The sequence below is a fragment of the Macaca nemestrina genome, chromosome 5 (genome assembly GCF_043159975.1).
Source record: "Macaca nemestrina isolate mMacNem1 chromosome 5, mMacNem.hap1, whole genome shotgun sequence".
Classification (NCBI taxonomy): domain Eukaryota; kingdom Metazoa; phylum Chordata; class Mammalia; order Primates; family Cercopithecidae; genus Macaca; species Macaca nemestrina.
In genome coordinates, this window is record NC_092129.1 from 81,608,705 (window position 1) to 81,752,883 (window position 144,179).

Here is a 144,179-nt window from a genome sequence, read left to right on the forward strand (position 1 = left end):
TTCTTTGTTATAAAAGCAAGGTTTCTTTCACATGGGCTCCCTTGCCTTTGCACCCTTCAGCCATAGGATGACCCTTGCCAGATGTTGGCACCATGCTCAGACATCTCAGCCTCCAGAACCATGAGCCAAGTAAATCTCTGTTCTTTATAAATTACTCAGTTTGTAGCATTCTGTTATAGCAGCATAAAATGGACTAAGACACAGTATTACAGTGAAATACATCAACTCTTACATGCAGTAGAATGTATCAGGTTATTGCATTACAAACCAGGCCGGTGTGATTACAAAGACTGTGCTCCTTATGTCTCATGACACAGATACCAATTTTATTCTAAGACTTGTGATGTAACTTAGAGCAAATCATGGAAGTTTTCTAAACCTCAGTTTCCTCATCCAAAAAGGAGGATAAGAATAGTAGTTTTCTTATAGAGTTAAAAATTAAATTATTTTGTCTTACATTTGTAAAAGGAAGTTTAGATCAACACTGCATTTTTGGTAAGCACAGCTCTAGGCCTCACTTCATTGCCACAGTAATCTTTGCACCTGGTGCTCAGTGCTGGGGTATGTGCAGTAGATACTCATTGTTGCTTCATAAATGAATGAGCAAGTCTATTGTGAAGGATGAGCCAGTGGGAAAGCACAAAGACAGAGAGATGAAATTTCTTAGCAGTCACTGCAGAGTATATGAAAATGACATGAAATTCCTATTCAGCTACCAATTTGCAGGAAATACAGGGGATGGGAGAACAGGTGAAACAACACTACAAGGAAGCAATCAGCAAGGTCCAGACTCTGAAAAACCCTATGGTTTGTTTAAAAAATGAATTCCAAGAAGGAAAAAAAGAATAGCAACCTGGACTAAAGAGACATGAGACCTATTGGCTAGTCACAATGTATGAAATATGCTGGAAAGTTTATAAACATTTTATTTAATTACTTTTAATCGACAAATAAAAATTGCATATATTGGCTGGGCACAGTGCCTCGTGTCTATGATCCCAGCACTTTGAGAATCTGAAGTGGAATGATTGCTTGGGGTCAGGAGTTCAGGACCAGCCTGGACAAGATAGTGAGATCCCATCTCTACAAAAAATTTAAAAATTAGCCAGGCATGGTGGTACATGGATATAGTCCCAGCTGCTCTAGAGGCTGAGGCAGGAGGATTGCTTGAATCCAAGAGTTTGAGGCTACAGTGAGCTATGATGGTACTACTGCACTCCAGCCTGGGTGACAGAGCGAGACCCCATCTCTATTTTTTTAAAACTTATACATTTGTTGTGTACAACATGATGTTTTGAAATATGTATACATTGTAGAATAGCTCAGTTGAGCTAATTGACATGTATTAATTTCAAATTTAAAAATTACGAGTCAATTGGGGAAATTTGAACAGTAACTGGATATTTGTCGGTGTTAGGTAATGACTTCTGAATTCTAATGTAATAATTGTATTGGGTAAAAATTTTTGGAACACTGCAATATTTATGGATGAATTGATGATATGAGATTTACTTCAGTAATCTGGGACTTGGAGCATTGGTGTGTTATAAATAAAACAAGATTGACCAGAATTATTGCAGCAAGGTGGTGCCTACATAAAGATTTATGCTATTCTTTCATCTTTTATGTGTTTGAAACTTTCCATAATAAAAAGTAAACATGTAAATTATAAAAAGCAAATAAAAAACAAAAATAGAAAGTTCTATTAAAAACAATTAAGCGTTCTTTCCATTTAGTGGTAATTATTCTTAAGGACTGTTTGGTCAGAAATTTTGATAAAATCTTTTGATTACCAAATTTCTTTTTCATCATTCCTTCATATATTTTTCAACCTTTTTCCTCAGTCTTTTTCATCATTCCTTCATATATTTTTTCCCAAACTGAATTAGCTGATAAACTGTATAGTTCCTGTACTGATGTCTTAATATGCATCAAAAGAGAAAACTTGGAACTTTTCTACTTACCTTTCATATTAAATATAACGTAAATAAAGGAAATAAAAGAACATCAGACATTGCACTTCACAGAGGCAGATGAGTGTAAAGCTCCTGTTGGGGGTGACATTCCTCCCCACCACCCCACCAGGTTTTCCCCATCACTTACCCACAGAAGGTAGGTATAAACCCTTTACGCCCTGGCTCTCCATTCCTGAAAGACTGTGCCCAATGTCTGCTCTTGACCAGGGAACTTGCTGGTTGCAATGAGAGTGCCAGGTAGGTAAGCTGCTGGCCTTTGATCCCTTCCTCACCTTGTGACCACAGGCTTATGTACGGATCTGAGCTATTCCCTATGACTCTGACTGACCACTTGGGATTCCTATGGTTGGGTTATCTGCAAAATCCCCATTCATTTTCCTTCTTTTTGTGTACGGGTGCTGCCACCTAAGATTTTCTCAGAGTGGACAGGGCCTGTGGCTGAGGCAAGAAATTGAGAGCCCAACTCTACTTGAAAACTTAGTGATTTTGGATGAGTCATCTGACCTCTGTCTTCAACTTCTTGTCTTAAAATCAGGTGTAATATTAACTTGTTCCCATGGTTGCTGTAGGGCCTAGTGACATAACTGATATATTAATAAAAGCCAAAAAGTGGTAGGATGGAATTTCACACCAAAACATGCTGTATAAAATGTTCACATGGGAAATGAATTTACTATTGAAAAAAATCTATGAATATTTCCTGCAGTTTTAAAGAGAATAAGGCCATCCTTCTAGGTTAATTATCTTGCTGAGAGGAAATAAATTATAGATCCCCAAGGCCCAAATGGTTTTGCCTAGATTAGAAGACTCTACCTACTCTCCCAAAAAAGATAAATTATGTTCTTAATAATTATGAATTATAATTAAAATTGAATTTTGCCAGAGGACTCTGGTGAAATGTTGGTCTTTTAGAAATGAATTTCTTCTTGAAGTCTTAGAGAATTAATAACTCTAACTAGCAGAGGAGTTAGAAGTTCTAAATATTTAATTGAAAATATTTATTGTATTTTGTTTTCATTAATGTTATATAAATTTGATAAACGTGACTATTTTTGGTTGAGCTTAGTTTATTTGCATATTAAATAGAAGGCAGAATTTTATTCTATTATTGACAAATTTTGACTACAGAATTAAAAAAAAATACCATATCCCTTATTTTATTTTGTACTTGAGAAAATACAAAAGTATATTACTTTCAAATGCTGAGGTTTTTCTTATATATGCAGTGAAAACCTCTTCATTACAAACTTCTTTACATTAGGTCTGAAAGACTTAAGTTTACATGTAACTTAAAAGTTACTTCTTTTTAGTATTGTTGATATTCCTTAAATAGTTCTTGACTTTTTCCACTGAAGTAGCATGCTCTAAATAAACACAAACATGCAAGTGGTGCCCTTTTTTCAGGCTTTGGTTTTCTTTTGACCTGGATCAAAGCCAAGCAAAAGGAAAGTGTAAAAGTTCTGACCTTTGATGGCGATGGACTATATAAGAATGCCATCTCTGACTGCATATGAGGCTAGCCTTGGCTGCAAATTGGTGTCCACAAGAGTGGCTGAGGCTTTACTGTTAGTGGTTAGGTTTTAGGCAAAAGAGAAAATGGATCTTCAAGACAAAGAAAAAAAAAAAAGAAATATTACCAGGTGACACTGAAATTGCATCATGCTGCGTATCTTTTACTAGATTTTTGTGGCTATTAAAATTCTGTAAGTGAGTATGATGCATCTGGTTAAGGTCTTCTGTAAGATGGCTGAATGTGCTATGAGTCGGTATGATCAGCACATTTAGGATGTTTTGCTTACAGAAAATCTCATGGGCTTTAGGGAAATGATGATGGTCAAAATCGCTTTTGTGAGTGTTTTATGGGCACATACAATATTATCACTATCTAAAATCACCTTTTTTTGTTGCTGTTGTTGCTTAAGTGTTTGCCTCTTTTTCTTCCACTATTATGTAAACGTTAAGAGAGCAAGGACTTTTATCTACTGCTGGATGCCTGGCGCCTAAAACAGACTGGTTCAGTAAATATTTATTGACTGACTGCCACTAGGGGTAATTACATATTTGGACTGTATACTAGAGTGAGGTAGAGTGACGTAGGCATTACCAATAATACAGAGATAAACATAGGGTCAACTTAAAAAACATAGGGTAAAACTTAAAATAATTCTTAGTGAACTATGAGACTATACTCAAGAAAGAGAGCAGAAGAGATTCTTTTAATGAGCTATGTTTGCAATAGACAAGTTCAGAGCTTGAAAATTTTCATAGTAGATGGATGATGAGAAGGACGAAGTTTGGAAGGAAGTGGCTTGGCAGATGAATAGACAACCCATAATCAGATATACAGGGCAAAAAGGAAGTGTCTAAGGAGGAGGGAATGACTGGAGAGTGGAAGAAGAGGGAAGCAGGATAGAAAGCTCAATCTGAGTTGAGGAAATATTGAAAGGCCATTTCCCAGAAGCGCCACAATGGATGATGTTGACCAACCAGGCCAGAAACTTAATTTTGATTTTGAAGGCAATACAAAATCAAAGGAGAGCTTTAGATATGTAAAATCGTTACAGCAGAGGATTACTTTGTAGGCAATATTTGAAACTGATTTTAAAAGTGAGGGAGAAGACTGTGATTATCATCACGGAAAGTATGTTTTTTATATGTAAGAACAACATTAACCTGTATTGCAAAGTTAGGTTATTATTTCAGTCCTGGTATATCACCAGAAGCTGAAAAAATTGCTTCCACAACAAATGTGAAATGGCTGTGTTGGGCAACCACAGGTATTAAATCCAGGAAACAGAAATTGGCTATCTTTCAATATTTGTAATGAAAAATATAACTATTTTCCTTTACTTTTTCCAATCTTAATAAATCTTTACTCTAACTTCTTTTTAAGATATTTTTTATACATCTACTTCCTTTGCAAGTTTTCAAATCGTGTGTAAGACCGAAAGTATTTGAATTAAGTTTCTCTGGGGGATGATTTGAAAAAAGGAATCAAATACAACTGTTTTTTGGCAGTATACTACTTTGGTCCTCTGATAGTTTTGTATTATCCATTTTTTAGATTGAATTTCTTTTTAGACCAGGGACTGAGTGTAAAATCTAAATGAGGAAAAACATTTCTAAAGCATGACTATGTATGCATTGTAAATATAATTATATATTGTGAACCAAGAAAATAGGCTTTTGATTATTTAACCTCTTTCAATGTGCAGCAATGAACTAAGAACTACTATTTAATGGGTTTCTATATAGGAGGGTTTTGCACACCTAATTTCCAGTCCTCGCAGCAGTTTACGGAAGTACTCGGCCTCAGTGTTTGGACCTGTTTTCTCTTACCACCCTTTTCTTAGAATTTGGATAAACTGTGGGTGACATTAATACCTCTTAAATTATACTTTAGAATGTAAAAACCTAGTATACAATTCAGAGTCTACACTATGTACTATACATGTAAAATATTAATAACTATTATTTAGCTACAAGTACCATGCATTATGCTAAGTGCTTGACATGAATTATCAGTTATCATCCCAATCTATGGGATGGTCAACATATTATGGGATGATGACAACTGGTTCTCTCAAGTTCATGCAGCTGGGTCCTGAAACCTCTCTGACTTCAGATTCATACTCTCAGTCCTAGGATAGATTGCTTTCCATCACAGCTGTTGTTCCACTTGATTTGTTTTGTAAAGGTTCTTTCTATCTAGAATCTTTTAATGGGAGCTGAGCCATCATCTAGTCTGAGCCTTTCATGTAGTAAATGAGAAAACAGTGATTTGGAGAGGATAGATAGCCACCAAATGTCACCTAGAGACAGCTCTGGGAATGAAACAAAGGTTTTCTCACTTTCTGTCCTGACGTCTTCTGTCTCTATACTGTTTTTCTCCTGTCTTTAAGTTGGTTAGAAATGAAGCATTCTTAGGATTATCATTTTTTCTTAAAATAATAAATCAGTGTAAAACTACAAGCGACCAGCATTATTTAAAGACTGTTAAACAAGGTCAACATGTCCAATTTTGCATTCCAATCACAGAGGCATGGATTCAGTATGCAGTCCGAGGCCAGGCATTCAACCTGTACAGCAGCTCCCAAAGGGTGGAAAGTAAAGGGAGACCATCAACATCAGACAATTTGTATATTATTTTCCCTGAATTTTGAGACATGGCAAGAGATTGGTTCTGTAGTTTTTCAGATTCATGACTGCCCCCCCATTAAGGCTTTAGCATTTGCTTCTGAATTAAGCAACCACTGAATGATGCTTTATTGACAAAAGTGGCCAATCTGCTGAAACAGAGGAGTGTAAAGGATATTAATAGCTGCATGGATACAAGAGGGACTGTACACATGTGGGCATTCACTGTCCTTACCTTAGGCTGCTTTCACAGCTGCATACTACACATGTACAGAGTTGCAAAATATAACAGTTTAACACGTATTTCAAGTAACGTTTTGTGTAGACTCAGCTAATTTCTTTTTATGTTGAATGGGGTTGTTGGCAAAATGTTATCACTAAAGAATGCTTTAAAAACAGGGTTAATGCAAAAACTCAAGAAAGGTAACTGAGGAGTATATTCATTAGTAATCTTCAGGAAGTATCACTACTACCGTATTCCTGCTGCATAGTGGGCATATTTTTTCATTTTGCTTTAACTCTAACTAAGAAAACATTCTTCCAGTAGTTGAGGATACAGAAAATGTAGAACAGAGTCAGAGGGCGTGGCATTGTGGACTCTGGGCATTCCTGAGTAAATAAGTGAAACACGCAGCATCTTATAGTTCTTTGCTCTTTAGCAATGCAGTGGCAGAGGTCTGCACATTCGAGGCAACTTGTAACATATATGGAGAAGAAATCAATGTCAGCTTAGACCAACAATGGACAAACACAATGTGTGACACACAGAGAAGGCTCAGCTAAGACAAAGAGAAAATATTAATTAATACCAAATCTGAACAGATATTTCCTTCAGCTACTCTTAAAGAATGGTTTTTACCAGGTTTTTGTCTAGGATGATCAGGAAATGGATAGCAGATACTCACTGTAAACACTTTATTCATTTTTTGGTGTTAATTAGTGCTAAGACATAAATGGGTATAATTCTGATAACTCTCTGGGCTCAATCCTTCTCAGCAAGGCTGTCAGCAGTCTACTGACTCCATGAAAGGATCCCTGCAGGACAGGTGAGAGGCAGGCTTGTCTTGGTCCCTACTGGATTATTCAGGTCAAGACTCTAATGCCTCAAGTGGCAACCTAACCTAGGGTTGGCAATGACCCATATACAATTTATGTTTATGAGAATGTGCTACACATTATAAGCATAAACATTTTGGATCCAAATAGCTTAAAATTTGTTTTGCAAGTAAAAAGATACAAGGATCTCCTTATTGTCTTCATTATACTGGAGGGATATCCTTTATCGTTCATTATTGCTTCCTGTTTTCCCAGTTTTCTTATTTTCATCTGTGCATCTATATTTATATCACTTCTCATTATGGCTTTTACAGAGTCTTGACTCTAAATTATTCTTAAATAGTCTAGATATTTAAAAATATGTGTCATGTTACTCTTTAAGTACCTTCTTTTTCCTGAGTTTCACGGCAATCAAAGACAAAGAAAATGACGTCTGACCTACTGTATATATCAAAACACAATATTCAATCGGATACAAATTCATCAGTACCTTCATTTGCTTTTGAAAACATAACAGAGGTTTAAGCATAAGGCATTAGTATATTGTGGCAGATTGCTATGCCTTCCATAGTTCACCCTGCTCTTCCTGGGCTCACAGCAGCCTAGCTAGAGAAGCTGGCAGTGGTCACTTGACTAAGTTCTCACTGAAATGTGATTGAAAGATGTGTATGACTTCCATCCCACTTGCTTGGAAGGAAGTTGCTTGTCTTGGATGCTTTCCCTTTCCCATTCATGCAAGCTGGAATCTCGATGTAACTCTTCTTGACTTCAACTTGCAATGAGGACAATGGATAATGTTTTCAAATTTCCCATGGATATTAATGTTTGGGATTCAGGATGAAGTTACCTCAGGAATTCCCTGAGTCACAAGTTATTCTATATTTTTAAAATCACACTTTGTGTGTTTTAAAATTTAATGAGTGATCATAATAATAACAACCAAAAGTATATATGTTTAATGATAAGGTTATGCTAAAAGCTTCAGAGATTTTTTTTGTTAAGAAGACATAATGATAAATATATGATTTATTATTACCATGAGCCAATATGTAGTGACAAAATTATATACTTCTGTAGCTTATAGAAATAATCTTTACCTGATATAGACCCTGATAATGGAAAATGTTAAAAAAGGAAAATTAATACAATAATAATTCCAAATCAAATTATCAAAAAGAAAAGATATGATCACAAAAATTTGAGATTTAAAAATATTTTAAAACACACAGAGCACCAACTGTCCTGATAGTCTTACTGTTTGTTTTGTGATAGTGAAATTACAAAAACTTTTCTTTCATATTGTGTTGACATTGTTTGAATGATTAAAATTTTGTCCAAAAGCATCTTCAGTTTGATTTTTAGGGTACATGTGGCTTCACATAAGTTCATATGCTTTTTTTTTTTTAAATTATACTTTAAGTTCTGGGATACATGTACAGAACGCGCAGGTTTGTTACGTAGGTATATACATGCCATGGTGGTTTGCTGCACCTGTCAACCTGTCATCTACATTAGGTATTTCTCCTAAGCTATCCCTCCCCTAGCCCCGCCACAATAGGCCCCCAGTGTGTGATGTTCCCCTCCTTGTGTCCATGTGTTCTCATTGTTCAACTCCCACTTAACTCATTTGCTTTTTTAAGTGATTAAAATATTTGGCGGCCTGCCCTGGTTTTAGTTTTGCTTTGAAATGGAGTTGCTTTTTCTAATTCAGACGTTAGATCAGTTTCTGATTTCATGTTGAAGTATTTCTTTTTTCTTTTTTTTCTTTTTGAGACGGAGTCTCGCTCTGTCGCCCAGGCTCGAGTGCAGTGGTGCGATCTCGGCTCACTGCAAGCTCTGCCTCCCGGGTTCATGCCATTCTCCTGCCTCAGCCTCCCAAGTAGCTGGGCCTACAGGCGCTTGCCACCACGCCCGGCTAATTTTTTGTATTTTTAGTAGAGACGGGGTTTCACCGTGTTAGCCAGGATGGTTTCCATCTCCTGACCTCATGATCAGCCCGCCTCGGCCTCCCGAAGTGCTGGGATTACAGGCATGAGCCACCGCGCCCAGCCTCATGTTGGAGTATTTCACAACATTCATATCTTTTTCTCTTTGCATTTCTTCTGTTAACACAATTACAAAGAATTTTAGCCTATAAGGAAGACTCAAACACTGGCATATGCCAATGAACATTATATGAGTAGTATTAGAGTAAAATAACATTGAGCTCTCCCTGCAAGCTTCAGAACTATACATTAAATCACATGTTGAAAATGCCAAATTAAGGAATTATTTTGCTACTAAAACTTGTTATTTCTTCTAATACCATCCATAAGATTTGTACTATATATATAAACTGATTAATATTTATTTTATTTGCAGAAATGACTCATTAGCAGGCAGGGACAGGAATAGACACTTATAACATGACAATGACTATAAAAAAGATCGACCGGGAGTGGTGGCTCACGCCTGTAATCCCAGTACTCTGGGAGGCTGAGGCAGACGGATCATGAGGTCAGGGGATCGAGACCATGCTGGCTAACACGGTGAAACCCCGTCTCTACTAAAAATACAAAAAACTAGCCGGGCGTGGTGGTGGGCGCCTGTAGTCCCAGCTACAGAGGAGGCTGAGGCAGGAGAATCGCTTGAACCCAGGAGGCAGAGCTTGCAGGGAGCTGAGACTGCACCACTGCACTCCAGCCTGGGCGACAGAGCAAGACTCCCTCTCAAAAAAAAAAAAAAAAAAAAGACTGACTGATAGCCACCACTTTTCCTTTAGACTCCTTCCAACCAATGATTACAAATGGTGGTATGTTTTAATTATTATGGGAAAATTATGGTACATTTTCCTGGTTTTCTTACTTCTCAACTGATTTTTTTTTAAGGATTCACGATTTGGGAAAACATACATATTCCCCAAGGAATGCTAGGCAGGAGTTCCCCTTGGAAACACCGTCCTAGAGGGTAATGGAAGAATAAGTAACCAAAGTTCCTAAATGATGTCAGGATCAAGGCTCCCTTGCCAACCTACAGTGGCTGAACAGTTACCTGAGAGGGACAAGAACTCAAGTCTTATTTAAGCCTTTTTATTTTTAAGTCTCTCTTCCAAAAGCTTTGCTTTCTCTTAACTAATTAAGAAATACCCTAAATGTCTTATGCCAAGGACTACATGGATATTTCCCTCATATCTTGTTCAGAGACTTTGTCTTATTATAACCTTGACTTGAAACATTTAGAGATGATCTAGTTCAACTGCTAAATTTTAGAGATAAGTTGAGTCCAAAAGCTGAGAAATGACTTGACCAAGGACACTGAATCTTTTTTTGGATTGATAAAGTGTAGTTATTGTGGACAACAAGCCAGGTGTGGTGCATGCATGGGAGGCTGAGGCAGAGGATGGCTTCAGCCCAGCAGTTTGAGGCTGTGGTGAGTAATTGCACTACTATACTCCAGCCTAGGCTACAGAGCAAGACTGTCTCAAAAAGAAAAAAACAAAACAAAACCAAACAAAACAAAATTCTGTCAGTGAATGCATAGGAATATGCAAAATGTTTTAAAGTATAAAGGATAAAACTATAATTTTTTTGTAATATTAATATAGGTACACAGTAAATGTGATGTTTGTTCCCCTATATTAGTTCATTGTCTGTTGCTTATAATAGAATACCATAACCTGGGCAATGTATGAAGGAAGAGAATTGATTTCTTACGGTTACAGAGGCTAAGGAGTTCAAGGTAGAGGGGCCGCATCTGCTGAGGGCCTTCTTGGTGGTGGGGACTCTCTGCAGAGTCCCTTGGTGGCACAGGGCCTCACATGATGAGGTGACTGAGCATCCTAGTTCAGGTCTCTCTTCTTGTAAAGCCACCAGTCCCACTTCCGTGATAACAATCCATTAATTCATTGATTTATGAATGGATCAATCCGTTCATGTTGAGAGAGTTCTCATGACCCAATCTCTCAAACTGACTGCCACATTGGGAATTAAATTTCAACATGAGTTTTGGAGGGGGCAAATATTCAAACCGTAACATTCCCATTACAGTGTTAGAAGTCTTTATTGCTTAATCTTGGCTCAGAGTCTAGATATATTGGTGTAGAATGGAATGAATGGCATAAAAGTAGTCTAAACCATATGTTAAACCTTTTACATGTTATTTCACTTATTTAGTCCTCACAAAAATTGTGTGAAGTGTCATCAGTCCCATTTTACAGATGGGAAATTGAGAATCTGAGTTGCTAAGACACTATCCTTAGGTTGCACAAGACATGGCAGAGCTGGAATTTTTGGATAAATAGCTGAATATGTGCAGATGGAAAACTTTGAGAAAAAATATAATTAAAAAATTGTCCAGTAATTTTCCATAATATTTTCTTATTATCATATTGGCTAATATTAGTACACACTGCAATCCCTTTCTCACTGAAAAGATACTGAACACACTAGAAAATGGGGTGGATGTTTCTTGATATTTTAAGTAATCTATTGTTTTTCACCTTTGGACTCTGAATTTTTAAAGCACACAATAAAGAAATACAAAAATATTTTGGAATAGTTTTGTACAAACAAAGTTCAATGTAGTTTAGATGAAAATGGGAAATAGAACTATGAGAAACTACAATTGACTTTTAAACAAATATGAGACTATTATAAAGCAATATTGATGTCTTGAATCCTAAGTTCCATATTAAGGTCAGAGTAATAGCTTAGTGTTTTATGAGCTTATGTGGTGTTAGTGATATCATATCTTTAATCTTAACTTTGCCTCAAGCAAAAATAAATCTTCATGTTATAAACTCTATGATAACATAACTGCTTTTTTCAGTAGATATCATTTTTCCCTTTAAATATTACTAATATCTTGCTGTGGCTAAAAAAGGAAAAAGAAAAAAGAAATACCTATTCTATTTTGTTGGAGTGGTAAATATTTCTACTATTGTAGAATGACTTGTGGACAGAAACCTTTCTATTTTTGCTTGTGCATTAAATTCTTATGCATTGGTGCATAAATGAGTCAGGCAAAATATGCAAGACCAATTCTGCATATTTAGACCACCTAATTGCTAGATTGCCAGTTAATGTTTAGATTTCACACTTACGCATTTTAAAGAGAAAGCAGTCTCAAGAGATAGACCAGAAAAAGGCTCAGCATTTTTAGAAGAAACTCAAGGTTGAAGGAAAATGAGGAGCCTCCTGAGGTCATGGTTTACCAGGAGACATTAAGGGGCTGGTTCCTGTGAAGCTGTGCAAGGAAAGGTTTCAAACAGTTATGACCCAGAAAAGTCTCAGGTCGAAAAAACGTAGTAGTCCTTCTCACTATATAAAGAAAAGTAAATGTTAAGCAAGCAGAATTTATTAAAGGGATAGGTTCTTGATTTGTAGTTAGAATTTGATATTTCATTTGGGTCTTGATCTAAATTACATGTCTTATAATTAGAAATATGTGTGTCACTTTCTTAAGGAATTATATCTTTATAGGAAAAACTCAGCTATATGAATTATAAATTTTATCCCCACTTTCCTCTGTACGTGCCTGAAGAAACTCTGCACTAAGTCTAAGCTTTTGTGAACAGATTTAATTAACTGAGTGACAATTACTGAAATTGCAGGCATGGGTAGAATTCTTTTTCCAATTAGGCAGGAGGCCTTAGACCTTTTGGTTTTGCCAACAGCCATAATTGTAAAGGAAAGATTTTCTAATCTTGCTGTCTTAATTGTCAGTATTCTTTTTGGCTTTAATCCCCATTAGGAAAAAATTTATTTTGTTGGATTTCAGTTAGAATATGGGTTTTTTAAAAAATGTTTTAAGTTCTTATTTGTATGGGGCAATGGTATCTTTCTCCCTTTAAATTTTAAGATGAAGAAAATAAGATCAGCATAATTTTAAGCTAGTAAAATCCACAAAAATATGAAAGCAATTAGTTGCTCTGGAGAAAAAACTCCCTCAAACTCAAAGTGCTTCTTCTATGCTCTCACTCAGCAAGAATAATCACCAAAGAACACTTCTGTGATCCCAAAATATGTGGGAATTTCTCCCCACTAGCAAGCAAGCAATCAGTTCTGTAGCAGACACCAGCTGGGCGTTCTCCAATTTAATTCAGACACTATCCACCTGAAGATAGTGTTAGATCCCACAGGCTGAGGGCTCAGTCCCCAAGATGGACCCCCAATCCAATGCCTATTTCAATCCCCAGGTTGTTTTTCCTGTTTCTGACCAACCAGCTATGAACTGGAGTTCCCACAACCCTCTCCTTGGATTTGATTAATTTGCTAGAGTGGTTCACAGAACTCAGGGAAACATGTTTACCAGTTTATTATAAAGGAGATTACAAAGGATACAGATGAAGAGATGCATAGGACAAGGAATGGGGGAAGGGGTGTGGAGCTTCCATGCCCTCTTGGGCATGCCACCTTCTAGGAACCTCCATGTGTTCAGCACCCAGAAGCTCTTGGAACCCAGTCCTCTTGGCTATTTGTAGAGGCTTCATTAGGTAGGCATGATTGATTAAACCATTGGCCATTGGTTATCAACTTATCTATCAGCCTCTCTCCCCTCCCTGGAGGCTAGTGAGTGAGGCTGAAAATCCTGACCCCTTTAATCAGGCCTTGATCTTTCAGGTGACCAGCTCCATCCTGAAGTTACCGAGGAGCTGTCAGCCATTAATCAGTCGTTACAGACAAAAAGATACCACTTTGGAGATTCTAAGGATTTTAGAAGTTGTATTCCAGGAAATGGGGTGGAAGACCAAATACGTATATTTCACAATATCGCAGTTGCCTTTGATGATAAACCAAGAGGTTTCAATATTTGACTGAAGAGTTTAGAAACATCTCATATTCTATATAATAACACGTGAAATGTCAGAGGCGCGAGCCTGGGGAAAACTGATTCTAATTCAGCATGAGAAAAGTAATCACCTATATTGTATCCTTTCTGGAGGAAGACACTGTGAAGAAATCCAGGTTAGGGGCAGGAAGTCAGCAAAGCTCATAGAAAAAGGAGATCTCAAGAGCCAGAAGTTGGCAGTGCCTGTTCTGTAATATCCCGAAGAGAACCAGAGACAGAGAGATGCAGAATGGGGTGAGCACACTTACAGGAAAGGAGAGAGGTGCTCTTTTGTGGAGCTGTGATAATTGCTGAGGCCTTACAATGACTTATGTCTTTTGGGATTAGCCACCTCCTTTTGAGGTGTCTCTCAGTCAGGGTCCCAACAGAACAGAGATGATGCGCTCAAATCAGAATAATGCAGGGAGGCGTCTTTCAAAAAGACTAATTATAAAGGTGTGAGTAGGGTATCAGGAAATGACAAAGGATGGTGCAGGTGCCCTGGGTTAGTGATGAAATTTTTACCACCTCTAGGCTTGAAGGATAGAGGGAAGGAAGAGTTTATGAGAATCTGGAAGAAGGGAGAGAGTCCTGTGGCTTGGGCTGCTTTGAGAGATGCAGTGACTTTGTCAAGAGTCCTAACCAGACAGAGACAACCTCAAGGAGAGGGAGTAAGGGAATGAATACCCTAACCTCAGTCTCCTCCTTTTCTTTGATCTCCTGCCGGGGCTCCTCAACCAGAATTCAGAGGGTCTGGGATCTACTGATAAACTCTATAGAGGTGAACCCCTACCAGCAGGGCAAAAGGGGAAAGAAAATAGGACATTATGTATGTTATGAGTGGAGGACATGAACATTCTGGTCAATGGAAAAAATGTCTCCTCTGAATACTTAACAACAGTTGATATCATTTATTTGTGAGTTTGGGAAGCGTGAGTCGTCTGGGTGAATCCCATCAGTTCTATATCTCTGATAAAGTTAGGTCAGATCACAGTAAATTTGCTAAGACTCCTGGTCTGTCTTAGGAGATGGGTCATCAGGTCTTCTCTTGGTGACACTCAAATCTTAACATGGACCCCTTGCAAAATATAATAGGAGCAAGTTGGTAGAACTTACTTGACATTTCTACTCAAGACATCTCATACTGAACCTAGTTCTGTTCTGAAATTTTTAGTATTCTTTGATGTAGGTGCCAATAAAGCAAGTGCATCGAAGTAAAGATAATAAATGATATATCTTTGAACTATAGTTTCCTGAATCCATAAAACATGAAGTTACTTCATAGATTTTTCCAATGTGCTTCTAAAAATTCAGAATGTGAATTGATTTTTATCACTACACTCTAAATGAGAAATTGAATAAAGAGCCCATTTCTTTGTAAAATACTTTCATAACCTTGTACTCTGCTTTAATGACATCATTTGTATATTAAAAAGCCCTGAAGACCCTCAGTGCCCTGCAACAGAAATATTCATTTGAAAATATCATTCTCAATGTTCAATTAGATTCAGGTGGAAGATTTCCCTTGTGAGCAAAATTATTTCTCTACTTCTTAGAATTTATTTGGTGATGGGTAGGTTTTCAAAAGAATTTGCCACTCTGATATTCTCTAGCAAATATGAAATAAACTAAAATTTCCAAAATTTGATGTTGTACATATTACCTAGGAAAGTACAGAAAGGAATCCATACATGCACTTAACATGTATTGATTGCTCATCATGTGCATGGCACCGTATTGGGAATTGGGAATGCAGAGATGGAAAACATTATCTAATGAAGAACAAGGTTAAGAGGCAACCACTGCACACAGTGACCAGGGGTGTAAGAAACATGAGCAGAGGGAGCTCGTTCTCTCTCATTCTGGAACTTCAATGACATGAAAGCTAGAAATTTATTATATTTTCACAGTTTTCTGAGGCTGTTCTCATTTTTTTCCAACTATTTTTTCTCTGTTGCTCAGACTGGGTGATTTCCATGGTCCCATCCCCAGGTTTATTGATTATTTCTTCTTTCCTCTCCATTCTGTTGTTGAGCCCGTGCCTTGAGTTTTTTTTTTTAAACAATTTCGGTTACTGTGTTTTTCAGTTGTAAAATTTCTATTTGGTTCTTTTTTATAACTTAATCATATATGTATTTATGATATGTAACATGATGTTTTGAAATATGTATACATTGTGGAATGACTAAATCAAAGTAATTAACATATGCATTACCTCACATGCTTATCATTTATTTGAGAATACCTCAAATCTACTCTCTTAGCAATTTTCAAGTATACACATGGTTATTAGCTGTACTACCATGTTTACAATACATTTCTTGATTTTATTCCTCCTGTCTAACTGAAATTTTGTATTCTTTGACCAACAGCTCCCCAATATCTCCACCCTCCTGCCTCTGGTAACCACCGTTGTACTCTCTGTTTCTATGAGTTCCACATTTTTAGGTCCATATATAAGTGAGATGATACGGTAATTGTCTTTCTATGCCTGGTTTATTTCACTTAACGTAATGTATTACAGCTTTATTCATGTTGTTGCAAATGTCAGAATTTCCTTCTTTTTAAAGATTGAATAGTATTCCATTGTGTATATGTACCACATTTTCTTTATCCATTCATCTATTGGTGAACAGGTAGGTTGATTCCATGCCTCAGCTATTGTGAATACAGCTTCAATGAACATGGGAGTACAGCTATCTCTTTGACTACTGATTTCATTTCCTTTGGCTATATATCCAGCAGTGGACTTGCTGGATCATATGGTATTTCTATTTTTAATTTTTTAAGGAACATCTCTTTTTTTTTTTATAATTGCTATACTGATATACATTCCCCCCAACAGGGTACAAGTGTTCCTTTTTCTCCACATCCTTGCAAGTACATATCTTTTGTCCTTTTGGTAATAGCCATTCATACAGGTGTGAGGTGATATCTCATTATGGTTTGATTTGCATTTCTCTGATGATTACTTATGCTGAGTAATTTTTCATATACCTGTTGGTCATTTGTATGTTTTCTTTTGAGAAATGTCTATTCGAGTCCGTTGCTCATTTTTAAATTGGATTATTTTCTTGTTATTGAGTTGTTTGAATTCTTTATAGATTTTAGAAATTAAACCCCTTATCAGATGTGTGGTTTGTAAATATTTTCTCTCATTCCATGGGTTGTCTCTTCACTCTGTTGCTTGTTTCCTTTGCTGTGCGGAAGCTTTTTACTTTGATGCAATTCCATTTGTCAATTTTTGCTTTTGTTGCCTGTGCTTTTAGATTATATCCAAAATAATCATTGCTTAGGCTAATTTCACAAAGCTTTCCCCCATATTCTCTTCTAGTGGTTTTACAGTGTTAGGTCTTACACTTACGTATTTAATCCATTTGAGTTGATTTTTGTATATAGTGTGAGATAAGGGTCTAATTATATTATTCTTTATATGAAAATTCAATTGTTCCTATACGATTACTGAAGATACTGTTCTTTCCCCCTTTGTGTGTTCTTGGCACTTTTGTCAAAAATCAGTTGACTGTAAATGAGTGGAGTTATTTCTGGGCTCTTTGTTTGGTCCCATTGGTCTATGTGTTTTTTATGCCAGTAACATGCTGTTTTGGTTACTATATATATATATTATTTTTTATTTTTATTTTTATTTTTTGAGATGGAGTCTCGCTCTGTCACCCAAGCCAGAGTGCAGTGGTGTGATCTCGGCTCACTGAAACCTCCTCCACCTCCCTGGTTTGAGCAATTCTCCTTGAACCTCCTGAATAGCTGAAACTACAGGTGCATGCCACCACACCCGGCAAAGTTTTATATTTTTAGTAGAGATGGGGTTTCATCATATTGGTCAGGCTGGTATCGCTAAACTCAGGTGATCCACTTGCCTCAGCCTCCCAAAATGCTGGGATTACAGGTGTGAGCCACTGCATCCATCCAAGATTACTATAACTTTGTGTAGATTTTGAAATCAGGTAGTGTGATGCCTTCAGCTTTGTTCTTTTGCTTCTTTCTTTATTCTATTTCTCTGTTGAGAATTTCTATTTCTTTGCTGAGAGTTTTGGTTTTCTCATTTGTTTTAAGTGTGTTTGTGATTGCTTATTGAAACATTTTTATGATGGCAACTTTAAAATCCTTGTCCAATAATTCCAACATCTATGCCATGTCAGTGTTGACATCTGTTGATTAACTTTTCTCATTCAAGTTGAGATTTTCCTGGTTCTTGATATGATGAGTAATTTTTGATTGTGTCCTGGACATTTTGGGTATTACATTTTGAGACTTTGGATCTTATTCAAATCTTATGTTTTAGAAGGTTTTCTCTGATATTAGGCCATGGGAGGAAGGGATTACTGCCTTATAACTTGCAGGTGAGGTGGAAAACCCACTTGGTTTTCCTTGACACCCTGTCAATGGGGGGACTGATTAAAGGGTCCCCATTAATGCCAGGTGGGTATAGTGGTTCAGACTCCATACTAGACCACCATTGCCGTCACCTTAGCTGGGAGGAAAAGGGGCGCCTCATTACTTCTCTCCACTTGGCCTCCACTGACACAGTGGGGTTGGGCCTCATTACTATTGGAGGGTCACCTCCCTGTCACCTGGCGGGGGTGGAAGTTCAGTTTCTCCATGTGGCCTCCTATGAAACCATGGGGGAGGGACCTTGCTACTGCCAAATGGCAGTGGCAAATGGAAGGATGGAAGTCCTGGCCCCCATTCAGCCTTCTCTGACACCACCTTGTAGGGATGTTGAGCACCTCACTATAGCCTGGCAAAGGTGGAAGGCTAGGCTCCCAGTTGATCTTTGCTGACAGGGCTATAAGTGGGGTTGCAGTTTTTTCCATGCTCTTTTGTTGGAGTAGGGCTATTTTTGTCTAAAAGTTTCCTGTCTTTCTTGGTTCCCTTTTCCTAGTCTTTTGGCTAGATGTTAGGTTGTATTATATATATAATAACATGGGTCTTGGTTGTGGACTTATTTGTGTGAAGAAGTGACCACATTCTAATTTTCGTGTTTGTTTTGAAATAGTACTGGGGTAACTGTTGGTTTTCATCTTCATTTTTTCATCAGTAGTATGGTTACATTAAAGCTTTCTGTAGTTTCCAAAAATAAAGAAGTAAATAAGGGTGATTGGAAGTAGAAGGCACTACCCTAGCAGCTTGGAGACAGAGTCCAAGAGCCCATGCCTGCTTCTCCACTAATGATACGAGTGATCTAGGATAAGTCATTTGCTCTTTTTGTGCCTCAGTTTCTATTTCTGCGAGTTAGGGGGTTAGATGTTTGACAGTTTGTTAAGTTTGCACTAACTCTCAAAATTTCTATGCTGGAAGAAACTGGGGCAAAACGTTTTACACTTGGTTTCTCTGTGATTTAGTGTAAAGAACCAGAAAATTAAAGTTGACATTATTTATTGCTACTTACCTTCACTTGGAATGCAAGAAAAGGTTTTTACTGTGCTAATACAATGGAGGGTGACATTTTCCTACAGAGTTGCAGTATAATCACAGCAACGAAAATAAGTAAACAGGAGGCATCTTGGCCATCTAAGGTCTTGATCATGCAGTGATGGCATATGAAGGTTAAGAGTTGTTGAATGCATTGCTCTTTGAATCAAAGTTTAAAAAATTATGCCAGAGACAATGTTTATTTAAATGATTTAATTATAGGGGGCAAATGATCAACCCAGAGTGCTAGATAGGCATTTCTTATGCTATAATTATTCACAGCAATAGTGACCTCACAAAAAGAGTTGCATTTTTCCTTTACTTTTGTATCATGTTCTTTTGAATACTCTCTTTGATATCAATTTAAATCTCAACTTGTTTATTTGGTCCATATATATAGATAGAATATGTACTCAGTGGTGGAAGAAAATGTTTGTGAAGGGATTTCAGGAGAACATAATCTTGCCTCTTCTCCATCATGTCTCAGGGTAGAGCCAGGTGAGTGGGCGGGAGAGGAGTTCACCTGTCCACATGGCATTCCCATGTCCTGGTTTGGCCCAGGCACAATTCTGCAAGCCAGTATTAAATCTCAAGTCAGGAAATGAATTTTAGAATTTTTGAGAGAATGTGTTTTATGATGTCTCCTTTTCTCTTATTTCAAAGATAGCCAGAAAGGAGATAATAAAATCCATGGAATTTAAGGTGAAAAAAGCAGGCTTCCATTGAATTTGTGGTGAGTTAGAATAGTTATTGTTGCAGTTAAAGCTGCCTGTCCTCATTTATAAATAAGTTTTTTTTTTCAAAGGAAGGGATTAATTTTTGAGTTAAGGAAAAATACAGCAGGAGTTTTTCCTTCTCAAAATAAGTCAGGGCAGTTGTATCACACCCGGGCAGCTTCGGATTGTTTTCTCAGATACTGTTTTCTGTGGCTGCCCAATCTGGTTGGCGTGATGCTCATTTCAGTTACAGAAATCTTTAAATGAAACACTCACCTGTTCTTTCCCTGCCTTGTTAACAGGCTGTCCTTCAAGACTGAATGGTACAGACTGGATTTATCTTTTTTATTTATTAAAAATTTTGCAGTATAATAAATCTGCTCATTCAAAACAGTTAAAAACAGCAACTTGATTATTTTACATTTTGGTCTTTAAAACTAAGATAGGCTTTTATGGCAATTACTGGATTGCAAAGACATGTAAATATGATGGCTAAGGCAGGGACGATTTATGTTTTAAGTCATTTTCTTCCTTATAATTATGCATTTGAAAGACAAGATTCCTGGCATCACAGTTGCCAATATGTTTTAGAAGGAAAGGCAAAACTGAATAAGTGCTCCAAAGTGTTTTAAAATGTTTTAGGTGCCTTTTAGCTTTATTAGTACAAGTAACTGCATAATATTTGTATTTTACTATTCCTTCTCATAGAAAAGTAGAGAGTAGTATGTGAATAGGAAGTTATTTTGTTAAGAAGAATTCCAGGTGAATCACAACATCCATTTCTTATATTGTGATAGGGTCCTTCCTTCTTTGGACAACCTCTACCGAAGGCTGATTTATAAGTGCATGGCTGTTGTCTTCTCATTGGCATTAGCCTATCTGCAGTGACATGTGTGGCTTACAGCATCTCTGTTAAATGTCATTACAAGTGTTTCCTTCTGTGCACAAAAAAACTGAAGCAAGAATGAAGGTGATGGAGCTAATAAAGATTTGGAATTAATGATTTTTCAAGAAGTCACGGGTTAGTCTAACTGAAGTTAATAGTGTATGTGGAAATCAATGTTCTGAGACTTCAGGCAAGGGTATTCAAGCTATCTTTGATTTCAGACGATTTGTTTTTTTTTTTTTCATGATTAACTTGATAGTGAAGGAAGTACCTAGGATGTCAAATATGTTTTGGAATCTTTGTTTATTAACAAATATTTATTGTCTGTTTATTATTTCCTGAAATGGCCTCCCATTGTATCTATGTGCAATAAATTATGAAAGAGTGATATGCTGTATTGACTATCCAGTTTGGAAGGTAGAGAAACACAGAGGACATTCATGTGAGGACAGAAAAAATTTCGGACAGGACAGTAAAAAAAAATGTGTTGGGAGGTATAAGAAGGCAAGTGACTGTAGGAGAGATTAGGGCCCTTAACCATATGAATCCAGATCTTGCCAATCCTTTGGTGAGTCATTTATCTCGGGAGGGGAGGAGACTGAGCCATCAGCATCTATCATGGGGCTGGTGGTTTGCTAGAAAGCAGAAGTGAACCAATCCCAAAGCAACCAGAAGTCTCTGTGGGTGAAGAGCAGGAAAAAATGGTGTGATTGGAAAAGGTTAGGGGTTGATCTTGGAGCCAAGCACAGCATGTACCCTATGAACCTTATGTGCAGGGAGGGATAAAAGTGTGGGCATTTGCAGGTGAGTTGAATGAACTTGTGGGCTACGTTGTTTCATTATTTATGGACCTTTCTATATGATTTATTCTCTTACTGTTTGATGTGTATACTTTATGATACTTTCTATTAATTAGACATCTCAGTTGAACAATAGGCAAGAGACTTTGTCCAGCATTTCTGATGTGACTATGGATACTAGGTATGACCTGGAAATCTAGGAATTTCTTGGAGAGGATTCAGGAAATATTGTATAGATCATGTATATATGTATTCATTATATTTCTAAATTACATTCTTTTTTCTTTCAAACACTTCGTCCCAAACATGGCAAGTGACAAAATTATCATTGGGTTTCCTTTCTTTTAGGGAAATAGTTAAATGTGTAAATGAAATACCACAAACTTATCTTTGGAAAGTTTTACAAATCCTGTACATTCTTTTGCTGACAACTATGGAAAAGTGTTAGAAATAACTATACTGTATTAATATAAAGGGAAAAAGGAAGGTCAAAACATGCCAGGATGATTCCATTGAATAAAGAAAACCCTTGTTTAAAATTGAACTATAACAAGAATCCTGCTTGTTCCATGAGAATGATTTGAGCCATTTTGCCACTATCAGATTTGGAAACTGGAATTTTAGACAGCCAGAGGAGGGGATGGCAGAGTATCTGTCCCTTTCCTTTCCATCCTGAGGATTGTCTTTCAATCCCTTCATAAGCTATTTTTACTTCTTTGGGGATGGAGTAAAGAGAAAGTAATGAAAGTGAAACACAAAATGGTCAGCTTAACTAAAGGCTTTTTTTTTTTTTTAAAACAACAACAACAACAACAGCAACAACATAGGTTTTTAATGTATCTAGATTTTCTTTTGTCTCAAGTAGTAGATAATGAAGTGTAATGGTACACAGTTGGGCTCTAGCTATGAGATTATTTCCCCAGTTATATATAAAAATAAATTTCAGCAAATTACATTTATGTTTCTGTTTTCCCAAGGTGAAATAGAAAGACAACACTGAACATCAGGTATTCTAAATATTTTGCCATTGTTAGCAATCACTAGCTCACGTTGTGGGGCTTGTTGTCATCGTTTATGTGTTGTTATATTCTGTAGGATGAAGTTTTATTATTTGAATTTGAATGACTTGACCAAAACATCTGATCTGTATAATTATATTCATTCCCAAATAATTTGATGTAAATGGTAAATATATATGAATAAAAGGCCTTGACAGATTTTATTAAGTTCCAGCTATGCACATGTTCAGGAAATTATTTATGCTTGCCTATCCCCAAACACCCACTCTTCTTTTTAAGAACAGTACCTGGTAACTAACAGATATTAACAGAGGCAATGGACAGAGTGGTAGTGTTCGTTCTTTTAAAAAACTGAGTGCATTTTGAAGCATTTATTTTCTCAAGCCAAGGCCTGAAACAAAAATTAAAAATCTATTGCTTCAGGGACCAGGGAGATAATGTATTAAGTCTAATGTTTTACAGTAATAAAATTCACTAAATATTTCACTTTCAATGCTGGCGATGATAAGCAGCAGCTGATTCTGATCTCAGCAGAGGATGAACCATAGTCAGGGCCAAGCTGCGATGGAAGGAGGACAGTGGCTGCTTGTTTTCACAATTGGTGCCGCAAGGGAATGTGGGCTTCATGTTGCCAGATCTCCCAACTTTTCAAGAGGGGTCATAAATTTCGGTTTTTGTATAAAATACTTCACACTTTACACACTGGCAATATAAAATGGATTTCAAAATCTTTTTGAACATTGCATGAGTCAGCGCTTAAGAGGGCAATCAAAACACATCTTCAGCCCGGATTTGGCCCATATCTGGCAGGCTCTGGTCTATATGCCAATTATGCTCAAAGCTATTTCTCCTGTCTTAAGCTTCAATATCCTATGGAAATCTGCCGGGTAGACATTTTCCTGCATATCTCTTTAACTAATATGTTCAAAACAGCACGCATGGGCTCCCCTGCTCTTGGCCAAGCCTGCTCTATGATCAGACTTCCTTCCCTTGGCCCAGTGTTCTGTTCAGTCAATGACACGACTATGGCCCATATGGATACTACTATCTTGCTCACCTCTCCTTCAGTCAGCCACTAGATCCTCCCAGGTTCTCCTAAATATTCCTCTGTTCAATCTCAATTTCTGCTTATCATCTGTTTCTGTGATTGCAGCCTCCTAATGGTCTCCTGGTTGCCAGAATGGTCTGTTGAAAATGCAGATATAATCTGGCTCCTCTCTTTCTCCTATGTATCCTAAAGGCTGGTCTTCAACCACAGGATGAAGTTAAGCCTCACCTCCTCAGGGTGACAGAGTCCATCTATCTTTCCTTGTGCCCACCCCTCCAGTCTCATATTATGCCATCTTCTATCTTTGATTCTGTTGATAGGAAATGCCTGGTTTTCTGAACTACACGTACACTTTGCTGACCTTGTGCCTTTGCTCATGCTGTTCCCTCTTTCTAGCATTCTCTTTTCCTCTTCTTTGTGTGACTTACTCTCATCTCTTCTGCACAACTCCACTTAGGCAACATGTCCCCCCACTCTCGGCATGCATTTCTCACACCAGTTAACATATTATGTTAAAATGACCTGTTCATCCATTAAGCTGCAATGTTCCAAACTGCAGGATCCACACATAATTATCCTTTATTTCTCAGTTCCTAGCAGAGTTCGCAGTCAAAGGAAGGCAAGCAAAACCTGTTTGTTAAATTAAAATGAACTGTGTGGTCCCTGAATCCTCTCAGAGGGCAGCAGAGTGTATCAGTATGCAGAGTGAGGTGCAGGTGGAAATTCAACTGTTAAGACAGTGTAGGTATTTTGCTGCCCACTCCCTTTCCTCCCAACCCACCCCGCCCCCTACCACACAAGTCTATTGTAAAAAAAACTAGGCAATTAGTTGGTTGGCTGAGAAAACATTATCAGCTTTGGTTTAAAAAGTCCCTCCCTAGCTGACTTGATGCTTTTCCCCAGACTTCAGGGAAGGTGTGTGTAGGATTAAATATTACCCAGTTAAGTATTTAGTTCATTGTGAGCTGCCACGTGCGACTTTCAGTAGAATCCAGAAGCAGCAGTTTTTAATTTTTAGCATTTTCCTTGGGGCAACCTGACAAGGACCCTTGATGCCATTACTGTGGGACTTTCCAAGATGTCTGTTAATCCAATTGTCCTCATTCACTACCTGCTGTTTGGACAACACTCTAGAGGTGCCCCGAAGGTGCCCCCAGAAAACCCTCAAGCACAGGGATGGCAAGTAGGTTTTACCTCACATGCCTTTTTTAATTGAATGGTAGTGACTCCGGAGGAACAAAGCCAGCTCAAATCCCTGCTCACAAGGAGTCCGTAGTCTAGCTTCAGAGGCAAACAAACAGAGAAGTTAAGCGCCATGACACAGCAGGGAGGAAGGCAGGCACACAGGGCAAAATTTTAGAGCAACTAGTCAAAGTGGTCTCAGGCAATAAGGAACATGCACCAGAAAGCAAATCAAGGCACTGCTTCCTCCTTCTAGAAAATCTTGCCACAAAAAGTGTCAATGGGCTTAAGCAATGTGGGTAGCCAGATTACATTGAGGCACAATCATTGTTACTCCAGGAATATGGGTAATCAGCAGTTTGTGACAGGCTGTCTTAAGGGCGTTGTTCTAAAAATCCCCAGAAGGTAAACAAGGGGACAAAATGATATTTGGTTAGAAATAAAGCTGTGGTAATGAATTGTAAGTGTCAACTAATATGTTAGGGGATGCCCAGATAGCTGGTACAACATTATATCTGTGTGTGTCTGTGAGGGTGTTTCTGGGAGAGATTCATATTTAGAGCAACTAGTCATCTATTTGAATAGGTAGACAGAGATCATAATCAAGTGAGTTAAGAAGATCATGGGACTTGTTGGCTTCCATAATCACTGTATTTGAATGAGTAGATCGCCCTCCTCAATGCAGCATCATCGAATCTATTGAGGGGCTGGATAGTGCAAAAAGGTGCAGAAAAGGGCAAATTCCCCCCATCTTCAGACCTTTGGTCTCAAACAGAATTATTTCACCAGTTTTCTTGGTTTTCCAGCTTGCAGATGGCAGACCATGGGACTTCTTGGCTTCCATAATCAAGTGAACCAGTTCCTGAAGTAAATCTCTTCTTATATATCTGTATATATCCTGGTTCTGTTTCTCTGAAGAACCCTGAATAATACAACAGTCTTTGCCATCCAATAGACTTGGATTTGTAACCTTGAGAAAGTAACCTCAGAGCCTCAGTTTCCTATTGTGTAAATCAGGCAATAGTGCAAGCTTCATAAGTTCGTTGTGAGAATCACGTGAGAAAGTGTTCATGGATGTCTAAGCCTAGTGGCCAAGAACACTTATCCAATGTGTGTGTGTTTCCTCTGTGAAGTCATTGATATTATTATGCCTAACTCTCCCTAGGAATTTGGGGGCAGCTTCGTGGAGGAGGTATCACAAGCGTGACACCAAGTCCAAACACTGCCGACTGAAATGGACCCAAAAGAGTGCAGCTTGCCAGGCATAGGCACACATATTTCTTTTAGACCCTCAGCCCACATCTATTTTCCATCTGGCCTGACCCTGCTTAGCTTCTGAGATCAGAGATTGGGTGCATTCAGCCTGCATCTATTTGCTATGACTGGGGTAAAAATGGCTTCAAACTTAGAATTCTTCAGGCACAGAGGCATGTCAGTTCTTTAATAAGATTTTCTGTAATTAATATTCATTGTTAGATTCTGGGCTATAAAAAAATCAGCTTAAGCCCTATAAAAAGATATTTATTCTAGCAACAAAAATGTTAGTCCTATTTGCATGTGCAATAATTTCCTTCAACAAAATAGTTTTGCCTTATTTCTAAAGTAATTTGTAATCCATAATTTAATAAAGTAAATATAAGATGTAAAATAATTCTACCTACCCTTAATATGTTTGATGTGAAAATATTAACAGTAACCCAAGCAGGCTCAGAAGTACTTAGTTATTGTTAATTGTCCCTTGTATATATTAATTGAAGCAAATTTTTGGTCATATTTGCTTATAGAATTGGGAGGGGAGAGGATGAAGAAAAGGAAAAAGGCAATAACATTTATTGAGTGTCTACTATTTGCCAGAAAATTCATATACCATCTTCATCTTCATTACCACCCTGGGAGGTCGGTAGAGCATTCTGTTTTAAAAATGAAGGAACTCAAGAGCAATGAGTTTACATGACAGGGGCCCACTCCCACTTAATAAGTGGGATATCCAGATGGCAGGGCCTTTGTTTAAACAGAGCATGTCCATGTTACACTGCCTCAATAAAAAAACAAATGGGCTTTCGGAATGTTATACCAAATTCAGTCAAGGGACATCGAGTGCCCGGTGTAAGTACGGCATCAAACCAGGCACTGCAAGAGTTAAAGAGATGTGTGAAACTGGCTTCAGGGGTTCAGTAAGGAAGACCCATACACAGGTCTCAGGTGCTAGTTAATGGTCCAGGAACTAATTACCTAGTACATCCATTAATGTTTGTTTACATATCTGTTTGTAGATACTATCATTACCTAGAGCAATTATTTTGCTGTCATTATTGGTAAACTAGACATACTCTTAAATCTTCAAATTTCATTGCCATAAACATCTTCTGTAATACTGTGAACATAAGCATATTATAGCATGTATCTGCCCCCCTAAGTGTACTGTGATTTCCTTGAGGAAGGGTCATGCTTTATTCATCTGTAGTGTCTGGAAACTATATGGTCTGATATCTGAGAGGTATTGAATACATATTTGTTGAATGATTTGAAGTATTAGAGCAAAATATTTAAAAATAGGTATAATTATTGTTAATATATGTCTACATCAGATTCTAATTTAAGAATCTGTTCATTGTATTTACTTCCTTACATATATGTATTTATTGTCAACAATCCATAATCATTGTTCAGAGTCCTTAACAATTGAATACTATTTTTCTCTGTCTCTACAGTTTAATAGGTTTTGGCAAGTATACAACAGTGATTATTATAAATGTATTTCTTTTATTTCTGTGTTTTGAATTCTATTTCTCTAATTTGAATTCGTCATGATTTTCATCTTTGTTTCTAAGAGGCAGCCAGAGATTACTTCTAGAGTTAAAAGGAGAGCCCTCATTTGAATGTGTTTGAGTATTTCTGATACTCAACCACTTTGATTCATGTGTTTAAATAAAGTTGCAGAGTATGCATTATATTTTTCATGTACTGTGTTAAGTTTTACACAATGGGTTTTAGATACAATCCTATTTTTTAAAAATGAGGAAGCGCTGTTATGGTTTGAGTGTATCATCCAAAGTGCATGTGTTGGAAACAATCTCCAATGCAAGTGTTGGGAGGTGGGACTTAATAAGAGGTTATTAGACCACCTCTTATTAGAGGATTAATACTGTTATTCCAGAAGTGGGTTAGTTACCTTGGGAGTGAGTCCCTGCTAAAATGACTTTTTTGGCCCCCTTCCCCACTCTCTGTCACACGTTCGTCCCCTTTGACAAAGAATAACTTGAGACCAATTGTTCATTTCTTTCTGCTTATTCTCTCATGGTGTATTGTAGTAAGAAGGGTCTCACAAGATGCTGGCACCTTGATATTGAACTTCCCAGCCTCCAGGACTGACTGTGAGGAATAAATTAGTTTTCTTTTAAAGTTATCCTGTGAGTGTTTTTCTGTAATAGGAACACAAAGCAGACTAAGACAGAAAATTGAGTACCAAGAAATGGGGCTGTTGCTATTATAAATACCTGAAAATGTGGAAGCGGCTTTGGGACTGGTAGTAAATAGAGGCTGGAAGAATTCAGAGGAGCTGAAAAAAGCCTAGAATGCTGTGAACAGAGCACTAAGATTAATTCTGATGAAGGTTCAGAAGATAAGAGCTATAGGGAAAACCTGTCTTAGGGATGATTTAAGTGGTTGTAGTCAGAATCTTTGTAGAAATATGGACAGTAAAGGCCATTATGATGAGATCTTAGGTTGAAATGTGGAACAAGAAGGCATTGGAAACTGGAGGAAAGGTCATCCTTGAACAAAGCAGCAAAGAACTTGGCTGAGTTGTGTTCATGTCTGAGGACTTTATGGAAGGCAGAACTTAAGAGCAATGAACTAGGATATCTGGTGGCAGAACACTTCAAAGCAAAATATTGACAGAGCTATGTGGCTACTGTTAAATGCTTATAGTAAGACATGAGAAGAGGGACATAATTTAAAGACAGAATTTATAGTTAAAATGGAAACAGAATGGAAAGATTTAGAAAACTTTCAGTCTGACTTTATGAGGAATAAAAAAGTGTGACTCCAACTCAGAAGAGCTGCTGGGTGGATTGAACCCAGCAAAGCCATAGGAGCAGGGCTGTCTGAGGCTTTGGGAGTCTAGCCCCCACACCAGTGTGCCCAGGATGTGGAGCATTGAGTCCAAGGAGATTATTCTGGAGCTTTCAGACTTAATGTTGTTCTTCCAGTTGGGTTTTGGACCTACTTGGGATGAGTTATTTATTTCTTCCTGCTTATTCCTCCATTTTAGAATGATAATATTTATTCTAAACCTGTTCTATCATTGTTTTTTGGAAGTATGTAATTTGCTAACTTCATAGGCTCACAGCTAGAGAGAGAGTTGCCTCAGGATGAATTGTGCCTTGAGTCTCACCCATATCTGATTTAGATGGCACTCTGGACTTTGAATTTTTGAGTCGATGCCGGAGTGAGTTAAGACTTTTGTGACTCTTGGGATAGTATGAGGGTATTTTGCATTGTTAGAAGGACATAAATTTGGGGAGCTGGGGTGGAATTCTATGGTTTGAATGTGTCTGCCAAAGTTCATGCGTTGGAAATTTAATTCTTAATGCAACAGTATTGGGGAGTGAGACCCAGTAAGACTTCTTATTAGAGAATTAATACCGCAGAGGGATGGGCTCATCGTTGTGGGAGTGGGTTCCTGATAAAAGGATGGGTTTGCCCCTCTTCCCAGCCCTCTCTTGCATTCTTTTTCCCTTCTGCCTTCTGCCGTGGGATGACATAGAAAGAAGATCATCTCACAAGATGCTGGTACCTTAATATTGAGCTTCCCATCATCCACAATTGTGTGAAATAAATTTATTTATCTTTTAAATTACCCAGTCTGTGTTGTTCTGTTATAGCAACACAAAACAGAGTAAGATAAGAATATTACCTATAAATAAAGCTAGCATAGTGTTATCTGAATAATTCTCATTTAATTGAATCTGATCTTGCTCTTTTGAAAGGAAAACTGAGACTTAGACTTCTTTCTAAGTCCTCCTGCAGTTGCTTTGACTTTTTTTATTTCTTAATAACATTAGCAGCACAAAAACATATAGCTGTGCTTTGTAGGTTGATATTTTTAATATGTTGAAGATCTAAACTCTTATTTCTTTGTAATATTGGTATTTTCATATATTGTACTATTTTTGTAGCCAATATTTATCGAATCATGATTATATGCCAAGTGCTAAGCTAGGTACATGATTTGCTCATGACAAAATCAACCCAGAGACGTAAGTACTATCATTTTCAGTACTATACTGATAAAGAAATTGAAGGCGAGGGACATTATATTGTTTGCCTAAGTTACATAGCTAGGAAGAGGCAGATCAAGGACTAAATTTCTGTTTGCTTGAATCCAGCGCCCTAATCTCCATGTTGTACTGTGTGCTGCAAATAGTTGCTTGCTATGTATATACTTGAGAGAATTCTTATATCTTCACATAAAATTACAAGGACAAGTAGAGTTATTATATTTAGCATAAAAGTAAGCATATGAGATTGTTCTGATTATTTGATTCAATTTGTACTTTTTTTTTTTACATTTGTATAGGTCCCTTTGCTCTGGGAAAATGGTGTCTTTGGAAGGTATTGAGCAAACAACCTGGTTGTGGTATCAGATAAGACACTTTTAACTGCAAATAAATTTATTATAACAAAATAGGCTCAAATAATTTATTATTTATTATCTCACATAAGCAGAAGCCCTGAGGTAAAGTGGTTCCAAGATCAAATAACTGAACAGGTCAATGTCATCAAGAATCCAGATTTTTCCATCTTTCCGCCGTCCTCAGTGTATTGGTACCTACCCTCCGACTTGATCCTCATTGCTTTAAGATGGCTGCAGCATCTCCTAGCATCACTACAAACCCAAAGGCAGAAAGAAGAATCATTTTCTGGAATATATCCAGCTATGGAAGTAAGGAAAAATGTCCCCAGAACTCCCCTGTGCAATCCCCCTTAATGTTGCTTTTGCCCTAATTGTATCAGATGACCATCTAAAACTCAGTCACTAGGAAGGGGAATGGAATGATCACGACCAGTTATGATTAGACTAGCTCAGCTTTATCTCCTCACCGCCTGTTATGATCATCTCCCAAGCCTGCAAAGGAGTCCAGGCTCTCCTAAGACACGTTGTCATCAGAAAGTGAAAAAAATTAAGGTTCTTCACAAAAACGAGAGAGAGAGAGAGAGAGAGAGAGAGTGTGTGTGTGTGTGTGTGTGTGTGAGAGAGAGAGAGAGAGAGTATTGGGGGTAGGGGTGTGTATGTCTCTTGGGTTAAAAGTAATGCATAAAATTATTTTTCTGAGCAGAGTAAATCCAAGGGAAGATTGTCACATATACCCAAATTTATGAACGAATAGTTTGGGACAATCATTTTAACATGGCGGTAGGAATCTAAATCACTGCAAGTGGCAATTTGGCTAAAAGTGAGAATTGAAATAAGGATGATCAAAGACTATTATCAGAAGTTGACAGTGCCTGACACCTTTCAAACAAAGTCCCTTATTTTCAGTTTCATTCCTGGCAAGTAGATTGTCACTGGAGTCTATATGGATGTCTTGGGGACACATGTACCTGCAGGTCATGTGGGAAAATGATGAGTGGGTCTTTGTCATTCTCTTCTCCATTAATGAAATCAGTGAATATGGAGCTAGTAGTAGTTTACCTAGTTTAACTTACTATCTGGTATGTTTCAGGATTTTCGTAAGTTTTATCCTTTGTTAACACCAATATTGAGAAGTTGATATGAGAAAAACTCAAGAAAAATCTTTCAAGCAGTGTTGATGTAGGTTTAGAAAGATATTTTTCATCCCATGGCTATCGATCATTAAACTCTGTAGATAATACTATCTTGCATGCAAAAAAGATATTTTTCATCCCGTGGCTATCGATCATTAAACTCTATAGATAATACTATCTTGCATGCAAAAAGGGGCATTGAAAAGGAAAAAAGGTAGCTTTTGCTTCAAAAAACTTATTACTGCCAGTGATAATCAATTACTTTTACAAACAAACTTATGGAAGTAATACAGGATTAAGTCCTTGAGTTCTTTCACCCTTGTCACTATAGGGTACTCTGAGAGAACTTTAAATGTGCTTCTGATTTAAATTATATATTAGTTGGTTCAGGCACCACATTGAAAGGCCTAGTACTAATGGTAAAGCCAGGTAAGCAGTCTGATTAATGAAAGGAGCGGGGAAGACTTTGCTATGGGAGCTGAAGCACTTTGTCTACGAGCACTAATCCTCATAATTTATTATGGGAAACTTCTTCCATAGCCCTGAGTCATAGTTGTAATTCCTCTGTCTAGAATGTATTGACTCACTTGTTTAAAAATACTTTCCAGGGAAAAATGTTTATTTAAAAATTGAAATAAGAAAATATGCTTCTCTTATTATGAAAATGGAACGAAGAAATGAAAAGTTAGATGGGTTGCTTAGTGATATGTGTACACTTATTTGGAAATTTGGTTCCAATTAGAACAATAGATGCTGTATAGGGTAACCATTTTGTATAATATTAACATGTTGGAAAATATTCCATTATTCTTGTAACTGCACTAAGTCCTTATTGTTTTTATATTGTGAATGAGATTGTGAAGAGAATGGAGAAACCCAAGGATGATGAAAAGGAGCTCACAGAAGACAGAGCTGGAAGGAAATTATGTACATTGACATTGTTATTGACTTGATTGCATAAATGAATATAGTTTGCAATTTAAACACTCTTACTATATCTTTCTGTTTCCCCAAGGTTGCTTGTTAGTTTTTCTATCACATGTGACTTAGAGACTTACTTTGACTGTGTCTGTAACATAATATTTTTCTAGTCATGTTTATAACACAATTTTTCCATTTATTTAATGTTTTGGCGCAAATGAAGGAGTTGGTCTAGAAAGAGGTGGTTTGACTGGTTTCACCTTTGCAGTTGTGTCTTTGGATTCTCCTGCACTTCTCTTAAATTGTCTCTCTTCAATTTGTTTCATTCTTTTGTTTTGGCTATTATAATGTCTGTTGAAGACTTGAACCTTTCCGTTCTATTTTCTTGACTCCAAGTAGGATTGGATCCCCCAGGGCTGTGCCTTCCCTGGAGACAGAACACTTTCAGCTGGCACTGCTAAGTTGAATATAATTGCCACTCTCCATCATTCATTTATAGCAAGGTGTAAATAAATGTTTTCTAGGCAGAAGTTACAGGAGTTTCCAATAAGAAGGGAACTGTCTTTTTTGGAGAAATTGCATTTCAGTGGAAGCTTATAGCTTAAAGGCATTCATTAGAGGTAAAGCAAGAAAGAGATGGCTAAGATGCTTTGAGTTAGCAATAACCAATAACATTTCTGTTATGTGGTAGAGATGGACAGGTAAAAGTGAGGGACAAGGATGAAAGGGAAGTGAGAGCCAAACACCTTGCAAGGATGTCCAGACCATGTTAGTAAGAGGTGTGACTAATACTGTATTTGAAAAAAATTTTTGGCATTGCTGTGATGTTTGTCTGTTAGCAGAAGATCAAGAACATCCAAAATGACATTTTTTTTTTTTTAGTTAAATGTGTATTTGAGGAACATTTACAATATGTATAGTGCCCTTCTTATAGCGGTCCTCCTAGAAGAAGAATGCCTGAAGATATTCTTGAATAATGAGTAGAGATTAAATAGCCAGAGAAGAAGAGGAAAGCTGTTCTCACCAAGGCATGGAGGTGAGAAAAAGAATGCAGGTGGTTCTGTAAAGCGGGAAGGTGGAATGCCCTGAATCGTTCCTGTACCTCACCATGCTGGATTTGACATACCTTGCCAAGGTCACTTGAAACAAGAGGTATCATTTTATGGGGAGTTAAGTGATGATAACAGCAATATTATAGGTTAGAATAGTTGTACCTCAGTGAATTCGTTCAATGTGGCAGATGCCGTTTAACTGTTTTACATATATCAATTTTGTTTTATGAATCACCCTAACAACTTTTGAGGTAGACAGTATTGTGATCCTTATTTATATATGATGAAACTGCCACAAAAATAGCTAAGAACCTTGTCTAAGAAAGACCATGTTGATAGTGTTCTTCATGTATTCATTTAGCTCGCATATTTAAAGCTTTGTAATGCTGCCGAATTATACATAGACCCTCGTGGAACTTACAGACAAGCATTGGAAGTAAAGATCATAGGAAAGTAAAGAAATATATATGTGTATTTACAATTTGTGATGAGTGCAAAAGTAAAGAGAACTGATTTGCGAGAAGAGAGACTGGAAGCAGGGAAACCTATTGCAAGACTAGCAGAAGTGCAGGTGACAGACAAATAGTCACAATTTAGACTAGAGTTCCAGCTAGTGGAGAGCCATTGGGAAGCAGGGACAGCTTGATAAAGGCTTTGGAAATAAAATTTGCTAATGTCATCAGCAGGCTCTTCTGTAGTCCTCTGGAATCCTGGGGGAGGGGGAGATGGAAAGGGAAAAGAAGACAGAGTCCTGTTTGGTTCATATTTTTATTCAGCTGTATCAACGGTGGCATAGGAGCAATGTTTTGTCTCTAGTCCAGCTCGAATGGATTACATTTTTATCAAGGTTTAACCACATCTTCTATATTATTAATAATATTAAAAGGCCAGGCACGGTGGCTCACGCCTGTAATCCTAGCACTTTGGGAGGCCAAGGTGGGCGGATTGCCTGAGTCCAGGAGTTTGAGACCAGACTGGGCAACATGGTGAAACCCTGTCTCTACTAAAATACAAAAAATTAGCCAGGTGTGGTGGCACGTGCCTGTAATCCCAGATACTCAGGAGGCTGAGGTAGGAGAATTGCTTGAACCCAGGAGGTGGAGGTTGCAGTGAGCCGAGATTGCACCACTGCACTCCAGCCTGGGCGACAAAGCGAGACTCCATCTCCGTAAAAAAAAAAATAATAATAATACTAATAGTATTAAAAATAACATCCAAGTTTTATTGCACTGCATGCTGCCACTCTTCTTCAGTTTGTTTCATATTTTCTTCCCATGATTAGAATAACCTATATCTGTAATAAGTAGTCAAGTCTTTATCATAAAGACAGTGAGGGACATCTGTGTTCTAAGTTCATCCTTCTTTTGTCAGCTCTCGGTATCTTCTGCTGCAGAATTTCTCAGACTTATCCAGGTTTTACTCAATATTCTGATTGCAATTTTAGTTCTCACCTATGTCCTCCATGAATAAATTAATCATATAAATCCTACCTTCAGCTAGTAAAAATGGGACACCAATGTGGTCCAAGACAAGAGAGCCCCACTTAGCTCTATGTTTAATAAATACAGAAAGCCAAAAAGATATAACGCTATAAAAGGGTATTCTCCTGGAAAATAAAAGGAAAGAAATGCAGTATGTCCTTGATTGTAAATAGTGCATATCCTCCCCTGCAATTTAATGTTGCTGAGATGAACATGGGTCTTACATTTGATAGCATCATAGAATTAAAGAAAGACATTAGCCCCAACAGCTCTGACTCCAGACTCCTACACTGAAATGATGAATCCAGAACAAGAGCTCCTCTGTTTACATTGAAGGACCCCATCATCAGAACTGATAGCATGGTAACTGAGTGTGGAGTGTGTGTGTGTGTGTGTGTGTATGTGTGTGTGTGTGAGAGAGAGAGAGAGATGGGGGGAGGGAGGGAGGTAGAGAGAGAGAGAGGGGCAGAGAGAGAGAGAGAGAGGGAGAGAGAAAGGGAATCGTATGGAGGATGACTCACACTTCTGGCCCTAACTGTGCTGCTGGTGGCAAGTTCAATGAGATGAGCTCCTTTGGAGGGGAATTAGGTTTGTAGGTCAAATAGTCAGTTCAGTTTTAGACCATGTAGGGTGAGCTTTCTGTAGAATACCAGGAGGCAGTTGGATGTGTAAGTCTGAAGCTCATGAGAGGGGCCAGCACAGAGCTGGATTTGGGTATTGGTAACCTGTTAGGGAGCAGTTAAAGCTGCAGCTGCATTTGCACCCAGTGCGTGAGGAGTGCTGAGGGCACATGTGATGACGAGTGATGAGGGCACACATGATGATGGGTGATTTTCCTTTGTGATCATCCCCTTCAGAGGATGTAAATGCAGAGGCTGTCCTTGGGGGATGTGAAGGAGTGGGAGTAGAGTGGCATATGCCATACTAATTTAGGGTTGAATTTGTAGTTTAGATTATCTGTTTTAACCCTAAGCATTTGATTTTGTCAGAGAGTTTTTTTTTTTTTTTTTTTTTTTTGAGACGGAGTCTCGCTGTGTCTCCCAGGCTGGAGTGCAGTGGCGTGATCCGGCTCACTGCAAGCTCCGCCTCCCGGGTTCACGCCATTCTCCCGCCTCAGCCTCCCAAGTAGCTGAGACTACAGGCGCCCGGCTAGTTTTTTGTATTTTTAGTAGAGACGGGGTTTCACCATGTTAGCCAGGATATGTCAGAGAGTTTTAAAATCCCTGCTTTGCAGACTCCAATGCCTCTCTAGTACTTAACACAGTATGTGGCTCACAGAAGGTGCTTAGTAACTAGTTGTTGGAAAAATGTTGAGGAAGACACTGCACCATGAAAATTAAATGGTGCAATTTTTATGTTGATGTTAAAACATCATCACAAAGCAGTACATAGTCAATGAATTAAAAATAAACACAATTCCTAGCAGCCTTAGTCAGTTAGCCAATATGGATCCTATTCTTTAATCTGACTTGTGGTGTAGTAGGTAGCAGGCTATCTGTATATCAGCATGCAACTAGAGTGTCAAAACATGTTAAACATGAAGTAGGTCTTAAGAATTCAGTTTGAGTGCAATGTAGAAACTTTTTGGGAGGAATTTCTTCACTTGTAATATTTTTCAAAAGTCAAACAAGGTATTACTGTGATTTTTTGGCACCAGCTGTTAATTTTACATGCTGATGCCTTTTTAGATTCACTGTCTTCCAAGGTATCACACGGTTTCAACAATGGATGAAAAGTTGCCAAAACACTATCCCTGTATCATGACTACCATCTTAGCCTCAAACTGAAATCTAAACCAGTATCCTGCCCAAATGGCTCTTTGCAAGGATACTGGCAATCAGAAGAGTTCCTCTTTTGGCCTCTGCTTTGGTTGGTAATACTTTCTCTGGGGAAGAGAAATAGCTCATAGTATAATCTACTAAGGCCCACAATTTCTTGAGTATTTCAGGCTCTCCTTTCCAAAGTATAAGGTCAGGGAATAAATCTCCACCACAGAATGTCATGAACGACATCAGCCAGAGCCTTTGTGAAAAAGAACTGGCATTCCGCAGATATACAAAGGCAGACATAAAACCTAGACACAGACATATATAAAAATCATGTCAGGAAGCAAAACTTAAAATACTCAAGAAATAAAAGCATTTGCTTTGCAGTGACCTTAATGGTAACCTTTTGCTTTACTAGTAGATATTACCAGCATAAATTAAAATCTCCTTGCTAAAACAGCATATTTAAAATCTTCAAGGCAGGCAGTCATTTGGAAACTTTAGGTGTGTATGGTTTTATCCCCTCAATTCCTTGCTGAGAGACCTTTGGGGTTCATGTACTTTCAGTTGTAGTGAACATTTCCCAATCTACAATTTCTGGCCTAATTTCTTGATTGGGAATTTGCATGTTATCTGCATTAAAAACAGGTTAACTAGTGAATCCTGACCTTGACTTAGCGTGCCCGAATAACTCTGGTTTCACATAGTTCTTCTAACTTTTTGATAAGTGAAAACAAATGAGGAAAACTTGTAATACAACTTGCTTTGGATGGCTATATATTTTGAAACTTGCTAAGGCTGGTATAAAGAAGACAGAAAGCTAAATCAGCCGAGCTCTGTATGACACTTATGAAGAAAGACTACTTGTTCCAGAAATAAAGCTAAATTTACTTATGCCAGAAAAGCCTGCCTCGGGAGTGGAGTCATAAGGGCAAAACTATTTCAGAATAGGGATGGACTATTTCCAGTATAAAAGTAACTTTCTGACGGCCTTCCTTTAAGACTTAGTTCCTCTTACAATCTTACTCAGAATAAGGTTCCAGTTTATGGTGAGGAAAACTGTTGCTTGAATGGCTAAACTCAGAGTTAAACTCTCCCAAGAATTTAGCCGGTTTGTGTGTGTGCTTTAATAAAGTGAGAATAATTCCTTAAATCATTGACTAGGTTAGATTTTGTTTTCATCTATAATAGTTAACGTAATACATAATAGGTTTGTCTGACCGATGATTTTCATTTAATTTTGATGTTTGTTAACATATATGCCTGACTGGGTACCGAAATGTTAAGAGTCAGTTCATTCATAAAGAGAATAGTATCCTTAAGTTTAGGCAGCTTCATAACGGATGAAAATAGAATCTGTTGAAATTATATTATGTCTATATAGTATGAGAAAAATAAGCTACTCTTTTAATTATGTAGCTTCCTGGATGGAGCTCTGGGATATAAAATACATGGAGCCTAAGAGAATGCACAGCAGCTGGAGTCAGTATTGTCAAATCAATGTACAAATGAACAACAATAAAACCACATAATGAAAAGTTTTCCCCTCATTTAATTCTAATATGCTATAACACAAGTATGTTATTGGGAGTCTTTTCATATGTAATTAAACTATTGAGAGACAAAAAATTGAGTAAACTGAAGGCCAGGGAAGGACAGATAAAAGAATACTAAATTCCACAGAGCATTTTATCAGCTTACCACTATTCTCTCTGTAGTCTGATAATAAGATGAAAAAAAATAGAGTACTTAAAGGTCTGGTGAAAGGCTGCATATAACTGAATATATCTTATTAATTAAAGAAGCAGCATTTTTATTTTCAAAACGTAGTTCACGCTTTTGAAAAATGCACCAATAATTTCTAACACTTGGAAGACAGCCACCTGCAGCTTTTCTGGTCCTTTCCCACCTGACCTACATTGTTAAATGAAGGCGTGCTTTCTAACAGGTTTGGTATCACAACAGTTTGCTCTTTCTCTTTGCTGCTTTCACATAATTATTTAAAGGCATGTCTTTATCACCCTCAGAGTGCCAAACTCTTCTATGAATGACAATCCTCTGACATTAGGATAATTTCCTGTATGATGTAATTATATGTGGCGAGAGCTCTTGCAATGTTAATCTCTGAACTTTCTTGTATGTTACCCTCCCCTTATTCTGTTATAGGTATTACCATTGCCTTAAGGAGAAATAGGTTCATAGCAGAGATGCAAAGAGATTTGTAGTAGGAAGAATACTTTTAATTTGCTAGATATTTTGCTGAGAAAAGGTCTTGAAAATTAAAAGTTCTGAAACAGAATTGATGTTCTCCAGTGCCCTGAGCTCGCTGAGCTTTATCTGAGCTACCCTTATGAACATGCCCTTATTAATGTGCCTGGGATCTCAGAAGACTCCTGACTCAGAGAGTGAGTTCCTTGGTCCCCAGAAGGACAGTGATGATGATGGAACAAAAACTCACCAGGACTTATTCATGGAAAGGATTTGGAAGTAGAGAAAACTTATCTTTTTAGGTTTCATACTAGTCTTCTTTGGCCTTCTAAGTATAAGACAAAAAATCAGTTCCAAGAGTGACTCTCACTCCCATTGGCCAAGAAGATATCTTAAAATAACAAGAAAAGCATTGTACTGGGGAGATAAACCTTCCATTGTAAATGAATTGCCCATTCTAGATTGTGATGAACATTCATTGGTGGCCAGAGAAGTCATGCTAGAATTGCAGATGCACAAAGGACTTCAGAGGTAACTCACTTTCACATTCTGCTCAACACCAGAATCTTCATTATACCATATATGACTTGGCATTTGTCATTGATTATATTTTCTCCTTGAATAGCTTCACCAGTGACTCCTCATTCATATGCCCATCTTCTTCACTGTTGATACCTCTGGTTGCTAAGATCTTTGTCCTACTGCCCACCGCCAGTTTTTCAGTCTGTATATTTTCCATCTGGAATAAGATGTAATGCATTATTGAGTTGAGTTGAAGGCCCTACTTGTTAGCAAGCTAGGAAGGATTTTTTTTTTTTTTTTAATTTAGTGGATATATATTTGGGTGGAATTTATTGCATTTTTGATATAGTATCTTATTAACACCTAAAGATCTATCTGTGAGAAAGAAGAAAAAGTTATTGTCTTTTCAATTGATGTAGAAACTGAAGCAGAAAGAAGTAAATTTCACAATATCACAGAATCAATGGCAAAGTTGAGAGCAGATGGGAGACAGCATTTTCAGTGGAGTGGGGGTTAGGAAGTGAGATCATAGTAAGAAAGCATGTCTTCTAGAATCTGGTTACATCAGTCACCAAGTGGTTGCATTTTGGTAATATGGAATATGTTTACTTGAAACATCAGGAAAAGTGCCCGGTAAGGAGGGCTCTTTGAATAAATAAACTCGCATCGCAGGTCAAAATTACCAAAAAGGAATAGGTTACCATGTAGTTGAAACTCCTTTGGTGGGCAAGAACCTTGTCCCTGTGGCCCAGAGAAGTTTCTGATGGTACAATTGGCAAAGTTAATCCACACACAGCAAAACTACAGACATGGAGCTGGACAAAGCTCCTCTGAGCAGAGAGGATGGGGCAGGTTGACTTTTCGGGTGTTTGAGAGAGGAGAGGAGTACTGTGGAAGTCTCCAGACGGTCTCTGCTTCAGCACCTTGTGAAGGTGATAGGGAAGGGGCCACCTCATTGCCCTGTCTGCCTAGCAGATGATAGGAAGAGGAATGAGAATTTTCTCAGCTTCTAGGACCCCTATGAATAAGGATAAAGCAGCTTTGCCCCTTCCTTTGACTCCCGGATATCTGTGTTTCAACTGGTGCTCCTCAGATTCCCTGTCCTGTGGCTCAAGTCTCAGGAGACACTGTTGTGTTCTAGAGAAGGAGTGGCTGTATCTTGGCCATGGGGCTTTGGGGGAAGTGTTTGAGCCTCAGGTGAGAAGGTATTGATCTAAAGCGTGCCCATGGTTCCTTAAATCCTAGATAAAGGTGAAGCTAGGGGCAAACGATGGCTAGAAATGGCAAGGCCAAAGCGTAGGACAGAGAGCAAATTGAGGGCAGAGCCAAGAGAACAGGGGGGTGCCCAAACAGTCAAGGAGGGAGCACAGGGAAAGACACTATGAAAAGCCAGAGCATTATTTCAGTCCACCTGGTGGCCATGAAACATGCTCTGTGAACAGTGGTTCTCAACAGGGGTAATTTTGCCCCCAGGATCATTCGGCAATGTTGGAAGATGCTTTGATTGTCACAGCTGGGGGTGACAGGAGCGTAAAAGGCATCTAATGGGTAGAGGCCAGGGGTGTTGTTAAATATCCTAAAACGGACTGGAAAGCCCCCCACTACAAAGAATTTTTGAACCTAAGGTGTTAATAGTCCTGAGACTGAGAAGCCCTATCTTACCAACTCAGCACACAGCCCCATGTTAACATTAAGGCTGGAGAAATTCCCATTGTTTACGCATGTTTTCTTTGTGATCATTCCAGCTGATCATTCCTTTCTGGCCTGAGCCTTGGCAGTGCATCCCGCGTGTGGTTCTGTGCCTGCTTGGATTGGTTGGATGTTGTTTCAAGATGTCGTGCCAGTGTCATGCTGACCAGAGATGATCCTGACAACCATCCCTGCTCCAGGTTATATCAGGAGCATCCCGGTCTACACTAGGGTGCACCTGTTTGTGTCTGACTCTCTCCAGCTCCCATCTGCTGACCACCAACTCTCCTCTTGCCTCCTGCATGACCTCCTTTGCTTTACATGTTTCTGAGATGACCGTCCGCTTAACAGCATCAGAGCTGACATTGATCGGGCCCAACCTCGCCCCCCATCAGATGTGGAAATTGAATTTCTTCTGGAGTGTTCTTGCCCAAGGTTGTACCATCTCTCCTATAACACAGCCTCAGTTATTTGAGAACCACACTGAGGCTCAGAGCTCCGATTTTTGTGTTCAGTAAGTATCTTCTCTCTCTGCCACATGCCAGAAATGCTGAATGAGGTTTGGAGCTATGCTCTTCCTGTAAACTCTCCAAACTTTATTTGCCTAACTTCTGATGAGATGTTTGTATTTGAACCCTGCTGTGAAGATAGATATATATTTTAAAAGCCTATTGAAACACACTGTGGAAAATCAAAATGTCCTATGGAGAGAAGACACTTGTACTTCCTTGAGAAAAGGAGGAAGCGTTGTGCAGAGCGGGTAGTGAGGGGTCTGTGGTTTTATCGACATCCTGACATGGATTGAGGGAAGTGCCAACATAGCTCTCCTCACTTTCCCTGGGAGGGCCTATCGATCCGAATGATCTCTTGTGCATGTGGTTCAGATGTCACTGCGTTTTCTCGTCTCATTCTTTTCTTGGAAGGAAGGAGGGGTCCAAAACTGGGGATAGGTTATCAGTGCTGAGTCTGAGAAGGGGATTTGGGGGAGGCTTAAGGTAAAAGCAAAAGATCTCAGTTTTGCCATCCAAATCAACCCATGGCCAGATCAGATTTAGGGTAAGAAATCTATTTTTGTGCTTTGGACATTTCCATCATCTAATTGTGTGTTTGTGTGTGTGTCTGCGAGAGAGAGAAGGCAAGCGCGCTTTGGAAAAATTCGAATATTGCCAAGTACAGGGGGAAAGATTTTTTTCTTTTTAAACTTAGGTCAGATAACTAGGACACCAGAGTACCCTGAAGGGTGGGGCTGGGGGAAGTGGCAGGCCTTCTTTAGTATCCTTGCACAAGAAGGGGTCTTGGGTGTGTCTGGCTCTTTGGATGGCGCATTTTCACATTGTATTCATTTCAACAGGTTTGAGCTGTGCCTTTTCTTTCTGTGTCAATCAGCAGAAACAGATTTTTTTTTTTTCTTTTTTTCTGGCGTACAGTTGACAATGTAGGGGAAGTCAAGTTTTGTAGGCTTTCCTCTGTATCTCCACCCGTGCCTGTTTTTCCCATACAGGATACTTCAGCATATGAACAGGCTATGTTCCAGAAGTTTATTTTGGATTAGGGTTTCTTAACCTGAACAGCTTGTTAATGGGCTTCAAGGGGCTACTGAAGTCCCCGAGAGTGTGAGCAAAATTTTGCATGTATGTGCACCGTGCATATTTTCTGGTGAGGAAATCCACAGCTTGTATTGAATTTTGAAAGGAGGCTTTGATTCCCTGGTGTCAGAAATACTGGCAATTAGCTGTTTGGAGCTTTTAATGCATGATTCAGAAATGGACTCTGCCCCAAGAAGCTGAAAGCCTAGCGAGGGAGATAAGACACAAATATAAATAGCTCTAAAGGTTTCAGAAAGTATTCTGGACATTTTGAGACAAAGGGATGACTTTGGGCAGCAGGCAGCAAAACGGCTGCTTTTTTTCAGAGAGAATCGGGTGTGTACATAACACCACATGAAGGGCGTGACTTTAAAGAAAAAGGGCCCATTCATACGTGAGACATTTACAAGTTCGTTATTTGAAAACCTTTGCTTTGCCGGGCGCGGTGGCTCAAGCCTGTAATCCCAGCACTTTGGGAGGCCGAGACGGGCGGATCACGAGGTCAGGAGATCGAGACCATCCTGGCTAACACGGTGAAACCCCGTCTCTACTAAAAAATACAAAAAAAAAAAAAAAAAAAAAACTAGCCGGGCGAGGTGGCGGGCGCCTGTAGTCCCGGCTACTAGGGAGGCTGAGGCAGGAGAATGGCGGGAACCCGGGAGGCGGAGCTTGCAGTGAGCTGAGATCCGGCCACAGCACTCCAGCCTGGGTCACAGAGCGAGACTCCGTCTCAAAAAAAAAAAAAGAAAACCTTTGCTTTAATGTGATGATAGCCAAATGATATCTATGGCCACAAATATATTCTTTGCCAAATATAAAAAACTTCAAAATAAAAAGCGATGCTGATTTTACTGTTTTCTCCTTTAGACCACATCAGTCTCATTTAAGAGTATGTTAAAAGCAGACGTTGGATTTCACTTTTTGGCACTGTAACTGGATGTGCTCTCATAAAGTCATATCTAGGCAATGAATGGAATGACTTTTCTTTTTTTTCGGTCACAGCACGCCTGGAAATTGGAAACCAAAGCAGAATGTCCCTGAGGTCCCCTTCTATTTATTCCTCATGTAGTATAGCTTGAAGTGACATTCTCTGACCACTAGATGGCACTACTGCATAGGCGAGCCGAGCCCGGACTTACCCGATTTACTAAGGGCGGGGCTGCAGTCCCCCACAACCCCTGAAAGTGATGGCTGAGCCTGATAAATGAACTCATGGAGGCAGAAAGTCAAATAGAGTTGTGTAAAAGAGACTTTCACGAAATCAAATCGATGATATTTGAGATGACAAAATGCAGGAACTGCTTGTGTGCTTTTCATATTTACATTTTTAAAAATTTGAGATGCCTCCAGCGTGACTGTTGCTGGGCCCCAGGTACGATAGATAAATTAATATGCACAAAACTGAGTTCTCACCTTCCCTCAAAACTGGCTGTTCTTTTACATTTCCGTTTTTCTTAGCAGGACCGCCTGTTTTCCAGGCTCCAGAGCTGAGTGCTTTCTGAACTACATCTTTGATTCTTCTCTCTTCCTCTCCCCTATTGTACCATCAAGTTCTGGAGTTTGCTTCTTCAAGGTCTCCTCTGGCTCCCCTGTTTCCTCTTCCATTCTAGTGTCATAAAACCTCTGCAGTATTTAAAAGTATATAATACAATTATTTAAATGATCATAAAACCTCTGTGGCATTTAAAAGTACATAATACAATTATTTAAATGGTAAATAAAATTATTTAATAAAGTAACTAGTAATAACATCAAGGTTATTTCAGTAGCTTTTTAGTTGAATTTTTAAAACCATTTTCAGTATGGAAAACTGTCACAGCTTCTAAAATATAGTTTATTCAGTCATTTACTCATTGATTAATTTCATCTACTCCTTTAACAAATTTCACGAGCTCCTCTTCAGATACTGTTTTAGAGGCTGTGTTAGACTGGGAAGGGTTCCTTAAAGATAATGGAAGTGGGTTACTACCCTTAAGGAGTTCCTGTGCCACTTCTGTACTCAAGAATATATGAGCCTGTACGACCTCTGAGGAAGGGAGGAGTGACTTGTCATGTCGTGAGCTGCCTTGAATGGAGTGAAATTTTCCATTGTTGATCTGTCTATACTTGCTGTTTTGTGACTAGCAAACTGATTTCCTGTAACCTGGTCTGCTTCCCCAACATCATAGGTAAACAATAAATATATGTGGAATGAATAAGTACATGAAAAGACATGACTGCAAATTATTCCATAATTTTCATCACAATAATCCCCAATAGTTTAATAATATGGAAACCCTGCAAAGCATTAGTCTTTAAATATTTGTTGAAATTTCCTTAGATAGCTGATTATTTCCAAGAAAAAAGACTGAGAACAAAACAATACACATCTATGTATGCTTTTTCAAATTATAACATTTTGTCATATTTGCTTCAGAGTTATTAAATAATTTAGTTTGTGTTTGGATCAGCTTCTATGTGCATGGAAAGAACAAAATTGTTAAAAACATATAATTGGTATAATAAACTGTAACACCTGAATTCCCCCTTGTCATAATTTCTTGCTTGTCAGAGGCAGCCCATTTCAAATATGTTGCTATTTGCTTATTGGACTTGTAATGCTACTTATTGACTTTTTTAGTTTGGACTCTCTGCTATGGAATGTGAGGATATAGGAGTTTTCATCCCTCTACTACTATCTGTAAAATATTTGGAAACTCCCAAATTATTAACTGTTTGAAATTCACATTTAAGTGGGTGCCCTGTATTTTTATTTGCTAAATCTTGCAACCATATTCCCTAACCATACACATGAATACTTCCTGCTGCAACCTTTAAATTTAGTTACATTTAACTTTTAGCTTAATCACTCGTTAATTGTCTATGTTCTGAGGGCCATGCAAATGCTTATCATGGTTGAGCCAGGTAGCATCTAAAATATCATTCATTTTGCTTCCTATTTTTTGTTTTCTTGGATTGAAAATTGCTTGGTTTTAGATTTGCTCAATTTTCTTTGTATTTACCTAGTTTACACTAATTTACCTTCTAACTTCTCCCATTGTGTAATTCTCAACTCAAGGTATTGTTCGATCATATCACTTCTCTGGGCCTGCTGTCCAGCCTGTCTTGGGTTTCTCCCGTCTCCTTCCTCCTAGGGTCCTTGCCATTGCTTTCCTGTGAGTGATCTTCTGTCTGTCTCTGGGGTCCCATGTGTTCCTCTATCTTTGTTTACTCCTATATTTTGGTGGGGACTCCATGAGAAAACTCACTACCTGGATGGTAAATGGAATGAGAGTTTGCATATGTGGAAATGAATTTGTTCTACATTCACTCCTGATTATCCTTTTGGTTAAGAATAGGATTATATGTTGGGATTTATTTTGAAGGCACTGTTATATTACTTTCTACCAATGTTGTTGTTGAGAAATGAAATGCCATTTTGAAATTGGCTTTTCTTGGTCCCAGGTGTTCTGAAATTTTACAGTGATGTGTTTGCTCCAGCATGGGCCAATGTCCATCTGTTATTCTAGAATCTTGATGGATAGCTCAGCCTCTAGAGGAAAATTTTAGAAAAAAAATTCAAAATTAGTAAACCAATAAATAACATTCATAACAAATTTCCAGAATGTCAACTTTCCTGTTGTTGCCTTAAAATGATCAAAGTATAGGTTTTTTTTTGGTATTATGTAATATTATGCAGAAGGTTGTTACTTAAAAATATAGTACTGAAGTCATTCCTAATAAGTATCCAAAATATTTTTGGAATACAACTCAGTTTTTCCTGTCACTGCACACCCACTGATCCCATTGAAATTTAAATTCGATTTAAATGTAAAATCTAAAGTTCTAAAAATTAAACTGAAATTATTGTTTTCTAATGTTAATCTTTGTGAAAAGCAGAAAAACAAAAAACAAAAAACAAAAAACAAAAACAACACTAAACACTGGCTTTGGCCAAAGTTTACTTAAAATACCTGAATGGTTTTGGCCAATGTTACTTAAAATACCTGAATTAAATTTTTTTTTCCTGTTTTAAAAGCTCATGTGGGGCACGGTGGCTCACACCTGTAATCCCAGCACTTTGGGAGTCTGTGGTGAGTGGATCAGGAGTTCGAGACCAGCCTGGCCAACATGGTGAAACCCCATTTTTACTATTACAAAAAATTAGCCAAATTAGCCGGGCTTGGTGGTGTGTGCCTGTAGTCCCAGCTACTCGGGAGGCTGAGGCAGGAGAATTACTTGAACCTGGGAGGCGGAGGTTACAGTGAGCTGAGATTGCACCACTGCACACCAGCCTGGGCCACAGAGTGAGACTCCGTCTCAAAAAAAAAAAAAAAAAAAAAAAAAAAAAAAAAAAAAAAACCAACTCTAATTCTAATTCAATTTTGTTAACATTTTGGTTGAATTTAATTTTGTGGAAAAGGAGGGAAGAAGCTGTGGGCTCTGAAGTTTATCCCGGTAGGCTTTTCAATTTTGGTTTCCTCAATAATTTCGTTTGACATAATTGAGTGCCACCCCTTAAATGGTTTCTTTTAGGAATAGCAAAATAATAAACTTCAAATTACCTTAAGCCTGCCACCTGGTACACCCTCGAGAAAGTCACGGGGGCCAGTTTTGGTCGCCTGCTCCAACATGGAGTGTGACGGGCGGGAGGCACGGGGCCATGACAGTACTCACGGCACTCCCACAGCTTCCTCTTCTTCTTCTGTAGGAAAAACTTGAAGAACTTTCTTTAGAGAAATAATGTACGTATCTAATAGTTGTCAAGTAGCTCATTACAATTTTTGGACATCATGAATGTGTAAATATTAAAAAGAACAATTTGAGGAAATCAGTCATATATTATTTTGAGGAAATTGCTTCAGCTGCATCAAATTGATTAAAAAGAATGTTTTTTTCCTCTAAAGATTAATGGATTTTTAGATTATTTCTGAATAATATCCTCTACAGAAGGTAAATAAACATCTATTTTCTTAGCAATAGTGCTTTTTATATTGATATAATTTAGAAATTAGTTAATAGCTTCATGAATAATGTGTATTGCTGAAAGTACCGTAATGGTCAGTTTCACTTATCATATGCTGCCTTTTAAAAGTATGTTTTACGGTTTGCAAAGGAACAGTTATATTTTTTTCTCATTGCTGTATAGCTGAGATAATTGATAAATATCTGGTAACTTTATACTTTGATTCTGATCACATGGAAAAATGTTATTTAGCAAACATCTAGCAAAAGGTATTTTTATCATCAAACAAGATTTTTCTTTTTAACAGAAAACACATTTTTTTCCACCTTCTTTTTTTCTCCATTATAATTATTTGAAATGTTTGCTGGCATATAGCATTTGATTAGTGAATTTTTGAGAAGCAGTCTATTTTTAATAGAATTATCAATGGAAATATAAATATAAGAATAATATATTTATATAAAATTTTATGTTTTATAATAAGCATCTGTTTTTTTTTAATTTATGAACTAAAAATAGAAAAATGTACTTTTTTTATAGTTAAAAAAACATTGTTTTTTCTTGGGTAGATTTTGGCCTGTAACTTTCTTCTTCAAAACTGAGTTTTCGTTCTGGGTTTATTTTTATTTTTTTAAAAGAAACTGACATTCCAAGCAGATGGCTGTAGTGGACCTGAGATTCTTTCACATCACTGCAAGGGAATATTTTCCATGCCACTAATTCCCAGCGGATGCATTTCCCCACCTTAAATGGGATATTTCTAAACATTACCATTTCAACCAAAGTTGTTTGATAGATCACTATTATTTATTGATACTGTCTAAGTCTTGCTGCCAACATAATCTTAATAAGTCATTACAAGTCCACTGGGTAAGCTGTTTTTCCATTTCTTAAGCTTTAGTGCCTGTGCTGTATGGATTTGGCATTTAATAAATCACTGGAGGGCCAGCGAACACATTATATTCCTGTAGTTGAGACTGTCTAGACAAAAGTGCATGGAGAGATCTTTCCACTCTAAGTAGCGGGAGAGCATTTGTTTGCCACAAATTGGTTCTGAATCAATTGCTCAGAAACTTGGCATATCCAGGCTTACTTGGATGCAGGAGGAGGGCAAGACTAAGTGCTGCATGGGGTGCTTTTCTGCCTTGTAGTTTAATTGAATAGCTGAGAAGCAATGCCTAAGAAACAACAGTCCTGTGGGAGAATGGCCTAGAATTTTACCCTTTTCAGATTCAAGAATTATTATGCCAATCTTTATGTTAGATGACCTTTATTTACAAAAATATCTAAAAGGTTTATTAAAGCTAAGCAAATGATACTATTAAGGGTGTGCAGCAAGAAAAAAAAATGGGAAGGAGAAAATAGGATTTCTTTCCTGATAGATACATTATGTATGTATGTGTATGTTTATCTTGGTTCCCCCTGTGAAGCTCTTTTCTTAGAGAGAGAGAGAGAGGATATTTCATCAGTAAGCATTTTGAAGCACAGCTTTCTTTCCATTTTTCGGGGGAAACTTGTTTTAGAAATGATCAGGGACTGTGATAGGGTTCGATCTTGCCTTAACTGTTGCTGTTCTTGGAGGGTAAATCAGACCATGGTAAATTTCTTAGCAATGTAAGTGTCAGCATATCCCTTGAACTGTTCAGGCTATCCTGTTGCTTTTACTTGTTCCATGTTGGTTCTTTTTGCCTCTCCGCTCTTGTCTTCTGGTTGTGTAACACCTCATACTCTTGCTTTGCATATCCTCCTTGATGGATTTTCTTAAATTTCATGTGTTTTAAGCAAAATATAAAAAGAAAAAAAATTATGAAAATAAGTCTAGAATCATGCAGGACTTAATGACACCAATAACAGAGAATTTATATTCAGAAGCATTTGGATTATGTCTCTTAACAATATATTACCATAAAATATTGGCCCTTTCAATGGATTTGAAGCTATTTGGTTTCATTTGTACACAAAATGAAAAATAACATTCACCATGGATGTCCATTACCTGAGAAGGGTCCACCCTAAGGGTGACTTATAAAGTCCCCTGGTTCAGCTGAATACAAGTTTAATTGACTGTTTTATATATGAACATATTTTTCAGCCTAAAGTATTCACTTGTGAATATGACTCAAATTCCACTTCCATTTTTCACTTTTCATTTTGAGATATTTGAATGTTGAGGAAATAATTAGGCAAGTAAATAAATGAACACATTTGAAGGCAGTAATTGGGCAGCAATGACATTCAAGTTTAATTGCCAAGTTACCTGAGGGTAGAATGCACATCTCCCATCATGAACATTGTAGGTACTTCTTGAGATTTAGGCAAAAGCAGAAATCAGAGGCTTTATATCCTGCCTGGAATAAAGTTTTTCAGCAGTGATAGTAGAATTCATCCTGATTTCACTAAACAGGCTTAAATTCTGTAGTTTCTTGAAATGATTATGTATAGGGACTCTTGTCGTTCTGTCCTTTAGGTCTTTGACTTTAAAACACTTAGTCCAAATCCATAAATGCTCACGTCATCTTCTAGCACTGTGATTATGCTCATCATCATGCACCGTTATGAATATGATCTCATGGAGCTGTGTCAGCGTGTTTGTGTTCATAGAGTTAGCATCGTCTGGAAGCAGATTGGATGAGTGTAGGTTTGGAGTCATAGGACAGGTGTCCAGAACGGCTTCTCTTGTATCCAAGTGACTATGTGATACATCTTTTACCAAAATAATCTCCTTGGAGTAAGTTTGGCAGACTTCATTTCTGTAATACATATGAGGTTGGGCCAAGAGAAGGTCTCTAAGTCTTTGGAAAGGGGAATGGAGAATGGAGACAAGAATTACTGAAAGCGGCCGGGCGCAGTGGCTCACGCCTGTAATCCCAGCACTTTGGGAGGCCGAGGCGGGTGGATCACCTGAGGTCGGGAGTTCGAGACCAGCCTTACCAACATGGAGAAACCCCGTCTCTACTAAAAATACAAAATTAGCTGGGCGTGGTAGCACATGCCTATAATCCCAGCTATTAGGGAGGCTGAGGCAGGAGAATTGCTTGAGCCTGGGAGGCGGAGGTTGTGGTGAGCCGAGATCGTGCCATTGCACTCCAGCCTGGGCAACAAGAGTGACACTCCGCCTCAAAAAAAAAAAAAAAAAAAAAAAAAAAAAAAAAAAAAAAAAAAGAATTTCTGAAAGCATTAATTGGGGGCAGAGAAAGGCAAATTGAAGGAGTAAGGTCCTTAGGAGAAAATTTCTCTTACTCTGTAGCATTACTTACGGCTAGTCATTGTTATTTAAAGCAACATTTCTTGCCTTGTCTCATTTTTAAATTTAGAATTCTAGTTCTCCAAGTGCAGAAACTTAATATTTAACTCCATAAGCCCTAGAAGGAAATATTGCATATTTATTCTTCATAATTAATAGTTAAAAATCAAACTCTTTTACCACTGGTATCAGTATGGTAAAAATTCCAAAGTTTATTTTTTTCATTCAACGTTTAAGAGAAAACATTGAAAAAAAAATCCTATAATAAGAAAATATTTCTTTTAGAAGTAAAATTTGAGAATACTTTGGAAAACATTTCTTTTTTCTCTTTTCCATATGTTTTGAGCATACGGATGTTTGGAATAAATTCAACCTAGAGGCCATTCTGAAAAGGCAACAAAACCAAAGAATTCTTCTTATGATTGGCAAATCTCAAGAGTGCTCATTTAGAAGGATGGTAATAATTAAGGATGCTTCTGCAAGTTTGGAATGCTTATCAAAATCTTTCTGCTGCCAGCTGAACCTGAGAACACTTTGGCCTAGCTCCGAACATTGGCAAAATGGTTCTTTAGTTCCCATTAGCCCCCTGCCCCTTCCTCTGTGATCCTCTGGCATGGGGACTTCTGCTACTAAGAGGGCACATCCAGACTGCCCTGGGTCCCTGGATCTCACCTTTTCTAGCTCCTAGGATGCCACCTCAAGTTCACCTCTCTACCTTACCCCTCTTCTATCTTCTCTCATGCTCAGATTCTAGAGGGTAAAGGCAAAAGTTCATTCATATTTTATTATAGCATTGTCCAATAGACATATAATGTGTGCTGCATTATGTAATTTAAAATTTTCTACATTAAAAAAGCCACATTAGCCTGTAATCCCAGCACTTTGGGAGGCTGAGGTGGGAAGATTGCTTGAGCTCAGAAGTTTGAGACCAGCCTGGGCACATGGTGAAACCCAGCTTTACAAAAAAAAAAAAAAAAAAAAAAAAAAAAGTGAAAATTAACCAGGCGTGGTGGCACAGCTACTCAGGAGGCTGAGGTGGGAGGATTGCTTGAGCCTGGGAGGTTGAGGCTGCAGTGAGCTGTGATGTCAGCACTCCAGCCTGGATGACAGAGCAAGACCCTGTTTCAAAAAAAAAAAAAAGCCAAGTTCTGTTAGAAAAGTAAAAAGAAATAGGCGAAAACAATTTTATAACAGATTTTTACTAAACCCAGAATATCTAAAATTTCATTGCTGCATGTAATCAATATAAACACATTCTGCACATGTGCAGAATGTGCAGGTTTGTTACATAGGCAAATGCGTGCCATAGTGGTTTGGACTGACCCATCACCTAGGTATTAAGCCCAGTATGCATTAGCTATTTATTCTGGTGCTCTTCCTCCACTGGCCCTCCCCCGACAGGCCCCAGTGTGTGTTGTTTCCTTCCCTGTGTCCATGTGTTTTTTTTCAGCTCCCATTTATAAGTGAGAACATGTGGTGTTTGGTTTTCTGTTCCTGTGTTAGTTTGCTAAAGATAAACAGCACTATTCACAATAGCAAAGACATGGAATCAACCCAAATGCCCATCAGTTATAGACTGGATAAAGAAAATGTGGTACCTATACACCATGGAATACTATGCAGCCATAAAAAGGAATGAGATCATGTCCTTTGCAGGGACATGGATGATGAAACTGGAAGCCATTATGCTCAGCAAACTAATGCAGAAATGTTTTAAGTATTTAATAGCTACATGTGTCTAGTGGCTACTGTATTGGACAGCACAGTTCCTTAACGTCCAATCAATCCATAGGCAATTTGAATAGGAGAGGGAAAAAGTCTCCTCTGATGTCATTTTTGATCCTTCCAGGCAATATACGATTGTTTTGTAGCAGTTTCCTGGATATAATGCATGTGCTTCTGTTGTTTAACCAAGAGACTTTGGTGAGGACTTTCTGACAGATAGGATTTCAGAGGAGAAGGATCTCCATGGTAGCTGTGTGTTTATTGAGTGTCTAATCCTTTGGTTTTGTAGATCTGCCTGAAGATGGGCCTTGGTTTCTACTGCTTTTGGTGTGACTCTGTGTCCCAGGCTCTTCTTAGGAAATTAGAAACAGATTTTAGGGCTTTGCTGTGGCACACAGCATATGAATTTCTAGGCTTTGAGGATTGTTGGAGCTATAATTTTATAAAAAATCTGATCAATTTCTGATCCAACCTATTCAGCCAAAACCTAGAATATCGAATAGTCTAGGTCCTCGGAGGGGTGGAGATGTTATTGCTCAGGTTTCAGAGGTAGATGGGAGAATTCCATTTCTAGCTGCTCCACTTTCCCTACCCTCTGTCTCTTCGGTTTGGAAGGTGTGTCTTATTGCACTCTAGTAAAGTGAAAGGGGAAGGACAATAACCTTGAGAAGGAAAAAAGACAATATCAGAAAGTAAGACAATATCATAAAAAAAAAAAACAGTGTTTAAAATAATTCCCTTATGCATTCTCCAAAGCAAATTTAGACCTTTAAGCAAAGGAGTAATTTAAATGATTCATAGTAAAAGTCGAGCAAATTTATCCAATCATCAGTCAGTATGCCAAATGATGGTGTTAGAAGAATTGCACATCAAAGGGGAAAATCAAGTTAGTTCACATAGCAACTGGGTTGTTATCCAAATTGAATAATCCAAATGAGAAAAAGTTATGTCCTCCACAGTCATAAATCAACAATACTGGGCTCTACTGCATTTTTAATTGGCAGCATGTTTCCCTTTGCACACCCAAATATGGATTCAGGAAGTATCTCTTTAGCTGTCTGGGCATTTTTATAATGCTTATCATTATAAAACTGCAGAATCAAGGGAAGTAAAAAGGGGACCACAAGAGACAAAAGCTTTTGTGTGGATTGTAAATTATATGCATTAATGTCATTAAGCCATTACAAAATTCAATTTCTATGTGGGTTTAAAGCCAATTTTTAAAGTCAACTACCCACCAATTAATGCAAAAATAAATGAGGGCTGTTATGAGACTTAGTCTTTAGCTTTAAAGAAGGTTTGTTTCAAATGTCAAGAATGGGTTTTAATGAATATTGGGATCAGTGAATGTTTCATAGCAGAAAAGGGAATTTCTGAATATGAGAAAAATCACATTGTCTTTTATTAAAGACAGTAGGTATGTAATATAGAGAGTTTGAAGGACTTAATATTTTTGATATTTGCTTTGACAATTAAATGAAATCCATACTGCTGTTAAAACAGTTGTCCTCTTGAAGCTAATTGGGTAGTGCCCTGCAGAGACTGAAGTGTTTCCTTATAGCTAACATGCTAATACTCTGAGAATCCAGGACATACCTCTTGGTGCTATAAAGGTTTACACTGTTGCCCGGAGGCAAGAAGCTGCAGCAGTGATCTCCCACACATGTGCTAAAGTGACCAGAGGAGGCCTTACCTTTGGGAGGAAGGGGTAAAATTTTAAGGTGTCATTATCCTCCTGACTCCCCAACCTGAGCTTGTAGACATCAACCATTATGTCTCTAATTCAAGGATATCATCTTAGGAACCACCTTAGTGTATAGTAAAAGTAATCCTGATTTGAATTTATAAGACTTTTCAAATTAGCTGAAAGTGCAATGAGATATTCTCCTACAGTGTGTGCAAATGCAGAGCCTCAGTGGCCCAAGTAGGAGACTTAATTTAAAGAACATGAATGAATATGAAGGCCTGGGAGGAAGTGATCTTGCTACTATGAGAGATTATGCCTGTCTAAGGGGTATTCACTGATCAGGTACAGCTGATCATGACTCTTTAGGAATTCTTGAGAGATGTCAGGATTCCAGATTTTTATGTGAAATAGCTTGATTTTTTAATGTTGGCAACAAATTCAAATTAACAACCCAAACAGAATGAAAAAAAAAAAAAAAAAACAAACTTTGTGTGCGTCAAACAAAACCAGCCTGTGAGGCAGGTGCAATCAGATAGCCTTTGAATTGCAATCTCTGTTTTATGGCTTTAAAAAACTCTACATTCATGAGAAAGAAAAATTCCATGATCACAATTTTCTTTTTGAAAAGAGTTTAGTGCCTTAAAGTAGGCCTTAATTACTCATCTGTTCTTTTTTTATACAAGCCCTGTTCTGGGTCCATTTTACTTTGGATTGAATACTTTCTGAGCTGTGAAATATACTCAGAATCCTTAGTCATTTAAGTTCTGCTCTGAATGTAGATTTTATCATAAAGCTATCTTTAATTCCTTTTCCCTTAAGCCATCTCCACGTATTTTTAAAAGCTCATCAATATAAATGTTTGTGTCTGTCTTATTTGTTTCTCATGTTTAGAAGGAGAAAAAGGAGATTGATTACAAGGGTCATAAAAGTAATGATGCATTTAATGAAAGCATGTATTTTATAGATAAAATAAACTTTAAAAAATAACTTGAAGCTAGTACCCAAATTAATGGAATGAAATGACCTTCAGAAAGTAATTTCTTTATACTTGGGTCATTTGAGCCCTTTTCTTGTTTTTATTTATTTACTTTTAATTTGATTTTCTGTTTTAATTTCAATGACTTTATCCTAGTTATGATACTCCAGATTCTCTATAAAACTTTAACAATTTCTGATAAGCCTTGTCAATTTCTGAGTTTTATCATAGTTATGATGGTTTTAACTGTATAAAGTCTGAATGACCTGTTGCTTTGAAAAAAAATGCTTATTACTTCCTTCTTTTAAAATATATCTATTGCGTACCCAGTGTAGTTTGGGCAGTGTTCTAGGCACTAAAGTTCCTGTTTTCATGTAGATTACATTCCAGTAAGGGATCCCTCTTCCTTGCCCTCTTCAGCCTACTCAACATGAACACTATGAGGATGAAGACCTTTGTGATGATCCACTTCCACTTAATGAATGGCAAACACATTTTCTCCTCCTTAGGATTTTCTTAAGAATGTTTTATTTTCTCTAGCTTACTTTATTGTAAGCCAATAAGAAAATAGAGCTGATTTTAGTTAAAGTCCAGATTAGAACAAAGGAACCAGTCTATTCCAGCCGGGGAAAGCCAATAAGTAAATAGAAAGTTAAAATCCACATTGAAAAATAGGAACCAGTCTAGGACTCTTGATTGGAGAATTTATTATAGGGAGATTTTAGACCCCCCAGCAAGACATGGGGTACATAGAAAACTAAGTAAATGAAAAATTACCCAGTTTTGTAGTTCAGAGAAAGAATAAAGTTGAACAAGAAACAAAATACAGTTGACTCTTGAACAACATGGGTTTGAACTGCACAGGTCCACTTATATGTAGATTTTCTCCAGCCTCTGCCACCCTTGAGACAGCAAGACCAACCCTCCCTCTTCCTTGCCCTCTTCAGTCTACTCAACATGAACACTATGAGGATGAAGACCTTTGTGATGATCCACTTCCACTTAATGAATGGCAAACACATTTTCTCCTCCTTAGGATTTTCTTAAGAATGTTTTATTTTCTCTAGCTTACTTTATTGTAAAAATATGGTATATAATACATATAACATGCAAAATATGTGTTGACTATGTTATCAGTAAGGCTTCTGGTCAGTAGTGAGCTATTAGTAGTTAAGTTTTTGGAGTGTCGAAATTTATATGCAGATTTTCAACTGCCTGGGGGTTTGAACAACCCTTGCATTGTTCAAGGGTCAACTGTATACTCATAACACACCTATCTAATATTGCTTTGCAGTGAACATTGATGACTGATGTCTTAGTCTGTTTGTGTTGTTATAAAGCAATCTCTGAGGCTGTGTAATTGTAATTTATAAAGAAAAGAGGTTTATTTGGCTCATGGTTCTTCAGGTTGTATAAGAAACACGGCACCAGCATCTGTTTTTGGTGAGGGCTTCATGCTTCTTCCATTCATGGCAAAAGGAGAAGGAGAGCCAGTATGTGCAGCGATCACATGGCAAGAGAGTGGACGCAAAAGAGAGAGGGAAGGTGTCAGGCTCCTTTAAACAACTAGCTCTTACTGGAATGCTCATGGGAACTAATGGAGCAAGAACACACTCATTACCCTAAGGAAGGCACCAGGCCATTCATGTGGGATCTGCCCCATAATTCGAACACCTCCCCCCAGGTCCCACCTCTAACACTGGGGGTCAAGTTTCAACATAAGACTTGACAGGGCCAAACAAGCCATATTCAAACCTTAGCAATTCACTTAACAAAATGTTATGAAATAACTGGCCTGAGAAAATTGGAAAGGAAAATATGGTAGTGGGGCAAGAGTTAAATTCTCATCTACCATAAAGGGAATTAATGGATGTAGTCTAAACTTGCCAAACCAGGACATAGTTTAACATAATTATTTAGAAATAGGGAGATCAGAATTGTAATTTAGCTCCAAGAAAAAGTCACTGCCCTGTGATGTAAGACCATGTAGTGGGGCAAGCCAGTGCTATCTTTTATTTTAAGCCTTTAGCATTTGCATACTTACTTATTTATTTTTTGAGACGGAGTCTCGCTCTGTTGCCCAGGCTGAAGTGCAGTGGCACGATCTTGGCTTACTGCAAGCTCCGACTCCCGGGTTCACACCATTCTCCTGCCTCAGCCTCGCGAGTATCTGGGACTACAGGCACCCGCCACCACACCCAGCTGTTTTTTGTTTTTTTTTTTGTATTTTTAATAGAGATGGGTATCACGGTGTTAGCCAGGATGGTCTCGATCTCCTGACCTCGTGATCTGCCCGCCTCAGCCTTCCAAAGGGCTGGGATTACAGGCGTGAGCCACCATGCCTGGCCTCATATTTTATTTTTAATAAAAATAATAATTCTACCTCTCTGCTTAAGTGTCTTTTAAAAATGTCATAAAATATCCTAAAAAAGATGATTAATAAAATATATAGTTGATACTTCTCTTTTGACAGTGTATTTCTACCTCATTGGACTGTTTCTTGTGGATTTGCCTTATTTTTTTGATGAGACCAGACATTCCCAAACATCTGTTTTCTTGCATTGTCACTTACAACAGTGGGAAATAGCTCCTTCATATTATTAGGTCCTTTAAAATAGAAGCTCTTAGTTTTGTAAAAATCTTCGTAGCACCTAGTAGGCACTAAATTTTTAAAAAATTTGTTAATTGTAGTTAAATGATGAGTTATTTTAAGTTGGTTTTAGGATACAGAATACAAATTCACTTTTAATTAGATGCCCTAATTTTCACTAAGCAAGGAGATGGATAATATGTTTTAGACTCTTTGGCGCTTTCTTTCTTAGTCTTGTCTAACACAAAGGCAATCTGAACAAACTATTTCATTTCACAGGTAAATTGATTTAATGGTCAGGAATGCATTTGGTGGCCAGACTTCCAGGGGGCCCATGGAAGTTCAGGGTGAGTTGTACGACGATTGTTTTATAGTAGAAATAAATGATTGATAATACCTGCTTTCAACTTCTCTAGGAAAAGGTAATATTTTTCACGCTTTGTATTATCAGGCTCTAGGGCTTTAATGACAAATGTGTTTGAGTGCCCAAACAGGTCTGATGGCCTTTCTGAAGGCAGTTTGATGCTGCTGGAAGGTGCATTGATAGGTCTCCATTAGGACAAGGGTGTACCTGACAAAATAATGTTCATATTGTCCCTGGCACTCTGTGGATGGATCTCTGCCATTTGGTAAAGAGCTTCACCTTTGATAATTGCATACTTATTCATTCACAGTATAAATATTCATGGACTGCCTTCTATATGCTTGGCACTGTGCTAGGTGCTGATGTTATGGTATAGGAAGCAAAACATGCTTTTGTCTATCAAAGAAAGGCAAATGAACTATGTATAAGAAGTAACAGAATTGAAATTCCAGAAAGAATGCTTGAAAAACATGATTTCTATTCCACTATAATCTCCTATAGTAGAGTTTCATGTTTCAGGTACCTCACAACTAGAAAGATATTTCTGGTAAGGAGGCCTTTAAATCACACCTCCGTGTCTGTTGCTGGTATCTAAAGCAAATTGATATTTCAATCAGCAATCCAAAGTAACTGAACTTCAAGAAAAGGGCCAGAAGATCAATGTTGGGAACTCTCTTCAGTGGCTTCATGCCTAGCATCTATTTCTCCAGAATAGACTCTCTCAGCTGTCGCACTGGGTCAAGTAAGAGATCTAGAAACCTTCATGTCTGCACTGTAATACTTCAGCTCTAGGTAGAAATGCCTTCACAGAATCAGGATTTCACATGATGTCTCTGACTTTTATAAAAGATGGGCATAAGGAAGCCTCTGAGTCTTTTGTAAACTTACATTTGAGGTTTAATCATTAACATTTTCTTTTTTCTTCCCTAAAAATATAGGTGACAAATTTATTTGGATATTGAATTCCCATTTAGCAGGAGTATACCTGGCCCATGGTAGTTGCCACATAAGTATTTGCTGAATGAGTGGATGAATGAACTAGTATATATTGAGTCTAGTATTTGCCAGAGTTTGTGCTAGGTGATTGTACATGTTATCTATTAATTCCTCTGGCAACACACTTTTATGCTTTAAAATCTTTTAATAAAGTAAAAGTTTTATAAATCATTATGCTTCCCTTTTTGCCTTTCTGCAAGAAATATAATTGTTTTGCTACACTCAATTCATAGGCAGAACTCCATAGCCTCTTACTATCTCCTTTTTCCCTCTGTCTCAACATGTGTACATCACACACACACACACACACACACACACGCACATGCATGTGTATGTACAACTTTTCTTACTTGGCCTTGTTTCCTTTTTGGAAATAAATGGAGTATGAGTAATAAATAAATGACTATAGGAATACAGGTGATACACTGGTGTTGCAGATCTTTAATTAAGCTGTGATTATTGTGATAAGAGATTGGTTTAGAAAAAACTTTTAGACTTTTTAAGCACATATCTTCGATAAGTGTCATTGAAACATACAAATAGTTCTGTGATCAATACCAGTTAGCTGTTTTTATATGAAGGAAATATAATCATTGGCCATTAGTGGTATATATGTTATTTGCTCTTATTTCAACAATAAACATGATGTCATATATGCCATTAGGCTGTATTTTTCATCAAATATTGAACTGTTTTAGTCTGCCCATCTCATAAACAGAAACAATTAGGGTGATCATAAAATATGTAGATTTATTGAGTGTAGCAAGATGCAATAATATTCCAAATTAAACTCAAGCAATTAAATTTTTTTTCCCTTTAATTCAAGTCTACTGAGTACAAAGCTGGGTTTTCATGTGCATAGAAGCTTTACAGTATTCTTTTTCCTTCTTGTCTGAACTCCCCTCCCTTGAAAAGATTTCTTTCAGTTTTGTTAATCCAAATTTAGTTACTTTAGTTCTAGAATTCTTAAAGTGCCTTAAGTTGAGCAGATGGCTTCCAAAATTCAAGAGTAGTAAATTTCACTATACATACCAAACAATAAATATGGCATCAGTTGATATGATGGCACATTTCAGATTGGAAATATTTTGTATTCTAAGGTGCCTCTCTGGAGCCACTTGAGTTTTTCACTTTGCAGACCCTTTCATCTTCTAAAAGTAAATGATGGTCCCAACATCCCTTAATAAACCTCCAGTGAATTTACCAGGGATATTTTTACAACACAAAGCTAAAAAATAAAAACACATTTAAAAAAAAATGTGTTTTAAAGGCATCTCTTCCCATAATCTGTGAGACACATAGTTTTAGAGAACCACAAATGTATAAGTCCTTTCAGAATTTTGGGATTTGGGATTTGGAGGCAGCCTCAAATACTTTGTTCTTTATCTTCAATCACATTATGTGACAAATTTAAAAATGCAAGCATTATTATTTGTCTAGAAAAATACCGCTCTGTATATTGGGAGTGCAGGCAGATAGAAGGAATTTCAGAGAAAGGAGTAACCCCTTTCTCCTGGGGATTGACTTTGAAATCTGTGGGGTTCACAGATGAAAGCTTATGCCACCAAAGCTGCTTGTGGGTTGAAAATAATAGTAATTTTCAGGGTGAAATAAGCCAATAAGGAAGATCATACAGAAAGTTTATCTTTGTCAAATCTGCCCCTGGGAAAATAAAGATAACTGCTTTTCATTTATTTTATTGGGTTGAAGCAACCATGTGAAAAGCTATATAATCACCGAGTAAATATTGATCATGCAATTATAGAGTAAATATTATGTTATGACAATATAAGTAGCAGATACCATTTCTGCTTCCTGAACTATTATCTTTTGGTTATGTCTTAACATTGAAAACTAAATGGTGATTATGTTTATAATATCTTTCAATATTCTTTCTGAATATTCTACCTGATAGTAGATTATATAGACGGTAATGCTTTCTAAATTGCTGCTGCTTTATGTTCAACTTAATTTGAGGCTCTACGCAATTTCTTACATGGATGACCAAAATAATACTCTTGTAATGCTTTATAATTTTGGAAGAACTTTTACACATACCTTTTATCAGACAGGCAACAGATAGATGTCTCTTCCAGATTAAAAACCACAAAAATCCAGAAGTATTACCAGAGTCATTTCATACAGTTTATGCAGCTGAACTTCCCAGGTGGGGTTGGTGCATAATTTTCGATTCTTTGGCTAGCACTATTTCCACCTGTTCATCTTCCATCTGCGACAAACATGTAAAGATTACCTATTATGTGTCAGGCATTGTTTTAAGGGGCTGAGGATCCGTTATGGTGACAAACACATTATAGAATGAAGGAGCAGGCAGGGAACTAACAGATTCGTTATAAGCTGAGATCCAGAAGGATCTGGCCCGGCGCAAAGCACCTGGGGTAGAATGGTAGAAATATATGTGAGGGGTATTTCATAAGATGGTTTATGGACATTTGTCATTCTTGTTGGCCCTGCACCAGTAGGACTATCAACTATGTATAAGAGCAACGTTGACCAACTAGGGGCTTATTTATCTCATGCAATAAGAAGTCTGGAAGTCTGGAGAGAAAGGTGGTTCCTCAACAATGCAGTCAAGGAACCAGGTTATGCTGTCCTTTGACATGCTTGAGAAAACCTTGGGGCCACAGACCTATCGACTGTGGGGGCCTGCCCCTTCCCAGCCATTGCTTATAACAATTACATGTCAGGTTCCAAGGACTTATCTCTTTCAATATGCAGGACCCTATGTTGTGAGTTTCTTAATGGAGTTAGGATTGTGGGCTTCAGACAAAAAGCATCTCCTTTAACAAAGTGGTATTTCCTTCCATCTCTGTTTGCAAATTGATAGTTCCACTCTGGTTCATCCTTCTCTTTTAGGACATGGCTGAAAATAGCAAGGAGACAGCGGATGCCAACATTAGGAAGAATTTTCCTCCATATCTTCTAACACTACCACCCTGGGTGATGCCTGCTCTGCATTTTGCATCTATTAGGTTGGTGCAAAAGTCATTGTGGGTTTTCACTATTAAAAGGAATAGCAAAAACTGCAATTACTTTTGCATCACCCTAATAGTAGGCCACCCCAGTACCTATTAAAGGTCAGCAGCTTCCTAGTTGTCGGTGAGCTAACTTCATATTTCCCACTTTTATTTCCAGATTTGGTATTATGTGAATATAACACCAACATACATGTGACCAATGCCCTACCAAGAACCAGCCTCATAATGGACAAAAAGGAGGAGAAAGTGGAAGAGATCGTGCTGCTTCCATTTTCCTGGCCAGAATGGTGTTGCTGTAAGGGTTTCTAAGCAAGTGAGGTTTAGAAGACAGAAGGGGGTTAGACTGAGTGCTGAATACCTAGTACCTGCCTCAGACACATAGCAGCGGAACCTGTTTCTTAATGTTTTCAATGCTCCTGTGACTCGGTCGTGAAGACTGAGCTCTACTGATCAGATCCATCCACCCAAGACATTAAACTGAACATTAGTGATATAAAGAGATGAGGATGGTATAGGATCCATTCTGGTAAGGGTGACAGTAGCAGTAATAGCAGTAGTGGAGTGATCTGTACCCACTTCCCAGAGGCATCACATAGAAATGATAGTTCTGGAGTTCTGGCAGCAGCAGTCTGGGCCCAGAGGGTCTGTGTGTGGGCTGCTGTGACTATGCCTTGAGGTAGTGGCAGTTGCATCCTGCTAGGATGGGTGCTGCGTGCACAATTTTGGGAACTGTTCTTGGTTCTCTGGTCTCATTCTTTTGCTTTCCCAAACATTCTGTGAGTTACTTAACATCATTGAACAAATTATGATTCTATTGAAACTAATCAGAGTTAATTCAGCTTCTTGTAACTTAGCTCTCTGAAGGATTCAGAAGAATCAGTTTAGCTTGGGGCCTGCTGGAATGCAAAAGGATCGAGGACAGGGAGGAGGATAATATGCCTTTTGTTCTAAGACTGGGTGGCTGGAAAAATGATAGCATCATTAATTAAGTTCTAATAGAGAATAACATGGCACAGAAACTGGCAAGTCAGGCATGATGTGTTGTGGGACATCCTAGCGGAAAAACCTAGCAGACTGGTGATGACAGGGGCTGCGAGCTTGTGGGAGAAGCTAGAGTTAAGTATATAAAGGACCTGAGCTAGACCAGACCCTTCACGTTTGTGCTGGGCTAGCAGGTTTGGAAGAATGACAAAGGGAACTCAGCTTAAATTGTCTCCATCTCAGTTTTTTTTAATTGAAATAGCAAACAAGCAAAGGATGTATGAGATAATAATACAGGTGAATGAGTGGACTCAGCTCCCAGGTGCCTCCTTGTTTCCTTTTGGAGGTGAGTCCACAATTCAGTGGTCAATGAATTCCTCATGGAAAGAGAAATTTCCCAGGTCAAAGAAGGCCAGGGCTGTGTACTTACTGCTTCTGTGCTGTTAGGCTGATGAAAATCTCATCTTAGCATGCTAGGGTCTACCCATCACCATGTAAGACAAACCTGACTGTGCCACAGTGATATACTTTCATGTCCTGTTTCCTAAAGCATCACTGGGCCTACAGCAAGCCTGGCCCTGGTCCATCAGAGGAAGCTAAGCATTTTGTTCAGCTGAAGTAAACAGATATCCTGACATTAAAAGATAAGGCTGTGGTAATCTGCTTAGGACCTTGTTGAGGCATTAAACATCGATTAATTACGAAGAGGACAAGAGCCAGAGCAAAGAGCATCTCTATTAAGCTGGCAGGGTCTGTAAGTCTTGGACAGCACAATAGTTGCAGTGACCCTAGGACTTACTTGTTGGGGATCACAGTTTTTCACTTTGATTCACTAATGGCAGATCTACCAGCATTGCTAGAATTTGTTAGATAAATTCTGCAGGTAAATATAATGCCAGATGTAAAATATGAAAGGGGGTAGCTAAGACATATTTTGAGTTGCCCAACTGGGAGATAGGGTTAGCATACACACAACCACTGTTTTGGATGAAATGTTTAGAGTCCATAGAGTAAAATTTCATCCCTGCATATTCTAGTAATATAAGAATACCTTCTGGAGATATTTCTTGATTTAATTCCCTAGAAAATTGCTGGCATCTTTCAGACAAAAAGAGTAAAGTTAAATTAGGTTTCACATTTAAGTGGGTATGGAAGAGCTTGGCTAACTATTTACAGTCTGGGTTCACAGCTGGACTGCATTTCCCAGACTCCCTTGCTGTCAGGTATGGCCATGTGTGGAAGTGATGTGGGCAATTTTCATTCCTGGAACTTTCATTCCTGATCATGGAAGGGGCCTGGTCCCTAAATCACCACAGGGTGAAAAACTGCTCGCTGACTAAGAACATTTATATCAGACTCTTTCACGGGTGAGAAATAAACTTTTCTTATGTTGAATTGCTGAGATGTTTGGGTTTATGTTTTCCCCTAACTAATGTGGATTGTTATAAAAATATCAACAATTTAAGGCTCTGTTTGTATTTATCTTGACTGTGTGAAGTTCACCCTGTGTTAGGTAAATCAAGATGCTAGTGACACATTTAATTAATCACCTCAAGTTCTTCTTGTCAGAACTGTTTACATTCTTCTCTGACTGTTGGATTCCATTTTTCTGCGGTCTTTTATTCTACATCTTCAGGTTCATTGGTCACTTGGGTTTAATTCCATAGTATAAGATAAGAATATGGGCTAGACATTTAATTGGTAGAGCTAACTACCTATATAAGGCTTTTAAATCTACAAGTTTATTCAGGGATTATACATAGAGTGAAAAGAGAAACTTTCAATGGCTAGGCTGAAACAGATGTTATCAATGCTGCCTTTCCCCACAAACGTGTTATCAAATTATACAGATCTTCCCTACACTGTCAATACATCTGTTTTGCATATACTTCCTGAAAATATGACTTTGAACTCTGTGCTTTCCAAACTCAGTTTTAGAGAACTAATGATAGCAGTCCGTATATCCACTAGATCAGAGACTGGCAAACTTTTTCTGTAATGGGTCATATGGTAAATATTTTAGGCTTTGTGGACCGAATGGTCTCTGTCACAACTACTCAACTCTTGAAAGCAGCCATGGACAATAGGTAAACAAATGAGTGTGGCAGTGTTCCAAAAAAGTGTATTTTCAAAAATAGGGGACAAGACTTAGTGTGCCAACACCTGTATATCCAAATTTTATATATGGATTAAGCCAAGTCATCGAAGAGCTTGTACTAGAGACTATTTATTTCATCCCTTTGGAATCTGGTTTTTACTGAATTGTCCTTTGAGGTATATAACTCAGCTTCCCCATGAGAGTGTCCACTGTTTCCACTGACATTCTCAAAGGACATCTGGTTAAGATGGCCAAATGGCTTAGATTAGAGCTTTTCAAATGATCTATGCTTAAGAGACAGTTTCTTTCTTTTTAAAATTTATAATTTAGGCAGACTGTCATTAAAAATATGATAAAAATGAATTAGTAGAAAAGTGAAATGCTGGATGTTGCAGCAGTGTGTGAGTTTCTTTTTTTTTTTTTTTTTGAGACGGAGTCTCGCTCTGTCGCCCAGGCTGGAGTGCAGTGGCCGGATCTCAGCTCACTGCAAGCTCCGCCTCCCGGGTTCACCCCATTCTCCTGCCTCAGCCTCCCGAGTAGCTGGGACTACAGGCGCCCACCACCTTGCCCGGCTAGTTTTTTGTATTTTTTAGTAGAGGCGGGGTTTCACCGTGTTAGCCAGGATGGTCTCGATCTCCTCACCTCGTGATCCGCCCGTCTCGGCCTCCCAAAGTGCTGGGATTACAGGCTTGAGTTTCTAAATGATTACTCTCAGTTTCTGTATGTATCTAGTCACAGACCAGGAATTAAAAAATTGATTAAGACTTTGGTTAGAATAGGTACAAATGATATAGTAAAATGCATGTAATTCTACAATAGAAAATGGAAAGACAAGTCTCTTTTGGCCATCTTCTAGGAGTGGCATCAAGAAGTGTCTGGCTGTTGGTAGATTGGGATCAAAGCTTGCCCCACAACCAGCCAGGCCAAAACATGAGACGTTTTGAGAGATGTTTTGGCAATTGTGTGCACAACAGTCAGTATAACCCTCACCAGGTTGATGCTTTTAGCTAACTGGGAATATATTTTGCATTTTGTAAATCAGTATGCCTATTAGGGGCACCCAATTAAAAACAAGTCAAGCATTCTAGAGGAATGGTGTATTAGTCTGTTCTCACGCTGCTAATAAAGACATACCCAAGACTAGAAAATTTATAAAGAAAAGGAGGTTTAAGGGACTTATAGTTCTACGTGGCTGGGGAGGCCTCACAATCAGGGCAGAAGGAAAGGGAGGAACAAAGTCACGTCTTACATGGTGACAGGCAAGAGAGACATTATGTGCAGGGCAACTCCCCTTTATAAAACCATCAGATCTCATGAGACTTACTCACTATCATGAGAACAGCATGGGAAAGACCCTCCCTCATGATTCAATTACCTCCCACCTGGTGGGAATTATGGGTGCTACAATTTGAGATTTGGGTGGGGACACAGCTAAACCATATCAATGGTTAGAGATTCTGGATCAAAACAATCTCTTCCTTGCTTCTGGCTCTGGTTCCAGGACTTTTACCTAGTTCTTGGTTGTTCATTTTGGATTTGAAAAATCTTGAGTAATTTTTTTAGCTTTTTCTGCAGTTTTATTTCTAGTCTGGTTTGATGCAATGTGATTTGAGCAACAATATAATCTCAATCAGGACAGCAATACAAATCCATTACTTTGATTATTATAACATAAACAAAAGTATTTCTGAGTGCTTCCTATTAAAGACAAATAGAATTGCTTTAATTAGCCAAACATAAAATCCAAATTTTGGGCACTAATTAGTGACTTCATTCTTAAAAAGTCTGCTGTCCTATGCTCTAAGCAAGATTGAATTGAAATTCAGGAAAGCAAATAAAATGAACATGCTTATCATTGATTTTCTAGATTTCTTCTGAATTTTGTCCTTGGAGGTGTGGGAAGAATGAATATTGAATAATCATACTCAACAAGAATATTTTGGAAGCTGGGCTTGAAAGTTAACATGTGGTTCAACTATGATAGATTTAGAGCAGCAAGGAAAATTCAAAAGGCCAAATCTGGAGGTCAGTTGAGGGTTCCATCCGACTAAGCAATTGAGACTAAGCAAATAGTCCAAATGACAGAGAGGTGAAGACTAGTTATAAGGCAAGAGAATGAATGCCAGATAGACCCAGATGGAACAAACAAGTTTGAAATGGAGGGTTGAAGGCAAAGCATGGACAGATTTCTTGAAGCTCTGGAGTAAAACTATAGGGTCTTTTTCAGAGCGTTTGTATTTGGCCTGGCTAATGTAAGGGCCAGCCACTGAAGGAAACTGAGCCAGACTAAATACTTCCTTTTAAAATTTAGACCACTAGAAAATCCTAGACCTGGCTGGGTGCTGTGGCTGATGCCTATAATCCCAGCACTTTGGGAGGCTGTGGTGGGTTGATCATCAGGTCAGGAGGTCTAGACCAGCCTGACCAACATGGTGAAACCTTGTCTCTACTAAAAATACAAAAAAATTGGGAGGCCGAGGTGGGCGAATCACAAGGTCAGAAGATGAAGACCATCCTGGCTAACATGGTGAAACCCCACCTCTACTAAAAATACAAAAAATTAGCCAGGCGTGGTGGCGGGCGCCTGTAGTGCCAGCTACTCAGGAGGCTGAGGCAGGAGAATAGTGTGAACCTGGGAGGCAGAGCTTGCAGCGAGCCTAGATCGCACCACTGCACTCCAACCTGGGCGATAGAGCGAGACTCTCTCTCAAAAAAAAAAAAAAAAAAAAAAAAAAAAAAAAAAAAAAATTAGCCGGGCGTGGTGGCACATGCCTGTAGTCCCAGCTACTCAGGAGGCTGAGGCAGGAGAATCACTTGAACCTAGGAGGCAGAGGTTGCAGTGAGCCGAGATTGCACCAGTGCATTCCAGCCTGAGTGACAGAGCGAGACTCCACCTCCAAAAAAAAAAAAAAAAAGTCCTAGCCCTGTACTATATTACTCTCACTGTATGAATAAATGAGACTATGATTTGATATATAGTCTTGAATTTTTTTAAACTCAAGGGTGAGTATGAAAATAGTCAAATGGCGAATATTTCTGCATGCTTATAAAACTTCTATTGAGCAATTACTATTCTTTTCAACAATAAATTGCTTTCTGAGTTCAGAGTTAGGGAAAAAAGATCTCTACTGCTTTAATAGTATCCTTTCTAGAAATTGTATTAATAATACAAAAAGCAATTATGTTCCTATTTCTGTTTTATTATCTAGAGAGCTTATAAGACAACTGTTTAGAGCCTCTTTTTTTAGAACTGTTTGATTTGTTAGAAAGGCCTTTTCACCTTTGTTCCAATGGTTTGGATGTACTGCTTGGTGCAATGAGGGACATACAGGTGAATAAGATGTGGTCCCTGAACGCACAGAGTTGAGAGTCCGTGGAAAAAATAACAATAGGCTACTCTATAATACAAGCTGCTAAATATAGTGACAGAAAAGTATATAACATGAACCAGGAAGGCTCCACACAGGAGGTCACATCTGAGCTAATCCTTAATGAACAAGAGCTCATCAGACTAAGCTGGGGAAGAAAATATTCTTGATCAAGAATCTGCATGAGTAAAAGAAAGGCAATGTGAGAGTGTGTGATAGAACAGGAAATGGATAAAAGTCCAGTAAGGGAAAATTTAAGGACAGTCAGGATCTGAGGGATGTCTCTGGAGATTTGTTGTAAAGATAAATTTGGTCCTGGTGGTAAACCCGTGGCTACCTTGACGAGAGTAATTGAATGGTACCTCATTGGCCATTGTTTCACCAGGTGTTGCATGCATCCAGCCTTGGGAAGTAAGAGTTAGTAATAATTCTGTACGCTGGTTTATAAATGGCCACATTTTTCACCTGTTGAATTACTGGCTCTTCTCTGTATGGCTGTTGACTGATGAGCTTGTGTCATATCGTCCTCATAGGTTCACTGAAAGCTAAAAATGAGATAAACTCAGTGAAAGTACTGTGGAAAGAGGCACATGGCTGGATATTTGAATCTTCTTAACCCTGAGTTCTGCTTCAGTCTCATCTGTTGTGTTTGTGACATAACTCTCTAATCACTATGGGCAATTGGGAAAATGGTTATTTTCAAAAAGAAATTGACTTGCCTCTTCATAGTTTAATGTAGAAGCACGTATAGTTTGGTTATGGTGAGATCTGGTAAATTGGTCTTTGTGATAATACACACCTTTTGGCTTCAGAAAACATTGTATACTTATTTTCTATATGACTAATTTTCTGGGCACTTTTCATTCTTGATAATTTATTTTCATCACCCTAAAATTCCAGCAGAAACAATTCTTCCTATTTAAGATATATTAACAACTGCTACCCAATGTATCTAATGTATTCCCTTAGCCTCTAGGAGAAATTAAAAATAATCTGTAGAGTACTGAGTATAGTCTAATAGCAGAAGGGTACCATAGACCATTGTTTCCAACCATTTGCATCATTTTTGGCAGGTCCAATGACGGCATCCGCAGATGAGGCCAAAGCTTGAATGCCCTTGGAGCCTATACTGCTTTTGGGCCCTGACTGAAACATGGTTTTAAAATCACACTCCAAAGTGCAATTACCAACAATGAATTTATACATCATAACAATGGGGGAAAGCAGAAAATGACTTTAGAAAGACAGCGTGATCTTTTGAGACACAGTCTATATAATTCCTAGGAAACCCTGATAGTGTCATCTTGGGAAAGCTCCCTGCTACGGGAAACTGCCTTCCTTGATTTCACCTCATTGCCTCTAGTTGCAAGTTATTTCAGGTAAACAGACCTCCTTTAACTGTGACTCTTCCTCGGAGAACCAACATATTGCCTTAGTTTTTCTTGGGCCCTATAGAATCCTGGTTTGGGGTAAATCTCATATATCTATTTTCCAAAGATCATTTTGGTTTCTCTGTATTTCTAAATGCACTTGATCGTAAGCATAAAAGAAAAGACAGTGATGCACTGTGTTGGCTCTGAAGAAAAACATTGACCAGACAGAAAGTCTTCCCCACAGCCGAACTGAGCTATAATGACCATGCTTTTCATTTCTCCCAGGAAATAGTAATATAATTGGTCACTGTATTACAGTAAACAGTTTGTTCATTCTTTTTCAGTAGAAAATGTTTTCTTGGGAGATACGTCTCACATAATATGCTGGCTTCATGATAATAAAGACTGGGAATAGATTTGTTTCTAAATAAATCTCAATAAATGCATCGGTAAAATGAACACAGTAGGAGGAATAAACAATGCAATTAGGAATATCTTAAGTACATTTGCATATGATAATTTGCAAGTGATCGTTACATTAAGACATGTCTTGGGCTGATTTTCTCAAGGGCATTTGTGTGAAAAATGAACATTTCTGAATTAGAATTTTTGTCATGGAACAGAAACAAGAGGTAAGAACATGCTTTCGAATATGCAGTAAAAAGATCACCTGCTCCTCTGAAGACCTGACACTGACATTCATCTTAGTACATAAAACAGAAAATACGCTGAGGATGGGCAATGTTGGAGCAGGAGCTATAACAACAGCTGCAGAGGTGACTGTAATTCTAATGGATTGCTTGTAGTGACATCGGTATGCTTCTGAATTTGGCGGGAAAGTAATGCACAGAATTAAGACAGCAGCATTAGTGTTGTGTTCTCTTATTAGAAAACCTCAACAGCTCATTGAATGCAGGAAAATTTTAGGGATTCTATTTTGCAAGAAGCCAATGTAGTAGCCGCAAAAGTAATATCACCAAAATGGAATGCACTAGGGAATGTAAGCAGCACAGGTTGGTACATTAGTTTGAGTTATTCAGCCGGTCCTGAAAAGGGTAATATCCCATTTGAATGACAGGCAAAGGAATTCAGAAGGATAACAGTCATTTTCTTCATTGTTGTTATTGTGGTAGTTGCTTGTTTGTCATTTTTTTATTAGCTATATTAAGCTAAGGCAGCTTTTTAAAACTTATTTTGAATATGCTTTTATATGATTGTAAATCTGCACCCTTTCATTCATGAATTTTAAAAGATATATTCTGCATGTTGAACAACCTGCTCAAAGCAGAGAAAAGTAACTTGTCCTTTAACTGGTAAGCCCATTGTAAGGCATCCTTGCACATTAAGCTGGAAAAAATATCTAAACAGCACTTGATAAAATTGCAAGAACTTGTATTTAAATTTAATTTTCTCTGCAAGTACATTTAGCATTATTTTTTTCCCCCAATGGTCTCTAACATACTATTTTTGAGGAAGAAAAAAAATGTTTTTGCTACCATGGCAACAGTATCCTTCTCTTGCTTTCCATCACAAACTATAGTTTCTGAGCATAACTAGGAAAATTGAAATGTGGGTAGCTCAAAATGATAAGGCCAGGCATGGTAAGCATTCATCTAAATGAATATTTGTGTCATTGTTCCTGCACTTGTGGTAAGACTAGAACTCTCAAGGTCAACATATTTGTTCATAGTGTTCACAGCGGCACTCATAAAAGATTATTGCCACTTACTGGGCAACTACTCTTTTCACTAAATGTCTTATTAGCATGATTTTCCAAAGACGATAGGAAATTAAAACACTCCATAGTACAGTTTATTTTATGGTTTTGAGGAAATGTAATACAAAGAAAGGGCACATATTCTAGTGAATTTTAGAAAAGAAATGATCTGCTACTTGACCTGGAGTGTGTGCTGGGGGTGGCGGGGGGAAAATAGCAAAGGCTTATAGAGAAACTGATTGAGCTCATTCTGTTATTTGTTTCAGGGGTGACTCCAGGATAGTGCTTCTCTTTGTGATGCTCTTGCAATAACAACATTCTTTTTGTTTTCCTTGATCTTTCTCAGTCTGTGGATATTTCAGCTTGCAAGGTAAAATAATGTTTTTGCTCAATGGCCAGTTTTAAAAATCCTCCCTGGTTCTGCTATGACACTACATTAAACACACACACACACACACACACACACACACACACACACACACACACAGTCTTTGTTTCCCATTGGTTCTGCTTCGCATTTCCTCTCTCTTCAGTTTTTCCTTAATCTCTGTCCACATTGACTTTGATCCTTGAACTCTTTTGCCTAACCTTATTTGGATGGGCAATCAGATTTCAAACTGGCTAGCCATCCCTACCTTGGCACTTCCCTCAGAGAACTGCACCGTGATGCCACCTGCTAGAGGCGATCTTGGGGATACTACCGTGTCTTGTTCAGACATTAAGGATTTCACCCTGCTGAGAGATCCTCTGTGCTCTGTGGCTTCAGCCTGTCCATGCAGGAGCAAAGAAAAATGTTCGGTGGGTCAAAGACTGACCTGGACCTCTCATAGGAGATTTGCTTTCTTGAGTAGATGGCTATATATTTTTCTGCCTTGTGAAGAACACATCTTACTACATTTGGCAAATTCAAGACTGCTTCACAGACAGAACTGATGAACCAGGAGTAAACTGGAGTTTACTCTCTTGCCCTTCACTCTACTCTGCTTTCAAAATAATCGTTCAATTCCACCTTCATATGATTACATGCCCAGGAAAGATATTTGTTGTTTTTAACTCTTGAATTGATTCTCTGTGTCAGAAATAAAGTGGTGCAGAATGCTGGTTTGAGAGTTTTGGTCATGTGGCAGCAGGACTTGGCTCTTTACTTTGCTGCTTTAAAGGGCCTAATTAGATCCTTAGGAAAGGCTTTGTAGCTTTGTAGTGCCAAAACGCCCTGGCTTTGGGTCACATCAAAGCTTTAAGTGCCATCTCTATCACTAGGTCTATCACTAGGCACACTTATATGTTCTTGTTGTTTGTTTGTTTGTTTGTTTTTCTTTGAGACAGAGTCTTGCTCTGTCGCCCCAGCTGGAGTGCAGTGGCGCAATCTTGGCACGCTGCAAGCTCCACCTGCTGGGTTCACACCATTCTCCTGCCTCAGCCTCCCAAGTAGCTGGACTACAGGTGCCTGCCATCACACCCGGCTAATTTTCTTTATTTTTAGTACAGACAATTTCACCATGTTAGCCAGGATGGTCTCGATCTCCTGACTTCGTGATCTGCCCGCCTCGGCCTCCCAAAGTGCTGGGATTACAGGCGTGAGCCACCGCGCCCAGCCTATTAAATTCTTTTAAAATAAAGATATAATGCTTAAGTCAAGGCTAATCTGAGATGCAAATGACAGAACCGCAGTAGAGCAGGACCTCGTATAAAGGACATATTTAATACAAAACTTTCCTCTCTCTAATAGGACTGAAGGGGCTTGAATGGAGTTGCATAGCAATTGTATGTTGGCATGCTTCTCTTCGCTTCCTATTAGAGTATCTTCCATTTGATAAACTTCACTTTGTCCAAGACGGGGCACACAGAAGATGCTAAAAAATTATTAGTTTTACTTTTACAACATTGAAACAAATTGATTCTTAATTTTCACATCAAAATTACTTAAGCAGCTGTGGAACCTAGAAGTTAAACGTGATATTAGAGCCTGAATAAATGAATAGAGTGGCAACCTTGGTCCCTTCTTCCACTGGCCTAATAACTCTTGAGGCAGAAGAGGGCATGTCTGAGGATGTGAAATGACTAGCCTATGGCACGGCCAATCCATTCCTTTCAGCCTTCTAAGAATTGATGTGAATTGCAGCCAGATCAATTTGGCTGTGGCGATTGGTATCGATTGTGTTGACGGGCAAAAAGAATGGATTTGCCATGTCACGGAATAGTTCATTTGCCTTTTGTAGATACTACAGTAGTCCAGAAAAAATTTCACAGTGGTGAAAATCAGGAAATGAGGCCTCTTTTCCTGATCCTTTCTTATCTTTGTCTTGCCTTGTGTGACTACTGGCTACATAGCTCCATGTAGATGCTTCCATGGGACATCTGAACATGTTCTCAAACTCATCTTCTTCACTCTAAAATTACTTCCTAATTGTCCTCAGGGGTACTATCATGTAGGTTTGAAAGTTCAGAGTCTTCCTTAACTTACCTCTCTCCTTTGTCTGCCTTCTTTCCATTCCCCAAGCCCATTCTAATTATGCACCAGATTTGCTTCATTCCAAGAAATGTATCTTAAATTCTTACCAGTGTTTTCTATACCCTCTGCCAGCCCTCTTGTCTTGTCTGGAAACTATTCATTCTACCCGCAGTCCTGCTACATATTGCTGTGCATGTTCTTTTTTTAAAATGCTGCTCTGACTGTTTAATTCTATAACTTAGAAATTTCCCCAGCTTCCAATAATTCAGTAGAATCTTTAAGAACCACCCCTCTGCTCGAATGGGTGACTTTGAAAAAGATAGACATTTCATCTTCTGTACTTTCTTGGCAGGCTAGCAGGCTTGGTGAGGCAGAGATAGAGAGCAGTTCATCAAAATGCATACTCCCCTTTCATAGCCTGGAATTGTCACTAAGTGATAGCCTAGCTCGGGGCTACATTTTACAGTTTCTGCTTAAATCCAGGTGAGACCATGTGTCCAGTTCTCACCATTGGAGTGTGAGTGGAAGTGATGGATATCTGTTCCAGGCCAAGCGCTTGACAAGTGGGAGTATCTTGGCTAGATGAGAAGACTCTGAGGTCTTGGGAGACAGCGGGACTCCAACATGGAATGACCCTAGATACCTGAATCACGAAGTGGAGAAAATATACCAATCAGGAATATCACATTGATCTATTACATTACCAAAAAACAAATCCGATGGTTTTACATTGAAATTTTGGGGCTGCCCCCACCACACTTTTATCTATGTCTTTTCATCTTCCTAGAAAACCCTGCTTATTCCTCTCTGCTAATCTCAGTTTTACCGTATTTATAGATTCAGTTCAAGCTTTGTTGCTGTTTAGCCTTTCTTAATTATCCCAAACCAATTTGTTTTCTCCAGTCTCTGTATTTCTTCATTGCTTATTTTCCATATTGCTATGCAGTTCTTCTATTGTAATTATCTTTTTGTTCATTCTTCCAACAAATATATAAGTAAAAGTGTACTTTGTTTCCAATTATGACTAGAGCCAAAGTTGAAAAATATATGTGTCCTGTTTTCTTAAACTTAGCATGCCTTTGTTGAAAGAAAAAGAAAAAAAAAAAGCCTACTTTACTATATTCTTCAAAATGTCTGGTGTGCAGAGTATTATTATTTGAAATTGTTTTGGTTTTGCTGTTTAGACTTGGTATTTTTTTAGAATAAGTGTGCTAATTTAATCAAGTACTTGGAGCACCTTAATGAAAAGGTCTACAGTCACTCCACGGCTGTGGTATCCAGAATCAGTGAAGGTGCTACCTCTCACATTGAAGAGAAAGATCCATCCATACCACCTTTATGGAGCAGGCTTGGTAAATTCCCAGAATTCCATCCCCTAATTGGACTTCTAGGTAAATTTTACCTAAACATGGCCAGGAGGCAATTAATATATGGCAGTTGCTATTGTTACAAAAAAGATTAGTTTTTTAAATAATGGAAGTTTCATACTTTTTCCCCTTAGGCAAGATAGGCACCAAAACATGAATAGGAAAGTTGGGTTCTTCTAACTTAAACTTTTAAACTATTGGATTGTTTTCCAACTATTATACAAAATAAAGTTGGTGGTAAGAAACTTGAGAATGTTGAAGACCAATGCTTTCTGTATTTCATAGTTTTATGATATCTGGATACCAGTGCCTTCACTCAAAAATGACTAGATGATGACTCATATTTCCTTTTTATTTTTAACAATATTGATACTTCTTTCTTGTTCTTTTTCATAGATATTTTCATTTTTACTTTTGTAAAATGAAAAATAATGTTCAATTCAATGTTGGCTGACATTGAATAATAATTCCTTTTCTTAAAATGTACAATCTGAACTTTTACAGCATAAATGATAAGTATGTTAGAAAAAATGCTGTAATTTAATAATACAGATGCCATGCCAAGTAATGCAACACTGAACAATAGTTTAGTTTGAATTTGAATAAACTACATCTCTAGGTAGAGCATAAAGAATTACGGAAATGTCAGAAAGATGTACGTATTTACAGTAAAATTTACTAATGGTGAAAGTGGAATACAAACTCAGTTTCAGTACAGCCATATCGGTATAACATTTTAGTAAAATTGGTCAAAAATAAGACAAACTTGATTGATTATTAGTATATTAGAGCCAAAACTAAATTTTAATTCCTCATAGTTCCTTTTTAATCAGAATAACAGCGGCATTGTGGATTGGAGGAGAGTCATTTTGTGGTGGTATGATTAAAATGGTTTATGATAGTTTAATAATATAATAAGGAATAAGATGGAAAGATATTTGAAAAGACAGTTAGCTGCATGCCTATAATAAACTGGATGTACTTTCATAAGAATTTTATCTATGATGCCAAAAGATGTGTTCCAAACATAAAAGGGAAAATTAAATTTGGGGAGGAGGACATTTTTTCTCTCTAAAACATGCCTGACCCAGTATAGTTTATGGCATGCTTTAATCAGAATATTAAAATTCTCACAGTATTATTTATACAGAAGTTTTCTGGGAAAGAGTTATATAGAATAAAATTGTTTTTCTGTTAACTTGTGTAAAATTAAAAGTTATCAAATTTAACTTTAAAAAAAAAGTTGCAAAACAGTTGAAGAACAATTGCTTCTGAGTTTAAGAAACAGAACATCAGAAGTGTCACTGCCAAACTATAATCTCCCATTAAGAGGACTAAACTCCTTGGCGCTGCTGGTAAGATCTAAAACATCATTGTGACTTAATGGAAAGTAATCACCTTTTGGTAGAAATCACATTAATGTTCCCAACTGATACTTATAAAGTGAACCAATCTGCTGTGCTTAAAGGAAAAATATAATTATACACATACAAAGCAGTGTGTTGAAAATATAGATGTATCCCCCTGTATGTCTTCTGTAACTTTTTACTAGGTGGCAACATTTGCTGTATCTAACCTAGTTACTATAGAAGGCACAAAAAGAGCTCAGAAGACAATTCTAAACAACTGCCATTTCTCTTGCTTATAGATCTTCAGTACCGCAAGAGTGGGCCCACCATTTACTCCTGAGCAGTCACTGTCCTTGTAGTTGTAATTTTGTGCTTGGGTATTCTCCAAAGCCTCTTGTTCCTTTGAAAATTATATATTTTCAAACACTGGTGTTCTGGTCCTCGGATCATGGCTATCCCATGCCTCCTGGAATTTCAGTTAATGTGGTAAGTGTCAGTCTTAGAGACCTCAGAAATCCTTCTATTCAGCCTGACATAAAATTACACAAGGTTTTTCAAAAATTTTTTTCAAACCATATTCTCTATTACTCAGGGTTTAGCCACAGAAGTAGAGTATTTATATAACATATATATGTACACTATGTATATGTAAACTATATATGTGTCTATAGACAACATATATACAGTTATTTTATATGTGTGTATGTATATGTGTATAATATACATATGCTATATATATAGAGAGAGAGAGAGTAAATTAAATTTCTTTGCTTTTGTTACAAGGAGCTTTCACAACTGTGAGTTGTTGTCTCCACATCTGGTGCTGGAGCTCGAAGCCTACAGCACAAGCAGTTAGGAAGGGAAGATCATAAGCAGGCTGGAACCCACGAGCATGAGCTGGAAGCCTGCAAAGATGGACTGAAACCCTGTTTGTTCTTGTTGCCTCTGACCCTAGTGATGAGTCTGTCTTGCAGAAGCCAGGCCTTTCATCGTGGAGTTAACCTGACACCTGGCACAGGAGTCAGAGGCGCTGAAGGAGGATTCAGGGCAGGTGGATCAAGTTTGGACCCAGATGCCGCTCCACACCATGACGGTGAGCCATGAGCTCAGCGACAGTGTGCGTGAGCTGCAGAATGGCTGCATCACGTCTGCTCTTCCAAGAAGCTCACACAGAGAAAAGGTAAATTCCTTCACAAGGAGCTGAGATAAGAGAATGAGGAAATTGGTCCTAGGCCAGACAAAGAGGAATGTAAGGTTATTAACATAAAGGAAAGTAAGTGTGTGGTTTACGTTCTTTTTTTTTTTTTTTTTTGAGATGGAGTCTCGCTCTGTCGCCCAGGCTGGAGTGCAGTGGTGCAATCTCGGCTCACTGCAAGCTTCCTCTCCTGGGTTCGGGCCATTCTCCTGCCTCAGCCTCCCGAGTAGCTGGGACTATAGGCGCCCGCCACAGCACCCGGCTATTTTTTTTTTTTTTTTTTTGTATTTTTGGTAGAGACAGGGTTTCACCATGTTAGCCAGTATAGACTTGATCTCCTGACCTCGTGATTTGCCTGCCTCGGCCTCCCAAAGTGCTGGGATTACAGGCGTGAGTCATTGTGCCTGGCCTTGTGTGGTTTATGTTCTTAACATAACATTTATGGACACACATTTTGGCATATGCAGTGCATTTTGTATTCAGTGCACATCTCTTGAACAGCTCTGTGATGCACCCCTCTTCATTTAGAGGATGCACTTTTGCTCATTGCTGTTATACCTGTTGTTCTCGGAATCTCACCTCTACATTTCATCAGTGGCTAAGAATGTGGATTCTAGCATATGCCTATGACTTTTTGGTGAGTGGAACTTGAAATATCTGACAGAAACTGCAAGTCGGTAGTAGAAATAGATTAATCACTAATAAAAAGATTCACAGTTACCTTCCCTCATGTAGCTTAAATTTAGTGGCTGATAGACAAAAAAAGCAAATGGAATTATGAAAAGTGGATGGAATTGATTTTTTTAAGCATAAGGAGTTGTGAGGAAAGACATAGCCATACTGATATAAATGCAGCTTCCAGTAAATCTCATTTCTCTTAGCCGCAATTATGAAAATCCTCTTGAGCATTTCAGCTTGTTGTGAGTTGCTTTGCTGTTTTTCACAACACAGACAATTTCAGTTATCTTAGAAATCTCGAGCTGTCTTCAGCCTGATGCCCAGAAGAATCCACTAGTACTGTGCTCAGGGTCAATTGTTGCTTAAACTACTTTTAGAGTCTATTCAACATGACAAGCAGATCAATCTTTTCAATTCAGAACTGATGAAATTTTACATTTTAGAAAGCATTGCTTGGAGAGTATGAATTCAAGAGATGTATTTTAGGACCAGTTGCTGTTTCTTTTGGTTATTGTACTAGGGCTTCTCTAATTGCAGAACACTAACCTCATTTGAAGCTTTTAAACAGGCTTCATTCTCTCAATATATACGTATGTTCTAGAGTATAAGGAATTAATCTTAGAGCATTATCTTGTAGTATAACCAAGTATTGACACTGATTTTAAGCGGTTCGTGTAGAATAAGGAAATTGACATTGCAGTTGTGTTTATATCTTATTTTTTAAACTTATGTACCCTATGCCGAGGTATGTATAAAAGAAAATGCTAGGGTAAAATGTCCTATTTCTAGGCTACGGCAAATAGAATGAAAACTCACATTGTTTATCCTTTAGATTGACATTACAATCAAAATGCTTTCATATTTGAGTCACAGTAATTTTATCCAAAAATATATTGGAATAAGAGCAAATAAATGCACCTTGGAGAGGTAAATAGGCAGCAGCAGGATCAATGACACTAGTAGTGTAATCAACTGTGGAAAAAGTCTTGATTTTTGTCTTTACGTAGTCAAAATAACAGTTAATTCTACTTAACAAAAGAATTAGTAGAAAAAATTGAATTTTTTCTTATGCTTCCTGAAATTGTTTTCAGTTGACTTTTTGATGGACTATGCAGAATAGACTCACCTGTTTTTAGCCTGAAAATTGGCCTATGACAGTGTCAAAAGGATGCCACTGAATCTGTAATGAGATAGGCAGCAAAGGGGATTGGCATTGAGTCCTGGGTGGAAGAATGGTAAAGAAACTTCTCTTTTCTGTATTTAAAGAGAACAGGGTAATGTTGGTAGGCATAACATTTTCCAATAAGAATTCCTTAACAATGATGTTAGGGCCTTCCAGCAGCCGACATGAAAATAAAGCTAGGAGTCTACACAGTTACCCTATCTGTCCAAATGCTACATCCATGAATCTGGCATTGACATTTTATTTATTTATTTTCCATTTTGCAAAACCCATTTAATCAGAATAAATAGAGTCCTGGGCAGGGTTCTGGCACCCCCACCATGCCAGCTCCAGGTTGCAGCTTTCACAATGGGAAACAGCATCACTTTGTCAACCTGGTGTCTCAGTGAGGTCATTGAAAGGGACTGGTGTGGTCTCAGGTGAGCATCTGTGCCTGCAGGGTCCTGGGAACAGGGTGACTGGGTCTCTGGGCCAGCCTTTGAGGCCCATTGCTGTCCTGTCAGCCATCTCATTCGTCTGTGAGCAGGGCAGGGAGTGGCACAGCCTCCTTCGTTCTGTTTTTACCAACCTCTCGTTTTAACATCAGATATTTTGATTATGAAGCCCATTGAACATTTTGATGTGTTTGACAGAGGTGCTATTGTTGCTTGCTCTCCATTATAGTAAAGATGTCATTAGGAAAGGTTTAAATATGCCTAACAACCCTCCTGCCTGTGGAGAGATCAGAAATGCCACACAGGTACCAAGCAGGAGAGAATGCTCCGAACCGTTTTTTGTCCTCTGCGTTTTGATTGGTTGATGATTTGGCTTCTTTAGAGGCTGCTGAGGCTGCAAAAGGAGTGAGAACTAACCAGCCACTAAATTTTGAAACACCAAGGAGGTCAGAGAAGCTGGGGTTATTATCATCTCTCAGTGAGCAAATAAAGCATTAAACATTTTCAGTCTCATTTTTTGTGACAGAGATTTTGACAGGAACATAAAATAAAAACCTCACAAATTTGTGCTGGTGACAATGATTATAACACGACCGGGAATGGTATAAATGTCAACATTTCTTGAATCGATTTGAAGATTGTGATCTTGCAGACCTCCACAGACACTGCAAATGACTAGAGTAGAATTTCCCCACTTATGATTATTTTATTGGAAGAGGTGAAGAAATTTCAATATAATACCTGACAAAAAAGAATTTAAAACCCACCACCACATTCTGAGGAGTAGGACATTTTCACCTCATTATGAGATTTCTTCCCGAATCTTCCTGCAAAGTATATAAAACAAGCCCAGTAATTTTCAAAGAGAGCTTCATATAATAATATTTTGATTCAAATCAAACTTGTGGTTTCTGTTGAATTAAAAAAATCTTAATCTTTCTGTTGTAGGTATGTATGTTATTTAAGATTTATAGTTAGGCTCTCTTTACCAGTAGCTTTTCATGGAATCATTTTTGGTTATAGAATAATGTCTTCATGCAAAATAACCAACTTTCTTTGGTCATGGACTCTTTTTAACCTCATGATAAAATCACTAGATTAATAGAGTTCAGTGTATTGGTGAAACTTGTACAAAATGGAAATTACACACAACTTTAAAGAGGCATGAGAAAGCAGAGGTCACACATTATCCTAACTATCTGTGTCTTACTTAAAATTTCGTAAAAAGAAGACTTTAAAACTGCTCCTTCCTGATCCTAAATGTTTATTTGAAGGGTCAAAGGAACCACTAGGTGTTGCTCTAAGACAGCTTCCTATAGACAAACCAGTAAATTGCTTTATGGTTTTGAGATTTCATCGGTCATTATAATTTTCTTAAGAATGGTAAGATTAAATCTGAGGCTTAGAAAATTAGCCTTAAATAGTACCATGATCATCTATTAAAATATGTATAGCATCTGCACATGTGCCCCTTCCCAACATCTCTGAAATGCCTTTTCAATGAAAATCAAATATAAAATCCTATGTATTACTGATGGCTGTGTGCACTTAATACCAAAATAACCAGTTTGAATTTGAGACAATCACCTTTCTTTTTGCTATACTCGAATGGTCCCCAACAGTTCATTTGGTTATTAATTACTGACATTACTGAAATGAGAGATGGTTCCAGTATTAGGGAATAGAACTCTTATCTTAGCTGAGGCTTTTACCACATCAAGCAGCTTCTGCAAAAGGAATTTTGGATTTGGGCAGTGTGACACCCATTCTCTCTCTCTCTCTCTCTCTCTCTCTCTAACAATCCAGTAACCCATCTGGTATTCTGTGACACTTGGAATATACATGAAATGAGTTTTCTTGGTTCATTGATGTTTCTCCATAGTTGAAAACTACTGTATGCTGTAACTTGACAAATTTAGACTGATCATTGCAAAAGCCAGGACTAAATTATTAGAAATGTAGCAATATAAAAATGAGGCGAACTAGAAGAACTTTGGGGAAGATACTGAATAACGCCTAGTTTCTGCACAGGAATTTCTGTTTAGTTCTGCATTTTTCTAGTTTTGTGAAGGAGAAAAGGATGTAAATACTATTCTGGTAAATAGAACGTTGATATACCATTCACAATGACAAATAGCTGTCTCTTCGAACCCAAATCATTCATAGTTCTTAATCTTTTAATTAATGTAAAGGAATATAAAAAATTAAACTACAATGAATTGTGATTTTCTTTCCATTTCTTTTTTTTTTTTAATAAAAGTCTGGGTATGCTGTTTGCCAAAAGAGACAGTAAAGATCCTCTCAGGCCGGGTGTGGTGGCTCATGCTTGTAATCCCAGCACTTTGGGAGGCCGAGGCGGGTGGATCACCTGAGGTCAGGAGTTTGAGACCAGCCTGACCAACGTGGCAAAACCTCCTCTCTACTAAAAATACAAAAAGTAGCTGGGAATGGTGGCGCACACCTGTTGTCCCAGCTATTTGAGAGACTGAGGCATGAGAATCACTTGAACCTGGGAGGTGGAGATTGCAGTGAGCCAAGATCACATCACTGCACTCCAGCCTGGGCGACAGAGTGAGACTCTGTCTCAAACAAAACAAAACAAAACAAAACAAAACAAAACAAAACAAAACAAAACAAAACATCATTTCTCCACTCTTTTTAATTGTGCATCTTTGGCTGAGATCAACTATTGAATCATACATCAAGGACTTAATTTTGTCTTGCTAAGGAAACAGCCCTGTTGATCTAATGCCTTTTTAATATCACCAATGATGATGATTTATACAGTTTTCCTGAAGAAATATAAAATAGAAAGTTTGCAACTTAAAATATGTCAGATTTTTGTTTGTCATTTTGCACATACTGTTACTATTGAGTGACTATTTAGGCTGAATTTGCATATGCCAACCTTATTAATATATTTGGGGTAAAAAACATTAACAGAGAAATGAACAAGAGTTTGTTTATCTTGGAAGTTAAAGAAATGGCTTCAAGAATTAGGGAACTTGATATGAATCCAGACTTTGCCATTTTCAAGCAAACTAACCCCTTTAAATCTTTAGTTTCTCACCTGTTAAATTGGGAAAACAATAGCACTGATCCCATGGTGCTATTGTAAGAATTACAAGAAATAAAACATATTAGGACCTGATTCAGTGCCCATATGATAGAAATGTCCAATAACATTATCTTAAAGTCCGTTTTTCTGTGGATCTTTGAATTTGGTCTCACGGAGATTCACAGTGTTCCCTAGAAGTGACTATTGCAAATAACTGAGATTTATCTCCTTTAAAGCACCAAACACCTTTTCTGTTTTACTCCTTCAAGAGCATTCAGGTAAACAGCATGAGTTTGGTGCATACATTCTCACCTATTTTCACTGCTGCTCATAGGCATTTTTGCTCACCTTCTTGATACTGGCTGTGTTCTGGATGATGGAAGTTTAACAGGTGATACCTCTGAGTCAGTGAGGTATTACATCTTCTTTTCTTGTTAGACCAAGAGCAAGATACTTGACATGCCATGTATTAAATGAGAAGACATTGTCATTGCCTAGAAATTCTGCACCTCTGTCTTCAACTTTAGTATCTCCTTCTTTGAACCTAAACTTCCAGTAAACGATCTGACTTCTGTTCCTTCTCTCTGTCTCTTTTCAAACCTCATTAAACTCCCAGGACCTTGATTCTTTAATTTTTCTTTGTCATTAGCCTCTATTGTTTTTATTTTCTTCTCTAGCCTGAGAAAATTACATTACCCATTGCTTAAATTACATTATTTTTAAAACTTTACCCTCTTATCCCTATCATACTTTTATTTCACTCACCTAAAATGTTCCAACTGTGTATCAATGCAATTGTTTTAACAACTTGCTGTTGAACAAGATGGGGGTGGAAGACAGAGGTGCAGTAAACAGATCTAATAGATCTAGACAACCTTACAGAGTGGGGACAGGAAGACCTCTGCAAAGACCAGTGATTTCCTTCCATGTTGCTTGTCATCTGCCTCTCCAATCTCCATGACACTGTCACATGCACTGTGACTACTCTCATTTGGTCTCATGTTCTCCCAAAGCCTCTTTACCTAGCAAACCATTTCACTTCCCACGTCCTAGAGAATCTAGATGTTATCACAAGCTTCTGAACTTCTTGAGTGCTGCCGACCCCATCTATTTCTTCTTTCCTTTTTTTCTGCTAGTTCAGTGGATGAGTTGTGTCTTCTCTTACATGAAATTTTTCTTTGACCTGTGCTCTGCATACCATTCCGTTTTGCCTCTTATGCACCTCTGTCCATCAGTAGTATTCTCTCCCACCTCTCTTATCAATTCTTCCTCTTTACTGGATGCCTTACAAAACATTTCTTTCTCTTGGCTCTCACTGGGCAAATCTGAGTTAATTTGAGACTCTAATAAATAAATAAATAAATAAACCAACCAGCAGAATTAAATAATAATCCACGAGTCCAAACTGATGTAAGTAAACACATTAAAAATAGAGAAACAGTGGAGAAAAAGGTATTTCTTACATAACAACTAATAGTTGGCAAAATAAAATTAGAAAAGTCACAATTTGGGATAAAGGTTTTAGGAATAACAGTAAATTCACATATTCTCAAATAATTTCCCCACAAGATACAAAGGAGAAATGAATAACTATATAGAAAAGAAAACCAGCAGATGCTACTTGACTAATGATCACAGTTAATATTATCAGCAATGGGACAAATAGATGTCTGCACTTCCACATATGATGCAATGAAAAGACCACACCCCACTTTTGTGGTAGTCATGCCAAAAATGCATAACCTGAATCTATTCACGAGGAAACCTCAGAAAAACCTAAGTTAAGGTAAAAATCTACAACAATAAATGGCCTCCAGTCTTCAAAAATGTGAAGACCATGAAATCACAAAAGAGAAAGAATGTGGGACTGTTGGATTATAGGGGAAAAAAGAGATATGACAACTAACAGAAAGTTCTTTGTGATTCTAGGCCAGATTCTGTTGGAGTCTGGACCAGTATTTTTTTAAAAAATTGCCAAATCTTATTAGTAGGACAGTTGGAAAAGATTTGCACGAGGTCTGTAGCTTAGATTATAATTTTGTATTAATGTTAATGTTCTAATTTTGGTAATTTTATTGTGGTCAAGTAATGAGGAAATGTGTTTACTAAAACACACATATAGAATACTTAGACTATTAAGGGTTAAAGATGCATCATGTCTGCAACTTACTCTCAAGTATTTCAGAAAATTTAATACACACACAATATGGCAAATATAAAATGTTGAGATTTGGAGAATCTGCAGGATTTATGAGAATATTTTTTGCTTTTTTTTTTAACCGCTTTCTTGGAAATCTCAAATTATTTTGGAATAAAAAGGTAAAAATCAAGCTATCATACTACATTTCTTTCTAGGACTACGGACAAGTACCACCACATCTGGATAATTATCATTTTTCTTTTTTGTGGAGATTGGGCTTTGCTTTGTCTCAAACTCAAGCTTACCCAGGATGGTCTCAAACTCCTGGTCTCAACTCATCCTCTGCCTCAGCCGCCCAAAGTGCTGGGATTGCAGGTGTGAGCCACAGTACACAGCCTTACTTCACAGTTTGCCAGCAGTTTACCTTTTTGAAAACTTTCTTCTGAGCCAGATTCCTCTGTCTAACTTTGCATTTGCCACATACTACAGGCATCCTGTGATCACAAGATTCCAAACTAAATGTATCATGCTGTCACTCCCCCTCCTCTCTACTCCTCACTTGCTAAACATGCTCTTGCATCCTTTTGATTCTGGGGAATGATGTTGCAGTCCATCTATGTAGCTGGGTCAGGAACCATTTATCCTTCACTCTACCTCATATCAGTCAAAATTCCTACAATTCCGTAAATGCCTTTCATCTGTTCTTTCATTTTTATTCCCATTTTTGTATCTATTGATTTAATTTAAACTGTTTTATTTCCTTGCCTGGGTTACTTAACTGTATTACAGATTTTAGACTCAGAGGGTCTTGACTTGGACTTTTGTAAAATCAGGTGAGTCATTGTTATGGTCTGAATGTTTGTGAACTCCCCACATGTATATGTTAAAACCAAATCCCCCTTGTGATGGTATTAGGAAGTGGGACATTTGGGAAGTGGTTGGTGCCCTTATAAAAAGAGCCCTGGAGTGATCCTTTGGCCATTCTGCCATGCAGGACACAGCAAGATGTCCATCTCTGAAACAGGCAGTGGGTCTGTCCTTGGCTGCTGCCTTGATCTTGGACTTTCCAGCTTCCAGAACCGTGAGAAATACATTTGTATTGTTTGTAAGTCACTGGCTATAAAATATTGTGTATAGCAGCCTGAATGGACTAAAGCAGTCATCACATCCCTAAGTCTCAATTTCTTCATTTGCAAAATGAGCGTAAAAATATGTACATAAGGATATTTGTGAGTATCAGATGAGGAAAGGTACCAGGCAGATTTTGGTAGCTGTGGAGGATTATATGGATGCTAGTCGCTTTATTCTACCTTTCTAGAAGTTCACCTCTTATACTGACTCTTTGCTTTTACAAAGCACACACTGCCAGGGTGTTCAGGAGAGAGTGAGTGCATATGGAGAGTAAGGGAGTGAGACTATTCTGCTGGTTCCAGTAAAATGCCTTTCTCTGAGCACAGAGATCTACAAACATGCTCATGTCTATCTCTTGGTATTAAGCAGTCAATAATCATGTCAACTATACTTTTACTTACAATAATATGTAGTATGAAACAGAACCTCCACAACTCCTTTCTTATATTTCATAGGAGTAGCTCTTCAGCTCCTCAGCTTTTTTCATTAGTTTACCAAAGAACAAATGTGCCTTGGTTGAGATTCAATAAAATCAATTAATTAGGCAACCCTTTTAAGCAACAATGGAAACAGGAGTCAAGAACTGTGTTAATGCCTTGTCTTGGGCAAGACAATGCTCAGCACTTGCTCCTGTACTAAAAGCACAGCCACATGGGTCATTATTGTGTTTGCTGAAAGACTGCCTGGTTATTTCACTGAATGGATGCTGCAGCTCTTGTGTCAGGTTTTATATAGCTAATTTAATTGTTGCCATTGGCAACAGCAGGGGGTCATGTCAGCGACTGATGCCATTTATGCTGCTGAAGCAAAATCTGTGCCAGCATTTCCATTAGAAATCTGTTTAAAAGAATACTGATTGAGTAAAGAAACAAAGGGGAAGAAAGAGGGTTGAAGAGTTTTGAGGATAATGTAGCTAGGACCACTCTTGTTCATATGGATACAGATGGTACATAGGTTTGTTCATTCATTCATTCAACAAGTATCTACTGAATGCCTCTTATGTCCTAGTCACTATGCAGGATATAAATGTTTAGCAAATAATGGTCCTAGATCTTCGTGGAGCTTACCATCTAGAGTGGAAGACAAATGACAAGTAAATAATACATAAATAAATAGGTAATTACTAATTGTGATTAAGAACTGTGAGGGAAACAAACAGCTGCTGAAAAAACTTTAACTGAATGGGGAGATGGAAGCAGTGAAACATCTCAGGTGGCGATGTCTAAACTGACTTGAAGGGTGAAAAGCACTTGTGAATGGTAGGCAAGTTTGAGTCAGAGACCTGCGCATTTGAAGTTCCCAAGACTAGTGGGGGGTTTGGAGTGTCGAGAGACACAGCAAGCTGGCTTGCTTGGCAGCATTGATCATTCACTTTGGTCATCATGATTTTATAGTAATGCCAACATGTCTCCAGTTTTACTGTTTCCTCTAGCAGCATTTTAGCTACACAGGTAAAGGTATGGACAAGATAGACAAGGTTGGGTCCATTAAGATTAAAATGAATTTTTCTTAGGTGAGTGTGATGGTGAAGGGAGAGGCAGGGATTTGAGGGAAGTGCAAGAAAGGGCAAAGGAATAATTTAAGAAATCAACCTTAGGATCTAAAATGAAGGACAGAAGTACAGACAGGAGGGCTTGTAAAGATTAAGGAGCAGAGGAAATAAACTGATGGTCTGTGGCTGGAGAGGTAAAGACAGCATTCAAGCGATGACTGTGAGAATGCTGAGGCAGAGAGGGAGAAACATTTTTGGTAATGAGAAGTCAAGAATATGGGAGGGGGTTTAAAGTAAAGACCTTCTACTTAGATTAAGGGGTTGTAGTGTCCTTAGAAGTCTGCCTATGGGCAGGGTGCAGTGGCTCACGCCTATAATCCCAGCACTTTGGGAGGCTAAGGTGGGAGGGTCACTTGAGCCTAGAAGTTCAAGGTAATGCTGGACAATATAGCAAGAACTTGTCTTTAAAAAAAAACAACACACAAGAAAAACAACACACACCCACACACACAAATTAGCCAGGCGTGGTGGTACATGCCTATAGACCCAGCTACTCAGGAGGCTGAGGTGGGAGGATTGCTTGAGCCCAGGAGGTTGAGGCGGCAGTGAGCCATAATCCATGATTATGTCACTGCACTCCAGACTGGGTGACAGAGCGAGACTGTCTCAAAAAATAAGAAGTTTGCTTATATTGGTAGTTTTATGTCTTTTAGGTTTGTCTTAACCATCCCATGTTCCCTAATATTTTACTGTTGGGGCTATTGGTCACCCCTCATTTCCCACTCCATATGAATCTGTCCTTTCTTGCCCTAAAATCCTCTTGGAAAAATCCATTCTCATTAAAATTTACTTGTTTATTTGCCCCATTCCCTGGATCGTTACCAGCTGATATGTTAGTTAACAAGAGAAAGAAATTCAGTTAAATATTAACTTGGGATGATAGTTTAATTTGTTATTCCAGATAACACATTTGCATTTTAGCAGAGGCTTTTAATAACAAATAGAAAAGAACATCTAACGTAGAAATTTAAGCCAGAGAGAGAAATATTTTGGTGCGGAACATTTTTTTCTCTCACTGTGTCAAATCCTGGGGATCATCACTTAATTTACTTACATGTAGGTTTAATCCTGAAGAACAGATATAAAAGTTATTGTTTTAAAGCTGTAACAAAATTGGAAACATACTAGAAACTTAATCCTATTCTGACTTTTGATGGTAGGGAAAGTAAGCCTTGAAAACAAAATGAGTTCTTCACCTAGTTAATAACGCGGGTGGACAGCTTCTTAAACCCCAGTGTATACCACACAGTATACACTGCACCACTTCTTATCTACTAGAGACACTCAAATTCAACCTTCTCCAGTAGGTAAAAGAAGGTCTTATTATAAAAGATATTCTGAGATGGAGACTTTACAATTTTCTCAAATACCCTGTCCAGTGTTTATTAACCTTTAATGTCTGGAAATTATCCATTTCAATTCAGCAAAGTGTAGTGGAAAGAACAGTGGGTTTGGGATAAGCTGTGGGTTGTGATCACAGTTGTGGAAGGCAGCCTCTGAGATGGCCCCTGTGCCCCCACCTCCTCATACTCATGCCTGTGTGTAATCCCTTCCCATCGAGTGTGGGCTGGACCTCGTGATTTGTTTCCAATGAAGAGAGTATGGATAAAGTACAGAAATGTTATTTACAATATTGAGTTATGTAAAGACTCTGGTTCCCATCTGGAGAACTCTCTTTGCCCTCTCTTGGATTAGGGGAAGCCAGCTGCCATTTTGTGAGGCAGCATGTAGAGAGATCCACGTGGGGAGGAGCCAAGGTCTGCCCACAACCCCACGAATGAATTTAGAAGTGGATTTCTCCTCTCTTCTCCATCCCTCACTTGCCAAAGGGTTGAGCCTTCAAGTGAAATTGCAGCCCTGGCTGACAACTTAGCTGGAACTGCAACCTCATGAGAGACCTTGGCCAGAGGTACCAAGCCAAGTTGTGCCCCTATTCCCAACCCACAGAAATGGTGAGATAACGAATGTTTATTGTTTTAAGATGGTTTGGTAGCATACTTTTGTGTTAGTCCTAGCCTTTCTGTGTCAAAGTTTCTTCACTTGTATATGTTGGACAATTGAACCAGATGATTTTATTTCTGGATAACAAGGGAATTTATTGATGCATGAATGGAATGAATGGAATGTCTGGAGGTAGAAAGGGAGGTTTGACCCAGCAGCTTAAAGATGTCACCAAAACACATATTTTCCCCAATTCTGAATTAGATGATCTTTGAGGTGACTTATATATACACAATTACTAAATTCCTTATGTGTGAGCATAAGTCAATTCTACTAATTCTATCTTCAATAATGATGAAGAATATTCATCCACAGTTCTTCCAAAAATAACTCTTTATTAAATTATATGAAATTTTAAAGATTTGGTTTTATCTTATTATTCTCCAGTGCTGAATTTACTTATTTCTTTAAACCATAGCATGACAATCCAATGCTGTGTCACCTAAATCTTATTACACATAAAAGTCTGCAAGAAAAAATACATAGATGCATTTTTGTCCATATGATGTGACAATGGTTTTACAAAGCTTTTATTTCAAAGACATAAACATCTCGACCGGCTCTTAATTTGACAAAACAATCTCAGAGATTCAGCCTATTGACTCTAGATAAGCTGAGCCCCCTGAAGATGAGTTCAGAAGTCTGTTTTCAGTATTTATTTGGACAAAGTGAGTGTGACATGAAGATGACCATGTTCTCAGAAAAGATTTTCCCTCAAATCTTTGGGAATTTGCAGCCGAGGTCTTCCTTCTGGACACCCATTAGGTGGCCAATATTTTCTTGATTCATCGATCCAGATCCCAGCATATGTTTTCCAAACAGAACCGAAAGTACTCTGTTGGCATGCTGGAGGAATGAAGCCAATTAGTCCTCAGAAAATCCTGGACTCTATTCTGTCATGGTAGTTCTATACAGCAACTCATTAAAAATAATACGAGTGCTATGTAAAACCTTCTCTGGGTATTGATTTCTACTTCTCAATATGTTGTATTTGAATCAGAGCCCTTACTTTTCCCACATTATGGGCTATCACTTTATCTGTGAAGCCAAAGAAATGTGTTTGGTTTGGTTTGGGGTGTGTGTGTGTGTGTGTGTGTGTGTGTGTGTGTACACTTGTGTGGCATGGTGGATAATTTCCAAAGGAATGATTGTGGTGTCTCATATTAACTTTGTCATTTCTTTGTGTTATTAAACTACAGAAGTTAGCCAGGGACAGAAACCACATTACAGACAAATGTTTGTAATCCTTAATACCAAGATGATCTCAAAATAGGTATTTAGAAGCTAAAAAAAATGCAAATACAGTCTGTTCTAAGCAGCATATACACTGTTCTTTATTTTCTGTCTTGTGAATTATCCTCATCATCCGTTTTTCTGAAACTTGTTAAAGATGCTGGGCCTTAGCCACTAAGGTCCCAAATCTCTTCAGTTATCCAAGAATCTGATGCTGGCTAATCAGTAATAGGGAGTGCCCACAGTGCCCCCAGGCCTCTTCCCACTCCCTGCTGTCTCCACCACACTTCCAATGAGAGCTCAGGTCTCATTCGTCCTTGACAGAGGCCATGGACTGAAAATGCTAACTGTGCACTGTGATGGCTCAGTTAGTGATGAGGTCACCTGTGGCTCAAGGCTCAGAGAAGACCCCCAGCTGCTTTCAGCTAGGTCAGTGACCAGCTGTCAGTGGGAAGAGTCCCCTGTCAGTGCCAGCTTGGGGGAGACTCGGAGCTCTGACCTGGAGGGGAAAAGGTAGAGCTCTCAAGACTCGCCCTATTTGCATCCTAATGACAGAGAGTGAGGTGACTTTGGGAGGCAGCCCCTGACTTCAGACCTCCCGCAAAGAAGCAGATGCATTTAAGGGGAGGGGAACTGGGGGAAAGACAGAGCTCTCTTCTTTTGTTGATTCACTGCCCGATGCTAATGCTGCTTTAAATGCAGAAGCTTTCCTTTATTAGGAGATGTACTGTAGACTAGGGCTTCATATTGCTTCTCGTTGATTTCTGTTTTAAACTTGGTCTCATGAATCCTTCAGCCTGATGTTAGGTAATTTCAAAATAAGAAACAACTTAGGTTTTTTTTGCAGAGATAAAAAGTGGCTTTTAATCCTGTGATGTTTTCTTCGGTCATCACCAAGCTTTAGTGAACAGAACAGCCTGAAAAACAGAAAGCTCTGCAATGATTCGGCAGTGTGTGCTGGAGAGAGAGTGCCTGAGAGTATCATAAACACGAGGGGAGAGGCGCTCCATAAATATGCGGGTAGTTATTTATTACAAAATAAATTATGTATTGACATGAGGAATTACACCATAATTTTCTGTTTGAGATGGTACCAAAGTAAATTGGTTTCTATCTAAAAGGTCACATGGAATGCTGGCTTTGTGTTCCTGTCATGACATTTGCCTTATTGGCATTCAGGTGCATTCCCTCTGCTTCATGCAATCACTGTCTTCTTTCACTGTGTTTACAGATAATCCAGCAACTTTGCAGGCCAAATGGCGTTCTGAATATGAGCCCACAAAGCATTGAATCAGACAGCCTCCTGCTTAGAGAGTTTTCAGCACAGTTCAGCCATAAGGCAAACATCAGTAATTGCTTTAGAAGGGAAAGTGACAGGAAATTGTTCATAATTTGCCATCACAATAATTAAGAGTGGCTACGACTATTGCAACCACTATTTAATTTCCCCTTCTTTAAAATTAACTCTGTTATTGTCACCAACTGCTCTGGGGTGAGGCCCATTAACACTGTTTGTCTGAGGGCTTCTATTCCTAGGAACAAATCATTTGCTCACCTTCATGTCAAATCAACGATGCATTTTGATTCAAGCTATTTTACATGTATGCATTTACAGTAAGGACTTGCATAAGCTTTAAAAGAAGAGCCCACTTGCTAAGCTGTGGTTGAGCACTGCTCTGCAGGCTTCTCGTGAAACATACTGTACTGTGTATAGTTTAGAACAAATAACCGGGAGGCTTAAAGCCAAGGGCAAAAAAGGAAAATAAAAAGTGTTTTAACCATTGTTCAGTGGTTTTCATGCCTGATTTGGTAGGTAAAGGTTATCACAAGTCAGTTCAAGTGTGCTTAGAAAGCACAATGACATCTCTCAACTCCCTTTGCAGGCATCTCATGAAGGGGAGCGGGTTTTAGGAGGCCAAAACTAGAAACCCCATCTTTGGTAAATGAACTGATTAGTGTCATCCTGCGTCTTCGCTGTCCACAGATAGAATGGCTGAAGTTTTTGTCCTGGGTGTCATACTTAAAGTACTATCTGAGGACTCCCAAATAACGCTGCTGTCTGCACTCCTCTCAGGGCTCAGAATATCCTGCCTCTTATTGCACAAATTTGTGTGTCAACCTCACCTCTTTTAGGGAGCTTTAAACCCTTAGAGGTCAGAATTTTGGATGCTCACAGTCCCCAGAATGTAGCAAAAAATAGTTGCTGAATAAATATTTGTTGATTGAATGGATGGATAATGGACACTGCTCACACAGGGGTCAGGGGAAAAATCTCTCCACCATGCTATTATTATCTGTCCCAACTCATAAACACACTGGCTACAGGATTGCAAATTAGATTCTACTGAAAGAAAAAGGAAGCACATTACTCTTAAATGAAAGTTTTGCTAAATTCCTCATTCATTAATTCAACATAATTTGTTGAGTTCTTAGCATCTGCTAGGCATCATTTCAGGCTCTTGAGATTTGTGAATGGCCATAACGATTCATACAGTTGTGGAGCTTACATTCTAGTTCAAGCAGTCAGATAAAAATAAGCGTAATAAGTAAACTGAGTAGTGTGCTGCAATGGGACATATGCAATAAAAACAATGAAGCAGAAGAAATGAGATTGGGGTACTAGGGATAGAATTTGGGTGCAGATAGGTCTCAATATTATTTTATTTATTTCTTATTTTAGAGACAAGATCTTGCTCTGTCAGCCAGGCTGACATGCAATGGCACCGTCTGAGTTCACTGTAGCCTTGATCTGCTGGGCTCAAGCAACCCTCCCACTTCAGCCTCTCAAGCAGCTAGGACTACAGGTGTGTGCCACTATGCCCTGCAAATTTTAAATTTTTTTCTTTTGTAGAGGCAGGATCTGATCTTGAACTCCTGGATGCCAGTGATTCTCCTGCCTCAGCCTCCCAAGGTGCTGGGGTTACAGGCATGAGCCACCATTTTGCCTGGCTGGTCTCATTTTTAAATAATGTCAGCAGGGTAGGCCTCCTTGAGATGACAGCATTTGGGAAAAGACTTGAAGTCAGTGTAGAAGTTGCTATGTGGCTGTGAGAAGAGCATTCAAGGCATGGAACTGCCTGAGCAAAGGCCCTAGATTGGGAGCATGCTGAAGTGTCCCAGTAACTGCCAGGAGGACACCTGGATTGGGGCAAATAATGGGAATGTAGCAGGAGCCAAGGTCAGACAGGTAGTGGAGTGGCTGATCCAGGGTTTTGCAGACAATCGTAAGACCTTTGACTTAAGCTGAGTGAGAGAGTTAATTTAATTCACTCCGTCCTTTGTACTTGGAACTCCCATAGCACATTCATACCTCTCCAGCAGATCTTCAAATAATGTCGTTTTGTTCAGTGTTGTTTCATTATAACGCTGACGAGAGAAAACAATCAATTTCTGGCCAGGATCATGGTCTGTGTGCAGTTTGCACATTCTCCTCACGTCTGCCTGGGTTTTCTCCAGGTCCTCTGGTTTCTTCCCATATCCCAAAGCTTTGCATCTTTGGTGAATTCGTGTGTCTACATGGTGCCAGTCTGAGAGAGAGAGAGAAAGAGAGAGAGAGAGAGAGATTGTGCCCTGCGATGGGATGGCATCCTTTCCAGTGTGGGTTCCTGCCTGACACCCTGAGCTGCCAGAATAGGTTCTGGCCACCCACAATGCAAACTGGAATAAATAGATAGATAATTATTTTACTTGTTTTTATTAGTCTTTTAAAAATGTATCTATAGCTCACATTTATGTCCATGTTTGATATTAGAAGTGTTTTTGATCTTTATTTGGAAGTTTGATGATGTTTCTGGGACCAGAAATAATGCCATAGGAACTTAATTCTTGTTTATATCTATTAGTCTATGGTAAAATTGGTTTTGTTACACATCATTTTGCTTAAAATTGCAGTTTCCAAGAACCTATTCACAATGTTAAGTGAGGACCTACTGTATCTATCTCAGCAAGCAACACATCACATTTCCCCCATTAGACTCTCAGGTTCTCAATGTTATTTTCCAATATTATTCTTCTCTGGCCCAGAGAATGAATGCACATTATAAACATTCCATTACTGTTTGTTGAACTGAAATATAACCAATAAGTCACAGTAGCAGGAATTGCACAATGTTGTAAAATAAACATACCCCAAGTCACAGGTAGTTTATGAAGCAAATGAGTTGATGTTAAGAATGTGCTGCATACTTTTGAGCTATAGGCTAATATTTTTCTTCTGAAATTCACTGTTCCTTTTGTTTTCTGCAGTTTCCTCACCACGCTCTGTTGGTTGCTCCTACAGTCAACTGCAGTGCCGATGTTGACACTACCCTTCTCTCTAGGGTAGCTTTGGTGATTAAGCTACTGGTCTCATGAGCTAGGCCTCTTGATCGCAACCATGAATGCACATTGTAGTCACAGGAAAACATCTGTAAAATCTTAGTGCGTTGGGCTCCTCATAGAGCAGTTGAACCAGAAGTTCTGAAGGTGAGACTCAGGCATAGGTATATTTTAAAAATTCCTCAGGTCATTCTCATGTCACGCCAGGGTAGAGAATCATTGATCTAAGGCTGTTCTAAGACTTTCAGAGGTGGGCCAAGCTTTTCATGAAAATTTGAACTACAGCAAAGAAAATATGGAAAATTTGCACCTAAATCTGTTGATTCTTGGCAGTGACTCAGCTTTTGTATCCTGGTGGCAGCTCAAGGGTGTCTTGTTATGTTTATATAGGTGCACATGTGTTGGTGAAAGCAGAGAGGTTTGAAGGTTACCTGTTTTCCAGGATGGCAATGTGTTTGTAAATCAGCCCACTTGTAATGCATATGCTGAATCAGGAGCCAGTTCCTAGGTTTTCTCAGACAGGAACACGCAGCTGGCTGGTCTGGTCAAGGTGGACATGTGAACATCCATTCTGGGAAGCAGTGGTATTGGCCACGTATCCCCATGGATGAACGAAACTACCTTTCATCCTAACTGGGCGCTTCCCATAGGTTGAGGAGGACTCTTTCATGGTTTAACGTATTCAAGTCTTGCAGTTGGGAAGGCACGCTTGTGGCTCCAATTTAGGCAACCTGTGCATTGTCTGGTCGCCTAGGGCTTATGTGTAAAGTGCCGGCCACTCCAGCGTAGCAGATCCTCAGCAGTCCTGCCATCCTGCTTTCCTTTAACCCGGGTGTGAGTGCTGGTGGTCTTCGTTGTCAGCCTTGGTCATGTATAAATTTTCTCCTCGCAAAATAGTAAAGCAAGTCTTTCAATATATTGGGGAATAGATCTTGCTTTTTAAATATACTCATTGTCTACACAATTCTCAGGGCCAGAATAGGCCATGCCCTGTAAGGCTTTCTGAATGTGTGATGAATTTAATGCTGTCACATCTTCATTTCCCCTTTATTTGTTTTTTTACTGAATACTTCTGGAGTATCTTCTATGTACTATGCTACATCCTGGGAGCATAAGCTGAGTAAGACTCTCTTCCTTCAGTTCATATTCTAGACAAGGAAAGGGACACATAGATAGATAATCAGCACATGATACAGGAGCTCACCAGGCACAGAGAGATGGGAAGTAGATGGAGGGCCTTTCAAGGCTATGAACACCATGAATTCAAAGTCAGGGAGTTAGGAAAATGCATCAGGGTTTGGAGAGCAAATGTATTTTTGAAATACAGGAAGTGGAGGGGATGGTGGTGGAGGTGAGGCTGGAAGCATAGGTTGGGATTGGAGTATAAAACACCTTCGTGACACAGTAGAGAATTTGAATTTGATTCTGAGAAGCTAAGGTGGGGAAAATGAAAAAAAAAAAAAAAGAAATACTTGAACTTTGTGGTTAGAAAACCTGACTGAATTCTAACTCTGCCACTTACTCATATAATATTGTGCTAATGATTAGAACTAGCACAGTCTCTGTTCATTGTCTGTAAAAATAAACATGGTAACACCTAGCTTGCAGGGTTAGCATGAGGTCTACATGAGACAGTGCTCATGACAGTACAGACAGCTGCATGGTAGGTTTTAGAGCTATGTCATCCAACACAAGAGTCACTAGTCACATGTGGCTTCTTAAATTAATTAAAATTAAATAAAAGAGTGGCTTTCTGATATGTGCTAGCTACATTTCAAGTGCATAATAGCCATATGTGGCTAGAGGTTGTCATACTTGAAAGCCCTGATAGGGAACATTGACATCACAGAAAATTCCATTAAACAGCACTGCTCTGAAGGGATGTTTCCTTGTCTTCCTGAAAGCATCGGCGTCTTAACTGATGTAGTTAATTTGCTGATAGTATATGCTATGTTGTATTATATAAAAAAGTTATTCTTTAAAATAATGCTTGGAAATGGGCTCAGATCAAGACTGAGTTTCCCTCTGGGATGTCACTCAAGAGCTCATATACAGCTCTGTACTGTCACACACATGCCACCCTCAACTCTCTCTTGCGGCCATGCTGCCTACCCTGGCTCCCTGATTCTAGGATTGGAATTATACTTGGTTTTCTTGGACATGGCTGGAAAACTGCTGCAGACCTGAGACACACGTTTCCCTGGATAACTTACCCTGGGATGTGACCTGTATTCACTACGAGATTGCCTGTAGGAGTGACTCATGCCATTTCAAATAACAGCTTAATTCATCCTGTTCCCTTTACTAAGGTTTTGTAACCCAGAACATCAGGGATGATGGCCATTTCTGGTGACAGGTAGACACCTGCACTGAATTTTCAATTCAATTCAACTTAGATCACTTTCCCAGAAAGAGTATATTAACTTCCAGTTTCTACTTGAGTTTTGCTCAGGCAGTTATAGCTGAACTTGTAAGTACAGGTTCTTTTTCTACATGAAACAGTTATTTTCAAGATTAAAAAATTTAGAGGGATTGTTTGGAGGATTAAAGGTGTAAAACTTGGTTGGTAAATTAAAATAAATAAGTAAATAAAGGTTTCTTTAATCACCTTGGGGAAAAAGAAGGGTTCTTGCTGACAGTTGTATCATGGTACTGCATTGCTATGTAATTTATTTTGTACATATAATTGACTTTTACTTGGGAAGCAAGAAAGCCACGTGGAAATGTTAAAAAGAAGCCAAGTGAGAGATCAGCTGAGAGAAATTAAATCCATCAATGTGCAAATATAAGAAAGGGAAAGGAAACTGGCATTTATTGAGGGGTATATGCAAATGTAGTAAGTTGCCAGAAGGGAAGTTCTTTGCATTCTGCAGTGACTTGGGGGAATTTTGAAGATTGGCAGAACTTTAGCTGGCTATGAAAAGTAGTTGGAATGAAGGCAAAAAGTGGGGAGGGATTTTAGATGGGGAAGAGGTGCAAAGTTGTAGAGATGGAAATGCACCTATCCTCTTTAATGGGAAGTGAATAAGCCATTGAACACAAACTGCAGTATGTGGATGAGAAATAATTGGAAAGTAAGTTTAGATGCTCAGTCTAGACTCGGTAAGAAGGGGCAGACCTTGAATAATACAGTAATCATTAAATATAAATTTGTTTATTGCATACTTTGGGTCAGGCAATGAGCTAAAACATTTTTTAACAGACATTACTGAATTTAATCTTTACAACAATCCAATGAAGTAGGTATTATCAATCACATTTTACAGATGAGGCAACTTAAATTTAGAGAGGTTAAATAGTCTTCCCAGGGCTAAAGTTTTGGGAGACGATTCTTCATGGGTTTCTTGCATTTCTGTACATCTTGACAACAGGGCCACTGACTGCGTTTGTTCTGGACTACATTTTTCATGGATATTTGCATAGAAAATCACTTTGAAAGATAGAGATCATGTCTCCTTCTGAAGCAAAGGGCAGATATATTTATAGTTTGGCATCATGAGATAATGTGTCCACCTAGAGCCAAGTATGAGCAGGCTTACTGTCCATTATAACAGATTCAGGTTCCCTGAGTACAGGGTTCCTCTCCTGTAGTGTTACCTCCTTCATGAGTGTATAGGAGTCACCTGACCCTTTCACATTGCCCTGTGGAAATTGAGGCTTGGGGAAGTGGTGTGAGTGGTCACAACTCAGGTCTTACTGCTATTGCTCTAAGAGACAAAATACTTTGTCTCTGACCCAGGAATTTTGCATCTTTTAGTATTTATGAAACTGTGGCAAACCAACTTGTTAACTTGCAAATAGGCTAATTTCTCAGACCATTCATAGTTCTTAACTTAAATGTAAAACAACTTTAAAAGGCTTTAGAAATCAACTGTTAGGTGACAAGGGCCTGTACTAGAGTGGTTTGAAAGGAAAAAAAATGGATGCTAGAAGTACAAAGGAAGAAATAGAGAGGATGAAACAAGGTTTGGACAGAATATTTTGGGCTGGAGTGTGGGGCAAGAGGTGGTCAGAAATTATAAGGTTAAAGGAGATATGAAAATTCTGAACTTGAGAGATGAATACAGAAATTAATAAACTGGTTATTGGAAGAACGAGTGGCAGCTTGTTTTGTGCTTTTAGAATTTTACTTCTCTGAAGTTAAAAACTGGATATTTAAAAATTCTCTGCATAGGATCTTAGCAGAGAAATCATGCGTAAAATATATCAACTAGATCTCCCCTTTCCTCACTTCTTCGCAAATCTGTGAGTTAGAGCTGTTGAGAGGACCTGGGAAGTAGCTGCTTATGGTTGGTGTCTGTGTGTGTGTGAGGTTGCAGAGGGGAAGAGAGTGGCTAGGGCAACGGCCCAGGTGCTTTTGAGGCCATGTCAAGGCATTCTTAGGCTGGCTGTAGGCTGTGTCTCACTCCTAAGGAGAGCGCTTGGCTTCTAAGCACTGTTTTTTTTTTTTTTTTTTGGCAAAAACACCACTGAAGCTATGCTGGGTGAATGCTTTACTTTTCACATTTTTCTCTGTGGTTTTTTTTTTTTCTTTACAGCATCTCACTCTGTCACCCAGGCTGGGATGCAGTGGCATGATCTCAGCTCACTGCAGCCTCCATCTCCTGGGGTCAAGCAGTCCTCCCACCTCAGCTTCCCAAGTAGCGGGGGCTATAGGCACATGCCACCATGTCCAGCTAATTTCTGTATTGTTTTTGTAGAGACAGGGTTTCACCATGTTTCCCAGGCTGGTCTTGGACTCCTGAGCTGAAGCAGTCCTCTGGCCTCAGCCTCCCAAAGTGCTGGGATACAGGCGTGAGCCACTGCACCTGGCCTGCTTTGCTTTCTTAACTGTGAACTTTTCTTAAAATAAAAAATCTTGGATGAACTATTTTATTTTTTTTAAATAAAAGCACAAAATGTCATTTACTATTCCTTATTTCAGCATCCCTTATAATGTCAACAATTTTGCCAGGCGTGGTGGCTCATGCCTGTAATCCCAGCACTTTGGGAGGCTGAGGTGGGTGGATCATGAGGTCAGGAGATTAAGACCATCCTAGCTAACATGGTGAAACCCTGTCTCTACTAAAAATACAAAAAACTATCCAGGCGTGGTGGCACGCACCTATAATCCCAGTTACTCGGGAGGCTGAGGCAGGAGAATTGCTTGAACCTGGGAGGCGGAAGTTACAGTGGGCCAAGATCGCGCTACCGCACTCCAGCCTGGATGACAGAGCGAGACTCCATCTCAAAAAATAAAATAAAATAAAATAAAATAAAATAAAATAATGGCAACAATTTAAATATTTTTATCTTTGTTGTCTATATAATATTTTGCGGGGGAGTTTCCTAAGAAGCAATAAAAGACACACTAAAGGAAAGGCAAATACATTCCAGCTATTTGTATATTATCATCTCTGAGGCTCCTCTGCTTTAATTATCAGTACAGAAAATCATATTGGGTTGTATTTTTGATACAATAAATCCTCCAAGAGAATCCAAGTTGATGAAGTCTGAGGGGCACAGTTGCAAAGCTCACTCTATCGTATTCCTTAAGGGAAAAGAAGATTTCTCAGTGTTTGCTATTTCTGAATCGGTTGCCAAGTTTTGATGCACTTTGTTCCTTGGCACACATTTCCTTAGTGAGTGGCAAATTATGCAATGACAAGATTATGTCGCTGTCCTCCCTGGGAAGTCTGTGTAGCCAACACTTCATGCATCTCTGACTGGAGTCTAAGGTGACTTGGGAACATAATAGCACCATTTAGTGGCAAAATGATTTTAATCTTTAAAAAAGGTGGCATGGTGTTTATTAGATCATTTTAAGAGCTATAGATTAGTCAGCCATAAATATACTGTGTAGGCATGCATCAGTTTTTCTTTCTTTTTTTTGTATGTATCACTTTTAGCATCTCTTGTATCTATGGATAACAGGTTCTCAGGTGAAGCGCCAAGCATGTCACTGAAAGCCCAGCGGAGTTAAGTGTGCAAAGTCAGTCTGAACATATGCTGTAATGGATTTGACCTCAAACAGCACTACAAAGAGAAATTGCAGATAACCATCTGAACTGACTTCTGAAGCTTGTAGTTCTGACTCCTGAGATACAGAGAGAAAAGTGAGACCAAACAGGTTGGAGCAAACAACTCAGAGAGACCAGAATGAATATGAGTCCAATTTTAAAAGTAAATAAAATTAAATAAAAATGATTTATTCTATCGCTCTTTGTCTTTTATTGGTTCCCACACAATGTACACACAGTAAACTGTTTTCAGCACGTTATACTTTTTCTGATCACATTGGTGTCTATTAAAATGAATATTTGATCAATATTAAACATATGTATACAATATGAAATCACTGAAACCTTAGACTTTAAGTGTCACACAACATAGAGGTGACTGAGTCTTACCCTCTACCCAGGAGAAAAAATAGTCTTAACAACAATAATTTAGGCTAAGAAATGAATGCTTCCTGTGATGGGCGTCTCAGTAGTTTATGGTTGGTTACTATTTAAAATTGCAGACATTATGCGATATTAAAGTAAGCATTCTTATGCCATTTTTTGCATGGCCAGTCTATTGATAGCATCTACACTACTTTGACTGCTAAGATCTACTACTGTATATGTTTGAAGTCTTTATTTTACATAGTCCTTTATAATCAATAACTAGTATTTGTTATATGGTGAGCTAGACTAAAGTCTGAAGCATGTGGTCATGAAACAGCTTCAAGCTAAGTGGCTTACCAGGCATTCAGATCTGCTACCTTGATCTTCTGTTACCCACATCTGTAGATAATATGTTCTAATCAGTTAGGCCATAGGAATTTTGTATAGACTCTCACCCGTATGAACGTAAACATACACACAAAGGCCTCCCTATTTGGAAAGTTATTCAACGGTACTAGGATAGGGACTATAGAAATCATATGGATTATGTGATTTTGATTTTGCTATTCTATGTACAAGCATAACTGTACACTGTAAAATAAGGAATAATGGAAATATCAGAGCAAAAGTTCCAGGAACCATAGAAAACAGGGAGTTTGCCAGACAAGGCAGAGATACATGATTTATATTGATTTAACTTGAGGTTACAATGAACTTTGATTTTTTACTTTCTTTTAGAATTGTTTTCTTTTGTGGTGAAATGGCTAGGTTTTCACATGAAACATTTTTGAAATCATTTGTCACCTCGTTGCAGCAGTACGTTCTTGTAAGTATCAAATGATGTGCCAGTAATTATGGCTGCTATGCTGAACAGTTATTTCTAAGTAATGCTTGCAAAATACTCTACTATGTAATTCGTTCCTGCAGTTGTAGACCCACTGATGGCACCCTTTAGAAAAATGTTTCTTTACAATTAACTCCCATGGTGAAGAGGGAGCAAAATGACTTCCAAGTCCTCTTGAATTGTCTTCCTCTTTTCTGCTGGGTTTTCCCCTCCTGCTGTTTACAGTCTGAGACCAGCGCAAATATAAGATCATGCCAGACATATAATGATGCTAAGAGGAGGCACAGTTGCATGTATGCAAAATGTCAAGCCCTGAGCTGCCAGGTTTGCATTTTGTTCGCAAATGATACAGAGCCAAAATGCTGAGTGTGCTGTTGTAGGTCTGAACTTGCTCTAGCTAAAATAAACAGATAAAATGAGTGGTAGCCTGGAATAGAGGGAATGTTTAATATAACTGCCAACAGAAATATTCAATGCTATAAAACTACAATGTGAAAGCAAACATATTTACAATGGACATTAATTGGATAATTTTTTTGTGTGTTTCTTACTCTAATTTTGGAGACTCAGAGCAAAGAACAGACAGTATGTAGAGAAGCATCTGAAAGCGATAGTTTGTTTTTTCGCATGTCTGAGAATTAAGCAACTCAGCCCCAATCATTATCATTTTGCTGTTTTTTTAAAAAAGTGCTTTCTCTTGTTTTATTGAACATGCAGAGCTAAGTACAGCAGCATGACTGACACGGTGCCATGGGGTGGGAAGTTGAAGTCATTGAGCACTCTGAATTCCCTCAGTGTGTCTCAGTGGCAGAACCCCTTGTACTAAATGTGTGTGTGCTGTTCCACTGAGAAAATGTTCAATAGCATTCTGTGTTTCTCATTTCATACCTATGGAGAAGAAGCTCAGTGGCTGCCTGTTGAGTTTCATTGTGGAGTACAGATGGTCTGGTTCAAGGTTCTTTCAAAGGCACACAGAGAAAGAAGTTATGCTTTCTGCTTATTTTTCTAAAATCGTGTGCATTTTTTTCCTCCTAAAATGTATGTTTTGCTCAGTCAAATATAATTTTGTTTTAATTTTAATGTATGTAGAATACATGAAAACTTTAACAATTCTTCTGAAGAAGCAGACATGAGGACTGCCTTCTGCTGGTCAATCAAGTAGTGTATATAAAATCAATTGTTATAGTTTCTCTAGTCTCTTCTGGGTAAATGCTGAGTTTGTATATAATATGAATATATATAGTTGCACTTGCATTGTGTCTTTTTCTAAATACAGCTAAGTATCTCTTGACTGACTGAATTACCTCCTTTGAAGATATTGTTAGCGAATACCTCAGTCTGTGAAAGTAAAGGAATTAGCAGAAAGATAAAACTATATGTACATAACATACAAACAATATTTTGAAATCCTTCAAAACATTAGGAAAAGTCCTTGGAATAATTAGATAGTTGACATTTCATAACACATTTGCTAAATGGTTAAGCACCGAATGGAGAAATATCCCTGCTGTTTCATAAGCAGGTTTTGGCAAATGGTCTGTTTGCCCAAGTTATACGTGTGTCCAGCCTTACACTTGTCAGGAGAATATATCTTTCAATGGACTTTTAGCTGATAAGGGAATATTAACCTCTTTTATCATTATGTAAAAAATTTCTTCTCTTCAAGGCAGAGAAATGGTATGCAGTTGACTTTAGCTTTCTTGCAAGAAAAGTGTGATGGTGTATTGCATTAGAGGACATGTAAATGGAACTTGAAAACTCACCTGTGACTTTAACTATGAACACTACTTGAACTATCTCCATTGGCTTGAAAAGAAAATCATGACAACTGAAACTGACAATGGAAAAGTGAAAATACAATGTAAAAGTGGGGGTGCAGCTTTAAATGGAGAACCACATTGTAATATCAAGTGACTTCACTGAGTCCATTTCCTTTCTGAAAATAAGCTTGTATTTCTTATGTAATTATTAAATAAAAAATAGAGCAAAAAGGGGAAAAGCAGTTTAGGTTCTGGCCATATGTTAGAACACACAAATGCCAACCCAGCACAAAACAAGCAGACAGATGACCTCTTGCCTTAGATTGTGATAAGTTGTTTGATAGATGATTTTGAGTTCACCAAACTGATGTTTTTGCATTATTTATAAAATACATTCTATTTAAATAGGAAATACAGACAAGCTGTTTAGCAAAGTACTTGGGAATATTTTGAAGCTACATCACAAATTAAGAGATTCAGTTTTTTTCTTCTTTTGGAGGAGAATGTTCCAAATACAAAATTGATGAGAATGAGATTCTTATGTATAAAATAAATTTGACTTGAAAGGAATTTCTGCCCTCAAGTGGAGTTGTGATTTGGGTTTATTAATATAGAAATTACCTTGAAGCCAGGCACAGAGTTTTTAACCACATCAGTCATTTACGAAGTTAATGATAACATGCTAATAAATTGCTTGTAAAGGGAAGCTTTGTTCAGGAAGAAATAAAGAAAGAAGCAAAACTTTGATGATTGATGTTGATCATGGAAAAAAATATTACTACAAGGACTGAATGACATTGACTTAAAAAAATAAGCTGAAGGTAATAGACTCAAGGATAAAAAGCAAAAATAAAAATGCAGGATGCCTGGCTAGGAATGAGCATGATAAAGAATTGGCCGCTATAATTGACCAAAAAATATGTTCAGATATATGAATGTGTTTGACTCTTTTTAGATTTACTAGATTAATAAGTCAAATAATTAAACAGATTTGTGAGTGTAAGTACAAGTTATAGTCATCATTGGTGAACTGTTGTGAAAAAACAAATGCAGTATGTAGTATATTCCTAGCATACGTTAAGGACAGAAGTGAAAGAGAGTGGCCTGAAAACAATCTATCTTGACACCAGCCAGAAAGTTACTAGGATGTTGTGCTTTGTCTTGTTTCATACGCTTTTAAAGTCATGTGGCTAAAGGAGATAAGTTTATAAAAGCATATCATAGATGTTAAAGTTTGGAAAAGGGTCCATTGGGTTGAAATTGTTAAGTGATGTAGAGTTTTTATGAGGTAAATGTACGGTAATTGTTTCTGACATTCATAAGCTGAACTACTCATTAGTTAATAGTACGTTTATGGAAGGCTAATACATGGGCACTTTGCCAGGTATTACATGGAGTTCAGAAAAGTCTTAGCAGTCTTTTTTGTAGAAGAAGTTTGCAATTTACTCATGGAAGACATGAGTAAATTAAAAAATTAAAAATAAAATAAAGTGATGTGGCTATTGATTATAAGAGCCATAGAATTTGACAAGAAAAGGGGTATTAGTATGATTTGCTGGAGAGGGCTTCTTAGAAACTATGATTTACTTGAGTTTGCAAAATAAGCAAGACTTGGGAGGAGAGTTGAGTTGAAAATATTTTGGCGAGAGATGCAGGGTGAGAGGAATATGTATACAGACAAAGGAGCAGAGACGGTTGGCAAGAGTGCAAAATATTTATGTTGGTTTCAAACTGATATAAATACAGTCTTGAATTCTGAAAGTTTCATATTTATTTCTGTTGGGATTGCCACACTGTGTGGTAAATAAATATACATGTTTGGCAGTTCCAAAGTTAACATGAAGAAAATTCTGGTCTCAATATTTTAAGATTGGAAATGACCTTAAATATATGTCAACTTTTCATTTCACGTGTGAGATTTAAAGAGATGAAGTTAATGATGAAGGTTACTCATCTTGTTAATCCTAGGGTGGGAATAAAAGTCAGATCCCTTGATTCTAGCCTGGTGTTCTTTTTGCTGACACCTGCTGAGTTTATTTTTGTATGAAATGAAATGACAATTTTGATCCTGTTTTTAAAGCCTTCTTTCATACTTTTGAACCAATGTTTTGAAATTTGCTGGTTACCATCCTTGGAAAACAATTCTGATGAAATTTACAAGCAATTGCTGATCACAGGTGTTTATGCATTAAATCCATTGAGATTACTTAGGGGTGAAAAGTTCTTTGTATCATTAGTGATATTCTTTTTTTTTTTCTTTTTTTTTTTTTTTTTTTTTTTTTTGAGAGGGAGTCTCGCGCTATCGCCCAGGCTGGAGTGCAGTGGCCAGATCTCAGCTCACTGCAAGCTCCGCCTCCCGGGTTCACGCCATTCTCCTGCCTCAGCCTCCCGAGTAGCTGGGACTACAGGCGCCCGCCACCTCGCCCGGCTATTTTTTTGTATTTTTTTTTAGTAGAGACGGGGTTTCACCGTGTTAGCCAGGATGGTCTCGATCTCCTGACCTCGTGATCCGCCCGTCTCGGCCTCCCAAAGTGCTGGGATTACAGGCTTGAGCCACCGCGCCCGGCCTCATTAGTGATATTCTTAATCAAGTGATCTGAAGGCTATCATCAGAGCAAAGAAAAATTAGTTTTAGATTTTCTTTATTGATATATGTTGACCTTTTAATCCCACTGACTGACAAAGTCACCGAAGATATGTTCTTTCTTCCATGGCTCCCAGCCCTGGCTGCCTTCCATACTCGTGTCAAAGGTGTTTTACATTCTGCTGCTGCTACCATTTTCTACCAGCTGGCAATGTGCTTGTTTGTCCATTAATGGTTTGGAAAATGATTAATAAGCTCCCCTACCCCACACTGAAAAAGGGGGAGCTCCAGATCATTCATAAATGCACAGGGATGATGCACAGGAGGAGTGACCTCCTTTGGTACAGTGGCCCCATGGGCACCTAGCAACTGAGATATACAATGAGATGTTCTCATGCTAATGTGGAAAACCTGAGAGAAAATGCAAAATTAAATTTCACTTATCAATGTGTACACTTATAAATTTTAATGTTATTTTTTACAATTCAAATTAAGGCTAGGAGATATAATGGACTACCTTTTAAGGTTTTTGAGTGGGTTCAATTTTTATTTATGTTACTAATGCCAAACATTATTCTAAGACTCATTCCCTCTTGAGCTTGTCCATCTGTTATGTGACCTGAACAACCTTCCTTATTCCTTCTATATTTATAGAATTTTCTTTCTTGGTTGAATTAAAAAGAAAAAGAAAGAATAAAACAGCCTTCTTTCATTTAAAATGACTAATGGAAAACCATAATTTTTATATATATATATATACACACACACACACACACATATATATAATGGTGTTCTTTTTGCTAACACCTGCTGAGGCCATAATTATATAATCGATTATATATAATTAATTAATTAAATAGATATTATATAATCATATATAATTGATTATATATAATTAAGTAATTATATATAAAAAACTCCCATACACACACACACACACACACACACACACATATATGGGAGAGAACTGTTCTTTTCCCAACACACATCATATCCTTAATTAATATTATAGGCCACCTGGTGCATTAATAAGTATTTTGCATTAAAAGAGTTGAAAATGGAAGGTTAACATTAGGAAGGGAGGGTCACACAGTGAATGGTTTCAGGAATAATTCTAAAAATATCTTAAAACTGGCCGGGCGCGGTGGCTCAAGCCTGTAATCCCAGCACTTTGGGAGGCCGAGGCGGGTGGATCACGAGGTCAGGAGATCGAGACCATCCTGGCTAACACGGTGAAACCCCGTCTCTACTAAAAATACAAAAAAAAAAAAAAAAAAAAACTAGCCGGGCGTGGTGGCGGGCGCCTGTAGTCCCAGCTACTCGGAGGCTGAGGCGGGAGAATGGCGTGAACCCGGGAGGTGGAGCTTGCAGTGAGCCGAGATCGCGCCACTGCACTCCAGCCTGGGCGACAGAGCGAGACTCCGTCTCAAAAAAAAAAAAAAAAAAAAAAAAAATATCTATCTATCTATCTATCTATATATATATATATATATATCTTAAAACTATGAAAGCAGTCATATTTTTAAAACAACCACAAGATATTGTTTTATTTTTAATTAGATTAAGTAGTTTGAAACTTTTTACTACTGAACCACTTGGAAGATCACTGTTTTTTAAATTTAATTCACTCCAGTTGACTAAATCACTTGATTGCTCTGTATTCTTTAAAGGTGCAATAGTCATCACCATTTGATTCAGTAAAAAGCAAAATCCTTGAAACAGATGAGATGGGACCATCTACAAATTATTGATTAAATGATTGAATATTTTTTTGACTTTGATTTGGTATCATTTTCATTCAATTTTTGGGCTTCTTTAGAAAGAGTCAGGATGGTCTACAGTAGAAGAAATATCAAGCTGTATATTACATTTTGCTCCTGATTCTTTAGTTTTCTGGAAGATCTTGGCTAAATTTCAAACTTCAAGTTTCCTATCTGTAAAGAGCAGAACAACATAATATTAATATCTATAAAGATAAAATAATACACATAAAACACTTTGAACTTTAAGATGTTATAGATATTTAGTTCATTGATATTACAAGTATCTGAATTAGTTTTAGAACATTTTTTCTGTCATTTTTTCCCACACTCTAATAATGCTTCTTTGCAATGCCTATATTTTCCTACATTTTCTTCCTCTTGTTTTTCTCAACCACTTTCTGTTTTTTTTTTTCTTTTTTTGCCTTACTTTTACCATTTGAAGCTATGAGGATTAATTCCCTATGAATATTGTACTGCCTATGTGCTCTTTGCCCTCTTCATTGTCAGGATTATTGCTAGCATCCTTAAGGATGGTTTTAAATTTTCTTTTGTGGACATTGGTGTTTTTGAACTTGCCATTTTTTCTTTAAGATATCATTATATACTATACATTTGAACTTCTTTTGTGTATGTGCATCACATCCAACTATGGTGTGTGGCTGCAGTTAGGGAAAGGGAGTATGTTTTACGAGAATTTGAATATCTCTACGTTAGACATGAATGGGTTTAGTAAAATGCATTTTGGAGTCCAAGATGGAACCATTTTTTAGTAAAGTTGTGAAATCATGACTCTCTGGAAGGCCTAGAGATAAGAGGCAAATCTGTTGGTTCTGGCTCTTTGGTAACCCCATGAACAATAGCCATGGTGACTGTGCTTGCGGTGTACATTCAGCACACATTGTCTGTGTCCCCATTTAGGCTTGACCTTTGATCTTTTCTGTAACAGAACTAAATATGAGCATGTTGTCTGACCTCTCTAGGAGAGGCACTGAGGAGTCACAGGGGAATTAACATGGAGATTTATCCTCATAGCACCTCTTTGTTGATCTTGTGGCTGCCCTGATTAAACATAGTATTTTTATTTACGAAGAGCTGTTGTAGAGACATTCTTTATTAAATATTTATCGAGGATCTACTATAAATAAAACACTGTTCAAGGTTCTAGGAATACTTTAATGAAAAGGGAGGCATGATCATAGTCTGACAGGACTACCCTTAGTTTTGTTCCTTTGGGTATAGGTCATGAAGATTAGGGAAATCATGGGACCATTGCCTGCAGGAGGTCATTTTCATTTGAAACTGTGACAGATCCTGTGGAAATACCTGTTTAGTATATTTTATTCTTTGCCACCATTTTTGGAAATAGTATATTAAATTTGCATATTTTTTCTCTCCGTTCACATTGTCAGTCACGGAGTCACGGAGTTTCAAAGATAACAAAGTCTGAAATTTTAGCATACTCTGTGAAATCATACAGAGATTATTTCTGTGTTGTTCATTTTAGAGAGAAAAAAATCGTATTTTATTTTCATGGGGCCTTGCAAAACAATGCTAACAAAGTTTTTCTGGCAATGGATAAAGAACTGTTTTCCTGAATTTCTTGATGCATTTTGAATCCACAATAATGTTGCATTTAAATGATTTTTAAAGTTGTCCTCTGTGAATTTACTAATTCATTTGTCTATTTATAATTTTTATTATATATTATTTAAGATCTACTAAAATGTGTAACCCTTTTGTATATTATGAAGCGTAATAGTAGAGTGCAGCCGGGAACATGCCTGCCTGGGCTGGTGGTGAGTAGGTGTTCACCTTAGTGGCTGTTCAGGTCATTTCTGGCTGTTTCTGTTCTAATTGATTTGGGGTTATGTCCCACCATTGGTTAAATGTTTTGGATATTTCCTCCATCACCATCCAAGTTTTGAACAAGGGCATTATCAGTATTGCTGAATGTATCTTTTTGCTCCCTTTAACCACTATCCTGAGTTGTGTGTATTTCATTTATTTGCTTTTTTTTTTTGCAACAAAAGAGTATGTCTCTAAACAAGATATTTTGCTTTGTTGTTTTGGGTTTTATAAAAATCATATAATCCTGTATACATTTATATACAGCTTGCCATTTTCACTCAGTATTCTGTCTCTCAGATTCACTGAGTCTGTTCTGTATAGTAGCTTATTCTTTTTCACAGTGCTCTGCAATGCCACTTCTGCCATAAATTACATTTTCTTACATCTAGGAGCCTGTTTCTGGGCTGTCTATTCTGTTGCATTGGATCAAAGTTTCTTTAGAAATTCCCTACTCTAATAACACATTGTTGTAATTGCCCTTTATAATAAGTGTTGATATCCACTAGGGCAAAACTCCCATTTTGTGCATATTCCTCAGGAACATCTTGGCAGTTCTTGAGCTTCTGTTATTCTATAAAATTTTTAGTATGAGTTTTTCAAGTAACTTGAAAAAAGTTGGGATTTAATTACAATGTACTCATTCCAAAAATAATTTTGAAGAAAATTAATGCTTTGTAAACTTCAGCCTTCTTTTTAGCATCCAGCGTTCAATCAGAAAAAAAACCAAAACTCCCCCCCCTCAAAAAAAAAAAAAAAAAAAAAAAACAGAGCCAGCAGGAGATACTTATCAAGAGATTTATGGCAAGGAATTGGCTTACATGATTGTGGGGCTATCTAGGACATGCTGTCAGGAAGGACAGGCTGGAACTTCTGGGACATGCTGAAACTATTGTCCATATATGGAATTTCTACTTCAAGGAACTTTCAGCTTTGCTCTTAAGGCCTTTTAACTGATTGAATCATGCCCACCAAGATTATGTAGGATAATCTCCCGTATTTAAAGTCAACTGAATTTAGACTTTACAAAAATACCTTTATAGCAATGAGGCAGGAGAATAGGGTCTGGAGGCAGGGAACCTAAGGCCGTTTCACGCTCACTTCCTAGAACTAAATTGGAAGGAAAACCCTAACTTTCTACACCTAAGCAACAAAAGGATCAGAGGCTACTACTCCCTTTGCAAACCCGGACCTTTTCTGATGGGAAATTGAAAGTACCTCTGGTACAACCAATCAGATATTTGCATAGGAGTATAACTTTGTAAACTTTGTAAACAAAGTGAACTTTGCAACTTCACTTCACCCTCTAATTGGATGCTTTCTGCAACCAATCAGACTGATTGCGGGGCACCACTTCATTGACATGGGGTAAAAACCAAGTGGCCGAAGTGAAACCTCTAGGGGGTATTTGGACTGGAAAAATTCTGTAAGGGGGCCCTTGAGCCGTTGGTCCAGCTACTCCTACCCTGTGAAGTATACTCTCGTTTTCAATAACTCTCTGCTTTTGTTGCTTCATTCCTTCATTCTTTCCTTGCTTTCTTTGTGTTTTGTCCAATTCTTTGTTCAAAACGCCAAGAACCTGGACACTCTCCACCGGTAACATCAACATCTAGAATAATATTTGATGAAATAACTGATACAATTTGGCGCATAAAACTGACCATCACACTTGTCACAAACTTGGTAGGTTTCTCCATTTATTTATATTTATTTTTCCGTATTGAATGCCTTTTTATAAATGAATTTTCTCTATACAGGTCTACTTTTTAATTTATATTTTCGTTTTGTTTGTTTTTTTGTTTGTTTGTTTTTGTTTTTGTTTTTGTTTTTGTTTTGGGAGGGGGGACGGAGTCTCGCTCTGTCACCCAGACTGGAGTGCAGAGGCACAATCTCGGCTCACTGCAAGCTCCGCCTCCTGGGTTCACGCCATTCTCCTGCCACAGCCTCCCGAGTAGCTGGGACTACTGGCGCCCGCCAGCACACCCGGCTAGTTTTTTGTATTTTTAGTAGAGACGGGGTTTCACCGTGTTAGCCAGGGTGGTCTCGATATTCTGACCTCGTGATCCTCCCGCCTCGGCCTCCCAAAGTGCTGGGATTACAGGCGTGAGCCACTGCGCCCGGCCTTAATTTATATTTTCTAGCAGTAACACCTCTTGGTGTAGGGAAGTGCAGTTGATTTTTATATATGGATTGATTTATCTAACTTGTTAAACTCTTTCTATTTTTAATACTCTTTCTGGAGATTCTCTTGGGTATTTCATTAATATGTATGCAGTTGTATCATTTGTAAGGATAATAATGTTTTCTCTATTGTGCTATGTTTTTTAAAGATTACTTTTAAAATTACATATGGTGAAATTTATTCTTTGTGTTGCACAAAGTTCTGTTACTTGCAGCAAATGCATGAAGTCATCTATTTACCACTACAAGCAAAATAAAGAATAGTTTCATCAGCCTCCAGAACTCCTCTGTGCCACACACTTGTGTGCAGTTCTCCTCTCCCACACACTCTGGAAGCCACTGATTTGTTTTCCATCCCCGAGTTTTGCCTTTTTTAGAATGTTGTAAAAATGGAATTTCACTGTGGGTGAATAGTTGTTGTTTTTCCTCTTAGGAAATTCCTGTGAGTGTATGTTTAACTTCCTAAGAAACAGCTAACCTGTTTTCCAAAGTGGCTGCACCGTTTCCATTCTCACCAGAGTTCAGTTACGCTGCATCTTTGTTAGTACAAAAAGATGTTCTTACTTTTTTCATTTATTATGCTTGAGTTTTAAGGGTTTAACATGTTCTGAATACAAGCCTTTTATCAGATATGTAATTTGCAAACATTTTCTGCTAGTTCAAGGTTTTTCTTTCTCAATAGTGTCTTTTGCAGAGTGCAATATTTTGAATTTTGATTAAGTCCAAGTTATTATTATTTTCTTTTCTATTTCATGCTTTTGGGGTCAGATCTAAGAAATATTTGCCTAATTCAGCATCGCAAAAATTTTCTCCATGTTTTCTTCTGAAGTTTTATAGTTTTACATTTTATACTTATATCTATGATACGTTTTGAATTAGTATTTTGTATAAAATGTGCAGTGTGGGCTGAGATTCATTTTTCTGCATGTTGATATCTACCTAATTTTTCCAAGACTGTGTGTGTGTGTGTGTGTGTGCGCGCGTGTGTGTATGTTTGGGTAGGTGTTTGAAACAAAAAGACAAACATGCTTGTTTCTACTACCCAGTGGGAATTTGGCTCTTATTGGTCAAGAGTAAAAGAGTAAAATATGCACATTTTAGTCACCTCACATGGGAAATTTAGCAGCTTAAACACATTGAACACAAATACCCCAGTTACAATAATGTAACTGCACATGGTCTCTGATATGGTTACTGCAGGCATACAAATAGAGGGAAAGTGTTATTTTATATTGCAGTAGTAGAAATTTCTACTTTGTATCACCTTCCAATAAGGCTGTGTATTTTTTTTTTAAATTATACTTTAAGTTCTGGGGTACATGTACAGAACATGCAGGTTTGTTACATAGGTATACACATACCATGGTGGTTTGCTGCACGCCTCAACCTGTCAACTACATTAAGTATTTCTCCTAATGCTATCCCTCCCCTAGCTCCCCATCCCCTGACAGGCCCTGGTGTGTGATGTTCCCCTCCCTGTGTCCATGTGTTCTCACTGTTCAACTCCCACTTGTGAGTGAGAACATGTGGTGTTTTGTTTTCTGTTCTTGTGTTAGTTTGCTGAAGACTGTGTGTTTTTAAGATACCTAACTATTGCTGCAAAATTTCTAGGGAAAAAGGGAAACATCTGTGTAATTTGGTCAGTCGAGACTATCAAGTGTTTGAGCGAGCGTGATAAGTGGTATACAACTCAACAGGCTGTTATAATGAGGAAGCTCTGCAAATTGACTGCTGGACTCCACCTGTAGCTTCTAGCCATAGAGAACATAAATCAGATATTATCAATTCCCTGAAGTCTGTGCCATAAGCAAAACCTTTTCTTCCAACATGTTTAGTGATAATCAAATCTTTATACCTAGACATGATGTCATGGGGTAAAGGGAGCTAATACTTATTAAGCTTCTGCTGAATGGTACCGCAGAATACAGTGTTTTACATACATCCAAATTCAATCCATCTTCACATAAACCTAGTGTGCTAAGTATTAGTATTGTATTTCCATGGTATAAGAGACTGAGGTTCAGAGAGTTATAAGAGTTTACTCACAGTCACACACCTAGAAAATAGAGGAGCCAGGTATCAAACACGATTATGCTTCCAAAGCCCATGAGTGAAATCCAGGAATGATTCTTTTCTGTAAATCCTTAAATCCCTTTTTTATAAGAACATTCTTATTGTTGCTAAGAAATGACCTTTCCTTGCTTTAGAAAGCTTGTTGCTTAGTCCAAAGTCCTCAATATTGAAGTTCTTTTGGCTGAAGTTGTTGATTGGACTGGTTTAGCGCCTCTTTACATGGTTCTAGTCTGTTCTCACATTATAGCTCTGCTAAGCAATGGGGCCATATAGCCTTGGCACTGATGGAATTAAAGAAAAGTAATGAAGTTTCCATCGTTCACAAAGTGATCTTCTACCTTAGGGAGAGCTGTAAAAGGACATACGAAAATCAAACAACTAAAAAATAGTGGTTGTTTACTCTCAGCAAGGAGGATTGATTTTTACTTGTTCTGTTTTCAATTAATTTACCTAATTTAACCTTTAAAAATGTCACCTTCCCTTTCAACCTCAGTTATAAATATAAGTTTTTTCCTGATTTAATTTTAGAAGCCTCCCCATTTACTTTCAGCAGCTGCTTCCCTTTTGGGTTGAGTTGGATTGGGAGGGAGGAAAGAAAGATGTGGAAAGAAAGTTTTTGGAATGTGCCATTTCTTTCACTTACACTAGTACAAGCTTCCAGAGTGTGTTGGTTTATTAAGCATGGATAAATGTGTGGGTACAATGGTAGGGTTGAAGAAGAATAACAAATGGATGAGGAGTTAATAAAACCAAACACCAGAAAAAGTATCCTAGCTATTTTTGAAACAAATGATTTCAATAAGCTGTTGCTGAATGAAATAGAAACCTTTTGCTTTGCAGTTAATGTATATTAGTGCCTGTGTGTTACACCTTCACTCAGCTCCCTAGCATGGTGCCAAAGACGGTGCTTCCCAAAATTTTATATGCATTCAAATCACCTGGGATTGTTGCTAAGATGCAGATGTGCTCTGCACATCAGCTCTGGGGTGGGGCTGAGATTGTGGTTTTCTCTCTTTCTTTCTTTTTTTTTTTTTTGAGATGGAGTCTTGCTTGCTCTGTCACCAGACTGGAGTGCAGTGGTGCGATCTCAGCTCACTGCAACCTCCGCCTCCCAGGTTCAGGTGATTCCCCTGCCTCAGCCTCCCAGGTAGCTGGGATTACAGGTACACGCCACCATGCCCGGCTAATTTTTTTTTTGTATTTTAGTAGAGACAAGGTTTCACCATGTTGGCCAAGACAGTCTCGATCTCTTGACCACATGATCCACCCGCCTTGGCCTCCCAAATTGCTGGGATTACAGGCGTGAGCCACCATGCCCGGCTGAGATTGTGGATTTCTAACAAGTTCCCAGGTGATGCTGGCGCTGCTGGTCTTTGGTCTGCCTTTTGAGTAGCAAGGCTGTAGAAATTTTAATCTGTGAAAGTATAATCTTGTTAAGGATTCTACGTGGGAAATCTGGCTATGTTTACATATACTTTACCTATATAAAGAGAAGAATTTAGGTTATCTTTTTTTTAATGGAAAGCTTGCACTCAGTATTTTTAAATAAGGAAGACAAAATGCGTAACAGCTGTACTTCATGACTTACTCTATGCCAGGCACTATGCTAAGGTCTTTACATATATTATATTATTTAATTCTCATATCTGTGATGAGAGACCTAGTTTATTATTTACATTTATGATAAGTAAACCAAGGCATAAAGCAATGTTTCCATAACTGTGTGAGGCCACAGAGTTAATAAAGCAGTAAAGGCTGCATTGAGACTTTGGTTGGTTGATTACCTCTAAAACTTGTACTGTTAATCACTACTGTATTATAAAATATTGGACAGTGATTAAAAAATCCTTTTCTATGGAATGAAATGAAGATGAGCATAAACTTTAAGTCTGATGTGGGTTCAAGGCCTGAGTCTTCTATTTAGCCCTGAGAAAATCTTGTAGCTCCAGCCATCTCATTTGAAAGTGGAGATTCTATTTGCTCTGCTCTTGTCTGCATGTTGGTGTTGTGAAGTTCAAATGAAATTATGACATGACATGTTTTGTGACTTGCAAAATAGCACAAAGAGGTAGCACCCCCGCCATTTATTGTCCACTGCGTGTGAAAAATAGGCATGATGACTTCACAGAAACTCAGATATTTGGTCCAGTTTCATTTGATGTTTGCCAGTAGGAGAATCTTCATGAAATAAGGAGCTTGCTGCATTTGAGTCACAGCACAGAGTGAAAATATGTGTGGTTCGGGACACTCAGTACCGTCTTGCCCAATCTTGGACATATTTCCTTATCTTCCATTTGAAGAAGGTGAGATGGTGGTCTCTAAATTACTTCCCACATCTAACAGCTAAGTTTTTGATTTTTGCTTCCAACTGATTGATAACTGCTGTCTTGCAAAGTTTGGATGATGGTGATAATAATGAAGATGATGGTTTTGTGACTTTGCCTCTGTTTCTTTGTGGAATACATTTTCTCAAATTCTAGTAAAGAAATTAATTTTCTTATAAGTTACAACTAGTTTTCATTCGGAGTTAATTCAAAAGTAGGAGAGAACGTAAAAGGATGATAAAATAAGGTACAATTTGCAGGCTGGGAGTGGAGATTTCTGGTCGGTACACAATATTTCAGACAGAGACCTGTTTTAGGGAAATGTGTGACCTGCAACCCAGCTTTAGTAGATATTACAAATCTCAGACCTGAGGAGAAGTAGCAGGAATGAAGTTATATGCTCAGTTAGTATGGAATCAGGAAAAAAAAACCAGGAACAGAATAAATTCCTGAGCTCCATGGAGAGTGGAGAAGTAAAAGTTGGCCATGATTAAGTGGAGATCCAGAAACCAGACAAGTGCTACCGAAGAAAAGTGAATGACTTAGATGTCTGTGACACCACAGGGAAAGCATAAAGAAAGGCTGTGCTTTTTACAAATAATAAGAACTGCCATTTAGTGCTTTTTCAATGTACACATCACCATTAAGTATAATGCTGCATTTTATTTTGATAACATTCCTTTGTGATATAAATATGTATCTCCACTCCACAGATGAAGAAGTTAAGGATTAGAGAGGTTATTTATTTACTCCTGAAGTGGAGACACTAAAATAGAGACTCTAAATTCCATGCATTTCTCACCTATTCTGTAGGCTCACTTGAGCCAAATTTAATAGAATGCATTCATTCCACAAAGCAATAAAACTTCCCATATAAAATTATCTTATATATATTCTTCTTGTTCTAAAAATTAATTCTCACAACTTAGATTATGCTAGCCTCAATTCTTTTTTTTTTTTTTTTCGAGACAGGGTCTCGCTCTGTTGCCCAGGCTGGAGTGCAGTGTTGGGATCTTGGCTCACTGCAACTTCTGCCTCCTGGATTCAAGCAATTCTCATGCCTCAGCCTCCTAGGTAGCTGGGAATACAGGTGCACACCACCATGCCCAACTCATTGTTTGTATTAGTGGTACATGTTGGCCAAGCTGATCTTGAACTCTTGATCTTGGGTAATCCACCTGCCTCGGCCTCCCAAAGTGCTGAGATTACAGGCGTGAGCCACTATGATGGGCCACATTAGCTTCAATTCTTAAATCTGTTCTAGGGGAATTAAAAATGCCTCTCTTTCTGCCTCTGTGTACCCTATACTCTCCCACATCTAGATGCCTCTTAGAGCTGGAAAAAATTGTGTCTTGCAGGCATTGGCAGGTACAGGAGGGAAGGGAGGATCATGACTGCCATTGTCCTCATGGACCTTCACTGAATATTTTCTACACTGTCTAGACTATCTAGAGTATAGCATTGGTAATGATAAAGCTCCTGTGGATTGGCTAATATTGTAAAATATATAAAAACAATATTTCTAAAGGTAATAAAAAGGCAAAGACCCACTAGCTGTCATATGGTAACTTTTTTGAGTATTTTATGTCTCCTGCCCAATATGGGTCTCGTTTTCCTAGCTTTTCTACCTGACTTTGACTTTTGTAAGTTACTCAGATCTGTGGACTGTTTTTAAAATTGTATTTACTCTTATTTGACACCCTCCCAGTTAAATCTGATGAAAATTTGATCATATACATTATATATAAATATATACATATTTAAGGAGAGCTTTAAGACTGTGTATCTCACCAATAATCCTCTCTCTGCTCTACCTGTTGCCACTTCTGCAGCCTGGGGACTGTTCATACCCTGAGCCTGCCTCTGCCTCCAGCCTGGGAAGAAGAAATGTAATGCCTTTGGTCAAGCCGAGTCTGGACTAGGAAGCAGGTACACAGCTGGAAACTTCCATTGCTAACCCTGCAATCAAACCTCTTCTGGGGCAAAGATTTTCTATGTGTTAATACTAAAAAAGGCAATGTTATTTATATTTCTCACATTTAAAAATTTAGATAAAATCACTTTTCAGAAATACCCAGTGAGACACAAGGGGAATAGGTGCTTTTTACTACTAAACTCCTTGGGATCAGGTGTTATTTTCATGTTTGGCTACCTTTTATTCAACATTTTCAATTTCTTTTTTGGTGGTTCTCAGGCTCAGGTGAATGTGCAGTCTCCCAGAACCCTCATTTAACTGCCAGTTTTGGCACCTGGTTAAATGTATTGGCGTGCTTATTTGCTTTTGCATTCTCTCTCTCTCTCTATTGGACTTGGTGTTCTGGGCCACTTGCTTGCTAGCATATTCTAAAATGAAAAAAGAAGTAAGTAACATAAAGTGCTATTTTCAGACGTTGAGACTGCAAACTGAAATGTTGGGACTTACTGCTAGCTCTTAACATGTGCATCTTCTTCTTCCCTAAACATATTATCAAAGAAAATTGGCCCGATAGCAGTAAAAAACCAACCAACAAGCAACAAACACAACTTTTTTAAATGGAGATTTAGTTATGTATGAAAGATTCCTAGTGATTGATAGGAAAATCTTATTTCTGACCTATTTCTGCATTCCTGAGGGTAATGTATCACTGTGTACCTGGATATGTTATAATACTTTTATTTGTAAACACCTTCCCCCACTGTTAGCTTTGGTTTAGTTAATTGTTCACTTTGTAAATTTTCTGTCTGAACAAGAAAAACCACATCTTATTCATTAGAGGAATAAGGGTAATCTGAATTTAGGTAGAAAAAGAGTCTTGGGAAAACCTGCAATGACCTTGAGATTAGATTTGTGTTATATGATTCTGTTATTGTGTATTGTTCACAGGTAAGTGCTTTAGAAGTTCCTATTTATAGGTATTTATCCTGGCATATCAGAAAAAACCCTTTGTAATTCAATAATTTCTACCTGTTAGCAGAATGTACTTTTATAGTTTTTTTAAAAAAAACTTTATTATAGTATCTATTAAATGCATACTCTGATTAATGTTTTAGAATGATACAAAGGCAGGCCAGGCGCGGTGGCTCACGCCTGTAATCCGAGCACTTCGGAAGGCTGAGGCAGGTGGATCACCTGAGGTCGGGAGTTCGAGATCAGCCTGACCAGCATGGAGAAACCCCGTCTGTACTAAAAATACAAAATTAGCCGGATGTGGTGACACATGCCTGTAATCCCAGCTATTTGGGAGGCTGAGGCAGGAGAATTGCTTGAACCCAGGAGGTGGAGGTTGCAGTGATCGTGACATTGCATTCCAGCCTGGGCAACCAGAGTGGAAAAAAAAAAAAGAGAAAGAATGATACAAAGGGTACTTTTACTGAAAGGTTTTATTAACCTGTTGACATTTGAAATGAGATATTGTGAAAGTATTGCTTATAATGGTAAAAGTAGACAATGGAGATTGAAGTTAGACAGTGAATTTCTTGGGAGAGGGTGTGCACTAATAGGAGGGCCAAGTGAAGCTTCTGGGTATTGGAAATGTTCTATGTCTAGATCTGGGTAATGGGTACATGATGTATGCATATCTAAAATTTCACTTAATGTTTGTGTACTTTACTATATGTACGTTACACCTCAATCAAAAAAAGTAGAGAAAAAAGATGCAATGTTTCAAATGATACGGAATGAATTAGTTGGACTTGGGTAGGCAAATATCAACCACATTTTCTTTATTCAGTCTATCACTGATGGGCACTGAGGTTGATTCCATGTCTTTGCTATTGCAAATAGTGCTGCAATGAACATATGCACGTATGTGTCTAAGATGGATTCAAGATTTAAGTGTAAAAACTCAAAACTATAAAAACCCTGGAAGACAACCTACGCAATGTCATTCAGGACACAGGCATGGACAAAGATTTCATGACAAAGATGCCAAAAGCGACTGCAACCAAAAATTGACAAATGGGATCCAATTAAACTAAAGAGCTTCTGCACAGCACAGCACAGCAAAATGAACTATCAACAGAGTAAATAGAAGGCATACAGAATGGGAGAAAAATTTTTGCAAACTATCCATCTAACAAAGGTCTAACATCCAGCATCTATAAGGAGCTTAAATTTACAAGAAAAAAAATCCCATTAAAAAATGGGTAAAGGACATGAACAGATACTTCTCAAAGGAAGACATACATGAGGCCGAGAAGCATATGTAAAAAGGCTCAGCATCACTGATTATTAGAGAAATGCAAACCCAAACCACAATGAGATACCATCTCACACCAGTTGGAATGACTATTATTAAAAAGTCAAAAAATAACAGATGCTGGTGAGGTTGTGGAAAAAAAAAAAAAAAGAAATGCTTATACACTGTTGGTGGGAGTGTAAATTAGTTCTACCATTGTGGAAGACAGTGTGGTGATTCCTCAAAGACCTTAAGACAGAAATACCATTAGATCTAGAAATCCCATCACTGGATATATACCCAAAGGAATACAAGCAGGTTTTTAAAGGCAAAAATGAACAAGAAGTGGGCTGATATGAAATTATTTGACAGGCTTTCTCATTGGCTTGTAGAAAAAGTATTGATTAGTAATTGGCTATACATTAGTGAACTCTAGGGTGTGAGTTATGGTTTCCAGAGCATGGCATTGTTAGGTTAGTTTTACAGATGCTTGACATCAGTCAGTCTAGAGTGCACATAGCAAGTGGCTTCAAGGGATAATTAGTTAGCTCAAGAGGGGAATGAGACATGATTGCTGTCACATTTCAATGCTTCTCTGGGCTTGATAATTTAAGAGGACTAGCGTTTGTCCGACAAAAAGTTAGAGCAAGCCAAAAGTTTATTAATCATGTTAGTAAAGACAACTGAGAGGGAGATTTTATTATTTAACATTATAAAAAGGCAATATTATTATATCTCACACAAAATTTAGAGAAATACACTTCTCAGAAAAAACGCATAATAGGTACTTTTGTAATGTAACTGCAACCAAACTCCTGGAGATCAGGTACCATTTCTTAAAAGTTTGCATTTAATTTCTTAGTTTAATACACCTAAGGGTTTTTAATTATTCTTTTACAAAATTTAAATTTTATTTTACAGATCGCTACATTTGTGAGTTTCCTGTAATTTTTCAGGAATCCAAAAGTTGAGGGATAGATAGCCAATTTCTCCCCAGTTACTGGGCTCAGAGACTGATAAGATACCACAATTTGTTATTGACCAAGAAACCTTGCGCCAGAAGAGTTCACAATGCTGACTCTTGTTAGGAATTTGAAAATAAAAGTATTGGGATGATAGGCACCAGCATGTAAAATATTTCAGGAGTGGAACAACCTCATGGTCAGCATATCCAGGGACATAGATGTACCTGGGGCACTTCAGGCCCAGAAATAGTAAATAATGGCAGTAAGTTTGTACTTACATATTGTCATCATCTTTGAGCCTTCTTTTCTGAACGATCTCAACTGTATGCTTCTCCCAGAACACAAACCCAGTCTGTTTCCTCTGGCTGTCAATCCTTTTTCCCTGTAGCCCACAAGGTGAACTAATCCTTTATGTGTCAGCTTAAATATCTGACATTTGTCTTCAGGCTTCCATCACCCCTCTGCCTGTAGCTGGGCAGTCTTCCCATAAACTCCCACACCACTTTCTACCTGCCCACTCTGCACTGTGCTGTCATTATTTGCAAATAAGATCATGGCGTGAACCATGTGTTATTCATGGACCATGTGTTATTCAAATGAAGGCACTTTGTTTCCAGTGCCTGGAGTTTAAGTACGTTAATGTATATTTATGGAATGGGTGAGAATAATTAAAATCACACTGGGAGGTTGTGTGGCAGAGAAGAAAGAACCTTGGAATGATGGGATACACTGGCTATGTAGGTTCGTATCTGTATGACCTTGGAAGTTATTTAACTTATCGGAACCTTAGTTTCTGTGTATTCAAAATGGGAGTAATAAATCTCACCAAGTTAAATGATGGGAATGAAATATAGGGATTACATGAAAGAACGGATGTGAAGACACCAGAATTTCAGCACACAGTGACATTTTCTTCTCCTTTGTTCCTTCCTCCTTTCCATCCCCAAAAAGACTGGAGATTCTATTTTTTTCATTAGTGTGCAAGGATAAGGACCAGGTACATATCTGCCATGCTTGCCTGTGGGTCTGTGCGCACACACACACACACACACACACAAAGGCACTTTTCCATGCACTTTGTTACAGAGACTAGTTCCACCTTGGATCCTTTTGATAACTTTTATAACAGGATTTCAACATGAACTTCAACGTTAACTGGAAAGTTCCCTAATTTATAGTCCCATTTGGGATGCAAAATAATTTTTGGGGAGGCATCAATAATTATTTTGAAAATCAAGATTCTTTGAATATTTGTCCCACATATGCCTTTCTCACAGAACACACTGTCCTAGCGCTTTTGCCAATAGCCATTCTTCATTTTAGCATTTTCATTATGCATTCTGATTTTTAACCTTGAAGGTTTTTAATGGAGCTATATAAATTTGCCTCAAGATGACATGAAATATTACCAGATCTCGTCTATATAAGTTCTTATCACCTAAGCAGATATTATTTTTGGTAAAACCTAGGAACATGTTACCCAAGTTAAGTCAAGTCAATGCTTATGCTGATAGCATAAGATTTTTAAAATTCTATCTCTGCATTCTAATTAAACTGGGTGGGAACTATTTGTTCCTGAGAGTTTAGTTATTAAAGATGCTGGCTGCTACGCTTAACCTTCATGTCCTTTAGACATGTGATCTAAGAAAATTTATTAAAAATTTTCTCAGCCTCATCAGTTCATGATAAGCTATCTTTCAGCCAGGCTTTAACCCTCATTTGAAACTTCGTTATTGTCAAGTTCTTATGCACTGAAGTATAGCTCTCTTGGATTGCAAATTTTATTCTTTCAAATATCTATATCTTTAATTTCCTCTTACCTGACTTTTATCTTATTGCAATCTCCAATTTTGCAGCTCTTTCCACATCTCTCAGTTAATTCCCCTGTATTGACAGCAATTAACTCTTCTCTCTACCTGGATCCCATGGGCAGCCATTTCCTATGTGTTTACTCTTACATCTTTCCCTTCCTCTTTGTTCTTTTGTCAATTCTGTCTTTGATTCTCCAACTCTGGGTAATTGCCACTGCCCACTTTCCTTGAGAGAGAACCTACTCATTCTTTCATTTGTTCAGTAAGTATTTATTCAGATCCTTCTATGTGCCAAACATGGTGCCCGATGTTAGAACATAGTAGCAATAGTTTCTACATTCTTGAGGTTTAACATTCAGTGGGGAGATTACTATATATTCATGTGACTACTCCTACCCTGAAACCCTGCTGCTACTCCACAGTCCTTTCGCTTATAGCTAGGAGGTTTCCTCTGGCCTCCATCTAGATTATGGTTAACAGCATTCTCAGAGAACTTGATTAAAGAAATGCAGAGTTAGGTCTGGTACTGAATAGATATCTGCACTTTATTAAAAAACTAAGGTGATTTTTATGCACATTGGAGTTGGAGAAACACTTTTTGATGGAAATCCCCATAGCAAAGATTCTCATAGTTCTCCACTTCTTTCAGGCTTTTACTGAGATTACTTTCTTAATTTTTATGGAGGACCTTGCTTTTTATGCTGACAAGATGTTTCAGACCCTTTGGTATGATTTCCTTCACTTTCCTCTTGTCTGCCTGAAGAGCTCCATCTATATTGTGATTTCCCCTTCTTTCCTTCTTAACTCATGGTCTGCCTCTTGCATAGGCGAATGTTCTCTTTGACCTCTTGATGTTATTTCTTCTTTCCTTTGTCACAAACTTACTAATTGTTGAACTTTTTCTTTACCTACATTTGCCATTTCTCCATTCTTCAAAACTGTTGCTCCTTGTCTTCTAGATAGGATGCCTTTCTCTCACACTGAAAATCTTCCCTTGATCCTTCTACTCTTCAAGCTATGATTCCATATCTGCATTGCTCTTCACTAGGAGAGAAGTCTTGCATCACTTCCTTTATTTCTTCACCACTAATTAACTTTTAGCTCCTTGAAACCTAGATTCTTCCTCTATCCTCTCTATTAAAACAAATCTTCTGGCAGTCAAAAGTGGACATTTGATTGCCCCATCTGGTTCTTGATTCTCATCTCCTCCTCCCTACATGGGAACACCTCCAATGAAGCTGCTTACACTTTTTTTTTTGAGACAGAGTCTCACTCTGTTTCCTAGGCTGGAGAGCAGTGGTGTGATCATGGCTCACTGCAACCTCCACCTCCCAGGTTCAAGCAATTCTCCTGTCTCGGCCTCCCTAGTATCTGGGATTACGGGCATGAACAACCATGCCCAGCTAAATTCTGTAATTTTTGTAGAGATGGGGTTTCACATTGTTTGCCAGGCTAGTCTTGAACTCCTGACCTTAGGTGATCCACCCACCTCAGCCTCCCAAAGTGCTGGGATTACAGGCATGAGCCACCATGCCCGGCTGTATCTTTCCTTTGGCATCTATCAACCCCAACATGACCCCTTGCCTCTCTGAACTGATAAAAGAACAACCTTAGACAAATTAAATTTAACAGAGTTTAATTGAGCAAAGAAAGATTCATCAATCTGGCAGCCTCCTGAGCCAGAGTAGGCTCAGAGACACTCCAGTACAGCCATGTGGGGTGTATTAGTCTGTTCTCAGGCTGCTGATAAAGACATACTTGAGTTGGGTAATTTATAAAGAAAAAGAGGTTCAATGACTCACAGTTCCACATGGCTGGGGAGGCCTCACAATCATGGCAGAAGGTAAAAGTCATGTCTTCCATGGTGGCAGACAAGAGAGAACTTGTGCAGGAGAACTCCGTTTTATAAAACCATCAGATCTCGTGAGACTCACTCACTATCGTTAGAACAGCACAGGGAAGATTCGCCCCTATGATTCCATTGCCTCCTACTGATTGCCCCCCATGACACATGGGAATTGTGGGAGCTACAATTCAAGATGAGATTTGGGTGGGGACACAGCCAAACCATATCACAGTGGAAGAAGATTTATGGACAAAAAAAGAAAAGTGATGTATAGAAAATGGAATTGAGAAACAGAAACTGCCATATAGGTTACAGCTCAGTGTTTGCCTTATTTGAACACAGTTTGAACAGCTGGCCACTTGTGAGTGGTTGAAACTCGATGATTGGCACAAGAGTAGGTTACAGTCTGTTTACACATCCAGTTAGGTACAATTCATTATGTAGGGAAAAATCTTTAGGTTGAACTTAAAATATGTAAGGAAGCAGCTTTAGGCTAAACTTAATTCAACAGAACACTTCCTTTGAAATCCCTTCTGTCCTTTTTTTCCTCCTTCTAACCACTAAATATAAGCTTTTATTTCTTTTAAGTGAATTTTGTTGAGGTGTAAATTATAAATAATGAAGTGTTCCCATTTAAATTGTACAGTTCTATGAGTTTTGGCAAATGTGTATACCTGGGTAGCCACCACCACAATCCCACTAGAGAACATTTTCACACTTGATCTTAGCCAAAAGGTCAAGAAGTGATAGAGAACATTTCCATCATCTCAAAAGGTTCCCTTGTGCCTTTTGTGGTCCATTTCCCCCCACCCTGGGCAAGCACAGATCTGCTTTCTGTCACTATAGATTTGTGTGCCTTTCGTAGAATTTTATATAAATGGAATCATACCTACGTACCCTTTTTTTCTTTGGATTCTTCCAGTCAGCATACTTATTTTGCAATTCATCCAAGTTACCCCGTGTGTTAGTAGTTCATTCCTTTTTACTGCCTAGTGGTATTCTATTCTATCCCTATACCACAATAATTTTTTATCCAAATGTAAGCGTTTTTCAGGGCCATCTTCTTTCACTTAACTTTCTTTCAGAAATCTTATTTACTTTCATAGCAGCAGACATCATCTCCTTTCATATGGCTTCTCAATCTCTACTGCTCACCTTTGCTTACTTCGTGAATTTTAGAATTTTATTTAAAGCTGTGTGCTCAACATCTGTTTCTCGATTTCTCACTAGCAATTTAACCTTATTATTTCCAAACTAGAACTCCTTTTCCTCTCCATAAAATAATTTCTATCTGGTACCTTGCCCTTACTGTTTCTCTTAATGGTAACTTGTCCTTTCTGTTACCCAGGCAAAGTATGTCCACTTTGCCTAAAAATTGACTTGATTTTCAAACTCTGCTTGTTCTGTTTTTTATTCTCCCATATCCATCTCTCTTTCTATTCCACCTGCCTTCATCTTATTTCAGGTCTTTTTTGAAAATTCTTCTTTCTCCATTTCTGTTTATCCTCTTCCCAGGGTTCACATTTATTTTGCTGAGGGATGGATCTCATGATATTATATCCTGTACAAAAACCTTGTGGTCCCTCTACTTTTTTATGGAAAAAGTGTTAATAGTAGGACAGACATATTACATTCATAACGTGTGGCTACAAGTGCTTGCTAAGCTGTGGCAAAATACTCGGTATATAAAGGAACAAAAGCAGACATGATAAATGGTCTGCAATTTCCCCTTGGTCTTGAACCTTGCCTCCTTCTCTGCTTTTCCCTTTAGGTTATCTCCCATGACTCAGGAAGCTCACCTAAAGAACAAACTAAAAGTCTTGCAAAAATGGGTAAGTACTGTTCCTAGAATTGCAGGAATTGATTTGCACCAATGATCCTGAACAAGAGGCATGGAAAAAACAAAACAAAACAAAACAAAAAACAGAAAACAACAGACTTCCAATCTATTTCAGTCTGTCCCTGTTGCACTAACAAAATACCTAAGACTGAGCCAATTTATAAATAATAGAAATTTATTTCTCACAGTTCTGAAGGAACTGGAGGATGGAAGTCCAGGATCAAGGTGCCAAGAGGTTCAGTGTCTCCCTGCTTCTAAGATGGTGCCTTGTTGCTGTGTCCTTTGAGAAGAAGACAGATGCCTTGTCCTTACATGGTAGAAGGGACAGAAGGGCATAAAAAGGTCTAGCTAGTTACCTCCAGGCCTTTTATAAGGCACTAACTTCGCTGATTAGAACAAAGTCCTCATGGCCTAGTTATCTCCTAAAGGCCCCTTTTCATATACTTTTGCATTGGAGATTAAGTTTCAACATAAATTTTGGAGTAAACACAAATATTCAAACCATTAATTCTGTGGCACTGACAGAGAAACAATTTTATCGGAACCAAATCACAAGAACACATAGCCTACACATAGCCTCTCTTCTCTTCACTCTTTGAAACTCCAAGTCTTCTACCAGGAACTTAGCTCATCTTCAGGTGTTTTCTGATGCACATCAATGGAATCCTTTTTAACTGCTCTTTGAATTACATAACTATATATTTTTGAAAGGCAAAACTCTCCCGTGGTACTTTGGAAGGCAGATCACCTGTCTCTGCAGCCGATGGTTCTAGGAGAAGTGACCAGAAAAGGTAGTATGTTGTTTTGGCTGCTTTTTGGTCTTTCTGAAACTACTGCATAAGAAGGCTCAGTTCAAGTAAGGGTTGGCCATTTTGCAGGTGGAGATGGGAAGCAACAGAAATTTGTTAAGGAAGGCTCTCTGCTTATGGCCTACAATCTAAAAGGAGTGGGAGCTCAGCAGTTTTAAACAAGCCAACTTCTTTTGTCTACCAAACAGCAAGCAAACAGATTGTTTCCTAGGATTTCTAGCGGGAAAGATCAGGTTAAAGCTTCTGGCCAGCCTATTGTTTCAGAGGGTTATGGGACAGCTTCCATGAAACTGAGGAAGAGAACAATGGAATAAACACAGAAGTCAGAGCCTGACAGAGGAGAGTGGTAAGCTTACAACCCAGAAGAGAGCTCTGCCTGTGGTTACTTTTGCACAGAACTGACTGGAAAGCAAATAGATTAGAAAGCTAGTATGTTTGGGGGGAAACGGTATTGTCAAAGTAACCAATGATGGGCCTGGAAATTCTGTGATGTTTCAATACCTAACACAACTAATGGGTTTCCTAAACTGTATCAAGAGGAAATAGTCTAAAAATTGTGCAGTTCTCAAGTAGAGCATATTCTCCAACACCTAGTGTGTATAGGGCCTTGGTGAAAGTGGAGAAAGAAAATCTTTAGAGCAGCTGTTGGCCAACTGTGGCCCTCAAACTAGATAAAATAAAAATAAATAAAAAATAATAAATAGATCTGTGTCTTATTTTCTGTGGCCTGGGAGCTAAGAATGGTTTTCACAGTTTGAAAAAATTATAAAAGATAAAATAATAAAAAAGGAAAGATATGCAGCAGATACTATATGTAGCCCATGAAGACTAAAATATTTCTTTTATGGCCCTGTAAAATGAATAAAGTTTAGCAACCTCTGTCCTAGAGAACAAAGCCAAGGATCCTGGTCAATGACCAATTAGTTACTTCAAGAGAACAACACAAGGGACTCTGGAAAGGAACAATTGAGGAACTTAGTTCATGGATGTTGCAGAGAGCATCTGTGGTTCCTATCAAGGAGGATTTGATAGTTGCCATGATTGGTTGATCCTCTATTCTTCCCTTTTCCATATGGGAGTGATTAGTATGGTTATTCTATTCCATTGCTCTTTATTTGCTTATTAGATGTTGGGAAGCAGATACCTTGTCATTTGGTTTATAGGTCCCTAGAGATTGACAAGGTACATCTAAACATTATGAGAAGGACAATATATCACCCCCAGAATCTGGGATCTGAACTGGCTGCAATGTCAGAATGGGTTTTGGGGGTTACCTCTTTGGGTCAGGGGGTGAGTGTGTTCTGTATGTAGGAACAAGGGTTAACATGGAAACTTGATTGGCCAGAGGTTTACTGAGTACTATTCAGTGTCGGTTCCCCACTTTTTCCTCTTGAATATGGAACTGTCTGTGTTTTTGCTGGGCACATGATTGCACAGAGAGAGATTACTTCTGCCAGCCTCCCTTGCAGCTAGGAACAGCCGTGCAAATAAACTATAGATTATGGGATGTGAGTAGAAGTAACAGTATATCTTTAAGTTTGCCACTTAGAGAGGATTGTTTGTTGTGGACTTCTATTTCCTCCTTCCTTCTGGCTGAAAAATGTCAAAGTCTGGAGCAACCATGAGTTAGGAAGATGGAGATTCTCTGCTAGCCCTAGACCCTCCCCTATGGTCTCTTATAGGAAGAAGAAGTATTTAGTATCAGTAAGTTCTCAGTCTGAATTCCTACTTTGCCAATTACTAGCTGTGTGACCTCAGGCAAGAAACAACTTCTCTAAACCTGTTTCTTTATTTATAAACTAAGCAAAACAACATCTATTTACAGGGTGTTCTAATAATTAAACTTATGTATATACAGGAATTTTTAATTATCTGAAGTAAATCACAGCCATTATTTCATCTGTAAGAATTTCAGTTATATGTTACTAAAAGATGAGAACTTTTGCTAAAATACAACCATGACACCATTACGACAGTCCCTCACATTGACAAAAATTCTTAAAATCATCAAGTATCTTCCAGAGTTTAAATTTCATGTTGTCTCACAAAAATGTCATTTTATGAGTTTATTTTGGAAAAAAGTTATAAATTATATATAATAAAAAATTGCCAGACAATTTACAAAAAATATTAGCTTTTTAAAATTTCAGCCCCACAAAGTGAACATATTGTTTCTTTGTATTGGTGGAATGAAAGATTCCACATCTTATTCTCTTAGCAACTTGGGTTATGACAATTCATCAAGATGTATAGTAAGTTTCCTGTCAGCGATCACAACAGAGATTCACTGCTGAAATCCCTACACGTAGTTTCTTTCTGTTTAAATAATTTAGTTGTTGCCTGCTGCATATATGGCTTCATCGTTTCTCATCATCTTTAAAGATGACATTGGAGATATTGTTAGTTCCCTGTGGCATATTTCTACTGTTGGTAAGATTAAGGTTTGAAATCATTATCAAGAGAATGGATTGCATTTTGCACTTTCTGCCTTTACCCTGAGTATATCCTTGCTCTCTCAAGGCATGTCCGGGGCACCTCTTCAAGGGGTAGTTCAGAGGTAGGCTCTAGGGGTGGGAAATACAGGAAGCAGAAGATGTGGCCCCTTCTCCCTAGGAGCTCATTCCCTAGCTGGGGAGAAAACATACACATAGAAAATGACATAAAACCAATAAAAGCATCACATTCACAACTGCAAAAGCGAAGGACAGACAGAGTTCATGAGTCTTGATAGAGTGCAGCACCCTGGAGAGATCAGAATCAGGTGGGTTTAATCGAAGAAGGCTTTTGGAATAGTTAATCTTGAATGCAGTTTGGAAGTAGCTGATAGACATAAATTTGAGTTGAATGAAAAAGGCATTCTAGGTGAGAGGAAAGAAAACAGAAGCAGAAACAAGGAGTTATCAGTGGGAATTGAGTTTCAAATAAGAGGGGCTTGGATTAATGGGTTTTTATTGCATTGGTTTGGTGCTAATATACAACGTGTATTAAGGAAAACATGAGCCATGAATGGATATGACTTATGCAAATTTTAAAAACCATCACTTCACTATTATAGAACTTTTCAAATGTTTCTGACTGCAGGAATTATTATTGTGTAGGCATAGATGTTCTGCAAGCAAAGACAAGGCAAGCATAATAGCCTCTAAAATGAAACAGGCACAACATCTGGGGTAGCATATGGGCATAGCATGGAGGAAGCTGACTTGGGCCAGCCTAAGTTTAAAAAACAAATTCCAATCTACGTATGCCAGTTGGTAGCTGATAGAATTTTCTTTACTCATCCAGGAAGTATACAACTGTAATAGAGCCATAGACATGTTGGGCTCTGGGTGTGACTGTAATTCAAATGGAGGCAAAGAAATTCTAAGTTGCTCTGTGTGTCAAGACTTAATAATAATGATTCTAATTTATAATTCTTGTAATTGATACATACTTTTTGTTATTCAACTGATTTTCACTGAGAACCTATTGGGTTCACTAATCAATTGTACTTGTATGAGATTTTAGTTCTGAAATAAGCAATACTGAGGAAGAGGTTTATGTGCATCCATTTTGCTGGCAAAGGAGAAAGCAACAGCATTGGAGTTTCGCACACAGTGGTGCTGGCAAAATTTAGTCTCTGTCAGAAGTGGTACCAGTACTGTCCTTGCAGTAGAGCTGAATTATTGGTAGGAATTCAGACTGTAGCATGTGGTCGAAGTGTGAATGAAATGGCACTTGCCTAAGGCTGTTCTTTTTTTTTTTTTTTAAATTTATTTATTATTATTATACTTTAAGTTGTAGGGTACATGTGCATAACGTGCAGGTTTGTTACATATGTATACTTGTGCCATGTTGGTGTGCTGCACCCATCAACTCGTCATTTACATCAGGTATGGGCTGGTTTGGGGCAGTATTTCTGGGAGCTTTGGCCTCAACCTGGTTCTTTTTTTTTTTTTTTTTTTTTTTTTTGAGACGGAGTCTCCTCTGTCGCCCAGGCTGGAGTGCAGTGGCCGGATCTCAGCTCACTGCAAGCTCCGCCTCCCGGGTTCCGGCCATTCTCCTGCCTCAGCCTCCCGAGTAGCTGGGACTACAGGCGCCTGCCACCTCGCCCGGCTAGTTTTTTGTATTTTTTAGTAGAGACGGGGTTTCACCGTATTAGCCAGGATGGTCTCGATATCCTGATCTCGTGATCGGCTCGTCTCGGCCTCCCAAAGTGCTGGGATTACAGGCTTGAGCCACCGCGCCCGGCCCTCAACCTGGTTCTTTAGCCCTTCCAAAGATTCTGTCAACGACTCAATTTTTAAAAATAAATTTATTTTCTGTATTATTCACCAGAGTTAACTTCTAATGCTTGCAACTAGGAATCTCAATGTAGAAACTAGAGGGAGAGAATTTCAGGAAGTGTAGTCCTTTGGGTTTTGTTAAAGACAGACAGGTAAAAGTGTTCATACTGTTACAGAGGCAGAGGCTAAACAGCCAAATTTTGAAGTGCAAAAAGGTTTGAAGAAAAGTGGCTTCAAGTAAGACAGACGTTTGTGGGGGAGGGAAGTTAAGGGAAACATTGAACATAGAAGGAGACAATGCTACTAGATCCAACAAGGTATGTATGTGTGTTGCAGGAAAGGTGGGTGGGTCCAAGGGGCATGTGTGGAAGGAGTAACATTAGAGAGAATGGGAAAAAATTTTCCTCCCTCCCTCCCTCCCCTTCCCCCCTCCCTCCCTCCCTCACTCCCTCCCGTCCCCTTCCCCCTCCCTCCCTCCCTCCCTCACTCCCTCCCCTCCCCTTCCCCCCTCCCTCCCTCACTCCCTCCCCTCTCCTTCCCCCTCCCTCCCTCCCTCCCTCCCTCTTTCCTTCCTTCCTTCCTTCCTTCCTTCCTTCCTTCCTTCCTTCCTTCCTTCCTTCCTTCCTTCCTTCCTTCCTTCCTCCTCTCTCCCTCCCTTCCTTCCTTTTCTCTCTTACTCTTTTCCTGTCTCTTTTCCTCCCCCTCTTTCTTCCTTCCTTCCAAAAGAAGAGTGAGGAAGAAAAGAAATTGGGATGATGAGATGATGATGTGAGAAATCATAAAATTATGAGAGAGGGAAGTGAAGGAAACACAGTAATATATAGAAAGTAAGAGGATATGCAGGGGTGGCTTTGATGGTTTGTGGGGAGAGAAATTTTAGGAACTATGAAAATGATAATAGTTAATTAAATGAATACAAAGTTGCAATTGAGGTTATGGAGTCTGAATGTGAAGTGGCATCACTTACCCGAGCCTTAAGATTTTCTAACAACCCTGAGAAGTCTATGCTGAGGGATGGGGGAGGAGTCCATGGGACTGGGCACCGCATCTATTGTTAACAGTATGGTTTACTTGAGATTTGAGATTGGCAATGCTGGGGGAAGCCTAAAGAGTAAAAGCAATGTTGAATGTTTTCTAGTTCCTAGAAGTTCTCTATATCTTTTCCACTTCCCTGTCCTCCCTATTATATTTGCCTGCAATGTCTTAAAATTCCCTTAGTAAATTTTTTCAGGTTTTACCCAATTTCTCTCTCTTTTTCTCCTCCAGTTCACCTTGCATCACTTCTGCTTGTCACTTCATCATATATCTGCCTTGGGCTCCTGCTATTCTTCTTCTCTTGCTAATTCCTGATCCCTTGGCCTTCTCCCTAAAGTTTATTGTATTTTTCTCTTCCACTTTCTCAACTTTTATCCATTTATTTTTAATCAACTTACATGCTTTGTTGTCTTACATTTCAAACTTTCTAGTCCTCCAGGCCTTATCCTCTAATTCTTGCTTTCTTTTCTTTCTCTGTCTCTTCCTTCCCTCCCTCCCTCCCTCCCTCCCTCTCTCTTCCTTCTTTCTTTCTCTTTCTTTCTTTCTTTCTTTCTTTCTTTCTTTCTTTCTTTCTTTCTTTCTTTCTTTCTTTCTTTCTCTCTTTCTTTCTTTCTTTTTCTTTCTTTCTTTCTTTCTTTCTTTCTTTCTTTCTTTCTTTCTTTCTTTCTTTCTTCTCTTTCTTTCTTTCTCTTTCTTTCTTTCTCTTTCTTTTTCTCTTTTCTTTCTTTCTTTCTCTCTTTCTCTCTCTCTCCTTCCTTCCTTCCCTTTCCTTTCCTTTCATTTCCTTTCTTTGTTTCTTCTTTCTTTTCTCTTTCTTTCTTTTTTCTTTCTTTCTTTTCTTGTTTGTTTTTTTGTCTTTTAAATCAATGCCTTTCTTTCCTTTTTCCTACTATGCATTTTAGCCCATGTTCTGGACTTATCCCTCTCCATTCTAAGGGACTTCAGGCCATCACTTTTCCATATTCTTTGCCATTTCCCACTTAGTCTCTTCTTAGTTGCTCTTTGGCTTCCAGACTTGTTTTATTTCTAACCCAACTCAACCTGGTACAATAGTACTTCTTAGTCTAGGTAGGTCACAAATGAATATATAACCCCTCCCTGTTAATAAGACTGTTTGGAGTGGGATATGGGGGAAAACAGCAACAGTAATAAACTTTAACCCGTTGTTACTTAGCCTTCAAATCTAAATGCTTCTGCTAAATTTTTAAGTTCTTCCATGCTTTGGTCATGCTTCATCTCTACAGTCTTATTCTCCATCATTCAAACCTCCTTTAGTCAAATGAGTATCTTCACTAACCAATGAATATGCAATCTTAATTCCTAAATTCTGGCTGTTGTTCATATTATTTGTTTGCAATTACATAGTATCTGCGTTAGTTTGCTGAGGCCATTACAAAAAAGCACCACTGACTAGGTGGCTTAAATAACAGAAATTCATTCTCTGAAAATTCTGGAGGCTGGAAGTCTAAGATCAAGGTGTTGGCAGGGTTGGTTTCTTCTTAGGCCTCTGCTCTTGGCTTGTAGATGATTGTATTTCCCCCCATGTTTTTATATGATCTTTACTCTGTGTATGTCTGTGCTCTAATCTCTTCTTCTTATAAGGATATAAGTCATATTGGATGAGGGCCCACCTTAATAAACTCATTGGAACTTAATAACCTCTGTAAAGCCCTGTCTCCAAATGCAGTCACGTCTAGAAATATTGGGGGTTAGGACTTCAACATATGAATTTTGAGGAGGCACAATTCAGTTCATACAGTAATCTAACTCTTTTCCTGTGTGTTAGCTTACTTTGATCAATCATAGAGGAAGCTCTTTGAGAACAGAGCTTATATTTTTAAATTCTGTATCATCTACAACATCTAGAATGGTTTTGAGTACATAGTAGGCGTTTAACATGGTTGCTTTTTGAATTATATCCCTCCTATGGCATAATTCACATTACATTTTAAAGCCTACTTAAAATATAAATTTTGCTCTGAGATTAAATGACCAAGAGGCCTGCTATCATTTATTCCATGCACCAATGATCTGTGCAACATTTCCTCCGGTGTCTTCCTGAGTTGGCAGGAGCCAGCCATTCATTTAAATTGGCAACAGACATGGAAATGAATTTGTGTGCTGTCTTACTTGGTAATAAAACTTAAAGTGCAGGGTAATTTGTGATGGTTTGAAGCAGTAATGCAATTTTGGCAAGTCTGCTATATCTCTACAAGACTTACAGTTCGAACATTTTCAAACCAGTAGGTTATAGACTCTCCTCCTAAAAACAATTGATTGAAACTACCTGTTTCTGGACTTAATCCAATTTTTATTGGAATAACCAAGGCATAGGTTAAATTTTCGGTTGAAGTTTTCAGAATCAGACCAAGCTGGCCTTTTTATATATATATATTTTTCTGGTTTATTTTCATCACCACATATAACACTTCCTCTGCTAATTTAAGAGATAGAAGATAATAAAAAGTGTATCCAATTGAAGTTGAGCTTGGAATTGAAACAGTGAAGAAAATAACCTGTGACCCAAGGAAAAAAGTGATGGGAAAAAGAACATAAAATTATTTCAGCTTTCCAACTTTCTCTACAGAAATTATGCTCACATTCTTGGATATGTAAATATAAAGCAGTTGGATGTCACCATGTCAGATTTAATAGCTTTTCAATAGCTAACTCTACCTGGAGTTTTAAACCAGGGAAGTAAATATTTCTTTATGTAATATCCCCCATCCCAGAAGTAATTTCAATAAAGCTAATTCTAAAAAAAAAAAAAACCTGAATTTATCTTTGTTCCTTCCTTCTAATAAAGCTTTTTCTTAACTGATTCCCAGACTTTCTATTATGTTGGTGTCTTCAGGTCTAACAATCATTCTTAAAAATGATTTATGGCTTCAAAGTTGCAAACCAAGTTTACTAGAATCCATCTTTTCCTGCTGGATAAAATATATTAGACTCCCATGACATCTTCATGTGTTCATCAAAGGCAGTAGATTTATTAGCCACCTCCATAGTAGTAACTCCCAGTGACAGAGTAGTTCTTCTAGAAGTCTCTTCTGGGAGGTTTACCAAAGAGAGCATGCAAATCTCACTTGATTTAATTGGACTCCTATAAACAGCTGTCATTATATTTTCAAGGGATTTGCTTTATCAGGGAGTCGAAAAAGTCATAATTTTCATCAGGGAAAATAACTTGGTCAATACTTTCTTTCCTCCCAGTTGATGAGCTACTTTTCTGCTTTATCCCCTCAGCTTCTTCCTTGCCAGGCCTTTTCACATCCCCATCCTTTCAACTGTCTGTTATATCGCCCTGAGTTTCCTCAAACGTTGAATAATCCAACCATCCTAGGTTACTCTTCCTTCTCTCTCATTTCTGGAGAAAATTAGACAACCATCGGATTAGTGCAATTTTAAACATTCCTACAGGAAACGCCTAGAATCATACTATTAACCAGAAATTCCTCAGTCAATACTTGAGCTGCTTTTTTCCCACTTGCTAGAGCAATAATTGTAAATTTTCATCAAATTTTGCCGCAGTCTAAGCCTGACCCTAACTCTTTCATACCCAGTCATTGATCTTGCTTCCTGCTTCAGATAGAAAAACAGAGGTTATCAAATATGAACTGCATGTACTCATCTCCACTGATGGCTGGCCTCACTTCCTGCCCATCACTAGGAACCATAGCCCTTCCATAAAAGCTCTACCATCATCTTGTGCTTCATATTCTCCTTTCCCTCATCTTTTAATGATGATGCTCTTCATTTAATCCTATTTCTGGTCTGTCTTCAGTCTCTCTCTCTCTTCAGTGCTACAGATTCCCTTGCTTTGGTCTAGGCAAATCACTCTTGCCCATAGTAGACAATAAGCCTATTCACAAACAGTGATGTTTTCTATCCATTCACCATATATGGTTGTACTTCCTGTTCCCCTCAAAGTTTTATATAGCCATGTGACTTGCTTTGGCCAGTAATAGTTGAGTGGTGGTGATGAGTTTCACTGATGGCTGGAAGCTTTATGAGCTCAGGTGATACAGCCTCTACACTCCTGGGTCCTTGAAGGACTATGGTGAAAAGAATAGGTTCCTGCTGACCTGAGTTGGACTTGTAATGTACACGAGAAATCTAGCTTCAGAATTTTGGGGTTGTTTATTACTGTAGAATAACTTAACCTAGCCTGGCAAGTACAGTCTTCCTTCCTAAAAATAACTTTCCTGAGACTCTGCTTACATTTGCTTATATACATTTATTTTTTTTCTTAACAACAGCTTTTCATGAAAGAATCTTAACTTTATTAACTTTTCCACTTCTCTTTAATTCCTTAGTCCTATTAAATGTTTTCTGACCCCACCATGTTATCAGAACCATTCTTGCTAAAACTGCCAATAACTTAATTTTCAGATTCAGTGGACTGATTTTATTACCTTACTTGACCTTGTGTAGCACGTAGCACTGCTGACCTTTAGAAACTTTCCATAGTACCATTCACCTTTCATTCTCTTCTTTCTTTTCCTGCCACCTTTTGCTTTTCACTTGGCATCTGTTCTACTATTTGCTGCTAATGTTGGTGTTCCTTAGCATTTCTCTACCTCTAGATACTCTCATCTCTCTTGTCTTACAGGTTCAATAAACGACTACTATTTAGCTATGATTCCAAATCTATATGCAATAAAGAAAATACATTGCAACATTAAGCTAAGGCATTTTGATTTTCACCATTAAAACATGAACTTTTCTTTCCCATCTTAATTATGCTGAAGCCATTTCTTTGATAATGAGGGAGAGTCACTCTTACATAGCGAGCTTCTCCAAACATTTTAAATTGTGAGTGGAGCAACAGCTTCTTTCCCTATGGTCTGTTAGAAAAAGAGAGCTGGCAGCACTTTGAGAGGCCAAGGTGGTGGAATCGTTTCAGCCCAGGAGTTTGAGACCACCCTGGGCAATATAGTGAGACCCCATCTTTAAAAAAAAATGAATTTCTATAACAACAACAACAAAATAAATAAATAAAGAAAAATAGAGCTGGTACTTTATGTGTTTGCATAAAAATGGGCTTGAAATCTAAAGGGTGGATTTGCTAAATTACTTTAAAACAGGAGTTAAACACAAAAGAATCAGATTATTGAATTCTCCTCCTGGTGTAGCAAACATGCTCCCATCTATTCTAATCTATTCCAAGGCTTAGGCAGGAGGCTGAGCCAGGGAGAAGGATCACACATATGGGAAGAGCTTTTTATTCTTTCTTAAATTACCTTTCTGCTCCTAGGAACTTGCTAAGCAAAAAAGAGCAAAATGGAGAAAGTGAGCAAGGTTTTGGTATTCCTGCTCCAGGCTTAAAATAGAAGAGGGGATTATTTTAAGGGGGCAGAAGGCTTACCTCATCCCTAGCAGGAGCTTCAGGATAAGACTGCTCTGTAGACCTCCAACAGGTAACAGCCTTAGCATATTTAGGCAAACAAAGCCCCATTATCAGGTGGAGAGAAGAGTCTAGTCTGCCCTGCTAAACCTCCCTTAGTGCAGTCACTAAGAGCTAGGGCTTGCCTTGAGGCCTGCTGTGATGGGCCCATAGCAGAGACTGGGAATGGATCACTGTGGGCATGATGGGCCAGATGGAGAACAGGGAACTGATTCAGAGGCATGTACAGGCATGAAGTAACAAGGCAAGGGATGTCATCAGAGAGCGGCCACCAAGCTGTGACTAAACCAAAAAAGGAACCAGACAGGAAATAGACTACAGAAGTTGTAGAAGTCAATAAATGGTATTAATGTACAGAACTTGGCTAACCATACTTCAGACAGCTGACTGGCCTTTTCCTTCAAGTACCATGATGGTACAGGGAATGCCATATGGATCTGAAGACCCCCTTCACTCTCCTGTTGGGAAGTCACATGAAGACTCCCCTCCCACACCCCTGATAACAAAGCAAAAGGGTTACAGGAGGGGCAGCTGGAAATGAGAGACTAGATAATCTTAAAGGAGCATTAAAATTAGTTGTTGAAAAATGCTTGATGTCAGATGGGCCATTTAGTTACTTCCACACTATCGCTTAGAAAGTAGGACTTGTACTTTCTAAGTACAAGTAGACCAAATAAAGAAACTAAATTTTACATCTTCATTCAAGTTGTACTGTAAATTAAATGTATAATCCTTACACACACTTCCCTTCTCTTTCATTATATGATTCAAAATTCAACTATTTCTAGTTAAAAGCATCATAGTTACCTCACATTCAAGACATTCCAAATCCTGTGTCCTCTCTGTCAAAATCTGTCCCATTTAGCAGATTTTCTGTCTCCGTCAATGGCACCACAAAACACAAACCAGTGGCCTGTTTGTCAGTTTCTTATAATCTTGTCTCCTACTCACTCTCCCTACACCCTAGTCACCAATTCTGTACACTCAATCTCATAATCGTCATTGCTTTCATAGTCACTGTAGAGAGAAATGGTGTTTGTAGAACTAGGAGAATAAATATACTCTTTAGGCTTTCACAAAAATGAAACTGGTGACCAGTGTTTTGCAGAAAGTGTGAGAGGAAAAGGGGACCTTGGTAACATCTATGTCATGAAAAATGGAGAGAACTGAACCTTTAAGATACGTATGTAATAAAAGTATGTAACATGATGGCATGCAAATCACACGTATGGACTTCTCGATAGTGGCCAACTCTACAGAAGAGAAAAGGAAAAGGGATCGAGGTCAGGGAGTCACAATATTTTGATTTTTAATAAGAGAAAACTGATATGGCCCAATATTTGCCTGTGCTAAATCGGGGTGTTGACACAGTTGTCTATGAATAATTCATTATATACCAGAGCATTTTATAAATACAAATATTAAAATCTTGGAATTGAGTTATTGAACAATGGCAGCCATAAAGATCATTACTTGCAATTAATGTTAAACAATGGTCTCAACACTTACCACGTTTGGCTGATAGGTGGTAAATAAAAATTTGTGGTATTAATGAAAAACAATACATTCATAGGATGGAAATGGTGTGGGATTCAGGAAGGGGAGCTGCCTTTCTTAAGGCAAGTTAGTGTGTTAGAAAGAACAAGGATTTTGGTACCATGCAGACTTGGTTTTAAAACTCAGCTGTGACTTTTGTGACCTCAGGAAGATTCCTTAAACTCTGTAATATATATATGGAATATATATGGAATAATTATTCCATATTCCATATATATATATATGGAATAATTAATGTAACCCTTTCTCTCTCTATATATACTATTGCTCACTAAATATTAATATCTTTCCTGATATTTTAAAAAGGCTTGTGAATTCTTTAAACACAAAAATTAGGGTGTTCTGCTAGAATAATTAATGTGGCAAAAAGTTGTATTAATTGGGATTTGTACTCCTTTATATATGGGAATGGAGCTATTAGAAGTCTAAGGCATGAATAAATTCTCTTCCTAGTTCTTATACTGAATGGACCACATAAATAAATTATTAACTCAACATTTTTTCTTATCTGAAACATAAAAGTGGCCAGGAAGGCCATGACCTCCTAGAGAAGAGAAGCTGGGTTTTATTATTTTAATGATGAAGTTAATTTTACAGTTAATTAAATAAAATTTTCTTTACATATGGATCCAACTAATTTAAATCAATCCCTCTGTGTCCCTTGTAATGTCCCAAGTAGAATTCCTCCAGGTATTGGCACAGATGTTTGGTTCAGGTGGACACAAATGAGAAGGTCATGAGCTTTGACTTCCAGACAGAGCTGACTAGATCTCTCCAGCTAGTTGAAGTAGCTTCCATTACAGAACGAAGCCTTAATAAGGCAAAGTTGTACAACTATTTCATGATCAGATTACTCTTTCAAATCCTAAGGACACAGTAACCATCCATATGAGCTTACTTGCTTTTCATACCTCCTCAGTAATGTATCACGTCAATTAAAAGGTAAATTCCTACAATAAAACGAAGAAATTTACCAGTCTTTCAAACCAGCTTAAGATCTGGTTTCTTGGTTCATATTAAAGTTCGAAACCTTTCTGAAGTGCAGCAAAAGACAAGTAGGATATGCTGATACTTATTCAGGTGGATAGTCTTGGTGCTGACTGAGCTTTCAATATTCTGTGATTTAAATAGATGAATGAACTCAGAGACAGAGCAGAAAGAGTGTGGGCAGAAATCTACCAACTTCAGAAAACAGAATAAGGGAAGCACAGGCAGCTTTCCTTCTGCGAATGGGTGCAGAAACAGTCCTCGATGTTGGGCTAATAAACAAACAGGTGGGTTCAGTATGTATGTGTGTGCACCTCACATCTTAGACAAGATGTGTGGAAATAAGTAGACTCTGATAAGATTCCAAGTAATAGTTGAAAATATTTGCAGAATTGTCGCTTATGCTTGGCGTACAAGACCTTTAAAGATTCATCTAGCATTCATTAATTTCATAATAATAGTGATTAAAAAACACATAATGGTTACACATGTAGAAAATATACCAAACACCTAAAAGTTCCATGACGTTGTTCATTAAAACTCGTGTATTTTTACTACTTCTACATTTTCCATTGAAAATAGAATTCTAAAGAATGTAGCATTTCTTTAATGTTCCTGGAGTAATAAACAACTGTATGAGGTAATTCTAAGATAATTAGGGGAAAAATACTTGAAACCAAGCGCCAAAAGGCTAATCATGGTTGTGTTTTAGAATCATATGTATTTTTCCTATTTTTGCAAGCCTGAATAATATATTACTTTAAAGTAATATGTTACTTTAGTAATGAGAACAACAAATGTTTTTACAGTGCCCCCAATAATGTCATAATCAGGGCTCCTGAATGTCTTTCTCATGGCATATTTTTCTCAGACATACAGTCTGCTCTATGGGGAAGTCCACTGAGTGTCTTGCAGATGTTGGGATAAATCTGCTTTTGAAAGAGGGAAGGACCTGTTGAACTGGTTCCTCCCACAGAGAACTACTAGCTGTTCCAAATAATTCTGTTCTGCCATGTGCCAAGAAGTTTATTATTGGAGCTTGCTTTTTTAGGAAAGCATTTATTTACAGATCAGATCTAACTAACTCTACAGTAACTATGCAACCACAGGCCCTGTTCAGGTTTGTCAATAAACTCTTCCCCCAGCCTGGCCTCTCTTTCCACCCTGCTGGCAGCCCACAGGTGTTCATGACAACCAAGAGTGGAAAGATGTGAAGCTTGAAAAGTCACTCCATCATCCCAGTAGCCATAAAATTAAAAAAAAAAGAAAATTCTATTAATATAATTTTATTTATGATGATAAAATTAATGGATTTTTATGGTTTTACATTATAAAAGTTAATATTATTCATACCCATCCCTACTGAGAACCCTCAAATATGGTCCTTCAAGTAAATTGTGTCCATTAACTTCATCAGAATGTCAGTGGGAATAATCGTTCATATTGGAAAAGTTCCCACCTCCATTTCAGACAACGGGTCACAAGTTCACCCAGCAAACAGCCTGTGCAATTGTACTAAAATCATCTTTTAACAAGCATCCATTTTATA

General features: G+C 38.1%; 1 long non-coding RNA gene across 6 annotated transcripts; it reads left to right on the plus strand.

Annotated features, from left to right (window-relative positions):
* Positions 1-39,273: 39,273 nt before the first annotated feature.
* On the plus strand, positions 39,274-102,399 carry LOC105478787 (uncharacterized). 6 transcript variants are annotated; one of them, XR_011623505.1, is made up of 8 exons: positions 39,274-40,414; positions 41,527-41,984; positions 71,026-71,178; positions 72,386-72,489; positions 77,587-77,773; positions 78,071-78,467; positions 94,573-94,696; positions 102,123-102,399. It is a non-coding gene; the product is annotated as an uncharacterized lncRNA (long non-coding RNA). The 6 variants fall into 6 exon arrangements; XR_011623504.1 differs by lacking the exon at positions 94,573-94,696 and having other exon boundaries at positions 39,275-40,414; positions 102,098-102,398; XR_011623500.1 differs by lacking the exon at positions 94,573-94,696 and having other exon boundaries at positions 39,276-40,414; positions 102,123-102,395.
* Positions 102,400-144,179: the final 41,780 nt, after the last annotated feature.